Source organism: Capricornis sumatraensis, chromosome 5, assembly GCF_032405125.1.
Source record: "Capricornis sumatraensis isolate serow.1 chromosome 5, serow.2, whole genome shotgun sequence".
Lineage (NCBI taxonomy): Eukaryota > Metazoa > Chordata > Mammalia > Artiodactyla > Bovidae > Capricornis > Capricornis sumatraensis.
The window spans coordinates 30,560,357-30,704,535 of record NC_091073.1 but is presented as its reverse complement, the minus strand read 5'-3'; the positions used below and the strand labels follow the sequence as shown (position 1 = coordinate 30,704,535).

Here is a 144,179-nt window from a genome sequence, read left to right as displayed (position 1 = left end):
TTTCACTGGTAGAAAATAATTGTATATATAATATTTTGTCATATGCTGTTTTTTAAATCTTGTTTTTATAATAAAATTTTTCAGCCAAAATTTATTTGAAGCAGCTGTTAAACTTCTTGATGAGTTTTTCTGGTTTGAAATCTGCTTTTGGTCCCAAATAAAACCAAATACCTACTCAGATATTTGAAACAGTTTACCAAGATTAAATACACCCCAACTGTAACATTTTTGTGGGTTTGAAATTCTAAATTCTGCTTTCAAAGCTATTTCAAAAATCTTTCATTTGGGGAGAAAGGAGATAAAGAAATTTGTGAGTTTATGTGGCCTTTAGGGGAAGTTGGAAGGATAGGTATAAAATACTTTAGCCATGTTCTGTCTTGCTGTGTGTGTTCAGTTGTGTCTGACTCTCTGTTATCCCATGAACTGTACCCCACCAGGCCCTCTGTCCATGGAATTTTTTCAGGCAAGAATACTGGAGTGGGTTGCCGTTTCCTCCTCCAGGGAATCTTCCAGACCCAGAATCAAACCCATGTCTCTTGTGTGTCCTGCATTGGCAGGCATATTCTTTACCACTGAACCACCTTGGGAAGCCCACTTTCGCCATACCTCCAGGTGGCACTAGTGGTAAAGAATCCACCTACAGTGGAGACAGAGAGAAGTGGGTTTAATCCCTGGGTGGGGAAGATTCCCTGGAGGAAGGGCATGGCAACCCACTCCAGTATTCTTGCCTAGAGAATCCCATGGACTGAGAAAGCTGGTGGGCTACAGTTGAAAAAGTCACACACGCCTGAGCAACTAAGCACACTATTGAAATTTCCAACCTTTTCAACCCAAAGAGGCCCACTAATAAGTCAATTCAGCTTCTGTATAACTTTGGATGCAATATTGTAGCATTCATTTCTTTATACCCATTATAGAATATCTTGTAGTATGAATCTCTTTATTATGAAAAATTTGTGCTTGTTTTGGAGGGGGAAGATCAATTAAATATATATTGGGAAACCTTTATGGATATCAATTCTCTGCTAAGTTTTAAGTCTAAGCTAAATCCATGGGATTGCTAAGAGTCGGACACGACTGAGCAACTTTACTTTCACTTTTCACTTTCATGCACTGGAGAAGGAAATGGCAACCCACTCCAGTGTTCTTGCCTGGAGAATCCCAGGGACGGGGGAACCTGGTGGGTTGCCATCTCTGGGGTCGCACAGAGTCGGACACGACTGAAGCGACTTCGCAGCAGCAGCAGCAGCAACTTTATTTCTGGTTCTGCATCTGTTACTCTAATGAAGCAATTACTTCAACAGCTGAAACTTTATTTTCTTTATTCTTTACTTGTTAGTTCTGTTAAAAGTTCATACATCTATAGTAAAACTTAGACTTTAATTTTTAAAAAGTCATTTTGCTTGTGTGTAAAAGCCAAGGTATTTTTAGTATAGATATCTAGTGTTAGTATAATAAATACAGATTTTGAATTCAGTGGAAAAGAGAAGGGGAAAACATAGAGTCCTGGAGTGAAGAAGATCTGAACTTTGTCCCAGTTGTGCCATCAACCAATTGTTAATCTTCCTTAAACTCTCTGTTTCTTCATATAAAAGAGTTAGGATATTGAGACAAAATATCTATAAGGTTTTGTGTATTTTTCAAATTTCATAAATCTCCTAAGTATTAGAGAACAGTCTATATTTTATTTGCTATTGATGTATCTTTAAGTCTTTCCAGGATATTAGCACCCCAATGTTGCAACATCATGGGGTACTTTATACCTTACAAATTTGCATATTATATACACTATTAGATTATTATCTGTTATCTCTTTAGGCATTATCTTCTGGGGCTTCCCTGGTAGTTTAGAGGTTAAACCGTCTGCCTGCAATGTGGGAGACCTGGGTTCGATCCCTGGGTTGGGAAGATCCCCTGGAGAAGGAAATGGCAACCCACTCCAGTATTCTGGCCTGGAGAATCCCATGGACGGAGGAGCCTGGTGGGCTACAGTCCATGGGGTCCCAGAGAGTTGGACTTAGGCATTATCTTCTAGGTAGACTTAATTCCAGGGATTAAAACAAATTGTTTAATGGGAATGTTTCCATTGAATAAAGAATAAGATTTGCACTTCCAAAGTCTCATCTAGTATTTTTGTAAAATATATGACCTATTATATATAAATTCACGGAGAAGGCAATGGCACCCCACTCCAGTACTCTTGCCTGGAAAATCCCATGGATGGAGGAGCCTGGTAGGCTACAATCCATGGGGTCGCTAAGGGTTGGACACAACTGAGTGACTTCACTTTCACTTTCCACCTTCATGCATTGGAGAAGGAAATGGCAACCCACTCCAGTGTTCTTGACTGGAGAATCCCAGGGACGGGGGAGCCTGGTGGGCTGCCGTCTATGGGGTCGCACAGAGTCGGACACGACTGAAGCGACTTAGCAGCATATATAACTTCAAGGCACGCTTAACAGTCATCAAAACTGTTCAGCTCTTCATGAAAGTAAAAGGAAGCTACACATTACAGCTTAGAAAGCAAATGTATAAATTTTGCAAAAATCATACCCATGATCCCAACCTTTTTCATTGACATTATGTATCAAAGTATAATTTTATCCAGGACCCTGCTTTTGGCAACATCTGTTCAATATTTACTAGTACCAATCATTTCACTTTTCTTAAAATCTACTTCTAAAAATAAACTTGATTTCATAGGACTCTAACACTCTTTGTTGAATTTATCATCTATATTACTTAGATTATAGAAGTATATTTTTAATGAAAAACTTCATAGGAGGTATTTAGATGATTATCTCAGAATATACTAGTGGGAGTATATGAGCATTTCCCTTTCATTGTTGTTCACAAGTGATTGTAATGGTTTTACCCTGTCCACAATAGTTTATTGTTCTTCTGCTGACTTTTTCCTGAGTTTCAGGCTGACATGGTATTTCTCACCCCAAGCCCTCTCAGGTAATAAAACTGTTGTAATTGCCCTCTGGGTCATCTTTATTTGATCTCTAACAAGTCATGCAAGAAGCACGTATATGCACACACAAAAATTCATTCACAAATACAAACGTATACCTGTCATTCTATAACTTTCATACTCCTTTGCACTTTTACACATTACTCTCTCCTTTCATGTACTCAGTAAACTTTTATTGGGCATCTTTTATGTACCGGGCACTGTGCTAAGTGTTGTGGACCTAAAGGTAAATATTCCATGTTTTTTACCCTTAAGCAGAGTGCAGTCTAGTGGCTAATACAGACACAACTGACAGTGTGTAGTGATTAGGTGCTATAAGTGAGGTAAGTGCAAAGAGCAAAGATAAAGCAGAGTTGGAAGGCTATCTAGGGAAAAAAATTTAAAATTGAAAGTAAGAGTGAAGGCAGGAGTCTGGTGCTACCATATTTAAAGGTACTGTAGAGCTGGGACCTGGCATTCTCTTCATTCTCAGGGGAATCCTGGTCATTCTCCCACACTGTGTGATCCCCATACAAAAGATGATTATCAAAGCCTCCTAGCTTGCCAACACAGCTCATCCATTCTCATTCCTCAGATGAAAACCCCTCTCACTCTTGGGCTCCTGCATCTGGTTACCATCTCCGACCTTCCATCTGGCTCTTGTTCACCAACACCCTTGTCGTTCCTCCGCTTTCACCAAGGACCTCAGACTCTGATCATCATTTCCCTTTGCCACCATTTTCCTGGTCAGTTTCAATGTCAGTGCCTATGACCCCATCTAACCAACTTTATTTACAGTTCTCCAATCTCTTTGATGCCAGAGACCAGCACCATATTCCAGACCCCTCCTGGACTTCATCAGCACCCTCTTATTTTCCTATTATGGATTCATAAACTCTTGGCAGTTCCTTCCCCTCACAGTTCTCTGAATCCCTTATTTCCTGCACTCCATTCACTTGGCCACATGAAGAACACCAGTGGTTTTTACTTTCATTTTTATCTCTGTCCTTCTCCTCTCTCTTTGCTGTTTCTGACTTGCATCTCCCTAAGCCCCAGAAGCTCATGAATGTATCACTTGAGCCCAGGTGTGCCTATTGTGGTGCCTTGTGAGGAAAACACGATGCTTAGCTCATTCTTTCCTCTGCTCTTGCACCTGAGGATCTTGGCACAACTGGAGAGAAGGAACAAACTTATGTGGTGACACATTTGTGATCTCCAACTTGATGCAGACCCCTGCTCTCTTTCCCAGCCCCACAAAAATCATCTTAAACTTCAACCAGTCTCCTTGATGCCCTGACTTGCTATTTTACCTACTACTTTCTACAGATGACTAAAATCCGAATTCACAAGAGAACAGTGACCATCAGACTAGCAACTCTTTGACTTTTTGACCTCCTTAAGCCAAGGTCTGTATGTACCATAAGCTGTCCTTTCAGTTTTAATGGGAGGAGAGACACCCACCTCTGATGAAGGCTGTTCTCTCCACCTTTACCCGGTTCCCATTTCCTCCTGTGTTGATCAGTTGCCCTCTCTCTCCTCTAGTCAGCCTTTCATTTCCTTGTCCAGACTTGAACATTAACATTCAAGTTTCTCTAATGAAAACACTGGGACCCTTTTCTGATTCTGTTTGCTACTCCATCTACTTCTTTTCTTTCTCTTTTTTCACACCTAAGTGTCCACCAAAAAAAAAAAAGAAAAAGAGACCATGCACTCTCAGCCTCCAGAGTCCTCACCTTCCACCCATGCATTGGCAGCATTGCTCAGTCACCCAGTCGTGTCTGACTCTTTGTGACCCCATGGACTGCAGCACGCAAGGCTTCCCTGTCCTTTACTATCTCCTGGAGTTTGCTTAAACTCAAGTCCGTTGGGTCAGTGATGCCATCCAACCATGTCCTGTCACCCACTTCTCCTCCTGCCCTCAATCTTTCCCAGCATCAGAGTGTTTTTCAGTGAGTCAGCTCTTCACATCAGGTGGCCAAAGTATTAGTGCTTCAGCATCAGTCCTTACAATTGTTTGGTTTTATACAAATGTGCCCACATTATTGGCATTCTTCTGTAACTTGTTTCATTTGTTGTTTTTGCTCCATATTAGCTCTGTGCAATTTATTTTCACCGATACAGGGTGACTGGTTTGTAATGCATTACGTCATGGGAGTTTACTATAATTGACATTATTTTCAGTTATTGCTATTATTACATTGAGCAATGTAGAATTGCAGCTTTTGTAGGTTAAAAATATATGATTATCAAGGTTCAGTATGGTTTAGCCTCTGCAAACAGCGCTGCTGTAAACATTCCTGTATGTATCTTCTTATATTTATGAATATATCTCTCAATTTAGGTCTTTTAAAATGTATTTTTAAAAGTATGAATTTCTCCATGAAAGGACTGACCATGTTTTGTTAAAATGCTTCCTAGCTACCTACATTTGTTTTTATGATTTACATTTTCTTTTTAACTTTATTGATTTTATGTGGTTACTGACCTAAGCTCTTTTATTATTTCAAATCATTTGTAGCTTTCTTTTGGGTGTTTTATGAAGGCGATGATGTCTTCTACAAATGAGATTTCTTTCTATACTCTTTGTATCCTTACATATTTTCATTCTCTTATTTTCTTGTACTTCCTGGGTTCCTCAGTTCAAGGCTAGTGTGTGTGGTAACAGTAGGCATCTTCTTCTGTTCTTCTTTTTAAAGAGAATGATTTTACCATTTATCAATGACTTTGATGTTTCCTGCGCAATTATTATAGATCCTTTTGCCAATTAGGAAACTATCCTTCAATTCCAATAATTTCTAATACAAGTGAATATTGTCTATTTTATCTGCATAAATGAAATGATTTTCTGGCTTTTAGCATTTTTCTGTGAATTTATATTAATAGTTTTTAAAATGTTATCTAGCTTTTTATTTCTTGGATAACTCCAACTTAGTAATGTGTGTGTGTGTGTGTGTGTGTCTCTGTGTGTGTGCTTTAAAATATTCATTTTTATTTGTTTATTTGGCTGTGCTGGGTCTTCATAACAGCTGTGTGGGATCTTTCAGTAGTGGCATGTGGGATATTTAGCTGTGGCACGTGAGCTCTTAGTTGCGGTATGCAGGGCCTACTTCCCTGACCAGGGATACAACTTGGGCCCCCTGCACTGGCAGGATGGAGTCTTAGCCACTGACCCACTAGGGAAGTCCTTGTGTGTGTTAATTGAGACCTATAATTTTTCTTTTGAAATTTTCATTATTGGGTTTTGAAATCAAGATTATTATAACCTTATAAAACAAGTGAAGAGAGGAATGGGTCATTTTTTTGTTTTCTGGAAGAATTTATGTGATGTTGGAATTATTTGCTCCTCAGATATCCAGTAGAATTTGTTGTCAAACTGTAGACTTGAGTATTTTTGGTAAGTGAAGATGATGGTTTAATTTCTTCATTGGTTATAGGATCATACAGATTTTCTAGCTCTTTCATAAATCAGTTTTGTAAGAGAAAATTTTCTATAAATACACTCATTTCATCTACATTGTCATAATCTAAAGTCTATAACATTCTGTGAACTGTTTTATCTGTAAGTTGCTTGTTTTGATATAGAATTTTTCATAATTGTTTAGTTCTAAAATTTCCCGATACCCATTTTGATCACCTCGTGTTAATTAGAAGTATTTTCAGATTTCTAAAGATGAGTCTATTCATAATCTTCAAACTTAATTTTATTGTAGTTAGAGAATGTGACCCATATCATATCAAATAGTTCATCTTTATTAAACCAGTTTTATAGTTTATTGCATGGTTTCTATATAGTTATATAGTTAATACATATCATGTGTACTTATAAATTATGTATTATCTCTAATTACATTGTGCTTTACATAAGGCAGTTAGTTCAAGCATGTTATTTGTTTTTTCAAATAACTCTATGCAACCCCATAGACGGCAGCCCACCAGGCTCCCCTGTCCCTTGGATTCTCCAGGCAAGAACACTGGAGTGGGTTGCCATGTTTTTTTGATCAATTGGATCTATCAGTTCCCATGCAATATGTCTCAACATTGCCAACTATGATCTGTGACTCTCTCCTGCTAATTTTTACTATTTACATTTTGAATTGTTCAATTTAGTGCGTAGGATAGTCTTATCATTAGGTAGTGAGACCCTCGAACTGAAATACTGCTTTTTACCTTAAGGTCTATTTTACCTGACATTATTATAATCACATTAAATTTTGTCCACTCTTTCATTGTTACAAATGTTTGTTTATATTTTAGATTCCTGGTATATATTGATTAATTTATGCCATTTTATTTTGTTCTCTGTATCCATGCTTAGTACACTTTAAAATTAATCTGTATCTTTTTGAACTTTATACAAGGACTTTAGCTTGCTTAAACTCTAATCATGCTCTTTCTGACTTACTCACTGTTTTAGTTTTATCTTGGTTTTTTTTGTCCCAACTTCTTTGTGCTGAACACATCCTCAGGTAACCCCCTATGAGTCATGGCTTTGGATAATTCTCTCCCCTTGAGCGTGGGCAGAATTGTGCCTTGCTTCTAACTGATAGAATATTGTAAAAATAATGGGATGTCACTCCCGTGATAAGATGACATTATATGGCAAAGGTGATGAGGATGTTACTGTGTTATGTTATACAGTCTGGTGAGAGATTCTCCTTACTAGCTTGAAAAAATTTGCTGCCCTATTGTGAGGGGGTGTATGAAATGGGAAGGCCTCTAGGAACTAAGGGTGGTCCCTAGCTGGCAGCCAGTAAAAGGTCTGGGCCTTCAGTAATAGAGCCTCAGGGAAATTATTCTGCTAAAAATGTGGATGAGCTTGAAGTGAATCATTCTGCTGTGGGCCCTCCAGATGAGCTCACAGGTTTGTTTATGCCTTGATTTCAGCCCTGTGATACCCAGATCAGAGAACCTGTTAAACTGGGTCCCAATTCAAGATCCCTGGAAACTTAAGGAAAACACATATGTGTGGTCTTAAGCCACTGAATTTGTGGCATATGTCATTACTCAGTAATAGAAAATGAATACACTCTCAAATTAGACTTTACTGTTTTATAGAGTTAGTACTTGTTTGTGTGCATGTAGAGTCACTTCAGTCATTCCGATTCTTTGCGACCCTATGGGCTGTAGCCCACCAGGCTCCTCTCTCCATGGGATTCTCCAGGCAAGAATACTGGAGTAGGTTGCCATTTTCTCCTACAGGAGATCTTCCTGACCCTGTGTCTCCTGCATTGGCAGACAGGTTCTTAACCACTAGTGTCACGTGGGAAGCCTAGATTCACTTATATTTATCATTTTATTTGCTACCTTTTCTTCTTCAAGTCAGTACCTTTTTCTGAAATCATTTTCCGTTCCCTTGAAGTATGTATTTTAGAATATTCAATAGGGAGGAACTGCTTGTAGGAATTTTTTTGATTAGTTATATTTCGAAGTTTTATTCTACTACCATACAATTCTAAGTCTATAGCTTAGAATTGTAAGTTTTTCATAAATTTGATATTATCCCACAGTTTGGGGACTTCCATTGTTGTCATTTAGAATTCAGTTATCATTCTAATTTATTTTTTTATATATATAATGTTTTTCTCTCTGGGTTTTTAAAGTTCTGTGGCATTTGTATTCTGCTGCTGCTGCTGCTAAGTTGCTTCAGTCATGTCCGACTCTATGCAACCCCATAGATGGCAGCCCACCAGGCTCCCCTGTCCCTTGGATTCTCCAGGCAAGAACACTGGAGTGGGTTGCCATTTCCTTCTCCAATGCATGAAAGTGAAAAGTGAAAGTGAAGTCGCTCAGTCATGTCCGACCCTCAGTGACCCCATGGATTGCAGCCTTCCAGACTCCTCCATGCATGGAATTTTCCAGGCAAGAGTACTGGAGTGGGGTGCCATTGACTTCTCCAATGCATGAAAGTAAAAAGTGAAAGTGAAGTCGCTCAGTCGTGTCTGACCCTCAGGGACCCCAAGAACTACAGCCTTCCAGGCTCCTCCATCCATGGGATTCTCCAGGCAAGAGTATTCTACAGCTTGGTTAAGGCTGGGATTATTTTGCTCCCTGAATCTGAGGATTCCTGTCATCTGAAATTTCTCTGCTATTTTGCCCTCCAAAATAATTTCTCTAATTTTATGCTATTTCTTTTTGGGATTCTGATTTGACTTGTGTTACCTGTATCATGTATGCCTCTTAATTGATCTTATATTCCATTGGTCTGTCTGTGCTTTCTTGGGACTAATTGCTTTATGTTGCTATTTCTAGTTTAGTCATTTTTCAGTCATGTCTAGTAGGCTAAATAGACAGTTATTATTTTTATTAATTCCCGATTTTATGTCTGTATGTCCAATTTATTTTTTATTCCAAATAATATTATCTTTATAGTCACTTCTTCCTTGTTCATACATTTGATTTTTTGTGTGTTTTACTTTAAGTGATTACATACTAATTTCATGCCATGAACATGACAGCTGTAATATCACAACTCTTTCGTGGTCGAATTTTGTGTTTATCTTTTCTGCTGACGTTTACCCCTACTCCTCCTTTCCTAGTTTACTTTGTACTTAAGTTCTGTGGTGACCTGGGAACTTGACATATGGAAAAATTGAGGCTTGATTTGATGGTTGATTTGTCTAGAGAAAGTTATCATTTGCTTTTGACAGGAACTTAGGGAGGCTTTAAGACAGGGATTGCCTTTTCAGACTACACAGGCAGGGAGATATGACACGCTAGACTGTATGAGGACTAGCTAGGGCTTATGAACCCAGAGATATTTTGTTTGTTTCTCCATTCAAGGCAGATTTAATTTATTTGGGCATTTTTTTTTTTTCTAATTTACACTTTCACTGAAGATGCACAGATCCCAGAACGGAATTCCAGCTCTCCTGCAGATCTGATTTTGTCAAGGTCAAAATTTCTAGGTTTCTGAAATTAACAGATGGTTTTGGTGCTTATAACTCTTTGAGTTGATTCTTCCCAGAACTTTTGGCCTCTTATGACTTAGGTAGTTAGCATTTTGTAGAATCTGCCTTGTTCAGGTAACCAATGACATCGTAAGTCCTAAATAAAATAAAGGCATCAGACCTTTTCTCACTTTGCAGTCTTACAAACTGTTGTTTACTTTCTCCATAAATTTCTCTTCTTCCATGTATTATCTGATGCCTTTCCCATATTCCATAGGCATGCACACTGACATACCGCACTAATTTGAAATTTGCCAGTATCAACTCCTGGGATGATATTTTCACACTATTTTCCTAATAATGTCTGCTAAGACATATTCCACACCAAGCACATTTTCCTAACCCTGTTTCTGTTCAGCAGGCTATTGGCCATACATCTCAATGCCTCTCTTTCTTATTGCATGAATGGCTTGTCTCTCAAGCCTGCTCTGTCAATTCATCTAATCTAAAAATGCACCAGCCCATTTGAGAAGTTGCTTGGTACTTAAAATCCTACCACTTCCTGATTTTATTGTACCCTGCTTCATGGTTGATTGATTTGCTGTGAATTACCAGTGAATAAATGGCTAGGTGCTAGTGTTAGTGGCAACCATCCAATTCTACAGTAGCGATAAAAGTCAACTTCAATAAAGCTCTTGTTGAAATGATTGGGGTGGAAGTTCCAGAGTTATAAGTCACTTCACCACCAGAACATCAGCTTGAGGTCCGGTTTTCAGCTGTGTCCCTGAGACAGGAGCAGGATCATCCGTGACTCTAGAAATGGGTGGCAGAGGGGGTAGCTTGGGGCCACTCTGAACACTCCTATGATACCTACCTCTCCATGTTTTGTAGTAAAGTATCTTTTTATATAAAATGTGTAAATTATGTTCATCAAAGGAAATTTGATTGGAAATGTTATAGAGGGCATGTCACTGAATATCAGATGGTAAGATCTGGACTTACAGCTTTCGCAGTTGGCAAGAAACTGGGATGAAGACTGCTGAGGAAAGCCCCCGTCTGCACCAGCAGCAGACCTATCTGGTCCAGTTTCCCCTTCTGCTCCAGCTCCTGAGTTGCAGGCTCCTTCCCTGACTCCTCATTCACTCTGTCCTCTAAATAGTCCTCTTCCTGCTGCCTGTGTGTTCCCAGTCATCTCTTCTCACTCCACCTAGACTCATGTGCAGTTCTTGACACCAGATTTACCCTCATGATTCCCGTGCATGTGCTGTTAGCTCTGATGGCCATCTGAGTTTAAGGTACAATTTCAAATTCTTTCTGGTTATTTTGTTCAACATGAACTATAGCCTGCCAGGCTACTCTGTCCATGGAACTCTCCAGGCAGGAATACTGGAGGGGGTAGCCATTTCCTTCTCCAGGAGATCTTTCTGACCCAGGGATTGAACCCTGGTCTCCCCCATTGTAGGCAGATTCCTCACTGTCTGAACCACCATGGAAGCCCAAAATTCAACATGACTGAAACTGAACTTTTTCCCTACTTGTCAGGTGTCAGTTCTTATATCAGCACTGAATAAAATCTCTTAGTACTGTATTCTTTTCAAATTGCTCCATGAAATTAAAGAAAGCCTAAATATAGCCAAGGAATAAACCATCTTGCTTAATCATTAATTGTAATTTTACCTACAACTCTAGTTGTTTTTGATGCAAGGTGTTCTATTGTTCACCTCTAAGTAAAGAAGTTAAGCATGCTTTGTACTTTCTAAGTTTCTCTTAACCTTGAAGATTTACTCTCACCTCTAGGTTTACAGCTAAGTTCCTCATGGCTGATACTGCTGAAACTTCATTTAATAAAATGTTAATGTTTATATAAAAGAAATTATCTCACTAAAATTGCTTCATTGAAAAAAAAAAGATTTAATGATAAAGACAGAAGCCAATATTAAATTTCTAAGTAATTGTAGACAACAGACAGGAAGAAAATAACCCCAAACCACTGGCTTCCCACGACTCTAAACCCAACATCTCTCACTTCCTGCTTGAAGCAAAAGAAAGCAGAGGGACTTCATTCCATATGTTGCCATGGTCACAAGATAAATATGAGGTGTTATGATTTCTAAATCAATAAAGATGGTTCTGCTGCTCCTTTGGCAGCTGTTTGAGCCAGCCACTTCCTCTTCCCAACTCCAGTCGACAGTTCTCACATCTTCTGAGAAAATAAGTGGATGACATTTCCGCGAGCCTCTGCTGCTGAGGTTGCCCACATTCAGGTAAAAGCACAGGAAATGGCCAAACCACTAAAAAGCCATTCCTGAAAAACAGAAGTAGAAAAAAGAATTTTCACATAAAAAAGAGAAGTTGAGGTGTTGTGGGGGAGGGGGTGAGGAGACAACTTAGTGAACATCCTCTCAAGATAAAATAATCTTGAAATGTCTGCTGCTATATTGGCAGAAGCCAAGACCCGTCTTTTCATAGCCACTCAGAGCGTCTTCAGGATTTCCAAGTGTTTAGATATCTTCAACTTCAGCACCTGGGGCAACAGGAAGGGTGTAGACAACCCTGTTAGCTGTGCCCTTTGGAAAAGAAACTGGGTGAGCTCTTCAGTGCTGCTTATCATTTCCCTTTTGTGAAGATAGGAAGAGTTTAGTGACCTTTCCATGTAGCTTTATTTGAATTCCATGTGAGAGCAAAAGAACATGATCACATTTCTTTTACATTTATTAGGTTTTTATGGTCTGCTTTTGGATTCCCTGGTGGCTCAGTGGTAAAGAATCTGCCTGCCAATACAGGAGACATAGGTTCAGTCCCTGGGTCGGGAAGATCCCCTGGAGAAGGAAATGGCAATCCACTCTGGTATTCTTGCCTGGGAAATCCCATGGACAGAAGAGCCTGGTGGGCTATGGTCCATGGGGTTTCAGAGAGTCTGAGGCAACTTAGTGATTAAACAACAACACAAGGTCTGCCTTAGGAGAAAATGAGCCAAGAAGAAAATAGTAGTACATATGCTTCAGGAAAAAAAAAAAAAAAGATAGTCCTAGTCTCACAATTGACTGTTGACTGTTGAGTTTGACATTCAGCTTACTGGGTCTTACTTCTTTGTGTCTTAAGTTTTATTGTGTAGATGTTGAGTAATAGGTGAGAGAAAGAGAGAGAGAGGAAATGAATTCACAGTATTCATTGTAGCTTGATTTGATTTGGACTGGAAAGGATAGAGGGTTGCTACAAAGAAAACCAGAAGATTTAGAATAGCTGCCTTGGTGCAGAGAGAGAAGATAGGAGCCATTTGGGACTGGATTAAGGAAGAGTTTGGGACAAACTGAGGCAAGGGACTGCAGCTGTCTTTCTGAAAGTGAGACAATTATAGGAGTGACAATGGGAAAGAGAATTGAAAAATATTTTTCTGCCTCATGATTGAATGTCTTTTGGGCACTTTTCAAGATGGTTCCATAGAGAATTAAACTGCTTTCTAGCTGTGGTTTGTTGGTGCCCCTTGGATTGCAATGGGATCCTGAGTTGGGCTGTAAGGAAGAAGAAAAAGTTCTAGCTGTTCACGTAACTTGAATCCACCCTACCACAACAGGTTTTACATTCTCCTTAAGAAGAACCTACGTGGGTGTGACAGCAACATTTGTACTGATCCCACCAGTACAGAGTTAAATAATTTAATTCTTTGATCACAATAGTTTGTTACCTTCAGTTCAGTTCAGTCAGTTCAGTCACTCAGTCGTGTCCGACTCTTTGTGACCCCATGAATCACAGCACGCCAGGCCTCCCTGTCCATCACCACCTCCCAGAGTTCACTCAGACTCACGTCCATCGAGTCAGTGATGCCATCCAGCCATCTCATCCTCTGTCAGCCCCTTCTCCTCCTGCCCCCAATCCCTCCCAGCATCAGAGTCTTTTCCAATGAGTCAACTCTTTGCATGAGGTGGCCAAAATACTGGAGCTTCAGCTTTAGCATCATTCCTTCCAAAGAAATCCCAGGGTTGATCTCCTTCAGAATGGACTGGTTGAATCTCCTTGCAGTCCAAGGGACTCTCAAGAGTCTTCTCCAACACCACAGTTCAAAAGCATCAATTCTTTGGCACTCAGCCTTCTTCACAGTCCAACTCTCACATCCATACATGACCACAGGAAAAACCATAGCCTTGACTAGACGGACCTTAGTCGGCAAAGTAATGTCTCTGCTTTTGAATATGCTATCTAGGTTGGTCATAACTTTTCTTCCAAGGAGTAAGCATCTTTTAACTTCATGGCTGCAGTCACCATCTGCAGTGATTTTGGAGCCCAAAAAATAAAGTCTGACAGTGTTTCCACTGTTTCCCCATCTATTTCCCATGAAGTGATGGGACCAGATGCCATGATCTTCGTTTTCTGAATGTTGAGCTTTAAGCCAACTTTTTCACTCTCCTCTTTCACTTTCATCAAGAGGCTTTTTAACTCCTCTTCACTTTCTGCCATAAGGGTGGTGTCATCTGCGTATCTGAGGTTATTGATATTTCTCCTGGCAATCTTGATTCCAGCTTTGTTTCTTCCAGTCCAGCGTTTCTTATGATGTACTCTGCATATAAGTTAAATAAGCAGGGTGACAATATACAGCCTTGACGTATTCCTTTTCCTATTTGGAACCAGTCTGTTGTTCTATGTCCAGTTCTAACTGTTGCTTCCTGACCTGCATACAGATTTCTCAAGAGGCAGGTTAGGTGGTCTGGTATTCCCATCTCTTTCAGAATTTTCCACAATTTATTGTGATGCACAGTCAAAGGCTTTGGCATAGTCAATAAAACAGAAATAGATGCGACACCTACCATCTTACTTGGGATTCTCTTACCTTGGTCGTGGGGTATCTCTTCATGGCTGCTCCAGCAAAGACAGCTGCTGCTCCTTACCTTGGATGAGGGGTATCTCCTTACCACCGCCGTTCCTGACCTTCAACGTGGGGTAGCTCCTTTAGGCCCTCCTGTGCCTGCACAGCCACCGCTCCTCAGTTTGTTTGTTACCTTAGTCCTTGTTATACTAGTATTTATTATTACTGGGTGGGTGTAATGAGTAAGGAGTTGTGTTAAGTGCTATGCATGAGATAGTTTGGTTAATCCCTCTAAGAACTCTAGGAGGTCAGTGCCATTTTTATCCTTATTTAAGGGCTGAAGACACTGAGACACAGATTTAACAATTTGCTCAGTCATACAGCAAATCAGTGGCTAAGCCAGGATTTGAATGGAAGCTGTCTGACCTCCAAGCCTAAGATTTTAAGCTCTGCCTCAAAGGATCTGTTTGACTTACATTAATCTGAAAATGGAGCCATTGACATAATTTCATATTTAGAGTTTAAAAATACATACTTAGATTTTTAAATGCAGAGGCAGTGGTAATATACCCCTAAGTCCTGTCTTTGAGTTGACTGGACTAATCTTCCACTGGGAAAATGAGATTGCTGTCCTTTGCAGAGAAAATGACACCTGGATTCTGTCACTAGAGCTTCCTCCTCAAGAGAGGGATTTGAAGTTGAAAAATGTTTCCTTTTCCTTAAAGCTATTCCACACATGCTTACAGTTAAGTGGGAAGATTTTATGCTGTGAGATTGACTCGTTTCCTTCTTTTCTCAAATCTAAGAGATCCTAGAGACAAGCAAAACAGGATCTGCCACCAGGATAGACTCCTTGCCATTCATCATCTTTGAATATCACACATCATGAAATGTGACATCAGTTACCCTCAAGAAACAAAGAAATGGACCAAGAAGACAGAGGGAGTTCTGTTTCTAGCTTCTCATTCCACAGTTTCAAAACTTGACTTTCGTAGATTTGCAGGTGGACTTTGCAAACAATATCATGTTCTTCCAGATGGCTAAGAAAATGAATGAATATGTGAAAGAAAAAGGGCATTTTTTTTCTTTAGATCTTGACATTACAGCGACTATCTTTTTAATCATGTGCACATGTGCATGCACACACACACATACACACACACACACACGCACACACACATCTTCCAGCTTGTACTCTGAGTCTCCACAGTGGTATGTATACCACACACATACACATGTACACATACACAAAACACTTATACACAGCAAAACATTTTGATGTTTAAGTCACAATTCTTTTTAAGACTAAAGCTTTAAACAACACTATTGATGACTTCCAAACTGCAAGCTTCTAGCAGTTGAAGAATGTAGAGTTCTGGAAAGTCCCTAACGGACACCACCTCACAGATAAAAACTTGTACTTTGAACAACTGCCTCTCAAAACATACTCCCTCATACATTATTCACATGGGTTATCTGACACATGTAATGAGAAGAAATAGTAATGTGACATGATTAACCTTAGAAAGGTGAAAATGACAAATGGCTGCCCCCAAATATATTTACCTACATGCAGGATGCACTCCTTTATGAAAAGCATGCTGAGAGGAAGTGAATAATGGTACCTTGAATTGGATACGTGAATATACAACACACAAATACAAATAATGCACTAAGGTAAGCCTATCCTGCTTTCAGAAAATTACAGATTTTTTTTTTGAAAAAGGAGAAAATCCTGGAAACTAAACCCTAAAGTTCTTTTTCTACCTTTCCTCTCTTTTAAGTGCTTTTTGACATGATTATTTGTAATTTTGAAATTACAAAATTCAAATTGCGTTCAAACACAAAAGTGTTTTCTTTAAGGACTTTGGAAGTGTTTTAATATCCTGAATGCAGAAAATGCATATCACATCCATATACACGTACAGACACAAATGCACACATGCACACACACATGCCACACCCATGTATACATGTTCACAGTGAAACACACACATGCACACACAAATGCATGGGGGTTTGCATGTGCATGTGCGTGCACACACACACCTCTTCCAGCTTTGACTCTGTCTCCCTGCTTTCACTATATACCTATCAACAGCCAGAATAATTTATTTACAAACTGTGTCTTGTCTCTCTTGTGCTCTCTTTGGCTTCCAGTTTTAATCAGGATAAAAGACAAAGCCTTGTCTCTGGTTATCAAGGTCTGGTGTGATTTGACTTTTAACTCTTCAACTCTTGCTGTTCTGTCCAACCCTTTGTTTGTGATCTCCTACACAATGGGGTCTCATTGCTGTTTTTCCCACAAGCCAAGCTCATTTCCATCCCTGAGCTTTTGGTCAGCCTGAAATGTTCTCTTCTTAAGGCTGGCTCCTCACTTTTCCTAGTTACTCCCTCCCTAAGAAAAGCTATTCCTTATCATCCATCTTGAAGTCAGTCTCTCCTGTGATATTGTTCTCTGCTCATTTCTGCATATACTTGTTAAAGTCAGGCTCTTCTGCTAGACTGTCAGTTAAAAGAAAGGCAGGAACGATATCTGCTTAATTTTCCATTATATATTCAGAACCTAGCACATTGATACACAGGTGTGGGCACATGTATTTATATAATTAAACCATCAACTTCCTTTCAAATAAAAATTGTTTTACACTAAGTCACATGACTTAGTGACTAAGCAACAACAAAGCCTACTTTTCAGGCTAATGGTGCAACTATTAAGAAAGAGAAACTAGTATTTGCTTATAAAAATGTACAGATAAATTGATACAGTGTACAAACTTTAGAACAACGTATGAACAATCTTAAGGCAAGCTTTGGACCACTGTTTGTTAAGCTACATTTGGTGATAGAAAACTTTTATTATCTTTCTTTAGATGGTTGAGGAAAAATCCAAATTATTGCTCAAATATGTGTATGTATTTCAGTTTTTAAAATTCAGACACATGTTAATCTTGTCGCTAGGCAAACAAAAGAAAAACCAAGTTTCTAACTCTAGCATAATATATTTTCAAAACTAAACAAGTAAACAAATAAAAGACAAACCAATAGTCACTGTGTTGGATCTATAAGCAACACATTTCAGATGTATTACCAAAAAGTTTATTATAAAACTTGTATAATCCCAGGTAAATTATACTTAGGAAGAAGTTTGTCAGTTGAGGAACACACCTCACAATTTTGGCTTGGAACCATACTTTTCAAATGTTACTGATGGCTTCTTTTTTTAACCCAAGGGCGTAGAAATGTGAATTGGTTCTTTGAATTTATCTAAAAAAAAAAAGTGGAAAGCAAAATAGGAATTGGATGCTTTTGTGCTTATGTAACAGAAAAATCTGGCTGAAGTGCTTTGGCAAGTATGCAGTGCATCATATAGTATCATAACTTATGGTGTTTGGAAGAAAAATAAAAGCTGCTAAGATATTGTGGTTTTGAACTTGGCAAAAGAGTTGTAGAATGAAATTGGCCCATCCACTTTCATAAGAACTTTCACAGTGGATAACAGACTCTCCAAGTATTACATATAATGCAGTAATAAGCAACTTACTGTGTTGAATCCTACTATAACCTTTTGAGTTTTCACATATTAAGAGGGTCTTAAAGGGAGGTTATTTTCTAGAGAAGGGTCCCTGGAACATCAATAGATGAACCTTTTAAATATAGTTTAAGAAGATCATACTTTATCTTATATTAAGGAGAAATTGCAATATATCAGTGTTGTAATTTAACATCAAAAAAGTAGAAACATTGACAGATTTTCTTTTCCTGGGCTCCAAAATCACTGTGGACAGTGACTGCAGCCATGTAATTAAAAGGTGGTTGCTCCTTGGAAGAAGAGGTGTGATAAATCTGGACAGCTTATTAAAAAGCAGACACATCATTTGCCAACAAATGCCCATATAGTCAAAGCTATGGTTTTTTCAGTAGTCATGTATGGATGTGAGAGTTGGGCCATAAGAAAGGCAAAGTGCTGAAGAATCAATGCTTTCAAATTGGGATGCTGGAGAAGATTCTTGAGAGTCCCTTGGACAGCACGGAGATCAAACCAGTCAGTCCTAAAGGAAATCAACCCTAAATATTCACTGGAAGGATTGATGCTGAAGCTGAAGCTCCAATAATTTGACTACCTGATAGGCAAAGAGTCAACTCATTGGAACAGACCTTGCTGTTAGGAAAGCTGAGGGCAGGAGAAGGGGTCAACAGAGGATGAGATGCTTGGATGGCATCACAACTCAGTGGGCATGAGTTTAACCAAGAGATAGTGGAGGATGGGGAAGCCTTATGTGCTGCAGTCCTTGGGGTAGCATAGAGTCGGACATGATTTAGCAACTGAACAACAACAACCACATTTAGTGAATACCTCCTGTGTGCTGGTATCTATAGATGATACAAATATTAGTATGAGAACACAGATTCTTCTTTGAAGAATTTGTTTTGTGCTCTCCCATGTAGACATATGGGCCTCCCAGGTGGCTCAGTAGTAAAGAATCCACTTGCCAATGCAGGAGACACAGGAGATGTGGGTTTGATTCCTGGGTGGGGAAGATCCCTTGGAGGAAGAACCGACTCCAGTGTTCTTTCGGGGGAAATTGTATGGACAGGGGAGCCTCATTGGCTGCAGTCCGTGAGGTCAAAAAGACTTGGACATGACTGAGCATGCACACATGTAGGCGTATAGTCATAATAGGCCTATATGCAAAATAATATAAGTTTATAAGAGGTAAAATACTTGGATGTTTCAGGTAGTGGGTCAGGAAAAGGCTCTGCTGGTGTCACTCTCTAGTCACTAGGGGAGAGCTGACTATTGCCGTTTTCACAATCAACAGCAAAACATGAATCAATAAGTAAAACCACTTTCTCCAAAGACAGAAGAATAATATGTGAATGAGCATAGGATAAAGAAAAGCAAATCCTTAAATATGCTTATTTAAGATATTACAATAGTGAGTGGAGCATTCATTCATTTCATGGGAGGATAGGAGAGTTTAATTTCCCTCTTTGTGGTGCTTTTTTTTTTTCCATGAGTGCTGATATAGCTGATGTGGTCTTTATGGGATTGTCCAGGGTTCTGAAGCAGTATCTGTTTTAGGACTTTTTGTAAAAAGAGGCACTTCTTATTCTTGGCATTGTATTGATAATAAAAGGATAAGGGCAGTAGGTGAATTATAAGTGACCCAGCTCTGTGCACTAGAGTAAGAGAAAGCTGAAGATTTGTTCCTAGTCCTTGTTTGGAACTCAGGAACCTGTCACATTTTTTTTGGAGTGAATCCCATGAAAATAACCCTCAGAAATAAGCAGAGGTGTTGTCATAGGCCCCTGGCAGCTCATAAAGGATTTTAGGGTTTGGCTTCCCAGCTGTTTCTCCTTTACAAGCTTTATGAAAAATCTTTTGAAGTTAACCTTGAAAGTCACAAAGGATTTCAAATGGAAAAAAAAAAAAGGAAGAACATTCTAGAAAAAGGAAATAGTGCATATGCAGCTATGCAGAAGAATGGGTGCAGGTTGGGAACAGAGGTAGCAGAGCTGGGAAAAAGATGTGAGCACTGAAGAATTGATGCATCTGAACTGTGGTGTTGGAGAAGACTCTTGAGAATCCCTTGGACTGCAAGGAGATCCAACCAGTCCCTCCTAAAGGAGATCAGTCCTGGGTGTTCATTGGAAGGACTGATGCTGAAGCTGAAACTCCAATACTTTGGCCACCTCATGTGAAGAGTTGATTCATTGGAAAAGACCCTGATGCTCGGGGGGGCTTGAGGGCAGGAGGAGAAGGGGACAACAGAGGATGAGATGGCTGGATGGCATCACCGACTGGATGGACATGAGTTTGAGTGAACTCCAGGAGTTGGTGATGGACGGGGAGGGCTGGCGTGCTGTGATTCATGGGGTCGCAAAGAGTCGGACACGACCGAGTGACTGAGCTGAACTGAACCGAAGCATTTCAGAGAGACAATGCTGGAAAGAAAGGTAGGGGTCATACTGAAAGCCAGGATGAAAAAGTCATGATAAATTTAGCAAAAGTTAATATGTCTCCAAAATTTCTGCTTGAACATATGCTGCTAAATCACTTCAGTTGTGTCCGACTCTGTGCAACCCCATAGATGGCAGCCCACCAGGCTCCTCTGTCCCTGGGATTCTCCAGGCAAGAATACTGGAGTGTGTTGCCATTTCCTTCTCCAGTGCATGCATGCTTGAACATATGACCAACGTACTTTTCATATGTTCTCTAGGAAGGGGCCTTTTTCCCCTTTCCATATCTGTCCCTTGAATCCATTCTGTAGACTTCACCCTCTCATTCCTGGATGGAATCTTGTGTAAATCTGGTAACTTACCCAGGTAATAAATAATTAGTTTCATTTTCCAAGTATTGAAATGACTTGTTCAGTGTAATATCAAGACCAAAGCTGTCATCCAAAATACAACTTCTGTTCTTTATTGAGCTGGAAATATTTTTTTTTAATATACACTTATTTATTTTTATTCAGGGTTTGATTTGAGGATTATTAAGGTCTAACTTATGTACAAGACATTTAATTGTGTTTCATTGGTTAGTGGGTTTTAGCAGATTTTATTTTATCCTGTAATAGCACTGTGATCAGGATTAGAGAACATTTACACTCTAACAGAGCTTATTCTCAGTTCCTTGCAGTCTCCCCATCTCCCAGTCCTTGCCAGTCATTCATATGATTTCTGTCCCTATACTTTTGCCTTTTCTAAAATGTCATATAAATGAAATCATATTTTTTTTGGTTGGGATTTTTTTCTCTATCATAATTCTTTGTGTATTCATCCAAGTTGTTCATATATCAGTACATTCTTTCTGTTGCTGAATAGTATGCCATCGTATGATATACCTCAATTAGTTATCCATGGAGCACTGTTGAATATTTGAGTTGTGTCCAGTTTTCATCTGTTATGAAATACAGATGCTATATAAAAGTCTTTATAGAGAAATACGTGTTCTCTTGGTTTAATACCTAGAAATGAAACTACTGGGATATATGATACGCACGTATGCATGCTAAGTTGCTTCAGTCATGCCCGACTCTGTGCGACCTTGTGGACAAACAGCCCACCAGCCTCCACCATCCACAGGATTCTCCAGGCAAGAATACTGGAGTGGGTTGCCAGTTCCTTCTCCAGGATATATGATAAGCATGTACTTAATTTTATATAAGAAACTGCCAAAATATTTTCCAAAGTGGCTTTACCATTTTGGACTCCTATTAGCAATGTATGAGAATTGTCCATTGTAGCAATTATTAGTGGGTATGTTCTAAATAATGTTTGAAGTTATCTTTTCTAATGACATTCTTGCCTAGTTTTTGGTATAAAGGGAATTCTGGCTTCATAAAATGACTGAGGAGGAATTCCTTCTCTTACATTTTCTGGAAGAGTTTACTTTGTCCGAAAGTGTTCATTAGAATTCACTGGTGAAGCCATCTGAGCCTGGGTTTTTTTCCCCAGGAAAAACTTTTTCTCCTTTTTGGTTTATCAATGTATGGCTGGTGTACAGTACTGTATAAATTGAAGATGTGCAGCATAATAATTTGAGTTACATATATTACAAAATGATTACAAATAGTTTATTTTTATCATCATATACAGATACCAAAATAAAAGAATTTTTTTCCTTTTCTGATGAGAACTTTCCAGATCTACTCTCTTAGAAACTTTCAAATAGATCTTCCAGCAGTGGTTGCTATGGTCATCCTGCTGTACATCCTCAATACTGATTTACCTTCTAACAGGAAATTTGTAATTTTTGACCAGCTTCATCCAAGTTTCCATGAGTTGGGAATCTTGCTTTGGGAACAGGGAGTAGTTGTTGCTTTTCTGCCTTGAAACACACCTCCTCCCTTAATTGTAGATGCATTTTCTTGTGATTGAAGAAAGGCAGAGAAAAGAGGGATGTGAGTTCTTGATTGATCTAGTTAATAGGGCACTAGTATGTGACAAAGGATGAGATGACTACATAGGATCACCAACTCAATGGACATGAATTTGAGCAAACTCTGTGAGATGGTGAAGGACAGGGAACCCTGGCATGCTGCAGTCTATGGGGTCGCAAAGAGCTGGACACAGCTTAGCAACTGAACAACAACAATAACCCTCTAGTTGTGGCAGATGACAAAAGCTGACTCTCTTGTAGGTGACTTTGCAGAGTTCCTTGAACCCTGTGCCCCCTTCACTTCCCAGACCTCCCACTGCCCCTGCCTGGAGTCCACTCAGTTTCAGTAATGGGTATTTCTGTAATCACGGCCAAAAGCCCTCTTCCTTTTTAAGAGAGCTTGCAGCCAGCTCCCCACCTAGCCCATGGGAAATGTGCATCCTTTATTTACCATTGGTCAAAGAAGAGCCCTTTATTCCCTTTGCCTTCTCAGAATGCTGCCAGTTTATTGCTCTGGATTTAAAATTTTTAGACCATTCCCAGCCCTACACTCCAAAGAAATATGACAAACTCTGCCAGTGGTTCTTTCAAAACTCTCTTCATTGATTTGACACAAATAGGAAGACTTCCTTCTCCTACCCCATGGGAGAAATACATAACACATTTACTCGTTGCTTCAAAGTTATTACTACCTTCTTCTCCATGAAAGGATTTATTCTATATAACTGGTTGCAGGTGATTGATTGGACAGTTCAGCTTGTGCACCTCCATTTAGGATCTTGGGCTTCTTGGAACTTTGCTTGTTTTAGGGACTTCTGCCAAAATTTGGCAGCAAAGAAGGTCTAATTTAACATCCTATTCCATGCGTAAACAGGAGACTCAGTGTTATGCATGACATATCTAAAGGTCTGGAGTGGGCTGCCATTTCCTTCTCCAGGGGATCTTCCCAACCCAGGGATTGAACCCGGGCCTCCTGCGTTGCAGACAGACGCTTTGCCATCTGAGCCACTAAGGAAGCTCATCTAAAGGTCTACTTGTGAGTGATTTATACCATTCTCCGTCATTATTAAAGTTAACCAGATCTGTCTGGATATCTAATTTAAAATCCTGATTGAGAGTTATAAATCTATTCTCTCCTACATTCTTAGAAGTTTATGTATCACTTCAACCTCAGGCTGAAAATATTTTACAATTTTTTTCTGTGTTTGTTTTTTGATGATTACTGAGGTTTTTCCTTTGTTTGTTTCCCCAGAATTATGAAACAATTGTTTGCAAAATATTTTGCCTTGTATGGCTTTTTACAGCAAAAAAAAAAAAAAAAAAAGAAAGAAAGAAAAAAGGTAGACTATTTGGAGAAGACCTGGTAAGAATACTTAAGAACTTAAAATTAGTGATCAGAAGTTTCTCGTGTATATATGAGATTTGTATAAAATTATTTTTAATGGCTTTAGAACTTATATGCAAAGAAGTATTGCATCTTCAAAGTAATCACTATAGACAGATGCTGTCATTTCTCAAAGTATTTAAACACAGTCTTACTGCTTCATAGTCATATCTAATATAAATATGTGATACCAGTAAATAGCATGCATACTGCTACAAGTATTCATAACAATCACAGGATTTAAACTAGACACAGTAGCTGATTTTAAAATTCTCCTGGACTCCAATAGAATATTGTTAAACTTTAGTGGAAAGTGAAAGTGTCAGTCACTCAGTTGTATTTGACTCTCTTCTCTCTCTGTGGAATCCTCCAGGCAAGAATACTGGAGTGGATTGCCATTCCCTTCTCCAGGGGATCTTCCTGACCCAGGGATCAAACCCGGATCTCCTGCATTACAGGCAGATTCTTTACCATCTGAGTCACCAGGGATTTTAAAGTTCTTCTGTATTCCAAAGAGAATATTATTAAACTTTAGCATAATAGCATTTGATATTTCAATACTAGTCATATGTCCTTTATTTTGTAAAACTCAGTCCTTATTTTGCATGACTCTTGAGGCTACCCATGACTGAACTAGGTTATAGTCTAGACACTGATTTCCACACATAATAAGGAAACTCAGAAAATGACAACAAACCTCTGCCCATTAGCCACATACTTTTTTTTCTTACAAAAACATTAAAATGCTTCTTCAGGTATTTTAGTTTATCTCTTGAATGGAGAAGGCAATGGCACCCCACTCCAGTACTCTTGCCTGGAAAATCCCATGGATGGAGGAGCCTGGTGGGCTGCAGTCCATGGGGTCGCTAAGAGTCGGACACGACTGGGTGACTTCACCTTCACTTTTCACTTTCCTGCATTGGAGAAGGAAATGGCAACCCACTCCAGTGTTCTTGCCTGGAGAATCCCACAGAGGGGGAAGCCTGATGGGCTGCTGTCTATGGGGTCGCACTGAGTCGGACACGACTGAAGCGACTTAGCAGTAGCAGCAGCTTGAAAGGGAAGAAATCTTCCATTTCTTCTGGCTAAAATCTGTGACATTCAATAGGACACTGTACCAGCACCAACTCTTGGCTTGGTGACTTTAGTTTCTTCAAAATGTCTTAAAACTTAAGTCCCAGACCAACTGTAATTTTTTTTTTATTCTATTAATACTTGGATTTTGTAAGACTCTATTGATTTCTCCACAATGTACACATGTGACTTAAGACAGAGCTCTTGGTATTAACTACTTAGATATTTAGAGAAAATAAATGTTTTTCTTAAATTTTGATCATTTTCTCAGTTGTACTGCCAAAGCAATAAATTGAATAGAAGTTGAACAAGAATTATTAAAGACCCAATTATATCTACATTTTTAAATTGAAAGAAAATAGACATGACTATTTCATAAGTTTCTAAAGAAGCAAGAGCTTCCTAGATTTAAAAAGAGTGGAAGAAATCACAATTGAAAAAGCAAAAGATAGAAAGTCTAAACTTTATATTTCTGGAAATATATAGATAGCCACTCTATTAAACATAGACATAAGCTAAGTAGTTCTAGTGGGAATATTATGTTACTTCTGTTTAGAACTGTTTATTCAGAATGATGAGAAAAATACTAAGATGTCTAATAAATTAACATTCAAAGAACTAGCATGGACTTCACAAAAGAGAAGATATTAATAAAAAGGGGGGGGCAATTTGTATAAAAGTATCTCCACTCAATGGAAGGGACATAAAAATACATATAAAGATATGTTTCCCCATGAACTTAGCCAATTAAAGTTATTTTAAAAATTCAGTGTTAGTGATATGTGGCTACTAGAGTACACTTTAGTGACTGTATCTGGAAACTATAATTTTTAAAAACTGTTTTGGAAAACAATTTAGTAATGTGCATAGTTGTTGTTTAGTCACTAAGTTGTGTCTGACTCTTTTTGTGACCTCATGAATTGTAGCCCAACAGGCTCCTCTGTCCTTGGAATTCTCCAGGCAAGAACACTGAAGTGAGTAGCCATTCCCTTCTCCAGGGGATCTACTCAACCCAGGGATCGAACCTAGGTCTCCTGCATTATCAGGCAGATTCTTTACCATTGAGCTACAAGGAAAGCCCAATGTCCATTATTAGTCTTCAAATAATCATGTCTTTCAATCCAGTAATTCACAAGTCTTGGACACCAAATGATAGTTATAGTGCCATTTAAATGACAAAAATAAGAGCAATTTAAATGTCAGTATAAAGAAAATGGTCAAGTAAATTATGGCACAGTAGCATGATGGAATGCTTTGATTCTACATAAAAAGATACATAATTCTGAAAAATTACTCTGCTTAAAAAGCAGAGTTGTCTGCAGCCTGCCATTTTTCATATCCCCACTTAGTAGCTGTGTGTCTGTGGGCAAGTGACATATCCTCATAACACACAATGATTGTCTTAATTTTTAAAAGGGGGAATTATTGAAGCATTTGATTTAATAAAGAAAGGCATGATATCTGTGCTCTTGAAGTTAAAAATTCAACAGAGGACTAAAGTTAAGAACAGAAAGAACTATTATTTTGGGCAAAAGATATTAATTACTAGCAGAAAGAAAGTAGGGGATTTATCCAGCTGAGGATGGATGAGATGCTTAGCAGGGAAGTAGCGTTTAGTTAATACCTGACTGAATTAGATTAAATACATGGGAAGATCTACCCTTTTCAGACTGTGACAACAAGGATAAAGGTAAGAATTGAAAGCAACAGTTGCCAACAAATCACTTGGACCAGTTGGAACCTATGCTACCTGGACAAAAATTCAAAAGGTTGTTTGGCATCTACAGTGGAAGGTCTTAATTATCTTCTGAAAGCAATTGGGTGTATTCAGGTTTTTATTATCCACCATCTATTTAGAGGAGGCTATAAATGAAGTTTAACTCTCACTGAAATATTACCTTCTACCTAAAAATATTAAACTATAAAGCAGACAATATTGTCACAGTCCTTTGACTCTTGAAAATGAATAAATTCTTTTTTTAAGCAGGAGAATATATAATTACATTTGCTTTCATTTATTTTTATCTGAGGTACAGATTTTTGTTTTCTGTTTTTTAATTGAAGGATAATTGCTATACAGAACTTTGCTGTTTTCTGTCAAACATCAACAAGAATCAGCCATAGGTATGCATTTGTCCCCTCCCTCTTGAACCTCCCTCCCATCTCCCTCCCACTGCCGCCCTTCTAGGTTGATACAGAGCCCCTGTTTGAGTTTCCAGAGTCATACAGCAAATTCCCATTGGCTATCTATTTTGCATATGGTAATGTAAGTTTCCATGTTACTCTCTCCATACATCTCACCTTCTATTCCCTCCCCTCCACCCCATGTCCGTAAGTCTGTGCTCTGTCTATTTCTCCACTGCTGCCCTGCAAATAAATTCATTGCTACTTCTCTTTCTAGATTCCATATATATGCGTTCAGTTCAGTTCAGTTCAGTTCAGTCGCTCAGTCGTGTCCAACTCTTTGCAACCCCATGAATCGCAGCACGCCAGGCCTCCCTGTCCATCACCAACTCCCGGAGTTCACTGACATTCACATCCATCGAGTCCGTGATGCCATCCAGCCATCTCATCCTCTGTCATCCCCTTCTCCTGCCCCCGATCCCTCCCAGCATCAGAGTCTTTTCCAATGAGTCAACTCTTCACATGAGGTGGCCAAAGTACTGGAGTTTCAGCTTTAGCATCATTCCTTCCAAAGAAATCCCAGGGCTGATCTCCTTCAGAATGGACTGGTTGGATATATGTGTTAGTATATGATATTATTTATTTATTTATTTAAATATAAATTTATTTATTTTAATTGGAGGTTAATTACTTCACAATATTGTATTGGTTTTGCCATACATCAACACGAATCCGTCACAGGTATACACGTGTTCCCCATCCTGAACTACCCCCCCCCCTCCCTGTACCATCCCTCTGGGTTGTCTCAGTGCACCAGCCCAAGCATCACAGGTCCGATGCATGATAGTATATGATATTTATCTTTCTCTTTCTGACTTACTTCCCTCTGTATAATAGTCTCTAAGTTCATCCCCCTCATTAGAACTGACTCAAATGTGTTCCTTTTTATGTCTGAGTAATATTCCATTGTATATATGTACCACAGCTTCTTTATCTGTTCATCTATGGACATCTAGGTTGCTTCCATGTACTAGCTATTGTAAATATAATGAACACTGGGGATACATGTGTCTTTTTCAATTTTGGTTTCCTCAGGGTATATGCCTTGGAGTGGGATTGCTGGGACATATGGTGGTTTTATTCCTAGTTGGTTTTTTTTTTTTTTTCTTTTTAAAGAATCTCCATACTGTCTTCCATGGTGGCTGTATCAATTTCCATTCCCACCAACAGTGCAAGAGGGTTCCCTTTTCTCCATACCCTCTCCAGCATTTATTGTCTGTAGACTTTTTGATGATGACCATTCTGACTGGTGTGAAGTGATACCTCACTGCAGTTTTGATTTGCATTTCTCTAATAATGAGCAATATTGAGCATCTTTTCATGTGTTTGTTAGCCATCTGTATTTCTTTGAAAAACTGTCTGTTTAGGTCTTTTTCCCACTTTTTGATTGGGTTGTTTGTTTCTTTGGGATTGAGTTGTATGAGATACTTGTATATTTTGGAAATTAATCTTTTGTCAATTGTTTCACCAAAATGAATGAATTTCATAGTAACTTGCTCACATTAGTAAACCAAGGTTCGCTGGTATCTGATTACACCTGACTTCCCCAACCTCTGCCCCTGGTGGCCTACCATCAATCTCCTGAACAAATATTCCTTCCCACATTTCCAACTTCGGTCAAGAAATCCTTCTGTCCTCCTGCTTATTATTTTGACTGCAATGCAGATTTAAATTTTTCTACATGCAGCCCATGTGTGCCAGGTCAGTCCTCTGTGACTCTCTGTGTTTTTTCTCTCCGAAGACATGTTTAATCTGTTGTGTACTGCCTTGAGATCCCTCAATATTCTTGCCATGAGTATATGTTTTGAGCCTGGTATTCATTTTGAGGAATTAAAAGTATATTTGAGTTCAGGGTCAATTGTGATACTTCTTGGTGTCCTCCGTGGACATCATATAGTCAGTGTTCAGCTCATTTTTTTCAGTGCTTATTTCTTTGACCTAATCAATATTACTAAGCAACACTCTGGATGTACAAGAAGAACTCACTTCGTGGGTCCCATTCTGTTTCCACTCAGGAAATAGACTTAATTTTCTCGTGAAATCCATGTAATGTTTAGTTGTTATTAGTGTTTGTGCAGTTCTTAAAAAAACTTATATCAAGTTCTAGATACTTAGCCATTATTTCCAAATAACCGTAGTCAAACCAGGTTGGTTTCTAGTCTAAGGTTTATTTCCTTGTGTGATTTTTAGTTGTAAATGAAAATAATAAGATCTATATTTAGAACATTACTTGTTTTAAATGCACTGCATAACGTTTACAGTTTAAAGTAGCCCATTTGGAGTCAGTTGAGTTCGGCTTCAGTTTTGAAGCTAATAAAAAAAGATGTATAAAACCTAGAAAAGGTCCAGTTGATAGTGGGAGAATACTTAATTAAGACATGTCATGATAAGTGCCCTGAGAAGTAATATTGAGATTTATAACTGAGCACTTTTCCTTTTATCCTTGATACAAGCATGCACATGAAATATTTGTAATTTCAACCTAGTTTCATATTAAAAATAGCACTGGCAAGGATTTTTAAATGACAGACCTCAGAGATTGGCAAGGGTGTAAAAAAAATGAGCCCTTTCCTACATTGCCAGTGAGGGTGTTGATTGGTTCCACATTCGGCAGTATAATTGAATACATATTGCCAGAGGCTTTGCATATCTTTTAATATAGCTGTCTTCTAGGAATTTTTCCTAAGGAAATAACCCTGTGTGTGCACTCAAATATAGCTATCTAGATGCTTGTTGTGTTCATTTTTATAATGTTTGGAATATCAAATCTCTATGCTGTACACCAGTGAGTTCCACAAAAACACAGCAACTAAAAGATACTTTTCACTGAATGATTAACATAGTGATAAACTGGCAAAGATCAAAATGTCCTGCATTTGAAATTCTGAAATTTTACAATGATTGATAAAAATAATTTGTAACACACATACCATACACTGACATAGCATTGTAGGTCAGTTATACTTTAAGAACAGACTTGTAGAAAAAAAGATCAGATATGTGGCTACCAGAGGTGGGAAATGAGGGGAGAAGGAATTGAATGAGTAAGAGTGATCAGAAGGTGCAAGCTTCCAGTTGAAAGAATAAATAAGTACTAGGGATGTAAGTTACAACATGATAAATGTAATTAAAACTGCTATATGCAATATATGAGGGCTTCCCTGATAGCTCAGTTGGTAAGGAATCTGCCTGCAATGAGGGAGACCTGGGTTCCATTCCTGGGTTGGGAAGATCCCCTGGAGAAGGGAAAAGCTACCCATTTCAGTATGTGATATAGTTGTTTCACAGTATGTGAAAGTTGTTGAGAGTAAATCCTAAGCGTTCTCATCACATGGGGAAAATATTTTTTCTTTTATTTTGTATCTATATGAGATGCTGGATGTTCACTAAACCTTTTATGGTAATCATTTCCTGATGTATATATATTGTGTTGTACACCTTAAACATATACAGTGCTATGTCAGTTATATCTCAACAAAACTGGGAGAAAAAAGATTCAGAGTGGTTAAAAAAAAAATTTAATAATGGCATACCAAAAATATTGAATTAAAAAAAACAAAAACAAAAATATTGAATTATAACACTAAATTATAAATTTCATTGTGAGATTAGACATAGATAAGTAAGTGAATTACATCTCAGTAAAGCTGTTAAAAAAAAAACAAAAACCTGCTATTTGGAAAACCATGGCCCATAGACCAAATCTGGCCCATCATGTTTTTTTGTAAATAAAATCCTATTTGAACAACAACATGCAATGACAAAAATCCTGTGAAAACAATAGCGGCAAAAAGATGTTTATCACTGAATGATTAACATAGTGAAAAATTGGAAAAGACCAATGTCCAGCATTTGAGATTCTGAAATTTTAGAATGGTTGATGAAAGTAATTTATAATACATGCACACACACCTATATATACACAGAGCCACTGGATATAGCCGTCTCATGATGTTCTGGGAAAATATTTTCTGACATGGAAAAATTTTCATAGTACGGTCAGTCCAATTAACAGACTTACAAATACTTGCTGAAAAACAAAAATGTGCCTGACATTGGTTGTAGGCTCAGCCGATATAAAAATGTCAAGAGAATTTCAGGTACTGCTGTGGATTATAAGGAGAATAAAATCAGGGTGATGTGAAAAGAGTGACAGGTAGGCTAGGGAGGGGCTGCTTTGTCTAGACAGGTCAGGGAAGGCCTCTCTACAGAGGTGACAGATGAATTGAAACCTGAATGAGGCAGGCACACGTAGATCTGGGGGAGAATATTTTAAGCAGAAGAAACAGCAGTGGAAAGGCCTTACACAAAAACGAGATTATGAGGTCTATAAAGATGTGTATCAGAATGCTAACTAATAGTGGGTATTTCCTACTAGTGAGATTGCAGATTCATTTTAGAGCAAATACTTTATTGTATTTGCTTACCTGTAATAGCCTACTTTTTTCTATAATCAACATGGACTTTTAGTAAGAAAAAAGAAAAGGTAATATAATAATAAAATACCATTTTCATCTACATACTTTAGGTGGCAGTTTCCCAAAATGATGGCTGACAGTAACAAAGATAAGGTCTTAATCTTGAAAATAGGTGGGGCATGCTTTGCCAGCTGTATGAATGAAATGGCCTATTTTATAAATCATTCTTATCTTGCTTGATTGGAAAGTAATTCATTGAACCTAGATAAGTGTTCCTATGGAAGCATGAGGGTAGTTTAGAGCTGCACATTTGCTGAAGAAATTAATTCTGGACATAACATGATGGTCACACATAGTTTGGGGCAAATTTATTTTGGCTCAGTGTTATGATAAGCGAAATGCATCCCACTTTGTAAAATCAAACAGGAGTTGAGCAGCAGTCTTTCACACATGACTGCCAGTAACACAAATCCACATTTAGAAGCAAACATGCTCAACACCATCTTCTGTACAGGACTTACATATAGTACTGACTCCTAGGGAGGAAAAATAAGACATCTGCTTTCTATTGATTCTGTATGGAGCAACTCACTGAATCATCACATTTCTTTCCAGTGAAATAAGCACTTTGGTCTTTGGTCCATTTTCTGATAAGAGGTTAATAAATGATCCAAATGAAAATACACATTTCAAATCATGCTGTATAGTGATTCTGAGTTTCTTTTTGTTTAAATCAGTTTGACTTAATCTCTAAACATTTGTTGTTTGCTGTGGCAGCAGAGAGAAATATGATTAGAATCACGCAGCTGGTTAATTCACTAAAGATGCAGCAGGTCTATGGAGAAAGGAACTATTCCTTTGCAAATAATGTAAAGTTAACAGTGCAGAGGTTCTTTGGCAAAGAAGGAGAAGGCTTTGACCTCTGCTGCGCTAAATTTTTATGAGCAGTTTTACCACAAAATTGAAATTAAGTTATGTGTGGGATTTGGCTTAAGTGTACCTTTGGGGATACAGAAGAAGGGGAGGATGGATGTTTTGGAGGAAGACCAGGAGAAAACTCACTTTCTGTAAAATTTTTCTTTACTTTGGCTCTGCCTGAGGGATTTTTAGGATTTATCTGATCTCAGAAGTTCTATCAGACTTTACCTTTTAATGAAAAGCAGGTTAGATTTAGAGTCCTAAGGGGCTCACTTGGGCTCACCTTTAACTTTAATTAAAGTTGAAGGTTTGTAAGAATATTTATGTTAAACCTCTCAGTCTTCTCATTTTTCTTTCAGATGCATCTACTATTTTTAAAAAGTTTTTTTAATTTCTCTGAAGGAATGATTCTATGGTTTAAAGCCATTTATAAAGCAGACAGAGCAGTGGGCTTTCTGTAGACCAAAGGACCTCACAGTGTCTTGGTAGGACAGATAATAAAGAATAGTGTTTGCTTGGATTACATGGAAATCAAATAAAAATGCATCAGATTAATATCTTGAATAATGGAATTGTCATAACATTTGTAGTTATTTGGAAGTGCTAAAAAAGGGTTATTGTAGTTACTGCATTTATAAATAAAAAAGATTGGTCCTTCGGAGGGCATGATAAAATACGGTATCTTGCAAATGATGGAAATTCCTAGAAATTGTAGAATCTTTAAATAAATTGCTGATTTGGATCTATTTTTACAAAGGTTGCTAGAAATCAGTAAAGATTCAAAAAAACATTTACCCCAAAAAACTTGTTAGAATTACTCAAAATATTTGGAAAACATAAACCAAATGAAGTAGTAGTAAATAGAATAAATAAAACATTAGTTCTTCCCTCATTGTGACCAGCACTAATCAGTTGGTGATTATTGTGTACAGTTATTAAAATGAGCAATCCTGCAAATGTTTAAAAAAAAAATTTTTTTTTTTTTTTTTTGCTAACTGAAACCCTTCTGTGACTTAGCCAAGGAGCTCTGGACAGTTGTACCTGCAACTGAAAACTGACTGCGTTTACAATGAGTCTTTGGATAGTAATGAAAGGTATAGGCAGCATTCCTTTAAATACATTAATAAATACACAAAATATGTCCAGAAGTGGCCTATTCTCTAAATTTCATGAAAGGAAGAGCAATCTTCAGGACAACCTGAAGTTGTGGACTATTTGTGTCCTTTTGCAACAGTTGCATATTTATATTTTCTTCTCAGGTTTGTCATAAAAATGAAGTATTTTAAACACATGTGTTAAATTAGATTTTTCTTTAAAGAATTTAAATATAATGAGGTAGTTTGCCCACTACGAAGTCTTTTAGATCTTGGAAGAGGTACAATGATACCTTTTTTAAAAAATTTTGAGATATAATTGACACAAACATGATTGTTTCATGTATGTAACAATGATTCAATATACATATATCTTGCGAAATGATCGTCACAATAAGTCTAGTTCATATCCAGTATCATATCTAGTTAAAATTTCTTTCTTGTGATAAGAACTTTTAAGAATATTTGAAGACACAGAAGAGAACCTTAAACTCAAAATATAACATTTATTTTAAAAGTTAATAAAGCTCACACATACCATTTTAAACTGCAAGTTGTAAATATATTTAGAGCATTTAAATAAAACAGATGAGAAACTATAGTTTCAAAACTGTTTTGAACTCTCTTAATGCTAAAATTATTAGAATTATGAGAAAAGCAATAAAATCTAATAGAAGAGTCAAGATAAATTATTCCAACATCTAGAAAAATATTGTAACAAAAGGTTTTCATAGGTAAACTGAAACACATCTCTAAATTGTAAAAGGTGGAATGCTGAAGGATTGTGAGGCTTGTGAGGAGCCCTCCCTGGCCATGGGACACTCATGTGTAGTCCATGACTCATGACTGCAGAAATGCTCTAAGTATCCAGGCATTGGTGTCAAAGGTAGACCAAATATTAGTAACATGTAGCCTGTTCTCTCTTCATATACAAAAGTAAATTTAATCTAAGTTCTGATATCAATTCCCTGTACCCTATTGGATCCTTCAGTGCATTTCCTGGGAGGCAAGAACAATGCTTTAGACCCTAACACTCTTAGGTGTTTTTGTGCTTTAAAATTCTACCATCAGGTCACTGTAACACTTATGTCCATAACTGATCCATTAAGCTCTGATCCTAATAAATTTAATTATTCATCTAATTGAATGGTTAACATTCCTTCTGTGACTAATGGTCAATTTTTCCATAATACGAATACTTAACTTTGGCCTCTTAACATAATCATATTAATCCTTTGGTCTCTGGGGAAGAAAAGAAAGATGCTTGACTGTTTTGTGTGTGATTTGTCTGAGCACTTCTATTTTTCCCCCATGTTTAAAATATTTGGGGAGATACATATATATAGTAACATAATTAATAGAAAGACATTATTCATGGCAATATACCACTCAGAGAATATTAACATCCTAAAAAAACTGCATCATAAGAAAGTGCTTTGGGATGAGTCTTGAGTGAGAGGTTTTAGGATAAATCCTAAGAGCTGTGTGATTAAAAATAGTAAAACCTTTTCATGTGTTTGTTAGCCATCTGTATGTCATCTTTGGAGAAATGTCTATTTAGTTCTTTGGCCCACTTTTTGATTGGGTCGTTTATTTTTCTGGAATTGAGCTGCATAAGTTGCTTGTATATTTTTGAGATTAGTTGTTTGTCAGTTGCTTCATTTGCTATTATTTTCTCCCATTCCGAAGGCTGTCTTTTCACCTTGCTTATAGTTTACTTTGTTGTGCAGAAGCTTTTAAGTTTAATTAATCCCATTTGTTTATTTTTGCTTTTATTTCCAGTATTCTTGGAGGTGGGTCATAGAGGATCTTGCTGTGATTTATGTCGGAGAGTGTTTTGCCTATGTTCTCCTCTAGGAGTTTTATAGTTTCTGGTCTTACATTTAGATCTTTAATCCATTTTGAGTTTATTTTTGTTTATGGTGTTAGAAAGTGATCTAGTTTCATTCTTTTACAAGTGGTTGACCAGTTTTCCCAGCACCACTTGTTAAAGAGACTGTCTTTAATCCATTGTATATTCTTGCCTCCTTTGCCAAAGATAAGGTGTCTATAGGTGTATGGATTTATCTCTAGGCTTTCTATTTTGTTCCATTGATCTATATTTCTGTCTTTGTTTGATGACTGTGGCTTTGTAGTAGAGCCTGAAGTCAGGCAGGTTGATTCCTCCAGTTCCATTCTTCTTTCTCAAGATTGCTTTGGCTATTCGAGGTTTTTTGTATTTCCATACAAATTGTGAAATTATTTGTTCTAGGTCTATGAAAAATACCGCTGGTAGCTTGATAGGGATTGCATTGAATTTGTGGCTTGCTTTGGATAGTATACTCATTTTCACTATATTGATTCTTCCGATCTATGAACATGGTATATTTCTCCATCTATTAGTGTCCTCTTTGATTTCTTTCACCAGTGTTTTATAGTTTTCTATATATAGGTCTTTAGTTTCTTTAGGTAGATATATTCCTAAGTATTTTATTCTTTTCATTGCAATGGTGAATGGACATCACTCATTATCAGAGAAATGCAAATCAAGACCACAATGAGGTACCATTTCACACCAATCAGAATGGCTGTGATCCAAAAGTCTACAAGCAATAAATGCTGGAGAGGGTGTGGAGAAAAGGGAACCCTCTTACACTATTGGTGGGAATGCAAACTAGTACAGCCACTATGGAGAACAGTGTGGAGATTCCTTAAAAAACTGGAAATAGAACTTCTTTATGACCCAGCAGTCCCACTGCTGGGTATACACACCAAGGAAACTAGAATTGAAAGAGACACATGTACCCCAATGTTCATCGCAGCACTGTTTATAATAGCCAGGACATGGAAGCAACCTAGATGTCCATCAGCAGGTGAATGGATAAGAAAGCTGTGGTACATATACACAATGGAGTATTACTCAGCCATCAAAAAGAATACATTTGAATCAGTTCTAATGAGGTGGATGAAACTGGAGCCGATTATACAGAGTGAAATAAGCCAGAAAGAAAAACACCAATACAGTATACTAACACATATATATGGAATTTAGAAAGATGGTTATGATAACCCTGTATGTGAGACAGCAAAAGAGATGCAGATGTACAGAACAGACTTTTTTACTCCCTCTGAGAGGGAGAGGGTGGGATGATTTGGGAGAATGGCATTGAAACATGTATAATATCATATAAGAAATGAATCGCCAGTCTAGGTTCGATGCAGGATACAGGATGCTTGGGGCTGGTGCACTGGAATAACCCAGAGGGATGGTATGGGGAGGGAGGTGGGAGGGGGGTTCAAGAGTGGGAACTTATGTACACCCGTGGCAGATTCATGTTGATGTATGGCAAAACCAATACAGCATTGTAAAGCAGAAAAAAAAAAATCAACAGTACATTAAAAGGATCATACATTAAAAAATAAAAATAAATAAAGAAATTCACCTCAGACTTGGGCTCTGTAACAACCTAGAGGGGTGGGATGGGGAGGGATGGGGAGGGATGTTCAAGAGGGAGGGAACATAGGTATACCTATGGCTGATCCATATTGACGTTTGGCAGAAACCAACACAATAAAGCAATTATCCCTCAAGTAAAACTAAATAAATTTAATTTTAAAAATTCAGTTTGATGTAAAAAAAAAAAAGTAAAACCCAGTCTGTTAGACATGCTGCCCAGAAATTCTCTGAACCCTCTACTAATCTAGGGACTACATAGTTAGGGTGGAAAGATGGGCACTCATTCAACTGAACTTACTTAGTTCCACTTAAAGATAACCTGTAGTGGAGAGAAGGAGCCCAGACAAGGGAGCTCTCTAAGTGCCTGAACGGGAGGAGCTAGGGAGAAAGACTGGCCAAAGAGGCCTTCTGATTGCCAGCTACAAGAGGCTTGAAAAAACACTCTGATAGGGCCACAACTCCTGCGGTGGAGACAGTCTGTGTCCCTGCACACTTGGGGCCACCAGGGTTCCAGCAAGTCAAGCAGATGTGCCTGCCACCTTCACACTCTTAAGGGGGCAGAGCTGCCACAGGCAAAAAAAAGTCTCACATATATGCACACATGGTCACTTCAGTCACGTCCAACTCTTTTTGACCCTGTAGACTGTGGCCTGCCAGGCTTCTCTGTCAGAGATGGGGTTCTCCAGGCAAGAATACTAGAGTGTATTGGCCAAGATGGATTGCCATACCTTCTAGAGCACTATATTTCCTGCTGCCCTGGCCACCAACTCTCCTGAGTAACTGGTGCTGCCAGAATCCCTGTGACCCAAGCAGCTGCACCCTCTCCACACCTGGCCCTCACTGGGGCAAACCCAAGCCCTCCAGGGCAGTCTCAGGAGCTACCCCCCCAGTGGACAACCCACATGTAGAGGTGGAAATAAAACCACAATTGAAACCCAGGGGCAGTGTGGCTAAGGAAGAAGATCCAAAACCTTCCCACCAGCTGTACGAGCTACAGATTAAATCCACACAATCAAGTAGGCAGACTCTGTGTCTGTGGAATATATAAAAGTCCATTGAGAGCTCCCACAAAAGAAAACACACTAGCTCTGATAGCTGTGGACATTGGAGGCAAGAACACACAGGAGTAGGAGCAGATTAGAATCTGAGCAGCCCCATAGCAGGTCCAGAGATCAGCACAGTGTTGGAGGGCATCCTAGGGAGGTGAGGTGGACTGTGACTTCCAGCGAGGGAAAGGACTCTGACAGCAGAGACTCAAGAAAAACATTTATTATTCTTATTCTTTTACTTGTTCTGTAGATTCTTTTGGACTTTTTCTTTTTTCCCCCCATCTTTTCTCCCCACTCTGTTGTAGTTGTTGATTTTATTGGCACTAAGAAATACAGTTAACCTTTTGAACTTTTTGTTTTTCCTCAGTCACATTTTTTATTGTTGTCATAAGCCTCAGCCTCTATGTTGGGCTTTTGCAGTTCTGTGGAGTGTTCCTCTTTTTATTTCTTTTCTCTTTTTTAATTTTATTTTTTTGTTTATTATTTTTTATATAAATTTACTTATTTTAATTGGAGACTAATTACTTTACAATATTGTAGTGTTTTTTTCATACATTGACATGAATCTGCCACAGGTGTACATGTGTTCCCCTAATTTTAATTTTTAAAGCATACTATTATTTTTTCTACATTTATTTCTTTGTTTGCTTTTCCTGCTGTTCTTTTCCCCTTGCAGTTAATCTTTAACCTATATAAATCTTCTTTATCTATCTCTATTTGCATATCTATTCTTTCTTTGTTTTCTTTATCGCCTTTCCTTTCAACATGTTTGTTAGTTTTATTTTCATTGCTTTATTCCCCAGTTGGCACCTTGCTTTAGTTTTGTTTTCCTGTTTGTGCTTTAATTAGTTTTGTTCTGGCAGATAGAATTTTTGGTTTCCTTTGTTCACTGGTTCAATCTGTTGTGCTTTACTTTTGTTGGACTGCTTTGATTTTGCTTATGGGTGTATATGTATATGTGTATATTCAGTCACATTTTCTATTGCTATAAACCTCTGCCTCTGCATTGTGCTTTTGCAGTTCTGTGGAGTTTTCCTTTCCCCCCCCCCCTTTTTCTTTCTTCTTCCGTTTTTTTCTCTTCTCTATAATTTAGACATTTTAAGCCTATTATATTTTTTCTCTATTTTTTCCTTTGTTTGCCTTTCCTATTGTTTTTTTCACCTTGCAGTTAATGTATATAAATCTTCTTCATCTATCTCTGTTTAACTTTGCATATCTATTCTGTCTTTCTTTCCTTTTGTTTCAACATATTTGTTAGTTATTTTCATTGCTTTATTCCCCATGTGGCACCTTGCTTTAGTTTTGTTTTCCAGTTTATGCTTAAGTTAGTTTAGTTCTTCACTGGTAAATAATAATTTTTTATTTCCTTTGTTTGCTGGGTCAGTCTACTGTACTTTATTTTTGTTGGATGGTTTTCACTTTGCTCATGGGTGTATATGTATATGTGTATATTCCATTATTTTAATTATTATTTGCCTGATTTTGTAACTGCCATTTGTCTGGGGTTTATCTTTGGTTTCTTGTTTTTGGATATTTGTTTTAATTTCACTTAATGCCATAACAAACCACTTGTGGAATCTTCATTCCTGACCAGAGATCAAGCCCTGAGCCTTGGGAGTGAGAGCACTGACTCCAAGACCATAGACTACCAGAGAACTGACCCTAGGGAATATCAAATAGTGAGAACTCACACAGAGGAAACCACTTGAATACAAGACTCAGTATTACCCTGTGCAGGATGCCTCATCTGAACAACAAACAAAACAAAAATACAAACCCAATCATCAGCAGACAGGATTACCACCTCACTCAGCCTTGCCCATCAGAGGAAAAACAAACAAACAAACAAAAGGTCAGCACAAATCCCACAGTATACTGAAGCTCACATAAACCCCTGGACCAACCTTGGAGGTTCGAAAACCAAGAGGAAAAAAGAATTCAACCTTCTTCAAGGAAAGAATTCAACTTTCTTGAAGCCTGGGAAAAGGAGACCTCAAAAACAATAACTTTTAAAAAAAGCAAGAAATACTACACAAATTAAGGAACAAACTAGAAACACAGAAGTCCAAATAAATGAAGAGGAAATAGGAAAATTACATGAAAAATAATTCAGAATAATGATAATAAAGATGATCCGAAAACTTGAAAACAAAATGGAGAAAATGCAAGAATCAATTAACAAAGACCTAGAAGAATTAAAGAATAAACATACAGAGACAAACAACACAATTACTGAAATAAAAAGTACTCTAGAAGGAATCAATAGCAGAATATCTGAGGCAGAAGAACAAATCAATAAGCTGGAAGATAAAATGGTGGAAACAATAGCCGAAGAGCAGAATAAAGTAAAAAGAATGAAAAGAGCTGAGGATAGTCTCAGTGACCTCTGGGACAATATCAAATGCACCAACATTCAAATTATAGGGGTCCCAGAAAAAGAAAAGAAAAAGAAAGGGAATGAAAAAATTTCTTAAGAGATTATAGTTGAAATTTTCCCCAATATGGAAAAGGAAATAGTCAAGTCCAAGAGGCACAAAGAGCCCCATACAGGATAAATCCAGGGAGAAACATGCCAAGACACATAGTAATCAAACTAACATAGACTAAACGCACAGAAAGAATATTAAAAGAAGCAAGGGAAAAACAATAAATAACATACAAGGGAAATCCCATATGCTTAACAGCTGATCTTTCAGTAGAAACTCTGTAGGCCAGAAGGGAATAGCAGGATATATTTAAAGTACTGAAAAGGAAAAATCTACAACCAAGATTACTGTATCTGGCAAGGATCTCATTCAAAATTGATGAAGAAATAAAAAGCTTTTCAGACAAGCAAAAGTTAAGAGAATTCAGTATCACCAAACCAGCTTTACAACAAATGTTAAAGGGACTTATATAGTCAAGAGATACAACAGAAGAAAAAAGATCTATAAAATCAATCCCAATTAATTAAGAAAATGTCAGTAGGAACATATATATCAATAATTACTTTAAATACAAATGGATTAAATGCTCCAACCAAAAGACACAGACTGGCTGAATGGATTAAAAAAAAGAAAGACCCATATATATGCTGTCTACAAGAAACCCACTTTAGACCTAAAGATACATATAGACTGAAAGTGAGAGGATGTAAAAACATATTCCATGCAAATGGGAAGCAAAAGAAAGCTGGAGTAGCAATCCTCATATCTGACAAAATAGACCTTAAAATAAAGACTACAAGAGATAAGGAAGGACAATACATATTGATCAAGGGATCAATCCAAGAGAAAGATATAACAATTGTAAATATCTATACACCCAATATAGGAGCACCTCAATACATAAGATAAATAGACAAAATAAAATAAATAGACAAAAAAGGAGAAATTGACAATAAAACAATAATAGTAGGAGAATTTAACACCCCACTCACACCAATGGACGTATCAACAAAACAGAAAATTATTAAGGAAACACAAGTCTTAAATGATACATTAGATGAGATGAATCTCACTGATATCTTCAGGACATTCCATCCAAATGAAGAAGAATACACCTTCTTCTCAAGGGCACATGGAACATTTTCCAGGACAGACATCTTAGGTCACAAATCCAGCCTCAGTAAATTTAATAAAGTTGAAATCATATCAAGTATCTTCTCCAACCAGAATGCTATGAGACTAGATATCAATTACCAGAAAAAAAAAAAAAACTGTAAGAAACACAAACACATGGAGATTGAACAACACATTTCTAAATAAGCAACAGCTTACTGAAGAAATCAAAATGGAAATCAAAACATTTCTAGAAACAAACAACAATGAAAACATGACAACTCAAAACCTGTGAGATGCAGCAAAAGCAGTTCTAAGAGGGAAGTTTATAGCAATACAATCCTAGCTCAAAGAACAAGAAAAACAGTGTATAGACAACCTAACTTTACACCTGAAGCAACTGGGAAAAGAAGAACCACCAACCCCCCCCCAAATTAGAAGGAAGTAACTCATAAAGATCTGAGCAGAAATAAAAAGAAATGAAAGAAGCAATAGTAAAGACTGATAAAACTAAAAGCTCATTCTTTGAGAAGATAAACAAAATTGACAGACCCTTAGCCAGACTCATCAAGAACAAAAGAGAGAAGAATCGAATCAACAAAATTAAAAATAAAAAAGGAGAGGTTACAACAGACAATGCAGAAATACAATGGATTATAAAAGACTACTGTGAACAACTATATGGCAATAAAATGGATAACCTGGAAGAAATGGACAGATTCTTACAAAAGCTCAGTCTTCCAAGAATGAACCAGGAAGAAATAGAAATTATGACCAACACAATTGCAAGCACTGAAATGGAAGCTGTGATCAAAAATCTCCCAAAAAACAAAACCCCAGGACCAGATGGCTTCACAGGAAAATTTTATCAGACATTTAGAGAAGAGTTAATGCCTGTCTTTCTGAAACTCTTTCAAAAAATCGGAGAGGAAGGAACACTTCCAAGTTTATCCTATGAGGCCACTATCACCCTGATACCAGAACCAGACAAAGAAAACACACAAAAAGAAAACTACTGATCAATATCACTGATGAACATAGATGCAACAATCCTTATAAAATTTTAGCAAACAGAATTCAGTGACATATCATAAAGCTCATACACCATGATCAAGCTGGGTTTATTACAGGGATGCAAGGATTCTTCAATATATGCAAATCAATCAATGCAATAGTGAAGTGAAGTTGCTCTGTCGTGTCTGACTCTTTGCGACCCCATGGACTAGTAGCCTACCAGGCTCCTCCCTCCATGGGATTCTCCAGGCAAGAGTACTGGAGTGGGTTGCCATTTCCTTCTCCATGGGATCTTCCCGACCCAGGGATCGAACCCCGGTCTCCCACATTGTAGGCAGATGCTTTACCGTTTGTCTCCTTCGGTAAGTTTATTCCTAGATATTTAATTCTTTTTGTTGCAATGGTGAATGGGATTGATTCAATAAATGACTTCAATAAATGGTGCTGGCAAAACTGGACAGCTACATGTAAAATAATGAAATCAGAACACTTCCTAACACCATACACAAAGATAAACTCAAAATGGATTAAAGACCTAAATGTAAGACTAAAAGCGATAAAACTCTTAGAGAAAAACATAGGCAGAACACTTGATGACATAAATCAAAGCTAGATCCTCTAATACCCACCTCCTAGAGTAATGGAAATGAAAAGTGAACAAGTGGGACCTGATTAAACTTAAAAGCTTTTGCACAGGAAAGGAAACTATAAGCAAGGTGAAAAGACAACCCTGATAATGGGAGAAAATAATAGCAAATGAAACACCTGACAAACGATTAATTTCTAAAATATACAAGAGGCTCATACAAGTTAATCCCGACCCAGGGATTGAACCTGGTTCTCCCACATTGTAGACAGACGCTTTATCATCTGAGCCACCAGGGAAGTCCATTATTAGAGAAATGCAAATCAAAACTACAATGAGATATCACCTCACATCAGTCAGAATGGCCCTCATCAAAGAGTGTACAAGCAATAAATGCTGGAAAGGATGTGGAGGAAAGGGGACACTCTTGCACTATTGGTGGAAATGTAAATTGATACAGCCTCTATGGAAGACAGTATGGAGATTCCTTAAAAAACTAGGAATAAAACCACCATATGACCCAGCAATCCCACTCCTAGGCATATACCCTGAGGAAACCAAAATTGAAAGAGACACCTGTATCCCATTGTTTATTGCAGCACTATTTACAATAGCTAGAACATGGAAGCATGAGATGTCCATCAACAGATGTATGGATAAAGAATTTGTGGTACATATACACAATGGAATATTACTCAGCCATAAAAGGAATGCATTTGAGTCAGTTCTGATGAGGTGGATGAACCTATAACCTATTATAGAGTGGAGTCAGAAAGAGAAAGATAAATACTGTATTCTAATGCATATATATGGAATCTAGAAAAATGATACTGAAGAATTTATTTACAGGTAACAATGGAGAAACAGACGTAGAGAATAGATTTATGGACATAGGGTGAGGGGCAGAGAGGGTGAGTTATGGAAAGAGTAACATGGAAACTTATATTACCATATGTAAAATAGATAGCCAATGGGAATTTCCTGTATGGCTCAGGAAATTCAAACAGGGGCTCTGTATCAACCTAGAGGGGTGGGATGGGGAGGGAAGTGGGAGAGAGTTTCAAAAGGGAAGGGATATATGTATACCTATGGCTGATTCATGTTGAGGTTTGACAGAAAACAACAAAATTCTTGGAGAAGGAAATGGCAACCCACTCCAGTATTCTTGCCTAGAGAATCCTGTGGAAAGAGGAGCCTGGTGGGCTGCTGTCCATAACATTGCATAGAGTCGGACACAACTGAAGCAACTTAGCATGGATGCGTGTGTTGAAGAAGGAAATGGCAACCCACTCCAGTATTCTTGCCCGGAGAATCTCAGGAACGGAGTCTGGTGGGCTGCCGTCTATGGGGCCGCACAGAGTCGGACATGACTGAAGCGACTTAGCAGCAGCAGCAGCAGCAGCAAAATTCTGTAAAGCAAATATCCTTCAATGAAAAATAAATAAATTAAAAAAAAAAAAAACTACCTCCAAAAAGAAGATAACCAGTGGTGGATGAATGTATCTAGAGAGCTCACGTGCCTTCATGTTTGGTAGAGAGAAGGTAAAGGTACTTCATTATTTGGTAACCCTGGCTAACTTTCTTTTAAATTACCTTTTTAAACTTGACAATTTTAATGTGCATTTCAAAGTTCTTTAGGTGAATATTCTTGGTCCAAATTCCATGATATTTTGAATAAGTCTGTAACATTATACATTACTGCAGATGTAACTGTGATTTAACAGCCATTAGATAAAATCTTTTGCCTTCAATGCTTGTCATTTTGAGTATGATTTTGATTGTGAGTACACCTCAGAGAATTTCAGTCCATCATAGAGATCACCCCCCGACACACTCCTATTATGAATTTCCCTTTCTGTAAGAGTCATAGAAAGTCTCAAATGGCATGTCACTGCATGTCATATGTGGCTACAAAGGGGATAGAAATTTAGCTCCTAATATTTAGCAGTTTTCATTGCTCAGTGTTGAACCTACCTTCCAGTTTAAAGAGATCCATTGTTTTGTGATGTTAATTCCCAAGTAGATAATTAGTTATTTTATCATTTGAGACACATGATCAATAATTTAAAAACAGAACCACAAAGAGGTAGAATGTGCTCTACTAAGCACAACCCTGTTGTAATTTTTTTTTTTTTTACTTCAGAAAAAGTATCAAGTGTTCCCATGAATTTTAGAGAACAGCAAATATCAGTTTAGGAAACACCTTTTGAACTATATGTCACCAAATAAAAAACTAATGATGCCTTAATTCTGGAAATGACAACCAAATGAAAGGTATTTTCAGGTCCTTGGAAGCACAACACCATGAGAGGGAGGGAAGGAAAATAGCTTCTTTGGGAAAACACAGGCACACCCACACACTCATGGACATCTACACAGTAACTCATGACAATCCACTCATGTTCCTTCACACATGTGTGTATTTGTGCCTCTGAATGTTCTCATTGCTAAGTTTTGCTATGTATTTTCTATGGGCCTATTCATTTAGCTATTTTTCTAAGTCAATAATTTATGCAAAGCATTTCACTCTGTCTCTAACACCCAGACCAAACTTCTAGAGCATAGAACATTCACAATTAATGGGCTTCTTGTATTTTTGTTTCCAAGCATTGAGTTGTGTCTTGAGTGAGGTTCATTTTTACTGGTCTCAAACCTGTAATTATAAATATTACAAGTGAAGTAAGTGTAACAAGGAAGAAATTTGCTGTGTCTATGAAAATTCAGTTTAAAGTTCTAATATGTTTTAAGAAGGGGAATCATTAAAAAATGCTTTTGAATTAATTGTGGGAAGAAAAGTTGTTACAAGAGATCAGGGAATAAAATGGTACCATTTATGGACATTCTGCACTCTGCTCTCTTTAGGAGTGTCTCTGAGTTCTTACTCCATTTTTTGTTTTTAAATGGGGCTAGTAGTTAATTACAGATATGAGAAATATAAGAAAGACAGTGACAAGCTCTATCAGTTGATCTATTTCTAAGAAAAAGGCTTGACTTTATATCAAAAGATCAATTAAAAGATGTATAATTTTTATGTTTTTAGTTAAAATTTTTAAGACGTGTACATCATGTTTTCAGAAAAGTTCGCATTTAGTTGGATATTTCAACTAATCAATTACCTATTACCCTGAATCTCATCACAGAAAAGTGCTTTTAATGCAATTAATTGATGCTGGTCCCGTTCCATAAAGTATTTGAATCACCTTACAAAAACACAGATGTTTTTATAAAGTTATATAAAACATATATACGTAAAATGTACAAAATATTATGTAAAAGTGTAATGCCAAAGCTGAGATCTTAAGGAGAAAAGGGGAAAAAGGAGAGAAAATAATAAAGCCAGTTTTATTTAGTTCTTGAGATTAAGTTCTAGATTTCAGACACATTAGTTTTTGAATGGCCAAAACAGAGAGGTCAACCACAAAATTAATAGCATCCACATTGAAATAAAAGAGAAAAATGAAAGCAGTCTAGTTGCTTAGGCAAAATGCAGCTTTTTCTGATATTAAGAAAAATTTGATAAATAGCATATCAATCTGACATGGTTGTTTGAATTCTAAAATAGAGCTGAAATAAAATACAATTTAAAAACTCCAAAAGACTTTATGGAATGGCAGTATTTCAGTGTAAACTTCCAAGATAAGCTTATATGAACACCAGGTCATTTCTGTGTGTTCAAATTTACCAGAAACAGTTCATGGCTTATCTCATTATTTGTCACTGCAATCAGAGTGTAGGTGGCACCATAGTACCATTTTCAAGATACGAATCTGATGCCAGAGGCCAGGGCTGGAGGATTAGCAAGCAGGAGACCAAGTCCCAGGATGCCACACCCCTGCCCAACATCAGGCTGACACTTACCTTCTCAAGTATTTTTATTCCATTCCACTGAACCTAATCTTTGGACAGTTTCCCTGAATTGCTTTTGCTTATATTGATAATCAAACCTGCTGGCCTATTAGAATCACCTGGGCAGTTTTAAAATATACTTTTGGGCTTCACACTCCAGCCAGAGAGTCTGATTCAATCAGTCTAGGGAGGGACTTGGCATCAGTATTTTTTTTTAAATCACCCTAAATTGAGACCTGTGGAGGTGAGATAAGCATTTCTTTATTATTAACATAAATGATGCTTTGAAAAATAAGGTCCTGATCTGTATCTTCTGGGTTTACTGTCCCCTTAGGATGTGCCATATCTTTTTTCTCCTGTTTTCCCTACCTCCATCCCATCCAAACACTTCTGCCCCTTTTCATGTCTGAGTAGCATTCGACTGTATATCTGTACTACATCTCTCTTAATCCATTCCTCTGTCAGTGGGCATTTATGTTGCCTCCATGTCCTGGCTGTTGTAAATAGTGCTGCAGTGAACATTGGCGAGCATGTATCTTTTTGAATTATGGTTTTCTCGGGGTACACTCCCAAAAGTGAGATTGCTGGGTCATATGGCAGCTCTATTTCTGGTCTTTTAAAGAGCCTCCATACTGTTCCCCATCGTGGCTTCATCAATTTATATTCCCTGCAACAGGGTTCTCTTTTCTCCACACACTCTCCAGCATTTATTGTTTGTAGATTTTGTCGTGGTGGTCATTATGACCAGTGTTAGGTGATCTGCATTTCTCTAATAATTAGTGATGTTGAGCATCTTTTTCTGTACCTTTTGCCCATCTGTATGTCTTCTTTGGAGAAGTGTCTATTTAGGTCTTCCGCCCATTTTTTGATTGGGTTGTTGTTGTTTTCTTGGTATTGAGCTGCATGAGCTGTTTGTACATTTTGGAGATTAATCCTTTCTTAGTTGCTTTATTTGCAAATATTTTCTCCCATTGTGAGGGTTGTCCTTTCATCTTGTTTATGGTTTCCTTTGCTGTACAAAAGCTTTTCAATTTAATTAGGTCCCACTTGTTTATTTTTATTTTTCATTAGTCTAGGAGGTGGGTCAAAAAATCTTGCTGTGATTTATGTCAAAGAGTGTTCTTCCTATATTGTCCTCTGAGAGGAAATATTAATGCATATATCTGGAATTAAAAAGAAAAAACAGAAGGAACAGGTAAAGAGAGTGAAAACAAAATCAATAGCAGTAATTTGGGTATTTATCACTTTGTTTTTCCTTTAGAATTAATTCTTTGATTGTATTTATATTCATTGATAAATGCTGTGATAATATCAAAGAAAATTTTCAAGAAAATAAAAAAGATCACCCAAATCTCATATGCTAATACAGCTATTTTGATTCTAATTCATACTCACAGGTATATTTATATTTCCATTGTAAATGCTTAATAAATGTAAGCTATTATTATAATTCAAAAAAAAAAACAGTGGTTTTAAACACCATCTCACAGTCCCCTCAGATTCCATGGGTACGGGATCTCTCTGGACATGGATGGCTTATCTCTGGTCCATGGTGTAGGGGGGACTTATCTCTGGTCCTTGGCTGCAGGGGGACTTGAATGGCAGTGGGTGGGAATTATCTTCCCTCAGGTCTCTGGGGCCCAGGCTGGAATGACAAGAAGGCTGGCTGCAGCTGAGATTGTCCCTGGTGCCTTCCACAGGCACTGTCCATGTACTCTGGGTGTCCCCACAACTCTGCCTTATATGGCAGCTTAAGGCTCCGAGAACAAAGGTTCCAACTGACATTCATTGGCCTTTCCAGCTGTGGACAGTCAGTCTGCCTCCCATCTGGTGAACTCTATTGACTGAAGCAGACACAGACCTGTTCAGAGCCCAGAGGAGACCAACATCCCACAGGTGCTTTAGACTCAAGAATAAAGTCTCTTTATGTCTCCCTCAAAGTACGCCAGTGTTCTTGCCTGGAGAATCTCAGGACAGTGGAGCCTGGTGGGCTGCCGTCTATGGGGTAACACAGAGTCGGACACGACTGAAGTGACTTAGCAGCAGCAGCAAAGTACATAGGGTATCTCAGATGGCTCAGTGGTAAAGAACCCACCTCCCAATGCAGGAGATGTGAGTTCAGTCCCTGGGTTGGGAAGATCCCCTGGAGAAGGGGATGGCGACTCACTCCAGTATTCTTGCCTGGGAAATCCCATATACTGAGGAGCCTGGCAGGCTACAGTCCATGGGATCGCAGAGTCGGACATGACTGAAGTAACCTAGCATGCAAAGTACATAATGTCTACCTTAATGGGAACTATATCTAAGTATTTGTTGAGCTAGTACAGCTGTTACACCATAGTTTAGAATGATTTTTAAGCCTACTGGAAAATAATAAAACTGAGCTCTTTAAAGTGCACTTTACTTAGCAAGCAAACTGTCTAAGCGAGCTCCCCCACATAGTCAGAGCAGAGTATCAATGAAAAGACAGCTACACCATGATCTCAAACCCTTCTTTTAATAGGTATGACACATCTATTGTAAATAGGGTCTAGATAAAAAGAATGGTTCAAATCAAGCTAATCTAGAAGACAGCTAAAAAGCCAGGGTTCTATGATATTGTTTCTTAGCAAGATCTTTGATAAAACACCGAGCAAAATTCAGGATTTTTAGGGATCATTTTTCAGTTTTCCTTTCATTTCCATGAAACAAGTTACAATTACAGGGCATCTCAGTAATCTTTTCAGGAAGCTTGGCTCCTGGTTTTAATACAACAATGAAAAGTCCCAGATTTCTATCAGTATGCTGGATTAAAATTAGTCAATGAATTTTTTCCAGACCTAGTCCTATTTACTATAATTGGTTTAGGTAATTAGTTGGCTCCCTACCAATTTTTAACTAAGTTTAATTTGAAATTTGTTTTAACATTGCAATACAGTGAATAATACCCCTCCCCCCCAAATCCTAATCCCTAGAACTCGTGAATATGTTACTTTACATCATAAGAGACTTTGCAGATGTGATCAAATTAAGGAATTTTGGATGGAGAGATTGGCCTGGATAACCTGAGCAGGCCCACCGTAATCTTGAAAGTCTTTATTAGAGGCAGACAGGAGATTCGATGAGTAGAAGTAAACAGAAGCAAGAGGTTGGAGTGATATTAAGAAGTCGTGAGCCAAAGAATGCAGGTAGCTTCTAGAAACTGACAAAGCAAGCTTTAAAACAAACTTCAAACTAAACTTAGTTAAAAATTGGTAGGAAGCCAACTAATTACCTAAACCAGTTATAGCAAGAAAATCATTTCTCCTCCAGTTCCGGAAGCAACTAGTCTCGTTAACACATTGGCTTTAGCCCAGTGAGCTGACTTTTGGGCTTCTGACCTCTGGAATGATAAGATAATAAATCTGTGTTGTTTTAAGCTAAGTTTATGGTAATTGGTTATAATAGCAATAGGAAACTAACAAAAACATTCAGGATAGACATCTGTACCTTTCATTAGATTGGTCCCAGTACTGGTGTTAATATTGATTCCTACACCGTCTACTTCATCACTGTAAAAATATTAATGTCAGCTTTTGTTGGTTTAGATTTCTTTGACTACTTGAGAAAATACTGTATATGGCTATCCTGGAGAAAACTTTAAAGTCAAAATCCAGGATTAAAAAATCAGATGAAGACTGGCCCTTTCACCAAAGGATGTTTTGTTTAATCAAAGGCAGATTTATTGCATGAGTCTTAAATATTGAGCCATACTAAAACTTTTTAAAATGAGTCAGCTTAGAAAATTGCAACTTGCTTCCCAATTTTGGGAGCATATCTATTGCATAAAGAAATCAACCAAGGAAGGAAATGATAAACAAAGATAAAAATAAAAAGAAATTTTAAAAATGAATGTAATTTCTTTTTGAGCATAGAGAACTCTCCAATAGGCTTGGCATTAGTAACCTTTATGCTTTCCTTATATTCCTGAAATATGCTGAGTTGTAAAAATTAAGATAAATGATGTGGTGATGTCTGGCTTAGCATCTGGCACATGATGGGTGTATAAGTAATATTAGTAGAGTGTGAACAGAGGTGGTGTGGTGGCTACAGGGCAACAGGCTATTTATTGGAAGGTGATGGACATCCCCAGCTTAGAGCAGAGAGAGGGAGACACCAGCTTTTCCTTTTCCTTTTCAGTAGAGGAGAGGGGGAAAAGGGCCCCTTTAGTCTGGCACTGTGCCAGGGCCTTAAGCCAGTCATATTAGCAACCATAAATAATTTGTGTTGACACTGACACACTTCTCAGCCATCCCGTTTTCATAATGTTAGTGAATCCACAAACATGAAGTGAGTTTTTAGTACTTGACCTATGTGTTTTACTTCAGAGCTCTCTTAACAGTGAGCTAACAAATGGAGTAATAAGTGGTGCCCTTAGCAGACCATTGTCGTTCAGCATTTGTCAAAAGGCAAATGTCTGATTGATTGCGCTCTTTCTCTCTTGCTGTCTCTTTTGTCAATAGAGTATTAGTAAAGACATTTGTCACCAATACTGCAGTGAGAAAGCTTTTCTCAGAATCCTGTGGTGTCTGTTGTAAGCTGACCTACTGTCACTGAATGGAAATGCAAACTGTTCCAGAATTTAGCTAGCTAACTAGAGGGTTGAGAAGCTATGCGTAGTGGGCAAGGAATTTTATCTCGAAGTGATGTTTGTACATTTGCACTTTATGGAAGACTGAAGACATTTCACACCCTAGCTGGATACTTCCTGATCTGGGGACATGTTGGTGCCTCCACGCAGTTCAGGTCTCACCTTTTCTAAGCTTGTACTGATGATGTTGAGGACAAGTACCAATTCCTCCCCTCTCCCTGCCACAGCAGCAAAGACTCCATCTTGACCTGGATCCTGAGATTTTGCTTAACTGAAGTTTGAACCATTGAAAAATGGAATATTGATAGTATAGTACTTCACTATTGGAACAGAAAGAAATGTGACCAATAGTAATAAGGGTCTTTCTGACTTAAATTCAGTGTACGACCTCAAGATGCAGGAAGAATTCTAAGATTCCTTTTAGATCTAAACGTATATAATTTTATGTTTTAAATCAGTTGTAAATGTTAGCCATCTTTTCTAACACAGTGCTATTACTTTTTAAAGCAGTGGTTTCCAGCTTGGGGTGATTTTGCCTCCTATGGAACATTTGGCAATTTCTGGAGACACTTGTGGTTGTCATGACTGGTGGTGTGGTGCTACTGGCATCTAGTGGGTTGCAGCAGACTGTTAGTGCCCTCCCCATTCATATGTTTGCATACCTTATTTATTCATTCACATAACTGATGTGATGATATTGGAGATGGAGCCTTTGGGAAGTAATTAGGTCATGAACCCCTATGATGAAATGACTGTCCTTGTAAAAAGAGGAAGAGTGCTAACCCTTGATCTCTTTTTACCAAGTGAGGATCTGAAAAGACAGCTCTCTATAAACCAGGAAGAAAGTCTTCACCAAGAACTTAATCATGCTGGCACCCTGGTTCTGATCTTCTAGCCCCTAGAACTATGAGAAATAAACGCACTGTGTTTCAGCCACCCTATCTGTTATATAGAGTATAATGTGTGTGTGTGTGTGTGTTAGTTGCTCAGTTGTGTCCGACTCTTTACGACCCCATGGACTGTAGCCCACTAGGCTCCTCTGTACATGGGATCCTCCAGACAAGAATACTGGAATGGGTTGCCATTTCTTTCTCCAGGGGATCTTCCCGACCCAGGTATTGAACCTGGGTCTCCGGCATGGCAGGCAAATGCTTTACCATCTGAGCTACCAGGGAAGCCCCAAGGTATAACATAGGGTATTATAATATATCATATAGGATGTTCTATTCTAGCAGCCTGAGCTAAGACATGACCAGAACCCAGAGTTGCTGCTGAAGAATTCTGCAGGGCACAGGACAGCTCCCCACAACCAAGATCGATCAATCCCCAAATGGCAGGTGTGCTGAAGCCAAGAAACCCATGAACGAGAGTCTGCAGGAGAAGGTTAAGGAATGCAACTCGTCATAAGCAGAAGCTCACAGTTGTATTTCCTGGGAACAGTTTGCTAGTTGCATAATTGCAAGTTTTGCAATGTTGATTATTACTTAAGAGGAAGCAAAGCATGCTCCAACTGAGTGGGAGAAACAGACGTGAACTTTCTGAATTACGAGGTTCCTCTGCCAAGGACATTCAAAAGTACAATTTGGGTGCTTACACAAATAGAAGACATTTAAATGTATCCATCCTCTTAATTTTACTTTTTTTCTGAAAAGAGCACTCACAAGAAATTGCATTTACCTTAGGCATAGCAAAATAATTTTCTGATGGGAACTCCTTACCATTACCAGGACAGAATGAATTCTCAGTGGGAAGTCTTGCATACCGTTCAGCTGGAGGCTGAGATCCATTCCCATAAGACCAGGGTGTTGCCTAACACACACTTGATATTCGAACCTGTAGGCAGGCTATGTGGGTTCCACCTGGGAGCTTGTTAGCACTGCAGAATCTCAGGCCCAGCCTTGATTTCCTGAATTAGAATCTGCATTGTTACAAAATGTGGGTGGAAGGTGGAGGTAGATGGCTAAGCATGTTCAAGATCAGGTGCATTGCTAGATGATCTTCATTCTATGGTAATCAAGCCCTAATTTTTGAGCCTGTGAATGAAATGCATTTCACTCCTCTCAAAATATGTGGGCACTTATTAATGACCAGTGCTGGGCTTCCCTGTTGGTTTAGATGGTAAAGAATCTGCCTACAATACAGGAGACTTGGGTTTGATCCCTGGGTCAGGAAGATCCCCTGAAGAAAGAAATGGCAACCCAATCCAGTATTCTTGCCTGGGAAATCCCATGGATGGAAGAGCCTGGTGGGCTGCAGTCTATGGGATCCCAAAGAGTTGGACACAACTGAGACTAACATTTTCATTTTCTGTTGTATTGGGCAAATCAGTTCACCTTTTGGGCTTCAGTAGGACTGCAAGCAGATCCAACCAATCCATTCTGAAGGAGATCAGCCCTGGGATTTCTTTGGAAGGAATGATGCTAAAGCTGAAACTCCAGTACTTTGGCCACCTCATGCGAAGAGTTGACTCACTGGAAAAGACTCTGATGCTGGGAGGGATTGGGGGCAGGAGGAGAAGGGGATGACAGAGGATGAGACAGCTGGATGGCATCACTGACTCAATGGACGTGAGTCTGAGTGAACTCCAGGAGTTGGTGATGGACAGGGAGGCCTGGCATGCTGCGATTCATGGGGTTGCAAAGAGTCGGACACGACTGAGCAACTGAACTGAACTGAACTGAAGTCTCATTTTTTGAAAAGAGAGAGTGGCAATTAAAGAATCTCTAAGTTCTGTTCCACTTCTACCATGGTAGGAATAAATATAATTTTTTTTATCCAAAATAAATATCATTTATAGCTGCCTGAGTTACCCTGGTGAATGTAAACTTAAAGAGAAGGTCTCTGGCCAGTACATACCATCAATGCACATAGAAAGAGACCCATGTATATTCATAGCCACTGAATTTTTATGTAAAATATTCTACCTCCTGCCTACTGAAGTCGGGGTGTGCCTCCTCTTGACTGGCACTTGGATCTGCTCTCTGTAGTAGCATTGTTTGTCTCCCTGGTTACCTGCATCATCTGTAAATGAACCATGACCAAACACCCACCTCGGTGGGCTAGGACAGTAAACAGTCTGCCTGCAGTGCGGAAGACCCAGGTTTGATCCCTGGGTCAGGAAGATCCCTTGAAGAAGGGAATGGCTACCCTCTGTAGTATTCTTGTCTGGAGAATTCCATGGACAGAGGAGCCTGGAGGGCTAGAGTCCATGGGGTCGCAAAGAGTCGGACACAAACTGAGCGACTAACACTTTTACTTCAAGTAGCAGCCTTGTCTGTACAAGCAGGCTCCGCCTGGTTGCGCCATGTGGGCTCCTGTGCAATGCCTACTTCTTCCCCGGTCACGCCACTTAAGTCCCAAAGGAGAAGTCACCCAGCTGCTTTCTTCCAGCCTGTCGCACTTGAAAACAGGAAGCCTGGGTTTTAGGAAGATCTTGCAAGACAACTCACAAAGAAGAAAAGTGTTTGCAATCAGGCTTCTCTCAAGAGCTGCTCCTGGAGTATGATTTCGGAGATGCAAGTTTGGCTTTTTGGTTTTGCACAATCCAAGAGACCATAAGGTCACAGACACCAGCCCAACCACAACACCACCACACCTCTGAAGCACAGGCAGGGCACTCAGAGTTCTTTTTCCTCTGGAAAAGATTGAATAATTAAGCGGAAAAGTGATATTTCTTCTTACTATAAACCAGAGCATAGAAAAATATAATGGTTTTTTATTGTCTAGATAGCCAGTGCAAACTGCTCCGTGATCTAGAGTTGGAAACAATGTCACATTTCTTCATTTCCCAAGGTAAATTAGAACTGAGCCCAGCTACTAGCCGTTAGATGAGCAAAACATCCACGATGAATGTCCTTGCCCAAGGGTATTTAAGAATTCAGAGAGCCTTTGCAGGTGGTGAGGTGGGAGACTTGGAGGGGTGGGCATCTGGACTGTGGCTCCTGCAGACCTAATGTGGTCCTTATGCCAGGCTTTGCTCACACACAGTCCACCTAGCCTTGCAGCCGCATCCATGTGCAGCTTTCTGCCTGGGCCTGTGGGGTCTCCTCAGATGGGATAACCTACTTCCACTGTCCCTTAGAAAGACATCAGACGTTAAAGAAGTTGAGCTCTTCTACACCTCAAGCAGGAGAAAATGTATCTTTCCTTCATTCCTTGACATGTCCCAGTCTGCCTTCTATCATAATAGGTAGGAATTATAAAATGATTATTAATATTTGGTGCACTTTTGAAGACTGTAGAAGGATTTACATTGCTATAATATTTTCAGAGGGCAGTTTGGCTGTTATCTTTCAATATTTTGAATGTACATATACTTTATGTTAGATATTCCAATATGAAGAATTTAATAAATATCTCAAAGTATACAAAGACATACATATAAAGATGATTATTCCTTCCTTGTTTGTAAAATAGTTAGAAAAAATTGTAAACAACCTAAGCTTCCATTAATAGGGGATAGTTGGATAATTTGTGGCACGTGCATACAGTAAATCACTACCCAAACTCCTAGTAAAAAAAAACTGAATCATTCCATAGAAAATATGTTAAATGAAAAAGCTTCATACACCCACACACAAATGAAACAGTGAAATGATTGCATATAGAGTATGATAGTATATACATCAATGCAGCAGACCATTAAATTTTTACAATTTAAAAATGGTAAATTCTGGAATGGTTTGAAAAAAATGCAACTTTGACTTTTTGTTTTATGCATTTCTTTATACACTTTGCAACAGCAGGAACTACATGTGCAAATATAGGTTTAAATTTGGCTGTTTACATTGAAAATATATTACACCTATAATCTAAAGATGAACATATCTTCATTATATAGTATTACCAGTCCCACCACTGTTCTGTAATGAGCGTACTGTCTGCCCTTACTCGTTATGCATAATTTATTGTGTCAAAGGCCTCTCTTCTCGGACTCTGTGTAAATAATTGTCTCCTTTCTAAGTGATCCAATTTTCTTGGTGGTCTTTACAACTATGCTCCACAGAGCAAAGAACTGTTTACTTGTTTCAAGGGGCTATTGGAAAAGAAAAAGATACAGGAATTAGGTGTGCTCAGTCTTGTCTGGTTCTTTGCGACCCTGTGGACTGTAGCCCATCAGGCTCCTCTGTCCGTGGGATTCTCCAGGCAAGAATACTTTCACCTTAGGGGAAAAAAACAGTTCTTTGGTTTCTTCCTCCATTTTTTAATTGAGGGTTTGTGTTTTATAAAACTATTGGGTTTCTATATATGAAATTTTATGAATTTCATGAAAAATTTTCATGAAATTTGTTTACTATTGGGTTGTTATACATGAGGTCCATGTATAGCTTGGATATTAACTTTGTATTGGATATGGGGTTGGACTTTTAGTTTCTTGATTGTTTCCTTTGCTGAGCAGAAGCTTTGTAGTTTGCTGCAGTCCCACTTGCTGATTTTTACATTTGTTGCCTTTGCTTTTGGTGTCAAATTCAAAAAAATCATTACTAAGGCCAGAGTCAAAGACCTTAACCACTTCCATTTTCTTTTAAGATTTTAAGAATTTCAGATATTACTTTCAAGTCTTTAATTCTTGTGTATCATGTAAGGTGGAGGTCCAGTTTCATTCATTTCATTTAATTATCCAGTTTTCTCAATGCCTCTTATTGAAGAGACTATCTTTTCCCACTGAGTATATTTGGATCCCTTGAAAAATATTAGTTGACCATATATGAAAGGGTTTATTTCAGGGCTATCTATCCTGTTCCATTCATCAATATGGCTATTTTTATACCAATACCACACTGTTTTACTTACCATAGCTTTGTAATGTAGTTTGAAATTAGGGAGTGTGATATTTTCAACTTTGTATTTAATCTCAGGATGACTTTGGCTATCTGGGGTCTTTTGTGATTCCATACATATTTTAAGGTTTCTTTTTTTTTTTTTTTTTCCTCTATTTCTGTGAAAAATGTCATTTGAATGCTATAGATATTGTATTGAACCCAGAGATTGCTTTGGGTAGTATGGCCTTCTTAACAAAATTCTTCTAATTCATGAGCACAGAATATCTTTCTGTTGTGTCTTCTTCATTTTTTTCCATCAGTATCTTATAGTTTTCAGTGTATAGATCTTTCATCATCTTGGTTAAATTTATTCCTAAGTAGTATATTATTTTATGATGCTATTGTAAATAGGACTGTTAATTTCTCTGATAATTCATTGTTAGTATGTTAAAACATAACTGATTTTTGTACATTGTGTCTGTGTCCTGCAACTTTACTGAATTTGTTTATTAGTTATTTAACCATTATTTAGTGGAGGATTTTGAAGTTTATTTTTCTAAAAAACTTTTATTGCTTTATAGTTGCTTTACAATTTGTGTTAGTTTCTGCTGTACAGCAGAGTGAATATGCTACACACACACACACACACACACATATATACACACACATATATATATACACACACATATATATACACATATATACATACACACACATATATACACACACATATATATATACACACACATATATATATACACATATATATACACATATATATACACACACACATATATATATATAACACATACATATCTCCTCTATTTTGGATTTCCTTTTCAGTTCAGTTCAGTTCAGTTGATCAGTTGTGTCCGACTCTTTGTGACACCATGAATTGCAGCATGCCAGGCCTCCCTGTCCAGCACCAGCTCCTGGAATTCACTCAAACTCACGTCCATTGAGTCAGAGATGCCATCCAGCCATCTCATCCTCTGTTGTCCCCTTCTCCTCCTGCCCCCAATCCCTCCCAGCATCAGAATCTTTTCCAATGAGTCAACTCTTCACATGAGGTGGGCAAAGTACTGGAGTTTTAGTTTTAGCATCACTCCTTCCAAAGAATACCCAGGACTGATCTCCTTTAGAATGGACTGGTTGGATCTCCTTGAAGTCCAAGGGACTCTCAAGAGTCCTCTCCAACACCACAGTTCAAAAGCTTCAATTCTTTGGTGCTCAGCCATTTAGCTCCTTCCCATTTAGGTCACCACTAATATGCAGAGTCCATCATGAGAAATGCTAGGTTGGAAGAAGCACAAGCTGGAATCAAGATTGCCGGGAGAAATATCAATAAACTTAGATATGCAGATGACATCACCCTTACAGCAGAAAGTGAAGAGGAACTAAAAAGCCTCTTGATGAAAGTGAAAGAGGAGAATGAAAAAGTTGGCTTAAAGCTCAACATTCAGAAAACTAAGATCATGGCATCTGGTCCCATCACTTCATGGGAAATAGATGGGGAAACAAGTGGAAACAGAGTCAGACTTTATTTTTCTGGGCTCCAAAATTACTGCAGATGGTGATTGCAGCCATGAAATTAAAAGACGCTTACTCCTTGGAAGCAAAGTTATGACCAAGGTAGATAGCATATTGAAAAGCAGAGATATTACCTTGCAACCAAGGTCCATCTAGTCAAGGCTGTGGTTTTCCTGTGGTCATGTATGGATGTGAGAGTTGGACTGTGAAGAAAGCTGAGCACTGAAGAATTGATGTTTTTGAACTGTGGTATTGAAGAAGACTCTCGAGAGTCCCTTGTACTGCAAGGAGATCCAACCAGTCCATCCTAAAGGAGATCAGTCCTGGGTGTTCTTTGGAAGGACTGATGCTGAGGCTGAAACTCCAATACTTTGGCCACCTCATGCGAAGAGTTGACTCATTGGAAAAGACTCTGATGCTGGGAGGGATTGGGGGCAGGAGGAGAAGGGGACGACAGAGGATGAGATGGCTGGATGGCATCACGGACTCAATGGACGTGAGTCTGAGTGAACTCCAGGAGTTGGTGATGGACAGGGAGGCCTGGCGTGTTGCAATTCATGGGGTCGCAAAGAGTCGGACACGACTGAGCGACTGAACTGAACTAGGTCACCACAGAGGACTGAGTAGCATTTTCTGTGCTATACAGTAGGTTCTCATTAGTTATCTATTTCATACATAGTATCAATAGTGTATACATTTCAATCCTAATCCTCCAGTTCACCCACCTTTACCCTTGGTATCCATACATTTTTTTTCTACACCTGTATCTGTATTCTGTATTTCTGATTTGTAAATAAGATAGTCTATACCACTATTTTTTCAGATTCCACAATATGCGCTAATATGATATTTGTTTTTCTGACTTCACTCTGTATGACAGTCTCTAGATTCATCCATGTCTCTACAAATGACCTAATTTCATTCCTTTTTATGGTTGAGAAACATTCCATTGTATATATGTACCACACCTTCTTGATCCACTCCTCTACTGATGAATATTTAGGTAGCTTCCATGTCCTAACTACTGTAAATAATGCTGCAGTGAACATTAGCATACACGTGTCTCTGAGTTAAGGTTCTATCAAGGTGTATGCCCAGTAGTGGGATTTCTGGGTCAATGGTAGCACTGAGTTTTGCTTTCTGAGGAATCTCCATGCTGTTTTCCATAGTACCTGTATCAATTTACATTCCCATCAACAGTACAAGAGTGTTCCCTTTCCTCCACACCCTCTCCAACATTTATTGTTAGTAGATTTTTTGATGATGGCCATTCTGACTGGTGTGATGTGATATTTCATTGTAGATTTGAGTTGCATTTCTCTAATGATTAGTGGACATTTCATGCAAAGATGGATACAATAAAGGACAGAAACAGTATGGACCTAACAAAAGCAGAAGATATTAAGAAAAGCTAGCAAGGACACACAGATGAACTGTACAAAAAAGATGTTAATGACCCAGATAACCACCATGGTGTTATCACTCACCTAAAGACAGACATCCTGGAGTGTGAAGTCAAGTGGAACTTAGGAAGAAGCATCACTATGAACAAAGCTACTAGAAGTGATGGAATTCCAGCTAATCTATTTAAAATCCCCAAAGATGATGCTGTGAAAGTGATGCACTCAACATGCCAGCAAATTTGGAAAACTCAGCAGTGGCCATAGGGCTGGAAAAGGTCAGTTTTCATTCCAATCCCAAAGAAAGGCAATGCCAAAGAATGTCCAAACTACTGCACAATTGCACTCATCTCACATGCTAGTAAAGTAATGCTCAAAATTCTCCAAGCCAGGCTTCAACATTACGTGAACCAAAAAATTTCAAATGTACAAGCTGGATTTAGAAAAGGCAGAGGAACCAGAGATCAAATTGCCAACATCCGCTGGATCATAGAACAAATGAGAATTCCAGAAAAGCATCCACATCTGCTTCATTGACTATGCTAAAGACTTTAACTCTGTGGATCACAACAAAGTGTGGAAAATTCTTCAAGAGATGGGAATACCAGACCACTTTACCTGCCTCCTGAGAAATCTGTATGTAGGTCAAGAAGAAACAGTTAGAACCAAACATGGAACAGTGGACTGGTTCCAAGTTGGGAAAGGAGTACATCAAGGCCGCATATTGTCACTCTGCCTGCCTATTTAACTTGCATGCAAAGAACATCATGAGAAATGCTGGTCTGGATGAAGCACAAGTTTGAATCAGGATTGCCAGGAGAATATCAATAACCTCGGATATGCAGATGACACTACTCTCAAGGCAGAAAGTGAAGAGGAACTAAAGAGTCTCTTGATGAAAATGAAGGAGTAGAGTGGAAAAGCTGTCTTAAAACTCAACATTATAAAAACTAAGATCATGGCATTGGATCCCATCACTTCATGGCAAATAGATGGGAAAACAGTGGAAACAGTGACAGACTTTATTTTCTTGGGCTCCAAATTCACTGCAGATGGTGACTGCAGCCATGAAATAAAAAGATGCTTGCTCCTTGGAAGAAAAGCTATGACAAACCTAGATAGCATATTAAAAAACAGAGATATTACTTTGCTAACAAAGGTCCATCTAGTCAAAGCTATGGTTTTCCCAGTAGTTATATATTGGTGTGAGAGTTGGACCATAAAGAAAGATGAGCACCAAATAATTGATGATTTTGAACTGTGGTGCTGGAGAAGACTCTTCAGAGTACCTTGGACAGCAAGATGATCAAACTAATCAATCCTAAAGGAAATCAGTACTGAACATTCATTGGAAGGACTGATGCTGAAGCTGAAACTCCAATACTTTGACTACCTGATGTGAAGAACTGACTCATTGGAAAAGACCCTGATGCTGGGAAAGATTGAAGGCAGGAGGAGAAGGGGATGACAGAGGATGAGATGGTTGGATGGCATCACCAACTCTATGGACATGAGTTTAAGCAGGCTCTGGGAGTTGTTGATGGACAGGAAAGCCTAGTGTGCTGCAGTCCATGGCCTCCCTAAGAGCTGGACATGACTGAGCAACTGAACTGAATGATTAGTGCTGTTGAGGATCTTTTCATGTACCTCTTGGCCATGTATCTTTATGTCTCTGTAGAAATGTCTATTTAAGTCTCCTACCCATTTTTTGATTGGATTGTTTGTTTGTTTGTTTTTTGGTATTGAGCTGCATGGGTTATTTGTATATTTTGGAGATTAATCCTTTGTCAGTTGCTTCATGTGCAAATATTTGCTCCCATTCTGAGGGTTGTCCTTTTATCTTGTTTATGGTTTCCTTTGCTGTGCAAAAGCTTTGAAGTTTAATTATATCCCATTTGTTTATTTTTGTTTTTATTTTCATTACTCTAGGGAGGTGGGTCAAAAAAGATCTTGCTATGATTTATGTCAAAGTGTGCTCTGTGTTTTCAAAACTTTGTGACACAGCTGGTCTGTGGCAGATTGAATTTTCTTTATGTAATAGCACAGCATCTGCAAATAGAGACAGTTTTATCCTTTCTGATTTTGATGGCCTTTATTTATTTACTTGACCTTATTGCTCTGACTAGGATTTCCAGTACTATATTGAATAGAAGTAACAAGAGTGAGCATCCTTGTATTGTTCCAGATCTTAGAGGAAAAGTTTCAGCTTTTCACCGTTGAGTGTGATATTAGCTGTGGGCTTGTCATATATGGCCTTTTTTATGTTGTGGTACATCCCCTCTCCAACAAGATGCTTGGAAGATTTTATCATGAAAAGATGTGAAATTTTGTGGAATGCTTTCTCTATGTTGACTGAGATGATTATACAATTTTTTATTCTCCATTTTGTTGATGTAGTGTATCACAGTATTTGATTTGTGCATGTTGAACCAACTTTGCTTTACTGGAGTAAATTCCAGTTGATTATGGCATATGATCCTTCTAACGTATTGTTGAATTCAGTTTGCTAACATTTTGTTGATGGTTTTTACATCTATGTTTATTGAAGAAATTGTCCTGTAATTTTCATTTCAGTGTCTTTGGCTTTGGTATGATATTAACGCTACCTTTATAAAATGAGTTTAGAAGTGTTATTTCATCTTTTTTTTTAATAGTTTGAGGAGGATTGGTATTAATTCTTATTTAAATGTTTGATTAAATTTACAAGTGGCTATTTGCTGGAAGGTTTTTGATTTGTGATTCATTCTCCTTAGTAGCAATTAGTCTACTAAGATTTCCTATTTTTTCATGACTCAGTCTTGGTAATTTACATGTTTCTAAGAATATATCCATTTCTTATAGGTTGTCTAATTTGTTAGCATAATAATTGCTTATAGTCCTCTCTTATGATTCTTTGTATTCTTTGGTATTAATTACAGTGCTCCCTCTTTCATTTCTAATTTTATTTATTTGAGCGCACTCTCTTTTTTTCTGGGTTAGTCTGCATAAAGGTTCAGCAATTTTGTTTATCCTTTCAAAGAACCAGCTCTTAGTTTCACTGACTTTTTCCTATTTTTTTTAGCCTCTATTTCATCAATTTCATCTTCGTATTTCCTTCCTTCTTTTGACTTTGGGCTTGGGTCTTTTTTCTAGTTCCTTACATTGTAAAGTTAAGCTGTTTATTTCAGATCTTTCTTGTTTCTTAATCTAGACATTTATCACTATGACATTTCTCTTAGAACTGCTTTTTCTGCATAGCATAATTTGGTATGTTGTGCTTTCATGTTCACTTATATCAAGATATTTTCATTGCACTTTGATTTTGTCTTTGATCCATCGGTTGTTCAGAAGTGCGTGTTTAATTTTTCCAGTTTTCTTCTTATAGTTGACTTATTTTTTCTTATTATTGTGGTTGGAAAGGATGCTTGATATGATTTCAGTCTCCTTAAATTTATTAAAACTGAGAAGAATGTGTTCTGCTTTCAATAGAAATATACTGTAAATGTCTGTTAGGTCCATCTCCTCTAACATAGCTTGGGTTCATTTTCTTATTGATTTTCTGTCGATGAGAACCTTTCACTGTTGAAAGTGGGATATTGAAATCCCTTAGTACTTTTGTATTGAAATTTATTTCTCTCTTCAGATAAGTTAATATTTTCTTTAAAGATATAGAGCTCTTATAAAGGGTGTATGCATATTTATTGACATAATAGCCACCAGATGAATGGACTCCTTTATCATTATGTAATAGCTTTCTTTGTCTCTTGTTTAAGCTTTTTGGTTAAAAATCTATATTTTCTGATATAAGTATAGCTGCCGCTGCTTTCTCTTGGCTTCCATTTGCATGGGATATATGTTTCCATCCCTTAAGTTTCAGTCTATGTGTGTCCTTAAATCTAAAATGCGTCTCTTGTAGATAGCGTATAGTTGGTTCTTGTTTTTTGTATCCATTCTGTAACTCTATGTCTTTTGACTGGAGACTTTAGTTCATTTCTATTTGACTATTGACAGATATGGACTTATTACCATTTTGTGAATTGTTTTCTTGTTGTTTGATAAGTCCTTTGTTCCTTTCTTCCTCTTTTGTTCTCTTCCTTTGTGATTTGATAACTTTCTATAGTGGTATTCTTAGATTCCTTTTTCTTTACCTTTTGTGTATCTACTATAAGTTTTTACTTTGTGGTTAACATGTCTTACATAAAACATGTTATATTTATAACAGTCTATTTTAAGCTGATAACATTTTCAAGTGCACACAAAACCTCTAAATTTTAACTCTCTCTGCATTTTGTGTTCTGATGTCAAAATTTACATATTTTAACTTTGTATATGGGCTTCCCTGGTAGCTCAGCTGGTAAAGAATCCATCAGCAGTGCAGGAGACCTGGATTCGATCCTTGTGTTGGGAAGGGCATGGCAGCTCACACCAGTATTCTTGCCTAGAGAATCCCGGAGGACAGAGGAGCCTGGTGGGCTACGGTCCATGGGGTTGCACAGAGTCAGACATGACTGAGCGACTAAGCACAGCAGCCCTTTGTATATAAGTTAACAAATTATTGAAATTATAGTTATTTTAATGTATTTGTCTGTTAATCTTTGTACTAAAGTTATAAGTGATTTTCCCACCCCCTTTACCATATTAAAGTATTCTGAAGTAAATTGTATATTTACTTTTTACCAGTGAGTTTTATACTATCATCTGTTTTCATGTTACTAATTAGCATCCTTTTGTTTCAGCTTGTAAAATCCTCTGTAACTTTTCATGTAAGGCTGGTCAAGTCATGATGAACTCCTTTAGCTTGTGTTTGTTTAGAAAACTCTTTGTTTTTCCTTCCATTTTGAAAGGCAGTTTTGCAGTAGAATATTCTTGTGGGCAGGTTGTTTTCTTTCACCATTCTAGTTAAATCATGCCACTCCCTTCTGCCTTGCATGTTTCTGCTGAAAATTCTGATCATAGGGTTCCCTTACATGTAAAAAGTTAAGTTTTGTCTTGCTGCTTTTTTTTTTCTTGTGCTTAAATTTGATTATTTAATTATGATATATCTTGGTGTGATCTCTTTGGATTCCTTTTGTTTGAAATTCTGTTGGCTTCCTGAATTTGAAAATCTGTTCACTTCTACAGGTTAGGGAAGTTTTCAGTCCTTATTTCTTTGAATAAACTTTCTGCTCCTTTCTCTCCTTCTGGTTTGAATATTGGTCTGCCTATTGGTGTTGCATAAGTTCCTTAAGCTATTTCATTTTTTTCATTCATTTTTCCTTTTCCTCCTTGATTGGATGAATTCCACTGCCTGTTGTTGAATTTCTGTATCTTTTCTTTTAGTTGATCTAGTCTGCTGCTAAACCTCTCTGTTGAATTTTTCAGCTGAATTATAGTCTCAGCTCTGTGATTTTTCACTGTTTTAAAATATTTTCTGTCTCTTTGTTGAAATTCTTCCTTTGTTCATGCATTGCTGTCCTAACCGTGATGAGCATCTTTATGAGCATATTTTGAACTGTCTGTCAGGTTAGTTACTAATATCTGTGTCATTAAGATCTGTTTCTGGAGGTTTATCTTGCTCTTTTATTTGAAAAGCATTTTCCTGTTTCTTCATTTTTCTTGACTGTCTGTGTTGGTTTCTATGCATGAGGTAAAGCAGCCCCTTTCCCAGTCTTGACCAAGTGGTCTCATGTAAGAGATGAAACTCATCAATCAGTCCAGCCTGACATCTTAGTTTTCTCTCAAGACTTTGTAGTTAACCAAGTTGCCCTCTATGTTCTTAGGGATTCCCAGGAATTGAGGGCATACCAAAACCTGTCAGTGTCCCTAGAAGGAGGATCATGCTCAGGGCCTAGAATGTGGACCATCAGGTGGAAGGCAATGCATGGAGTTAAGTCCCTCTCGAGGAGAAACCAGAGATGGGCATTTTTTCCCCCTCTGCTTCCCCTGTATTGGATCCAGGCATATTGTTGCAGGGATTTACCTGAGATTGTCACAGTCTTTTTGGACATGTGAAGGGAGGCCCCTGGTATGTCATTACCTGACATACCAGGGATTTGTCCCTTGGGCAGCAATTGCAAAACCTGTGGCATAGACATATGTATAAGCTCCTGCCAGGGAGATACTGGTGATGGAGCAGGCTACCAGGAGACAATGAGAGAGGTGTTTGTTAGTTTCCATGGTTTCTGAGAACTCTCAGCTATCCCCTGTATGTGTGCTAAATTAAAAGCCTACATTTTAGGCAGCAGCTTTCAAAGTATGCAGGACTCCTTTAGGGGAAATACTAGGAGATGCACAATTTTGTCTGCTCTCTCTGTACCAAAATCTGGAAGAATAGCTCTATTGCAAGCATTTGCACACCCGTTAACAACTATTTCTTTATTTGCTATAGTCTTGTGGATCCAAGCCTCATTCGCCTTAAGAATTAGAAGTTTCAGGGAGCATATATCTCCATTGAGAGTTTTAAAAGTCGGGGTATTAACTGTTGGACAAACTCCTTGCTCCTCAAGGAGAATCTGGAAGTTAGGAGTTCCCTTCCAATTGTATGGTGCTGTGTCAGGTCATGGCAAGCATGTGTCTCAGCTTTTCCTGGCCATTTGATGCAGGCTATTTTCTAATTTGCCTGATACATAGGGGTTGTTCCCTAGTTTCAGATTTCTTTCAGAGGTAATTGCTCTCTGTGTAGATAGATTCAGTGTGTACATAGGAAGATGGGAATTCAAGAGGCTCCTCTATTGCCATCTTGGCTTACACCCCTGTTCATAATTATCTTAGTGGTTTATATCAAACCTTTAGATACTTATGGATTTTTAACTGAATCAATTGAGGAGGATTGAAGAATTTGGCTCCTCTATTGTGTATGATGGCACCATTATAAAACTAGAAAAGAAATCTGCTATCATGAACTTTGCTGACATGCATTCCAAATTGAACTATGAATGTTAACTATTCACCCAGGATCAGTTAAGTCTGGTACCACAGCTTCTAGTAATCAAGAATTATTAGAACCAGAATTATTTTTCTTGATTTTTTACATGCTTTACTTTGTCACTTTATCAAATTAGTCCAAAAAGAAGATAAATTTGATTAAAATGAGAAGACATAGTATAGCATGAGCAGAAAAATAAATGCAAAATGACAACAGAGAAATAAATTGGAGTGAAAAGTTAATACAAGTTCGGAAGAGATGAAAATAGAGCACAAATGTGCAGTCTGTAGGAGCATAAATCATTGATCTAGTTGTGCCGGGACTTGGCTTTATGCTTCTTGGTGTTCAGAATAAAAAGAGAATCCATTATAATTTGATGAGGTGAAAACATGCTGTTTTCCTAGTTCTGATACTAAAAAAGGCAAATGGATCCTTTTTGAAGAGACTTAAATACAATCGCTACAGTAATTGCCATAATATATCTCATGAGACTGCTTCTCTTACTACCTCTCAAAAAAAACCTAAAAACCTCCCAAGATAAGCTGAGTGAAACTCTTTCTGCATATGGTTCAAAGTAACAAGGCTAAACTACAGAGTTTTTTGATGGTCAAGCTGGATCAAAAGAAAAGTTTGTGGTATTTTTATAGGTGATATAGAGAAGAGCTCCTATAGTGAGTACTTGAGATATAGAAATAACATTCAACTTTCCACATAGTAAAAAGCTGGATTGAACGAATCTTTATGCTTAGACAGAGAAATGACAGATAATTTCAATGTGGATGGGTGTGTCATAGGTCTTCCAAGTTGTATTTGTAAAATAAGGACTCTGAGCCATAGGTACAATCCAAGAGAAGAACCTGGGATCTTTTGCCATAGATCATATTTTTCTCAAAGTACTTTCCTTGACATGCTAATATCATGTAATAATGAGGTCTGAAAATGGTTCTAGTGTCAAATAAGTTTGGTGAATATTGCACATCAGTTCCATTTCTTGGAAAAGTAGTAGTAGTAATGCCTGGCAGTACTACACACACAAAAAAAATACTACACAGCACAGTAATACATTAGAGAGCCATAATGAAGGAATCTGATTAACTTTTCTTTGCTGAGTGTGTCCCAACTTATTTGATTATCAAATCCACATGTTAATATTTGGTGTGACTAATATTCTATAAAACAGACCCTGAAAAATATAGTTTCTGATGACATTAACTCAATGTGTTATTAAGATTAAAACCACTTTAAAAACCATCAATGTGAAGAACATTCTAGGAAACAAAGCAGTAGACATTGATGCAGAGGTCCGGCATACCGGCAGCCAGAATAGGATTCTAGTACATCTACTTCAAACAAGTATAAAATGGACATAGGGCTTCCTCAAAACCCCAGAAGGCTAATGAAAATTTATGTAATGGATGTTTAGAATATGGAAGGTAGTGAGAAGTCAAAATTCTTTCTAGACGACAAAATCTTTTTGGTAACTTGATTTTTAAGTGAATGTTCAAATGCAGTAGTTAGTAAATTCAGGGAAAATAGGGGAATCTATTATCTCAGTGTTGTCATATTTTTACAGTGAAGTATTCTCAAGATTTTTTAGTCCAATTGGCAATCTAGGATTTTTCCTTTATATATATATATATATATCAAATGCAAGATGACATTTTGTCAATGGCCTTCGTGCAGAGGCACATGTTAATTTGCTAGGAACCATGAAGTTCTGTCAAGAGCAAAGAGCCATCTTGAATATTATAGCTGTTATGAATGTTGAGTGGGAGACATTTGTTTGATATCTCACTAGAATCAAGCAGAGAAACCTCTTGAAAGATTGGTCAGTCAGATGGCCAGATGATTCTTAAGTCTGGTTATGACAATTTACATGACAGAAGAAGGTCATTTTAGTTAGTGCCTGCGTGCATGCTAAATTGCTTTAGTCGTGTCAACTCTTTTTGACCCTGTGGATTATAGCCCACTAGGCTCCTCTATCCATGGGATTTTCCAGGCAAGAATACTGGAGTGCGTTGCCATGCTCTTCTCTAGGGGATCTTCCTGACCTAGGGATCGAACTTGCATCTCTGATACCTCCTGCATTGGCAGGTGGGTTCCTTACCACTAGGACCCCATATTAGCATTAATTATCTCACATTCTAGCTTCAGTTTCCTCAACTGTAGGGATTCCTCACTAGTCTAGTGGAATTAGCAGATTCCACACAAATATTCCTGCCCTGCTATCTGAAGTTTAACCCACTGTGTAGCAGCTCAACTTCAAGAGAAACTTTAACTGCTTGATGCATGTAGTTAAACCAGTGATTCAATTCCTGTTGTATCTTATTGAAGACCAACCTGAATTATTAAAAAAAAATTTTTTGAACTTGGAGGTAAGGTGACTTCCACACAGTTTTTAATCCTACCAGTTACTGGCGGTGTGGGGTTACATAATCTTGAATTCTTCTTTTTCCAAAAAGCTCACCTTCCATAGTCATTGGCAAGTCTGATAATGGTTGTGAAATTGGTTTCCAAATACAGCACTGTGTGTCCAAATACACTCCCCTGCATTCAGCAAAGAAAAGCTTTCAGACAGTTCTGGGTCACTTATTCTCTTTGAATAGTCTTTTCTTCAACCTATCTGTGTGATAACATCATGGTCTAGGTAAAAACGTGTGTTTTCCCCATAGCATCATAGATGCATAGCTGAAAATTGCATTCTCAAAAAGGCTTTATTAATTGTAAAAGAAGAACCAACACTTAGCTGTATATCTGATATTTCTTTTATAACATCTAAATTACTAGAGTAAAGCCATTCTTCTCCTAGGAATCTGGCCAATTTTTCAGGTTATTTGCAAAGACCAGACACATTTATCAGGACCCTTCTTTAGAAACAAAATGCAGGCTATAAGCAACATATTGCCTGGCCTCTGACATGAACTAAATATCTGGAAAAGGCGAAGCTGTAATGAAACTGTGTTGGCTATGTTCTCCCATGTTTCTTTGCCATGCTCAGGCAAGACTGGAGCTTACCAGGCACCACCATCATTCATAAAGGCGAGGTCCTTTTGAGGCCCAGATGTAGCTGAGGTGGAGCAGAGGGATGGGGACTACTGCAGAGTGTCAGGAGAGGGGCAGAGCACAGCTCTTCTGTTTGTTTCTAGACATGATCATAAGTGTAGTGTTAGTCATTCAGTTGTGTCTGACTCTTTACCACCCCATGGACCATAGCCCGCTAGGTTCCTCTATCCATGGGATTCTCTAGGCAAGAATCCTGGAATGGGGTAGCCATTCGCTTCTCCAGGGGATCTTCCCAACCCAGGTATCGAACCCGGGTCTCCTGCATTGCAGGCAGATTCTTTACTGTCTGAGCCACCAGGGAAGCCTTAATTATAATCAGACATGATGATAATGGGGGAGTAAGTGTTTTCTTCCCAAAGGCCTTCTTTGCCTTCCTAAAATCCATAACCACTGTATTAGTTTCCTGTTGATATTGTTACAGATTACCACAAACTTAGTGGCCTAAAACAATACAAATTAATTATCTTAAAGTCCTGGCAGTCAGAAGCCCTAAAATCAAGCTGTGGACAGGGCTGCCTCCTTTCTGAAGGCCCTAGAGAATTGGTTTCCTTGCCTTTTCCACCTTCTAGAGATTGCCTGCATTCCTTGGCCTGTGGTCCTCTATCTTCAGGCCAACAGCAGAGTATATTCAAATTTCTCTCTCCTTCTGTCCTCACCTCTCCTATTTTGACTCTGATCCTCCTCCTTTCTTCTTATAAGGACTCTTGTGATCACATGAGTCCACCAAAGTAACAGAGGACAAGCATTCCATCTCAAGGATTTTCCCTAATAACATCTGTGAAGACCTTCTTGCCATCCAATCTGGGATTATAATATGCACATCTTTGGGGGCACTGTTATTTTATCTACCACCACCATCCTGGTTGTTTTTATTGCTTTTTAAAATAGTTTCATTGTGTGTAAAATTGGGACAATGATATTCACCCCCTGGGGATATAAAGTCAATGAGATAGCGTGGCTTCAGCCATCATAACCAAACACTTGCATAGTGGCTGTTAGAAGATTTTTTTTATGTGTTCTTAATTCAGAGATGCAGAGTTGAGATTCTGCTCTCACTGCTGCCTGCTACCTGAAGAGGCCACTTTGCCCTCGGTTTTCTCACTTTTTAAATGCACAACTTGAGTTTTCGCATCAACCTATGAGTAATGACTCAAATTTCAATATAACCCTACCTATAAAAGAAAGGGGCTTCCCAGGTGGCTCAGTGGTAAAAACCCACCTACTAATGCAGGAGCTGTGTATTCAGCTATTGGGTCAGGAAGATCTCTTGGAGAAAGAAATGCGACCCTCTCCAGTATTCTTGCCTGGGAAATCCCATAGACAGAGGAGCCTGGCGGGTACAGTCCATGGGGGGCGGGGGGTGGTCACAAAAGAGTCAGACACGACTTAGAGACTGAACAGCAACAACAGCTTGAGTTTTCTCATCAGCCTGTGAGTAATGACTCAAGTTTCAGTCTGACCCCACCTATAAAAGAAAGCACTTGAAACCTCCTCACAATCTCACCCACTTTATAGGAGTGAGAAGGCACGGTCCTACATATATCCACACACCAGTTCTCCCAAGTCCTTTCTACTCTGGGCCCCTTTGGTTCACTCAAGTCCAGTAAAGAGAGCAGATAATCTGAGGAATAGGAACTAGTGGAAGATACAGGCAGACTATGATTGGGACTATTAGATGAGTCAAAGTCAAGTATTTCAAGCACAATTAAGTTCGCAGTGTCCGAAAAAATGATCATGATACAATGTCATCACCTCTGTGAAAAGCAGACAAAATTGAAACTGTAATTCACAGTCATCATCCCTTCATTTGAAGGCTACTTCTGTCCTGAGCCAATCTGTCTGCTGTTAATGCTCCCAAGTTTAATTGGCTAATATTTTCTCTAAAAGCACTCATGGATAGCGTATTTATCTCTCTCAGTACACTCACTGACTGTATCTTTATAAGGATAATTTATATCCGCCTTAAAAGAATTTGTGGCAGCTGACATGAAAACATAAAAAGTGTTGTCTAGAGGGAAGTGATGAATGAAGCAGGGAGAGTAGTCAGCAAACGTGCCGGCTAAGTCACTTCAGTCCTGTCTGACTCTTTGGGGCCCTGTGGACTGTAGCCCACCAGGCTTCTCAGTCCATGGGATTCTCCAGGCAAGAATGCTGGAGTGGGTTGCCATGCCCTCCTCCAGGGAATCTTCCTGACCCAGGGATCAAACCTGCATCTCTTACCTTCTCCTGCACTGGCAGGTGGGTTCTTTACCACTAGTACCACCTGGGACACCCAACAGCAGTCAGGCAGAAGCACAAATAAATTTGCCAGAAATACAGGCCGAGGGAAGCTGTTGCACTGAGTACAAATCTGAATTCTGTGCTTTCTGGCAGCATGGACAGGTGGATGAAATAAATTAGATAGCACTTTGCTTGAAGAGAAATCTTTTTCTCAGTCTGAACTCTTACTTAGTTCTGCATCTCAAAGGTGCCACTGAACAAAATAATGGACAGTGGAAAGGGCCCTAAACTGAAATTTTTACCAAATTAGGTTGCCTTATAATAATGATGACGATGATAGTGTTATGCCCAAGTCGCAAAATCTCCCAATGACCACCAGGGAGCTGGTATCCGATGCAAAAGCAAGAGAGTTTTTATTACCAAGCTTGAGCTGGGGCTCCCACCGTTACCCACGTGGCTAAGGAGAGGAGACCTGAACTCTGGGTTACATTGCTTATATAGGGTATTCTCACGCGAAAAATTCAAAAAACTGGAGTTTTCGGGTTGGGAGACGTCTAATTGGTTATCTTCTGTGGAAGGGTCAGATGTTGGATTCTGATTGGTTTTCATTTCCCAGGCTGGCCACGGGTTCTGATTGATTCCCATTTCCCGGGCTTAATTTGAATATCCAGGGCAGGTCATAAGTCCTGAACGTAAGTCAGGAGATCCTGATCTGGGATCTGATTGGCTTGCAGGTGGTAGGGGATTTCCAAAGACTCTTTCCTCAAAATGGGATGGCTTAGGTTCTTCAATAGTTGTGATGGTCAGGTTTGGACAGAAAAATCTTTTCTGTTTCTTGGGTTTCTATGAGAAAGGATGAACACTTATAGCCTCTTGTCTTATCCCTTAATTTTCCCCTTGGAGAAAGGCTGGGTGGGAGATGGTCATGGTTCAGTTTCCTCAAATATATGAAGCAAATCTCTCAATGGTCCTGGGCATGAGGAATTTGGTCCCTTTTCCCCTTTCTTGATCTCTCTGGAACTGTAAGAGACAGTGACATGGAAAAGCAGGCTGGCTCTGCCCACTGAAAATGATCCCAGAATAGTCTACACAAGGGTCTAGATTAAAGACTGAGGAATGGAGTGGTCAATTCCCGTTTGACTCTTCTAAGTTATAGTTTCTAATGATGATGACATTTTCCTCCATTACTTTTTTCTTATTTCTCAATAGCATCAAAATTCAGATGGAATCGAGAAGTGTTATTTATTTTTGGTCTTGGTCCTTTAGGTTACCCACCAAAATCTGTTTCTTCTTTTTCCATAGAAACAGAATTTTTGCTGGGCAGATGGTTGCAGCCAGGTATAATCTGAGGACTAAGTCCATGGGTACCAAAGTTGGGTGGGAAAAAAATGTATACAAGTTGTGACTTTAGCTCTTAAAGATCCTTGGCCTGAACAAGTTCTTTGCTTTCCTTTCTCCTGGTAGGAAAAGGCAGTGGCTGGAGCACACTGAGGCTAGAATAGTTGCCCCACAAGCCTGGGAAGCATTTTGGAGCAGAGCCCACATCCACGAAAAAAGGCCCAATTTTGAAATAACTCATTCTTTGATCTCTTCATTATACAAAGCTGCTCACCTAACTAACTCCCAACCAATATGGACTCCAAAACCAATAAGAGCTAACAATTCTTTAGCATTTTTTGGAGGTTTTTTTAAAATTGTTTTATATCAACATGTATTTGTTTAACAATGTTGTGTTTGTTTGATGTGTACAGCAAAGTGATTCAGTTATACATATACATGTATCTATTCTTTTTCAGTCCATTTAGGTTATTACAGAATATTGAGCAGTTTCCTGTGCTAAACAGTAACTCCTTGTTGCTTATCTATTTTAAATATAGCAGTGTCAATCCTAAACGCCCAGTCCATCCCTCCCACTCACCCTTCCCCACTGGTAACCATAAGTTCATTCTCTAGGTCTGTTTCTGTTTTGTAAATAAGTGCGTTTGTCTCATTTTGTTTACATTCCACATATAAGCGATATCATATGATATTTGTCTTTCTCTGTCTGACTTACTTCACTTAGTATGATCATCTTCAGGTCCATCCATTATGTCATTCTTTTTAATGGCTGAGTAATATTCCATTGTGTGCATGTACTACATCTTCTTACCATCCATTCATCTATTGATGGACATTTAGGTTGCTTCCATGGCTTGGTTATTGTAAACAGCCTTGTAATGAACATTGTGGTGCATTATCCTTTTAAACCATGTTTTTCTCTGGACCATATGGTTGGTCTGTTTTAGTCTTTTGAGGAACTTCCATAGTGGCTATACCAGTTTACATTCCCATTTCTCTGCACCCTCTCTAGCATTTATTAGTTGTAGATTTTTTGATGATGACCATTGTGATTGGTGTGAGGTGATATCTCATTGTAGTTTTCATTTGGATTTCTCTAATAATTAGCAATGTTGAGACTTTTTCCATGTTGGCCATTTGTATGTCTTCTTTGGAGAAATGTATAGTTAGTCTTCTGCCTGTTCTTTGATTGGATTATTTGTTTTGGTGATATTAAGCCTCAGGAGCTATTTGTAAATTTTGGAGACTAATCCCTTGTCAGTTGCATCATTTGCAAATATTGTATCCCCTCTTGGGGTTGTCTTTTTGTTTGGTCTAGGATTTCCTTTGCTGTGCAAAATATTTTGAGTTTAATTAGGTCTCACTTGTTTTGTTTTATGGCCATAACTTTAGGAGATGGCTCAAAAAATATTGCTATGATTTATGTGTCAAAAAGCATCTGTTTGTGTCATCTTCCGTTTCTTTCATCAGTATTTTATAGTTTTTGGAGTACAGGACTTTTGTCTCCTTAAGTAGGTTTATTCTTAGGTATATTATTTTTGATGCAGTAGGAAATGGGATAATTTCTTTAATTTCTCTTTCTGAACTTTCATTGTTATTGTGTAGAAATGCAATGGATTTCTATGTATTAATTTGTATCCTGCAATTTTACTGAATTTATTGATGAACTCTAGTAGTTTTCTGGTGGCAGCTATAAGATTTTCTCTGTGTAGTATCATGTTATCTGCAAACAGTGACAGTTTTACTTCTTTTCTGATTTGAGTCCTTTTATTTCTTTTTCTTCTCTGATTATAACGGCTAGGACTTCAAACATCATGTTGAATCAGAGTGGTGAGAATGGACATTCTTGTCTTGTTCCTAATCTTAGAAGAAATAAATGCTTTTAGCTTTTCATCAATTTGAGTATGATGTTAGCTGTAGGTTTGTCATATATGGTCTTTACTACATTGAATTATGTTCCCTCTATGCCCATGTTCTGGAGAGTTTTTATCAAAAATGAGTGTTGAATTCTGTCAAAAGCTTTTTCTGCATCCATTGAGATGATTGTATGGTTTTTATTCTTCAATTTACTGATGCAGTGTATCACACTGGTTGATTTGCAGATAATGAAATGTCCCTGTATCCCTGGGATAAATCCCACTTGATCATGGTATATGATCTTTTTAATGTGTTGTTGGATTCATCAGTGAGCGATATTGGCCTGCAATTTTCTTGTTTTTGTGTGTGGTATCTTTGTCTGGTTTTGGTATCGGGGTGATGGTAGCCCCTTGAGTGAATCTGGAAGAATTCCTTCTTCTGCAATTTTTTGGAATAGTTTCAGAAGGATAATAGTTAACTTTTCTCTAAATTTTTGATAGAATTCGCCTATGAAGCCATCTGGTCCTAGAATTTTGTTTGTTGGAAGTTTTAAAGTCAGTTTCAATTTCAGTACTTGTGGTCAGTCTTCTTTAACACTTAATATCATGTGCCAGGATCTGGGTGGAGCACTGTACATGTATTATGTCACTTGGGTCTCATCAATATCCTCTAAGGTAAAGTCATTACATTCTTTTTTGAGGAGGGAACAAAGACACAGAAAGGTCAATTAAGCAACTTCTACTACACACACAGCAAAGGAACAGAGTCAGAGTTCCAACACAGTGTCCCCTGCCTTGGTTCTTAAATATCATGATGTCTTGCCCTTTACAAGGACTTGGAGCAGAGAACTGAAGGCAGGGTTTCTCTATTTCCATGGAGAGTCAGAACAGTGTAACTTCAAGATAGAAAATGTTTCAGGTTTGCCATGCACCCCCTTGCAAGCCCTGGAGAGGGGAAGGTCTACCCACTCCAGTATTCTGGCCTGGAGAATTCCATGGACTATGTAGACCATGGGGTTGCAAAGAGTAGGACATGACTGAGCGACTTTCAGTCACTTCACTCCCTTGAAAATAATTGAAATTATTTGAATTGTCTGTGAAGTTAGAACAGGGAGGCAGTCAACAGAAGAAGGATGAGAATTTTAGTTAGAAGGGCAAGCAGAACCCATCAGGATAAGTGCTGGAGACCATTCTCCATGGGGCTCTTGTGTTTCTGCATGTGCTTGCAAGCAGAGGCACTGGCTGCTTTTGTTCTGAACCATCTTTTCAAGGAAGTTTGTATAGTGAACAGCCTGAGAAGATATTGAAGGTATTTCCCTTCAGAGCAAAGGGTCAGGCATGTCTACCACCATCTTAAAAGATCTGGGTTCCCTAAGTTCACAGCTCCTTTCCTGTAACTGTGTGTGGGGATGTTTGTCTTGCCTTGTAGGGAACTAACACAAATGCGTATGCTGGCTGCTATTACTATTGTAAGTAATCAACCACCCTTTGCCTCTGACTCAGAAATCATATGTCTTTTTGCAGTTAGTTAATGTGTTGGCTTGAATGTAGAGGAGAGTCTTAAACTATTCAGAGTTCTTGACAATAAAGTAAGTTTTTCTATTCCCTTTTAATTGCAATGAATAACTCAGTATTCAAAGGCAGTTGGTCTGGATTTTCTACCTGTCAGTTGATTGAATAAGGAGAAAGGAAAGTCTTTAAAGATAATGGAAATTAACACTCTAGAAATAGATATTCATTTAGTCAGAATTCATGTCCACCCAATTCCGAAACCCAGTTCCAAATCGTGTTGACAAAGTTCCAAAATTAGATTTCCGTACTTTCAAATGTCAACAAATACATAGTCTAAAATGTTTTGAAGATACAGCATGATGGGGAAATGGAGTTGATAAATTTTTAGACATTCCACAAGGATTAGGATGTCCAACTTTACCTGAAAGGAGGGTGAAACTATAATTCCGAATAGAAAGAAAATAAAAATTTCATCCATAGTGGTTAAAAAAAATGTTATTTGAATATTTTGATTTCCCTAACTGGAGAATAAAACCAATCTCTTGTGTTGGGGAAAAATTACTGGTTTAGAACTCAAAATAGGTGAGATCATTTTATCAACTAATTGTGCAACTTCCACAAAATAGTATCTGGGCCTTATTCTTTCTTCAAGCATAAAACAGGGATCATGAAATACATCATCTGGAAGCTCACATCTAACATGGAAGTTAATGGAATCCTAAACTCTCAGAAGTAGAAGGAAACAGTAGTGATAAAGTGTAATGTTTCAGAATTTTGAATTATTTTCTCAGCATAAATTCTAAGTGGTGTTTCTAGAGATAGGAAGATCATTACATTTCAATGAATCAGTTTATTTCATCTCTAGAGATATTTCAATAAGGTCTTCTTTATATTAAATAAAATCTGTCATTGTTATTCAGTCACTAAGTCATGTCTGACTGTTTGCAAACCCATGGACTGCAGCATGCCAGACTTCACTATTTTCCTGTCCTTCACTATTTCCTGGAGTTTGCTCAAACTCATGTCCCTTGAGTCAGTGATGCGATCCAACCATCTCATCCTCTGTTGCTCCCTTCTCCTCTTGCTCTCAATCTTTCCCAGGCTCAGGGTCTTTTCTGATGAGTTGATGCTTCACATCAGGTGGCCAAAATATTGGCGCTTCAGCAACAGTCCTTCCAATGTGAATATTCAGGGTTGATTTCCTTTAGGATTGACTGATTTGATCTCCTTGCCGTCCATGGGACTCTCAAGAGTCTTCTCCAACTCCATAGTTCAAAGGCATCAATTTTTCGGCACTCAGCCTTCTTTATGGTCCAACTCTCAATCTGTACATAACTACTGGAAAAACCATAGCTTTGACTAGATGTACCTTTGTCAGCAAAGTGATGTCTCTGCTTTTTAATATGCTATCTAGGTTTGTCATAGCTTTTCTTCCAAGGAGCAAGCATCTTTTAATTTCATGCCTACCGTCACCATCCACAGTGATTTTGGAGGCCAATAAAATAAAATCTGTCACTGCTTCCATTGTTTTCCCATCTATTTGCCATGAAGTTAATGGACGAAATGTCATGATCTTCGTTTTTTGAATGTTGAGTTCTGAGCCAGCTTTTCACTCTCCTCTTTCACCTTCGTCAAGAGGCTCTTTAGTTCCTATTGTAACTTTTATCATTGATCCTGGATTAACTTCTGGACCATAAATAATCTCTTTTTCCCCAATTCTAGTTTATTAGTTATTTGAAGTAGGTAATCACGTCACAGACCTCTTCTCTTTTCTAATCTATTAATCCCTGATTTCTATAAATGTTTCTACATATGAGTCTTGTGTTCCTTCAAATTCTGGCTGGCTTTAAATTGTAAGCTATTTCATGCAGGCCCGTATACTTTAGACACCAAACAGAATTCTGTCCATCACTCTTCCTGAAAAATTTTTCTAGAAGTGGAAGAACTAGTATCAGAAAATGACCCCCCCATGGGCAGTGGATCCTGTCCAAGGTGGTGATGGTGGGGCTGGTGGTTGGGTAGGAAGCCAGGACTGATTCTGCCTCAGTTCAGTTCAGTTCAGTCGCTCAGTCATGTCTGATTCTTTGTGACCCCATGAATCGCAGCATGCCAGGCCACCCTGTCCATCACCAACCCCTGGAGTTCACTCAGACTCATGTCCATTAAGTCAGTGATGCCATCCAGCCATCTCATCCTCGGTCGTCCCCTTCTCCTCCTGCCCCCAATCCCTCCCAGCATCAGAGTCTTTTCCAATGAGTCAACTCGTCACATGAGGTGGCCAAAGTACTAGAGTTTCAGCTTCAGCATCATTCCTTCCAAAGAAATCCCAGGGCTGATCTCCTTCAGAATGGACTGGTTGTATCTCCTTGCAGTCCAAGGGACTCTCAAGAGTCTTCTCCAACACCACAGTTCAAAAGCATCAATTCTTTGGCGCTCAGCTTTCTTCACAGTCCAACTCTCACATCCATACATGACCACTGGAAAAACCATAGCCTTGACTAGACGGACCTTTGTTGGCAAAGCAATGTCTCTGCTTTTGAATATGCTATCTAGGTTAGTCATAACTTTCCTTCCAAGGAGTAAGCATCTTTTAATTTCATGGCTGCAGTCACCATCTGCAGTATTCTGCCTAGTGGAATTTAAAAGTCTAAATGCATCAGCACAGGAAAGCTAATGGGGCCAAGTTAAATTCTGTCAAGCATGTGCACATACCAGGGGAAGAGGGTAGTTAACCTCTTCCCCTGGTAAACGTGATTTTCTCAGTTGGGAGCCAAAGGATCAATTGGGGTCACTCAATTTACAGTGTAGCTTGGGACAGGCCTCCCTAGTCTAATACTTATATTGGAAGATTATCCTGATGGTTTTCATATTTTAATGTAACACACATCTCATCAGAGGAGTATGTTAAAAGGTGACCCTCAGAGACCATAGATTCATTCTCTTAAGTCTGTGAGTCTGTTTCCGTTTTGTAAGTACGTTCATTTGTATCATTTTTATAGTCTCCACATATAAGAGATATTATGTGATATTTGACTTTCTCTGATTTCACTTAGTATGAGATCTCCAGGTCCATCTATATTGCTGCAAATGACATTCTTTCTTTCTTTTTAATAGCTGAGTAATATTTCATTATTTACGTGTACCACCCCTTCCTTATCCATTCATCTGTCTATGAAACATTTAGTTTGCATCCATGTCTTGGCTACTGTCAACAGCCCTGCAATGAACACTGAGGTGCATGCATCCATTCCAGTCATGTTTTTCTCAGGATACATGCCCAGGAATGGGACTGCTAGATCATATGGTAGTTTTTTAAAGAAGTTCCATACTGCTTACCACCAATAGTACAACTGAGTTCCCTTTTCACCACACCCTCTCCAGCATTTAGTTTGTAGATCTTTTTCATGATGGCTATTATGACTGGTGTGAAGTGGCAACTCACTGTAGTTTTAACTTAGATTTCTCTAATAATTAGTGATGTTGAACATCTTTTCATGTGCCTCTTGCTCTCTGTATGTCTTCTTTGGAGAAATGTCTATTTAGATCTTTTATTTAGGAGTGAGAGGGGGACTAAGAGCAATAAAATATTATCATGTTACGGAAGCCAAAGTAAGAAAGTATCAAGGAAGAAAGATTTCTTGATTTAACAGAACATTTTTACAAATTGGTAGTAAATTCACACTGTGAAGATTTAAGGAATAGGTCAGTAATGAAGAAAGCAAGTCATAGCAAGCTGCTCTATTTAGATGTAAAACAATAAAAATGAATGAGTGGATCGACAGATGGAAAAAGAATGAAGTAGTAGTGTGATTTATTGTCCTTAGAAGAAAATGGCTGATGCTTGTGTGCTGGAGAAACCAACACGTTCAATGTCAGAAAATGCAAGAAAAAGGGGGTAGGGAAAGCCTGAGAGGATAACTGATTGATAAAAACATAAAGGTAAAAGAGGAGGAAACTGATTATCACATCAGACTTTCTTGGAGTCAAGTCAGAGATAATATCATTGGGGAGAGTGAGAAGATGGAGACACCATGGCAATCATAAAATGACAGGTTAACAGGCAGAAATCTTCTTATCTCTTATATGTGAGAAGTCATGAGGTAGGCAGACAGGGTTTCTTTTGTGGTTTCAAGTCATGAGGGACCCTGGCGTGTCCTGTTTTCGCTTCACCATCCTAGTTTAATGGCTTCTGTCTTCAAGGTTCAGAAGAGCTGCTGAATCTCCACTGATCACACCCATGTGTGCTGGCTAGAAAGGAAAAGCAAAAAAGCAAAAAAGACTTCTTGCAGCTGCATTAGTTTTATTTCAGCATTCTTCTTGGAAGTATCACAAAAGTTTTGCGTTCATATAGTTGGCCAGATCTTATATTAGCTAAACCTATTGACTGAGCAACTGAACTGAACTGAACTGATTGATAAAAGAGTCTGAAAAACGTAGTCCTTTTTCTCCCTCAATGATCAGAGAAAGGTCAGGGTTCTCTTACAGAGAAAGAAGGAAGATGTTACTGGTGTTAGGTAATTGTCAGTCTCTGCCATAGACATGGTAAAAGTTTGTGTGTGGTTCAGTCTCTCCGTTGTGTCTGACTCTGCAACACCATGGACTGCAGCATACCAGCCTCCCCATCCTTCACTCTGTGAGTTCGGTCAGATTCATGCCCATAGAGTCGGTGATGCCATCCAACCATCTCATCCTCTGCCACCCCCGTCTCCTCCTACCTTTAATCTTTCCCAGAATCAGGCTCTTTTCCAATGAGTCAATTCTTCGCATCAGGTGGCCAAAGTATTGGGAGTTTCACTTCAACATCAGTGAATATTCAGGACTGACTTCCTTTAGGATGGACTGGTTGGATCTCCTTGCAGTACAAGGAACTCACAAGAGTCTTCTCCAACACCACAGTTTGAAAGCATCAATTCTTCGGCACTTAGCCTTCTTTCTAGTCCAACTCTCACATCCGTACATGACTACTGGAAAAACCATAGCTTTGACTATATGGACATTTGTTAGCAAAGTAATGTCTCTGCTTTTTAATGCACTGTCTAGGTTCGTCTTAGCTTTCCTTCCAGTTCAGTTTGTGGTGAGGCCATTATTGCAGTTTTGTCACTTTGTCTAGCAAAACTGCTTATCAGGAAAAGAAGTGGCCAGGCTCTGTGCTGTGCTGATGAGTTTTGGCCGGGGCTATGGATTGGAGTGTCAGTTACCTATAAGGGAATGAGCAATTTCAGGCTAGAAGCAAACACATTGCTGATACTGAGCTCCAGGCTGATGGACTGAAAAAGAACAATGTGTACTCACAGGGCTGGAGATCACAAGAAGGGCAAAGAGCTAGTTGAACAAAGAAGAAAGGATCAGGAAAGTGGAAGATGGTGTGATTAGAAAAGGAAATTTGACGTTGGCAAAAATTAGGCAGTTACAAGTGCTCAGAGTTTGAGATGTGATTGTTTTTAGCTGGAATGGAAAAATAGATTATTATATTGATGTGTAAGAGTTCTGGAAACATGCCTAGAAGGATCATTGATAAGGATGATAATCAAGAGATTAAAGTAGAAAGGAGCATTGGAGACTAAAAACCTAGATATTCATGAAATAAATAGGAAACAGAATGAGAAGGAACAGTACCAATGTAGAGACTTACCTACAACTGAGGTTGACTGGAAATCACAGGGAAATGGTAATTACGGACATTTATTCAGTACTTGCTATGTGACAGTCAACAAACTGTGTTTTTAATACAAAATGATTTTTAAATAAACTATTTAGGAATAATTTTAGATTTACATAAAAGTTTTAAAGATACAGAGTTCCTTTATTGTCTCCATTCATTTTCCTCTAAATTGAACCTCTTACATAACCATGGTACTTTGGTAAAACTAGGAAATGATACTGGTCCAATACTATCACCTAAATTTTAATTTGGCTTTCTGCAGGTGTTCCACTAAAGCTTCTTTTCTGTTGCAGAATGCTGTCCAGGATACTCTATTATATTTTGTCTTTATCAACAGTTATGTCTCCTTAGTCTTCTAACCTGTGAAAATGTCTCAGTCTCCGGTTTTCTTAACACTTTGAAGAAGAACACTTCCAGAAATCTTGAGGAATCTCTCTCAATTTGGGGTTTCTCTGACATTTTTCTCATGATTAGACTAGGGTTCGGAGAAGGCAATGGCACCCCACTCCAGTACTCTTGCCTGGAAAATCCCACGGACGGAGGAGCCTGGTAGGCTGCAGTCCATGGGGTCGCGAAGAATCAGACACGACTGAGTGACTTCACTTTGACTTTTCACTTTCATGCATTGGAGAAGGAAATGGCAACCCATCCAGTGTTCTTGCCTGGAGAATCCCAGGGACGGCGAAGCCTGGTGGGCTGCTGTCTATGGGGTCGCACAGAGTCGGACATGACTGAAGCGACTTAGCAGCAGCAGCAGCAGCAGACGACTAGGGTTACGTGTTTTGGGGAAATGCCACAGAGCAGAAGTGTACTGATCATACCATTATATCTGAGAGGAACACCAACACTTATCATTGTTAAACTCGACTGCTTGGTTAAAGTGGTGCTAGACAGATTTCTACAATGCCAACTTTTAACTTTTTCCCTTTCTTTACTGTATTCTTTGGAAGCAAGAGGCTGAGTTTAGCCCACACTCAAGGGAAGGGGGGTATTAAGCTCCCTGGAAGCTTAATTATCTACTAGAAGGCATAGTTATCTATACTCAGGATTCTGCTATTAGGAAGATTTGCCCTTTTCCCCATTTATGCAGCCCTTTATATCAGCATGGATTCATGGATATTTCATTCCTTGAGTTGTAATCCAATACTGTTATCGTTTTGCTCAAATTGTTCCCATTTTGGCCTCCTGAGAACTGTTTTTACATAAAGTTTCTGTGGAATCCCCCAACAATACAGTGAAGCATTACTGTTATCCTTATTTTGTAGAAACAGAAACCCAGGCTCAGAGAGAGGAAGAAACCTTCCCAGTGATTCAGATCATATGTGCGCTGAAGCCAGGAGTCTGACCTCAGTGTCTGAGTGCTTAGCTCTCTTGGAGGAAAAGGATCTCTACGAATACAGATCAGAGATAAGCTGTCTCTATCACCATTTCAGAGGTAAGATCTGTTTTTGAGAGGATCATCACAAAAGTAGTCGTTGCAGAGAGGACGTGCTTCCAAAGGGTCAGTGTGAAGAGAAGGAACCATAAACAGTGATCAGAAATGAGACTCTTGCCAGGTGGGAGGAGAGGAGAGTAATTGAAGGAATAATCAGATGCAGGGCAACTAATACCACAGAAGCAACTGGAGGAAAGAAATCCATTGAGGCTACAATATATTTGGCTGCAGGGCCACAGAGAACCAGCCTATGGTAAGAAGGAAGTTAAGTGAACTTCAACAGAGCTACGTAAGGGGAGGAAAACAAGATTTCAGGAGCTCAACACTGTTTTAGAGAAAGGAGGCAAAGAAGTGATAAGGAAAGGGATGCAGAATTAAGTAACATTTTTTCCAGGATAGAGGATGACCTGTGCACAGGTAAGCTTATAGGAGAGAGAAGATTCTGGAAGAGGAAAATACAGTGGTTTACAATGTTAATTTCTGTTGTACAAAGTGATTCAGTTGTACATATACATACATTTTAAAAATAATCTTTTCCATTATAGTTTATCATACTGAATATAGTTCTCTGTTGTTCCATGTCCAGTTCTAACTGTTGCTTCCTGACCTCCATATAGGTTTCTCAAGAGGCAGGTCAGGTGCTCTGGTATTCCCATCTCTCTCAGAATTTTCCATAGTTTATTGTGATCCACACAGTCAAAGGCTTTGGCATAGTCAATAAAGTAGAAATAGATGTTTCTCTGGAACTCTCTTGCTTTTTGGATGATCCAGCGGATGTTAGCAATTTGATCTCTGGTTCCTCTGTCTTTTCTAAAACCAGCTTGAACATCTGGAAGTTCATGGTTCACGTATTGCTAAAGCCTGGCTTGGAGAATTTTGAGCACTACTTTACTAGCATGTGAGATGAGTGCAATTGTGCAGTAGTTTGAGCATTCTTTGGCATTGCCTTTCTTTGGAATTGGAATGAAAGCTGACCTTTTCCAGTCCTGTGGCCACTGCTGAGTTTTCCAAATTTGCTGGCATATTGAGTGCAGCACTTTCACAGCATCATCTTTCAGGATTTGAAATAGCTCAACTGGAATTCCGTCACCTCCACTAGCTTTGTTCATAGTGATGCTTTTTAAGGCCCACTTGACTTTACATTCCAGGATGTCTGGCTCTAGGTGAGTGATCACACCATCATAATTAACTTGGTCGTGAAGATCTTTTTTGTACAGTTCTTCTGTGTATTCTTGCCACCTCTTCTTAATATCTTCTGCTTCTGTTAGGTCCATACCATTTCTGTCCTTTATTGAGCCCATCTTTGCATGAAATGTTCCTTTGGTATCTCTAATTTTCTTGAAGAGATCTCTAGTCCCTTGGACTGCAAGGAGATCCAACCAGTCCATTCTGAAGGAGATCAGCCCTGGGTGTTCTTTGGAGGGAATGATGCTAAAGCTGAAGCTCCAGTACTCTGGCCACCTCATGCGATGAGTTGACTCATTGGAAAAGACCCTGATGCTGGGAGGGATTGGGGGCAGGAGGAGAAGGGTCCGACAGAGGATGAGATGGCTGTATGGCATCACGGACTCAATGGACATGAGTTTGAGTGAACTCCGTGAGTTGGTGATGGACAAGGAGGCCTGGCGTGCTGCAATTCATGGGATCGCAAAGTCGGACACAACTGAGTGACTGAACTGAACTGAACTGATAGTTCTCTGTGCTATACAGTAGGACCTTGTTTATCCATTCCATATATAATAGCTTACATCTGCTAACCCTCCTCATGGACATAAGAGAATAGACTTGTCATTCCCAAGGGGGCGGGCGAGGGTTGAGGGAGGGATAGAGTGGGAAGCTGGGGTTAGGAAGGGTGTTTAATCTTGAAGGCAAGGGATCTTCTTCTTCTCCCTCATTGGAGGTTGGCTTAAGAGCAGAGGCCAATGGTACTGCTGGGGTCAAAGTACATAGTCACTTAGGATGTGCTGTGGGGTTTTGATAGTTTCAGTTGTATTAGTGGACCTGGAAGCATGGTCCTCTGGAGACATTGGGAAAAAACTCAGAGCAATATTCCTTAGTCTGGTGAGTAGCTAATAACATCCCTGGTCAGTGTCTGATAGGCTTGATAATGGGGGGTCCAAGTTGAAGTCACTCATGCTGAAGGAAACCAATTGACTAAATGAAAGCAGGCATCAGGAATATGATTATCTGGATTTTTTTCTTGGTTCTTTGAGATCAAATATTTGAAACTGAATATATTATGCACTTTTCAGACAAAAGACAGTGTTAGTCTTTCTCAAATGTTCAGACTCAGGTGTAATGCACATTTGCTATGTTACTATCAAGTTGTTATGATTAAGAATAAGTGTAAAATTAATGTAAACAATTGTTACTGAGAATGAAAACTTTTTCTCAGGAATTTTTCTTCAAATAATGCCAACTGCAGAATTCAAGGTGAGTGTTTAATAGTTATAATGTAATACCAAAGGCTTAACATGCCATTTATATTTGATAGAGACATAAGTTTGGGCAATAACTTTTCTTATCTAAGCACAAAATAGAACATGGGTTGTTTAAAATTTTTTTCATAAATATTCTTAAAATACTATTAAAATGGAATGAATACTACCACCACTAAACTATAACACTGATTGTGCAAGGTTTAAAAGAACAGTCCATTGCAGAAGCATTTTAATCTATGAGTTTCCTTGAAGTCTTTTTTTATATTCCAGTAAAGCCCAAAATATCCAGGGGAGCAGAACTTCATAAAAAGTTTAGGAATTACTGACATAACCTATCCTTAAATATTATAGGTTGCCTTCATCTGACATAATTACAATACTATACTATAAGTGCTCATTTCCTTTATGTGGACCAAAAATAATTTGCGTTAAAACATACTATTCATACTTGGTGATTATTTTATTACCATAAATTATTGTATATAATTTTTTGATAAGGATATTATAAATCATATTTTAAACAAAAATGTATGCATGGCATATGTAAGCAGTAACATCTTGAAGGAGAAAACACCCATGAAAACATTTACCTAAAATTTAGTAATACTGAAAAACACTAGATTGTGCAGAGTAATGATTAAAAGCTATGTGTAATACACCGGAACACTGGTAAGTCTTCAGGTACTGGAGGAACAACCTGGCATAGGGAAAAGATCAGAGTAGGAACAGCCACATCCTTAGAAGTGCACGTCATCGAAAAATAAATCCCTCAATATAGCATTACACAAAGATTCTTCCTTTGGCACTTAACAATACAGACAAAGGTGTATTGGGTTTAATGTGATTTTATTATTAGCTAAATTTTAGTTACTTTATATAGATAAAAATATACAATATTGCTTTAAGTTTTTTAAGTGTATACTTGATCATCAACATATTCACATACAGTTTAGAAGCCTGTTTTTCCCCCACTAAACAGTTCATCCGGTAACATGTGGAAGAGACTAACAAAAATTATTTAGATGAAGACTTTTCATAAAAGGTTTCAATGTAAAAGTGGAATATTAATCTGGTCTAAATCTTTAGTGATTCCTCCTGCTACAAACAAATTATGAAATGTTTTAGACAAATTTATTATTTTTTTCAACACTTGAATTCATTGTCCAGGTTCAAAATTCTGTTGGAAAATGCATAAAACTGACTTAGCTATTGTGTCTGAAGTCACTTTTATATACATTGATTTACTAAAAAAAGAAAAGTATAGTATTTTAATACTATATTTCAGTTTGGGATTTCATTGTGTTTTTATATAATACATGCAAAACATGTCTATGCCTTTCAGCTGTCCTATTTAAGTAAAAGAAAGTCAGACGGTGGCACTTTTAAGTCACCCAAGGATGGTAAAGTTACTAGTGGTCTGATTAATCTGCTTACTTAAAAAGACACAGTGATAAAATATGTTAAGACCCAAACAAGTTATTTATGTGCATATATAAGGTATGCACTATTTTTAAATGAAAGACTGAAAACATTTTACAAATATCATTGTTCATTATAAACTCTACAATGCACCATTTTTTCACTTATACCAATACTTTGCACCAAACATTGCTATATTTAATCTTAACACTCCTCAAATATGAGAAAAACAAATAGTTTCCACTGTACTAAGAAGTGAAATTTATAAAGTCAACATATTACATTTTAAAGGATTACAGGTCTAAAACAGTTTTTAAAGAATTTATACATATTGAAATGGGTGCTGTACTTATTAAAGAGCTAAAAATAAAGCTGCTTCTCTTCATTTTAAGTTAATACTCAGGGTTGCATTTAACAGCAGATTCTTTACAGGGCAACATTCAACTATTAAGGTGGAGATTTTAGTAAAGCTAAATGGTGATATATCTCTTACTTCTGAAAACTCTTGAAATTTTAGTGCTGCTCTCTTACAATAACTAAAAAAAAAATTTAGGAAGATATTTCCATTTCCAAAATTTTTCAACGTAAGGCACACGGCAACATTAAAATCTAGAAACAACTAGAGTAAGTAATAAATATTTCTCTTTTCAACTATTATTTGCTCTTTACCTGAAGAAAGTGGGTGAGTAGTGCAGTTGAAACATGCCTAGATTAATAAAAATGACTGAATTTAAGAAATACCAATATTTGTGTGCAGAATGTTATTAATTTTAAAAAGAAAAAGTATATTTTATGTAAATATATATTTTACATAAAATATACTCCCTACAGTGTTATAGGTAGAAAAAAGTGTGAGGCACTTACATTACCAAGGAGGGAGGAGCATACTGAGATTATCTTTTTATACAAGCACCAAACCATTTGTTTTAACCTCTGAGATAAAAGCAGAAGCTAAAAGTAAAAGGAAATAGTTAATATTTGGTACACTAATAATCTACAAGTTCAAAACTCAAAGTATTTGATTTTAATCTGATGGAAGTAATCCCACCAGAGAAAAATTTTTCATATTTAAAACTGTCAAAATATCTCCCTGAAAAAGTTCTGTATATTCTGTGGTATTATTTCAGAATACTGTAAACTGTAGATGGTATTTCACTCCTCTGTGACAGCATACTATTCTAATGATGGTAGTATAGGTGAATAACTCCTCTTATTACAAACCAACCAGTTTTAATGTTTTTTATAACAGTAAAAATAACACGTACATCAATGTCTCCATGTGAACTTGCTGACATCCAACAAGGACAGTCTTATTACTCTGTGATGCTTCACAAACTACTCAAAAACCAAGGTGAGGACTGGGCTTGGAATTACAGGAATCCACCAGATGTCAAATCAGGGTAACTTCTGGCTTCTGATGGGTGAAGATGGGTGGCAGGCTGAGTGTTACTCATGCTATTTAATTCAGCTGGATATGTTTCATTTAAAATTGCTCCGTTCTGAAACTGCAAACAGCAATGCAACTTATTAGAACAGATCCTTCATATATATTAAACCATTAGATATGTGAAATGTAGTTCTAAAATCTTTATTCTCCAAGTTGTTATTGTTAAACTTCAAACTCCTTTACTGCTATTTTAACTCATTCAGTGAAGTTGTACTGAACACATGTATTAGTTGCACTTACAATCTTTCAGTTTCTCCATTAGATAGTATAGGTGAGTGATATGATTGTCTCACTTTAGATGTGGCACTCCATTGACTATTTGATCAATGAAATGCCTTTGGTTTGGGCAGGAGCCACTGGATCAGAAAGTACTAGTCACGAACCACAGGTACTATTCTCTGTCATAAGTCTGCTTTGACCAGATTGTATCTCAGTAAGTTTTAGGTACCAATTAACTAACTACATTCAAGATCACCACATTGGACTACAGATAACCCAGAACTTTCTGAAAAGCGGCAAGTTATGATTTGCAAGAGGTTTCTTAATATGCCTTATATACTATATACCATGGGTATGATTTCTATAACCAATTTTATTCATAATATGCTTTCAAAGTACTACTAAACTTATTGTCCTAATTATGGAAATAAAAATTACCAAAGTAAAATGCTTGCTCTTGCCTTTTAACAATGAAATTCTCATTTCCATAAGTGTTACTGGAAAAAAAGGAGGGAGGGAAGGACCTTGAGACACACAGTTCTGTGGAATAATAATTAGTTGGTGATGGACAGGGAATCCTGGCATGCTGCAGTCCATGGGGTTGCAAAGAATTGGACATGAGTGAGCGATTGACCTGAATAATTCCTAATAGTTCTGTAGGTTTTTATAGATTACAGAACTTTTTGAATTTAGTATAATTAGTAAAAGTAATGGATTATAATCATACCTTTAATTGCTTCAAATGAAATCTACCTTTCTAAAGCCTATGTAACATTAGGTTTCAGTCCTTCTAAACTCTGTCAAGTTTTCAAAGGGAAGGTAATAATCGCCCACTAAAAGGTAGGTTTTGGATAAATTACATTAATCACTCAATACAATGCACATCAGCAATTGTCTTTAAAGAGACTGTGTGCTAAGTCACTTCAGTCGTGTCCTACCCTTTGGGATCCTATGGACTGTAGCCCATCACGCTCCTCTGTCCATGGGATTTCCCAGGCAAGAATACCAGAGTGGACTGCCATTTCCTCCTTCAGGGTATATTTCCAACCCAGGGATCGAACCTGTGTCTCTAATGTCTCCTGCATTGGCAGGCGGGTTCTTTACCACTAGCACCACCCGAAAAAAGACTGTCTAGAGCAGTGCTAGTCAACAGAAATGTAATGTGAGCCACAAATGGAGTTCCAATTTTTTTTAGATTTAATAACTTTTTTTTTTTTTAAGTTGCTTAGTCATTTCCAAGTCTTTGCGACTCCATGGACTGTAACCCTCTAGGCTCCTCTGTTCATGGAATTCTCCAGGCCAGAATACTGGAGTAGCTAGCCATTCCCTTCTCCAGGAGATCTTCCCAACCCAGGGATTGAACCCAGGTCTGCTGCACTGCAGGCGGATTCTTTACTGTCTGAGCCACCAGGGAAGTCCAATAACTCCTTGGGGGAATATGTAGGTCCAGAATTCTTACTATTCATAAGGAAGTAACACAAAACAGTGGGAAAGAAAACACTGTAAGGAGCTGGTGCTAATGCAGGCCCTCTCCAGAATATAATTTTATATAATTCATTTCTCTACAGTTTACAAGTTACCCACCTGTGCTTATTCTGCAGCAATGTTGTGAGATAGACTGTAACTCATTGTTAAATTTTAACTGAACAATGTCAGGAATGAGGATAAGAAATTTTTTCACAGTCTTTTTCTAGGGAAAAACTCATATGTAATCAAACAAACCAAGTGTATAAAAAAGATCAGGAAAAAACAATTAATGAGAAAGCTGCAAATGACATTTATAAACTGTTATTACAGTCTTATTGGGATTTGCTTCACAACTAAAATACACAACATGAACTCAATATTTTCTAATGGAAAAGCATAAAGGCAAGCATAAGAGAGTCCTGGGTGGTCACAAAGAGCAGCGATCATTAGGAAGCACTTTAAGGTACCATGTTGGTAGAAGGGTCTGAATGACACATTTAAAAAATCCAGCTTGAGTCTCGTGATAGAAAGCCAGATAAGTTACCTTTCTTATTTTTCTTCAGATACCAGGGAAAAAACTATTTTACCTTGAAGGATAAAATGAAGATAGAACACAGAGGAGCCTAGGACTTTTAACAGAGATCACCTAGGACAAAAGTATTTGAAGGAAGCACAGCGATACTGGTTTTAACCCAATTTCAACAGGAAGAGAGTCAACATTTAATAATAATGAGTATAATCTATAAAAATACTGAGTCACTGTGTTATATACCTGAAAATGTAAATCAACTATGTCAGGAAAAAAAAAAAAAGAGCTTTGAAAAACCTATTTTTAAAACCTTAAAGCTTTCTAAGTCAGCATGTTTAAAAGGTCAGATTTTAAAAAATAATCAACATTATTCTAAACAGTGTACTTTTAACTAATTTTACTTGGTAATTTTACTTTTAACTTATGGATGTATTCATACTGCTTTTGTCCTTGATTTCTTTTAAATATGATATACTTGTATTAGTAATGTAAAGGTACCAGCTTACACAAAATAGTCACAAATAAAATTAGAAATGTTCTCCCATACATGCTACAGATAAAATGTTAAAATCAGTCACTGACAGAAAACTCATAATTTACATCTGTTTATAATTTATGAAGAGGCATTTGAAAGGACTTACTCAGTTTGAGAACACCCTTACCTTGTTTACAAATGCCTGTGAGCCTGGCGTGGTTGGGTTGTACGGCATCTGAGCCAGCTGGCTGTGCTGAGGGTCTGGCTGGCACTGGTACATTGAAACAGCCCCGGTGTAACACGTCTGAGGAGCTACCATGGCCGACTGTGGATTGAGTCCATGCTGTTGGTTTTCAGGAACTTGTAAACATGAGACAAAATCTTCTAAATTAGAAGCAGTAGTAGGGTACGGGGCTGGTTCAAAATTACCCATGGGAAAGTCTAACTGTGTACCCTGAGGTTGTGGTGGCAACCCAGGCTGACTACAGGGTATCAAGTTCTGGGGGTAAGGCATAGGATCAAGCTCAGGTTTGTAGGGAAACTCTTGACTAGCCCCGGGTAAGTCTGCAAAGACATTGTACTGCTGGAGGTCTTGCTGAGGACAATTCAAAGGCACAGATTGGTTAGAGTTCCAGTTTGCAAACATGTTGTTAACTTGCATATGCTTCATTTTCTGACACAGTTGTTGCTGCTGCTCCACTGCTGTGTGCATCTGATGGGGCTGCAGCTGCTGCTGGTCTAACTGGAGCTGCTCCTGGACCATACAGCTAGGGTTCAGAGCCACGGATGGCTGCTGAGGGTACCCTGAACACCCGAAGGTAGGCTTATTTAAAGAGTCTTCAACGTAGGTCAGAATTTCATCTGTTAAGTCAATATCTCTGAAGTCATCTTCACCGGAAAAGTCAGTTCTGAAAAATTCCTCATTCTGTTGCATGTGTTGGATGTCTTCAAAATCAATGCCTAGGTGTTTCATAATGCTGTACAAGTCACTGTTTCTGTTATCTGCAAAGAGCCCGGCATGATCTTCAGAGAGAGTTGGGTTCATGTCCTGAGACTGGCTGATCTGCTCATGTTTCAGGATACTGTCACTCCCCATAGGTACAACACTGTTTTGCCAGTTACTGCACTCATTCAGAGAGTCACTGAACAAATTCCTTTCAAAAGGTGTACTAGTTGAAGCAGGATAGAGATAAATAGCCTCATCTTGTTGCATCATGGCATTCAGGAGGGAACTGGGGCTGAGGGAATCCTTACTTAGAGCTGATGTGTCTTTTCCACCAGCACCATTTTTAGTCTTTATTGGTAAGGGATCCATTATGGAAGGAAAGGGGCTGCTTATCTCATATAGAACGGCGTCTCCAGTGGTAAACATAAATGGCAACTTCATATTGCGTTTGTTTAAGTGCTCCATTCCTTCTTCATCTCTACAATTGGGCACAAGAAAGTTTGCATGTATTAGAAAAAGCTGTATCATAAACATTTCCAAAATAAGAAATTTTAAAAAAGAAAAACTAGCACACAAAATACACAGTAGTTAAATTTGCTAGAGGTGAACATAAATTTGAGAGAAATCTTTCTGATGACAAGTACTTAAAACTGTTTATAGAAATTTAGATAGAATTCGTCCAAAAATTTAATTTCACTCTCAGATTCCATCCCTACCTGAAAAAAAAAATTCTGAATGGAATACAGATCCAAATATACAAGTGAGGCATGCTGAAATATAAAGCTCTAAAGGAAGACTGACATATGAAAATTAAAATTTTTTGCATGGGAAAAGAATTTATAGGTTAAGGCATGGAATAAATGTCATAGTTTCATATATACTATGTAGTGTGTATATGTGTAAAATTTAATGCTGGTATTAGGTAAAGAGCTCCAAATAGGTCTAACAACCTCTTAATAACTAATAGAACAAGCAAACAAAAATAGCAAATGTATAAAAACATGAACAAAACAAACCAGACCACTGATATGTAAAGAATACTATACATACAAAAGAACGAGTAGTCTTGACAAGAGTATGTAGGATATTTTATCAACACTGACCATACACTGGATTATAAAATAAGCCACAACAAATTTCAAAGGACTGAATTCCTTCAGGCTATTGTCTATAACCTCAGTGGAATTAAACATAAAGTCAAGTAACAAAAAGACAACTAGAAAATCCCCTAGTATGGAACAGTACATAACACTATGTTTCTAAATATTTCCTGAATAAACAAGTCAAATACTAGCACATATTTTCAACTGAATGATAAAGACAAAGGACTGTAGTTAAAATCATACTTAAAGAAAAACTAATACCTTAACCAAATACATTAAAAAAGAAAAAGGTGGAAAGAAATTCTAATTATACCTAAGAAGAGTAGAAGGAAGGAAATAAGAACAGACATAACTAGGTAACAAATGTATAACAGGAAAAAAAATCAATGAAACAAAAGCTGACTCCTTGAGAAGGATAATAAAATTAATGGCCTTCTAGGAATAGTGACGAAGACAGGGCACAAATTCCTAATACCAGAAAATATGTCTTAAAATTATATGAGTACAGAACTTTTAGAACAGAAAGAAAATAAGAGCATAAAGGAGAAAAATCATGAAGTTGATGAATGCGAAGTAAGTATTTGGTATAAAAATTCAACAGCCACTCATGATGATGATATCCTTCTGGTAAACGAAAGACAGGGATGCTTTTAAACCTGAAACAATAAACCCAGTATTTCTACAAAAATAACAAAAGACTACTTACAAATATCATATGAAATGATCAAGCATTTGAAGTCTTTCTCCCTTAAAGTTGGGAATAAGACCAAAATGAATTATCATTATTTCCATTGCATTCTACTGAGGGCCTAGCCAGTACAATGGAAGAACTTTAAAAAAAGAACAAAACTAAGTCTAAAGGTTAAAAGAAAAAAATTATTTGCAATCAACATAGGACATATTAGAAAACCTTAAAAAAGTCTACAGACACTTTATTAGAATTAATAAGTGAGTTGAAGTAAGGTCACTAAAACACCAATATTAAAAACTCAACTATTTCTATATATTAAAATTATATATAATATATATGCACACCATTTAAAACAACATCACAGAACATATCTAGGAATAAAATTAAAATATGTTTAAGACTCAGGTAAGAACAATACAGCCCATTATTAAGATAAAAACATGGGTACATACACATGGACCACCACATTCATGGGTTCCAAGATTCAATTTCAATATAGTCCCATTAAAAATCTCAACAGATTTTCCCATAGGAATTGGCAGCTGATTTCTAAATATATATGGAAATGTAAAGGGTAAAGAAGAGGCCAAGACTCTATCCAAGGAGAACAAAAATTCTGACCAAACGAAATGGTGGGCATAAAGATATCAAGGCATATCAAGATACAGAATAGTTAAGACAATGTGCTTTGGAATAAAAACAGACAACTTGACCAATGGAACTGAGAAGCAGAATCACAGATACAATCCTCTGATTGAAATGTAGTGCAGTGAGGAAAAGGTGGTCTTTTCAAAAAACTCTTTTAAATAAACGTTACTAGTCGACTAGATGTCCATATAAGGGAAAAAGACTAATTGTGATCCTTACCCTCAAAGCCACATATACAAATCAATTCTCCAGAGTAGAGAAAATGTGTGCAATGTGAATATTTGACAACATACCTACTTCTAGAACATATGAGAAACTTAATCACTGCCTGCTTATTAGCAAACACATGCTAAATAAAGCACTATTATATTTTTATTTTAACAGAAGGCCCTGGCTTTTCACCTTACTTTCAGATACCCAGGATGAACCCTTGGAGTTGTTTTTGTTAATCATTCTCTTCAATAGCTCTACATCCATAGTTGTTCAAGAAAGTTGGTTAACTCTGATTTCTCAGTGTCTTTAACTTACCTAGGCTTCTCTCTGCACATATTACCTTTTCGGTGCTTATTTCCAGTGTAAATTCTCCTCGAATTTACTTTAAGGTTTTCATGTAAGAGGATTTCTAAACCAAAGTGTTAAAAATAAAAAAACCAAAACATGAAACATTCTAGGTCTTTGTGCTTACGTTAGAGGTCTCTGAGTTGCAATGATATAATCTGGTCTTCCATTTTTATAAACTAAGCGTGCATTTGACTGCACCCAAGCCCATCGATTGTCTTTTGTAAGAAGCCTGAACACTATCATGCCACTCTCTCCAGTCTTAATCACTAAAACAAACAAACAAACAAAATTAAATTAGCAAATCTAAAATCAACACAGTAAAGAAAATCTCTGTAATATTTCTGGGTGTAATTTATGTATCACCAAAGATGATAAATACACTGATGACGTCTAAGCACAGTATATTAAAATGCATCAAGATAGTTCTTCAGCATTGCTGTTTTTTCCTATTTCAGACTAAATTTATTATTTAAATGATTCAAGGAAAGATTAAGTCAGACAATTCAAGTAATATGTGAAACTATAGGGAGTATAGTTTGGGGGGGGGGAATTGTTTTCATTTTTAAAAGGGAACATGTCCTACAGTCTGATATTTTACTCTACAATTTTAAAGTATAATCTGGGCTTCCATGGTGGCTCAGATGATGGTAAAGAATCGGCCTGCGACGCAAGAGATGCAGGTTCAGTCTCTGGGTCGGGAAGACTGCCTGGAGAATTCCATGAAGAGGAGCCTGGTAGGCTACAGTCTGTGGGGTTGCAAAGAGGCAGACACAACTGAGCAACTAACATTTTCACTATATTAACAAAGTTATGAAATAAATTGATGAGACAAAATGGCCATTTTCAGAGTAATTAAGCTACTCCATTCCTGTGTGGCAGCTAATGAATTAAAAGTGTAACTCCAGTTACTCACAGTTGTGTGATACTGAGTAGAAGCTAATCCAGATAGTTTCCTTAAACACTTTTACATCAGTAATAATCTGAAACATGTCCTCGAGTAAAAGGTATTTTCTCAGTCAAGTTCATAAGAAACTGCAACTTACTTCGGATGTGGTACTCGGCACAGTAGAGCATGTCAGCAGCATGAATAAACTGGTATCCTGATCCTCTCATGCACAGCTCTGCTTCAGTGTAGCCTAAAACAAGTTTTCCTCTGTTTAAAGGGAAAATAACCACAAAATTGAAATTTAACACAAATGAAGTCACCTACATAAATTATTTAGTTATTTTCTGCACTATGTTGACACTCAGAATTTCACACTAGCAGGTAGAAACGAACACATTTCTATAATTGCTCTCTTTTGCATATGTCTGCAAATTTCAGTTTTAGATAACTTTCATGGTCTTCATTCAGGAGAATAATCACTAAAGATGAGTCTAACAGAGTAGATCATACAGATGAAATGCAAAATCTTTAATCATATTTTAGAATACTTTTACTTCATTTGGAGGGGCAGGGTTTCTCAAACCTGTATGCATTCCCATACTAGGAAGGAGAAAAGCAGTAACATACTTTGGTTACTGAACTTCCAGGGCAAAAAGTCAAACTTCGTACAATGTAAAACAAGCCAGCAATAAATGGATACTGAATCTTATTAATATAAACACATTATCTGTAATACAGAAATTGTGGCAATACTGTAAGATATAAAATAAATGATCTGTGAATGTGATGAAATTATTTTAAAAGGCTGTGCTACAAACCATGTACTAATACTAGCTACTGTGATAATAAAGTTATAAACTATACCATATGGAAAAAATATACATAAGACAGACACATTTATAAAATACACATTTGGTGAAATAAACCCGAAAAAGTTTCACTTACTTGGCATCACAACCAGTAGGTGTGAAGTCGAGTTTGTGTTTGGTTCTAAACATGAAATTTTTGGTTCGAATTTCAAGTATGGATGGTGGCTGCAGGGGAGTAGCTATTGCAAACAAAGCCAACTGAGGTGGAAGCATCGAGCCATCTTTCCCTTTCTTGTTCTGTCCATGAAGATATTTCAATCTCCCTTGGAAATTCATTGCCTTAAGAAACAAAAAGTTCATTAAGATGAATGCTGTATCAAGGTTCCATACCACCCCAGTCTGATCACTATGACAGAAAGATATTTTCTGGGCTGTGAGTTTGCCCCGGGGTGAAAAGTGACAATAGTGGGAAGCTGAGTAGGCATTATAGCCAATAGGAAGCTTTTGGGACCGGCTGGTTGCTTCTACAAAATGTCTGTTAGATTTTCATAGCATATGTCTGTCCTCTGGGGATGGGTGAGAGACTTAGTTTCCAGTCAATCTTTTCCAGAGGAAAGCAGTAAGCCACATTTCTGCTCAACTCCAGTCTGAAGTTAAGAGGTCTGAAGAAAGAGCAAAGCACACAGAATGGAATCCAGCTCTTGGAGAATATAAAAAGTAGAATTTCCTTATACAACTTACCTGTTAAATTAGCATACAATCATTTCATTTTAAGCCTTTTTAAATAAAAGTTTTGTTTTTTTAAACTTTTGAAAAATAAATGAAATGGTTCCTTTTTAAAGGGCTCAATCAAGGCCATTTTCAGTGTTTTGATAATTCCACAAAAGTTCATGAGGCTATCAAATGCTATTGTTGTTCCCTTCTTCCCAGGAAGCCCATTAAAAACATCCTAAAAGATAGTATGAGACTGTCCTCAAGGGACTGCTAAGAGACCCACTCCTTGTTTTAACAGATCACAATGGGAAGACCTATATAGTTTTCTGAGCTTGCAGCTGCCCTAGCATCTATGTCTAGCATGGGTCCGTGCACAGTGCATGCTCAAAATCTATTTCCTGAACAAATGAATTGTGATAAAGTCAGCAAGTACACATTAATTTTCAAATATACATGGGCTCGATTCCATAGCTCAGAGTATATTTCCAAACTCAAGGAAATCTTTTCTGTAGAGAGAAAACACAACTGTTCAAAAACACTAAAATGAATCCTAAAACCATATAAAGAATGCAGACCTCTATTAGGATAAAGAATAATTTTAGAAGACAGAGGAAACAGACAGTCATGACCATGATCAATTTGGTTGCTTAAAAAAGTACTGACCAGGCCAAGGGATGACTCTGACGTCCATATGACACCAGTACAAGGGAGAAAAGGCCCAATTACACAAAGAAATTTCATCTAGAAATACATACTAATTGACCATCAGTACAAGGAAAACTATCTCAAAGCACAATTCTAATTCTGGGTAAGCAAAATTCAGACATAAACAAACACCCCAACAAAAATCATGTTGTGAACGGATCTGTGGTGGAGTGCTCTGTCTTAAGGATACGAGTGAGAGCCTGGACCATCTACCTCCACTCCTAGCGTTCTCCCTTTGCTGGTCATCCTGGGAATTCACACAGGGTGTTGTGATGGAATTCACTCCAACGCATGAGAGTTCACACTACACAAGAGTGTCTCATACCAGATGAGGATCCTGCAGTGATGAATATGCAACCATTTTTCTACATGGCAGTTATTCTAGCCATACGGAAAATGCCGTGATAATTTTTCCATCTAGCAGGCGTTGAACCCAAAGAAGATAATAAGCAGTGTGCCACCAAAAAAGCGCTACATAATTATCTTATACCTACAAAGTCCAAAAGAAGGGCAAAATACAATGGTCAATGTCATTCCATTCAGTCTTTGTTATACTGCATCCTAAAGGATAGAGGCTCTGAGTTACGGAAGATATTTTCAAAAATCTAAAAAGACTTTTAAAAGGTTACTTTCCTTTATAAAACTATTTAATTAAGTAGATTTTTATAACCCAAACTCAAATACATTCAGATTTGTTTCACTTTTCTTTTTAATTTTGTACAACTTCATAATAAATGCCAGTATAAGATGCTACACCTTACCAGAAAACCGGATGAATTATCTAGCAGACACCTGAGTCGGCAGACGAAGCACCTCTCCATAAACGAAGAGTTCTCTGGAGGAATCTGGTCTGGGTTATAATACATGGCTGGCTGGGAGAGTCCATTAGCTTCTATAGAAATAAATAGCAACACAAAGTTACTTTCCGTTTTGCTAAAAATTAAGTATTTGGGCTTCTCAGGTAGTCCTAGTGCTAAAGAACCCACCTGCCAGGGCAAGAGACATAAGAGACATGTGTTCGGTCCCCTGGGTTGGGAAGATTCCCTGAGGGAGGGCCTGGCAACCCACTTCAGTATTCTTGCCTGGAGAATCCCATGGACTGAAGAGCCAGGCAGGCTACAGTCCACGAGGTCGCAAAGAGTCAGACACAACTGAGCAACTTAGCACAGCACAGCACAAGTGTCTGAATAGCTGAAATCTGTGTTCATTTCTAAACCAAAGCTATATTCTGATTATAAAAAAAAAATCACTTTCAGAAGAGGAGCTAGTGAAAAGAAATTAAAACTTATTGAATAATACTTTTACTACATAGAACTTTACCTATTCAGCTGTTTTTATTTCTACTGAGCTATCACTGTCAACAATTTCTATCTTTTCTAACACCTTTTTTCTCCTTTTTAACATTTTTACATATGTACGGAGACACTGCTTTTGTTGAAAAAAGTATTTTTTAATTCCTCCATCTGCCAGTTTGCTTTTATATTTGGTGCATTTTAAACACAGAACAATCTATACACACTCCAGAATTAACCTTATACATTCCATCCCCTCTTTCACAATAATGTAAGAATTATTTTTATACACTATATTACTGAGTATATGGCTATACTTTATCACTTGGAATTCACCAATGGCTGTCATCTCTCGAGGTCCTCCTTAGGTCATCAGGCTTCTTGTGACCTGGTTCTGGCCCACGGCTAGAGATTCATGTCTTTCCCCTTCTTCCTCATCTTCACTGTGCAGTTCCATGCCCCTAAAGATTCTCTGCCTCCTTTCAGAGAATTCAATTCCCAACACTACCTTTCGGTAAACATTCTTACCATCAATTCTTTGTCCGGAGTCTGGACACTGTTGAGGATTTAACGCCCAGTGCAGCTGGCGCTGAAATTCAGCTCGGTCTTCGGTATGGATCAGTTCATATACACTCTGATGGATGACATCAGACTAAAGAAAAAAACAACAAAGAAATTAACAAGTAGTGCTGATTTTTAAATGATCTTCCTTGGTGCCTCAGTGGTAAATAATCTGCCTACCAATGCAGGCGACACAGGAGATGTGGGTTCAATCCCCAGATTGTGAAGATCCTCTGGAGGAGGAAATGGCAACCCACCCCACTATTCTTGCCTGGAGAATCCCAAGGAGAGAGGAGCCTAGTGGGCTACAGTCCATAGGGTTGCAGAGTTGGATGCGACTGAGTGATGGAGCACGCATACACTGATTTTTAAAAATGTGGTTTATTAATTTCAAAACCTAGTTGCTCGATTACAGGGTGCTTTTTAGTGGTGATGTATGCAAATCAAACAATTGCAAAGCTCTCCTGGAATTCAAAACAAGAAAAGCTAGAAAGACACAAGCACTACAGCTGACAAATCAAAGGTTATTTGTCATCGCTTCCCTATGTGAACCACTTTTTAGTCAAATAAGTCACGTTCCTGTTCCTTAACTGCAACACGTTAGGTTCTGCTGATTTTTTATTGATCTTTTAAAATAGAGCCTCTTATACAGAGTGAAGTAAGTCAGAAAGAGAAACACAAGTATCATATATTAACACATATATATGGAATCTAGAAAAACAGTACTGATGAACCTAGTAGAGAATGAACTTGCGGACACAGCAGGGGAAGGTGCGGAAGGGACGAACTGAGAGAAGAGCACTGACACACGCATGCTATCATGTGCAGAACCGACAGTGGGAAGTTGCTACATACCACAGGGAGCCCAGCCTGGCGCTCTGTGATGACCTAGAGGGCTGGGGAGAGGGGAGGGAGGCTTAAGAGGAAGGGGGTACATATATATATATAATTATGACTGATTTGCGTTGTTGTACAGCAGAAACCACACAACATTGTAGGACAATTTTCCACCAATTAAAAATTTTTTTTAAATCTTCCTTTGACAAAACTTGTCTGAACATTCAGTTAAATTTGACTTCTCTCAGCTTGAAGTATTACATATTTCCTTCCCTGCTCTCTAACAATTTTCCTGACATGAAATTTTGACTTCTAGTAGATTCCCTAAGATTAAGGGATATTGCCTTTACAAAGGTCAGAGTCTTTCCTCCACCTCTTGCTTCTCAGCATTTACTACAGTGCTGAGACCTTAGCCTTTCCACCATTAGTGTTCTAACTTTTTTATTGCAACTCACAGCAAGAAATATTTTCCATCCATTGTGTGTGTTTGTTGTGTGCATATACACAGGGAGGAAAGTTCCACAGAGAGCTTTTATGTGTGACAATATTGTGTTTCCTATTTTATTTTAAGCAGCTAAACAGAATGACTGGTGATCCTCTGTATCAATTTCATCAACCACTCATGAGTCATGACCTGCAGTTTTAGAAATGGTGCCATAAACCACCATCAATGTCAGATATAAATGTTTTCTTAAAGAATATCCAGGTTAGGTATAGATATAAAGAAGAAAAAACAGATTGGGAAATAGCTAAGCTTTTTCATTTCTTAACTGTTATGAATCAATCAAATAATAATTAAGCTAGTTATGTAATGAAGTTTCTAACAGGTTTTTCCATGGACATTAATACATTTCCTTTAAAATTCAAAAATACTTAGGTTTGGTGTCAGGAGCCAGATTCCACCACTTTAGCTATCCGGACTTGAACCTTCCTATGAACCTTTTCTTCTAACATGAAGTCATCTCTATGCCATTCATTACACAACTGCCAGAGTTATCTTATGAAATATAGATTGGAGCACATGCATTCCCTTCAACAAAAGTATTCAGTGGCTTCTATAGTGTGTATGACATAATTTAAACTTCAGGCCACAAAACAGTGCAGACAGTGTTATTCGACATCAGTCTTGGCATCACCTGTTGAGCCTGTTAGAAATAAAATACATGGGCTCCACTATGACATACTGAATTAGATTATATGGGACTGACACTCATCAATTTAATGACGTTTTATCAAGTTCTTCAGTGATTCTTAAGAACATTAGAAATTAAGAACTGCTGATATGTAACAGTAGCGAGCATTCAAGTGTACTTACAAACTGTTCCCAAATCATACTGGATGTTTTTGCCCCTCAAATACACAGAACACCTTACGAATCCATATTCACCATATTCTTAGTACCATTAAACCAGACACGCTTACCTCCTTCAAGGCCTTCCAGCCTACTGCCTACAGTATGGCTAGCTCTTCTTCTCTGCATCCCCTCCACATCTGGAGCCCACAGTCTCTTCAGATTAAATACCATTTCCTTCAGGAAAACTTTTATCATCCACACAAGTAGGAATTAAAGGGATAAGCCACAGTAGTTTGCTTGTACCTTTACATATCACCTCATTCATTTCACAGTTACCACTTGCCCTCCAATTTCCATAACTAATTTGATGGCAAATATTCTCCTGTCTGCCCCCATCCAAACCCCATCTGCTCTTCCTTAAATATAAGAATTCCTTATAAATGAAAGAGGAAACACAAAACCCATGAATCACATGTACCTTTAAGGAAATTATAATGCAGTAAAATATTAAAAGCATAAAAATATATTAGCTGCAAACATATACTTTTTTATTCTATAACATATGTATTTCAATTATATTTTAATCTAAAAATTGTCACTTGTGTCCCTAAAGTATACGATAAATAAAAAGTAGTAAGTTAATTTTCAAAAAAGAATTTTTTAAGGACCTAAGGAAGCTATATTTACCTGCTGAAACCCCAGGTAATCTTGTATGGTGGAAGAAGCGTAGAAAACCAAAGCATCTGTAGTGACAACCAGTACAAAGCCATTTAGTGCCTGCAACGAGAAAAGTTAGAAGACTGGTAATGTGACTAACTAACAGTATTATCATCCGTTAAGCACTGACTTCAATTAAGGTTATTACTGTTACTGATGCAAAATCTCTTAAACTGTTAAAATGATTACACCCCAGAAATGCAGACACACCACACCCCTAGTGGTGAAAAGAATCCATTCTTTTGATTTGGCCAAAGGAAATCTTAGAGCTCACTGAATACTCAATCACAATAACTTGAATAGAATATTGATTTCTTCTTCCTCATGCTCTATAGATTTTGTTTTTAATATACTGGACATGTTTTCTAAACATAATTGTATACATATCATTTACTGCACTCTGTCACACTGCTTTTAAAGGAAGATAGCATGTAAAGATGTTGATTAGAGCCTTAGAAGAAATTTGATAGCAGAAAATCTCTGTGTAAAGGTAGTTTAAGCACTAATGCAGTTTGAAATTTAGATACTCTCAAAGTATTATAAAACACTGAAAACATTTTTATTTTAGAAAAGGAATACAAATGGACTATACATTAGAACTAATATATACATGTAAGACAAGTATATAGCAAATTAAGTTCTAGTTAATATAATTACTAATAATATTTAGGTTTAAAGCTATCATATTTTATAGGTGTTATTTCTATCTGTTAACCTATATACTCTGCTACTTTTTCCACTTTGCCTCCGTTGGGGCAATTATTTTTTATTATCCCTTTTTCTTTCTTTTAGTTTAGAAGTTATGCTCTCTTTTCCTGTTCTTTTAGTGGTTGTTTGAGTCCTATCTTAATATCTCTATATGGTAATAAAAGTACTTAGATCACCCTAAGAATTCATTGTGATCACATCTTTTAAATCTCAAGCCCTCATTATTGCCTGCTTGAGTTCAACTCAGTACTTGTTTTTCTTCATGCTATGTGCGCTGATTGTTAAACCCTCCTGAGACACTCTTTCCTCTGTAAAGCGAGACATGGAATGGTTTAGTTTAAGAACCACATAGTTTGGAGTCAGAATTTGGACTAGATTCTTCTGTCTCTTACCAACAGTGTGGTTTTGTTATTTACCAGTTCGAGCTTTAGTGTCCCTGACTGAAAAACAGGCTCTTTATCAGGTGGATAGGATGACTGTGTCTCACCTAACGCAGTACCTGGTATAGAGCTGGCACTCACCTCAGGTGAGGCAACATGCAGCTGTGGAAATGAGCAGATCAAGTATTACCAGATCATGCTTTGTGAACTACAGGGACACACAAATGATAGCAAGTAGTCTGCTCAGCACTTAATAAAATGTTACACACCAGACAGGACGCATGCTCAGTAATGAGATTCACAAATGAACAAGCCATCGCCCCTGTGCTTATGATGCCCACACACTAGTAAATACCCTCACTGTCAGACGGGGTGAATTATTTATAATTTGAACTGTTATTTCAAAAATGAAGCTGTAGATTTTAATAAGTACAATATTAGGTGTCACCAGACAGAACGTATATGCATAATGAAAAGATACAAAAGTTACTTATTGTTTTATTTTCATTCCTTATAAGACAGTAACAAATTGAATAAAGAAAATAAATATTTTAAACTTTTGTTAAATATTTAAAAATATTTTCTTCATGTGCCTCCTTTGTTAAAACCAAAGGCAAAGACTCACCAAAGTTATAAGCCAAATAGTGTGCTGTACCTCTGGACATATCCTCTTTGGTAACTAGTTGATAACCACACATTATGGTAACTGTACATAATGAAATATCCCATCTTCACATGTCTACTATGCTTTTGGTCATCAACTTCATATGGGAGAACAGGTACTGTCCTAAGGAAGGGTTTCCCAGATTGTGGTAGTGCTAAAGTACCCGCCTGCCAATGCAGGAGACCTAAGAGACAGGGATTCCAACCCTGGGAAGATCCCCTGGAGGAAGAAATGGCAACACACTCCAGTATTCTTGCCTGGAAAATCCCATGGACAGAGGAGCCTGGGTGGGCTACAGTCCATTGGGTTGGAAAGAGTCAGACATGGCTGAAGTGACTTAGCACGTCCTAAGCAAATTGTATAGTATGTGATGCCTCCTGCTGGAGAATAATCTACAAATGGCATAAAACAGAATTAATGAAGGACTATTCATTTTAAATATTTAAATGCTTCCAATTTTTAGAACAATTAAAAAGTGAACACCAGCTTGCAGCAGTATATTTTTATTCTGGGCCCTTGACATAGGATATGTTGACAATCTGTCTAAATGTTTTAGAGAGAAAATAAAAATCACTGGCCTATAATTTAAGCCAATTTAAGATAAGAAGTATGAAGCATGCCACATTTGTCTGTTTTCACCTGAGATAAAGAACTTCCTTATTACGTTACTACATAAACCGAGATGTATTTAATCACATTGTGTGTGTGTGTGTGTGTCTGTGCGTGTGGTGTGTGCCTGTGCATGTGGTGTGTGCGTGCACGCACACGCTCAGTCATGTCCAACTCTTTGTGACCCCCATGGACTGTAGCCTGCCAGGCTCCTCTGTCTATGAGATTTCCGAGGCAGGAATACTGGAGTGGGTTGCCATTTCCTTCTCTAGAGGATCATCCCAACCCAGGGATCAAACTGGCATCTCTTGTGTCTCCTGCAATGGCAAGCAGATTCTCTACCATTGTATGACCTGGGAAACCCACTATGTTTAATCATATTAAGCAGCAATTATTAGAATGCTTTCCTGTGACCTAAGGGGTCTTTGTGTTTCAGCTAATATATCAATACATAGAAATCCTCAGCCAGAGGCAGGAGGATGACTCATGGTTATTTAACTGTTTTCTAACATAATGGAAGCAAAATTTTCCCTATCAGGGATTTGAACACAATTATAAAATTATAATTTGTTATATACAATTTTATAAATTATAATAAAGTGTTATAAATTGCCAGGTTACACTTAAGCATTTACTTAATGAATGGAGTTACTGAAACTTACAGCTACTTTTTATCACAGTTGCAAATTAAGTTCACATCTCAGTTCATTGGGTAGAATTAAAAATCATTATGTAGAATTAAAAGTTCTGTAGAATTAAAAATCTGTAATAATAGTACAGATTACAGCACACATCCTTTAAATTTTGAGTTTCTTCTCTTTAATATTTTTAAATTGAAGTAGAGTTACTTTGCAGTACTGAGTTAGTTTCAAGTGTACAGCAAAGTGACTCAGTTATGCATATGTACATTCTTCATAGCATACATCTTCATTCTTTAACAGAATAAATATCTGAGAATTTAACTGAGAGTCAAGCATTTTATCGGCTCCAAGAAAAGAAAAATAGGAAAAGATTTCAAATACTTTCACAGACAAACCTACCAGAAACTCTCAGAGTTCTAATGCATGACAATAGGGCTGAGAGAGGCTTAAAAAAATCTATAGCACGTTGCTAAGTCATACACAGCCGCTAAAAGAAAATATAGTTACAAGAACACATTGTTCGGGTTAAGAACAATTTCAAACTATTAAATAAAATTATTTTAATGGAACTATATTCCTAAAAACATATACCTAAAACCAATGTCTTAATGGGAACCTTTAAAATGATCTAGAATTTCTTGCTATTTAAAGAAATGAAACAGGGAAAGTGATAACTAGACTTCTAATACTTCATAAAATTCCATTTATTCATGTACTAGCATCATACCAACTACTGTAGTTCAGATGAAATTGCTATGAATAACTGAGTCCCAAAGAAACGAGGGACAGTTAAAAGGCTGTTAACTAATTTTCCATTTATAATGGTTCTAATGAAAAAGAACTCTATCTACTACAATTTACCTGTAGTAAGAATTCTCCTTCCTGCAAGTTCAGGCCTTCTCTGAATTTGCTTCTACAGTTGTCCTGGACTCCATTTCTGTCAGCTGGGGAGGACTTTAATGCAACTAGGGAAAAAAGAGGGAAAAACAAGGATACAGTAGTTAGTTTTTAAAATAAGTGATTTCAAAGAGCTCTAAGGGAAAAAAAAAAAAAAAAAAAAAACCCTATGTACACCGAAAAAAGAATTTGAAAAATTGGTATCTACTGGTACTGCAATGACTAAGTAAATAGTCCTTTGCCAACGGGTGGTTTCTAATGTCAGCTGACAGATTCTTAAAGACAATTTTTGATGAGTTCAGTATATGATTTTTGGCATATTACTTAAGAAGTTTCAAGTAAACTGTTTCCCAGGTGGCACGACTGGTAAAGAACCCTTCCTGCCAATGCAGAAGACCCAGGTTTGACCCCTGGGTGGGGAAGATGCCCTGGAGAAGGAAATGGCAACCCACTCCAGTATTCTTGGCAAAGCCCATGGACAGAGGAGCCTGGTGGGCTATAGTCCCTGGGGTCACAAAGAGTCGGACACAACTGAGCACACATAATTATTATTCAAAGAACTGTATGGCACTGCTATAACACTCCTCTGGTTCTCATCTATTTAGAATAATAAGGTTCCTCACAACCTAATCTATAAAAAAAAAATTAATCTCTCTATATAATTATCTAACTTCTGTGAACTAGGGGTGGAAAGAGAAAGAATCGATCAAACCCCTTATTAAAGAGATATATGTCCATTAAAGTTAGGGTCCTCTAGTTTTAGGGTAAAAAAACCTGTTAGTATTGTTATTAACTTCATATGAAACTTATAAATCAACTCATGGAGAATTAACATCTTTATGATGTTGAATCAGTCTGTCCAAGAACATGTATGTTTCTTCATTTGTTCACGTCTCTATTTTTTGTCCCACTAGAATGCTTTAAAGCTGTCCACAAAAAAAGATTTGCACATGTATTTTTATGTCTGTTCCTAGGTATTACACCTTGTAACGTGGCTTCTCTTTCATTAAGTGAAGTGGTATCACTCAGTTGTGTCTGACTCTTTGCAATCCCATGGACTGTAGCCTACCAGGCACTTCCGTCCATGGGATTTTCAGGCAAGAGTACTAGCTAACTGCTTGTGGACTGCTTATGTGAAGGAGAGGTGGATGGGATGGTGAGATGCTTACAGTAGGAGATACCATGCTCTCAAGCAGCATGTATCACCACCTTCCCATCTGTCTCCTGAGTGTGTATGTGTGTGTACGCATTTAGTCTGGGAGACAGCACAGCTGAACAAAAATAATAACAGCCACCATTTACTTATTCAGTGTTTTCCTGAGCACTGTCAAATATTCTCTCAGTTAAAACATGTGGGCATTGGTATCACAGAGAATTGAGTTCAAATCTCAGCTCTGCCATTTCCTAAATGTGGGCACTTTTTGAGCCTGTCTCCTGGTATGTAAAATGGTAATTGAGAAAACAAAAAATTACCCTGCAGGAGCTGTTGTTAAAAAATAATTCAAATATATGTGAAATTTCCAGCACAGAGGAACTCAGTATTACTTCAGTAAATGGTAGCTTTACTTATTAGCAGTACTTCCCAGAGCTTATGGATTTCTCTTTTCTATAGTATGGACTTTTAGACACTATTATAATACCTTTCTATTTTACTGATCTTTTTGTAACCTGTGATATTTGAATAAGAGAAGCCATTAAGCAAAACAAACCTTGACAATCTTTTTAAGGTCTCTTACTTCATTAAATTTTTATGTGCTAAGTATAATTGGGCTCAGTGATAAACCAGAGATTTATTAATAACCAAATTTCCTCTCAGTTTGAGAAAAGCGTTCCATATAAAACATTTTCATGTTTGAAGTCTATTTTCTGGTAAATCACCAACGCATGTGTCACATTTCAACCTTATGCCAAGTTCTGGCCTTTGCAACTTTTAAAACATGTCTCTGAAAGAAGAGGCCAAAACACTGGCCTCTGAATATAACAATTCCAAAAGGCCACAGAACAGATTTCCTTAGGCCAAAAAACAGTTTGAGGTAAACTAACTGATCTAATAGTTCGCCAAGACCAAAGGAAAAGGTTCAATATCTTCTCACTGAAAGGTAGAGGACGGAAAGGTTCTTCTCCCCTTTATATCCTGTTTCTCCCCTTTATATCCTGTAAGTTCTCTTGTTTGCTTTCTAGCGGCTGCACTTGCTGGAATCCACTGAAGCCTCACAATGTCAGGGTTAACTACACTCTCCTACTTTTCCAAAAGCTCCAGCCTGAAGGAGAGGAGCACTGACAGGCAAGAATACCGGAGTGGGTTGCCATTCCCTTCTCCAGGGATCTTCCTGACCCAGGAATCGAACCCAGGTTTCCCACACTGCAGACAGATTCTTTATGGTCTGAGCTGGCAGGGAAGCCCAATATATATACCACCGTGTGTAAAATAGCTAGCTTCTGGAAGCTGCCGTACAGCACATGGAGCTCATCAGTGGCTCTGGGATGACCGAGAGGGGTGGGATGGGGGTGAGGTGGGAGGGAGCTCAAAAGGGAGGCTGTGTATCTATACTTATGGCTGATTCACTTTGTTGTACAACAGAAACTAGCACAACATTGTCAAGCAATTATACTCCAATAATACAATACAATAAAAGGCAAAAAAGTTATACCAAATATTGGTAAGATTTGTTCTTAAGGAAACAAAATCCAAACCCTGATATTATGAAAGAAGCAAAGTCATCCTAAAAATAGATATGAATAGTGTCAAATTTAAATGTCTAAATTAAATCAGGAATCTTTAAAAATTAACTTTCAATCAAAACAATCTATGTCAGTTTCCACTAGTATTACTGGACCGCTGAGAAGCTGAATAAGAAATGAAAGAGGACATTCACCTCAGTAACTTGTTTCTGGTCTTGTATGGGAGATATCAGCCAATGTAATTAGACATTAGACAGACTCTGCCTTTAAGTAGGGCATAGAAGCTATGGAAATAAAGAACTAGAAAAGAATGCCAAAAATATTAAGTACCAGCATGGAATTTAATTAAAATATTAGAGAAACTTGAAAGAGACAAAGTATAAACTCGTTCTAAACAACAATACTTACAGTTCTAACTGTTGGAGGGACAATACTTAATAGGTATAACTACTGCTTAAGTAGGAAAAGTGACGAGTGCATTTTGGAGAAGGATCACTAGGGTTCTTCCAAAGACAAGCAAACAAGTACTTCTGTTGCTCTCATCTTTAAGGCTAATAATCACTTAAGAATTTAATTAAATGTTGTGCAAAGATCAGTCCAGGAAGGGTACACTCCCTTCCCATTCTCACCTAAAAAAATACTAATATGACTTTTTAGAAAACTCAGATCCTAGAGACTTGCCCCAAATTATATAATTTTGGCCCTTCCATGAGTCTGTCCTCTATTTCTTGATTTCATACCTACCACCTCTGCCTTCTAGGAGATGTATTAATTAACAATACTCACTTTCACATGCACATTTCTTGCCTTGATTAGAAAGCAACAGAAGAGTAAGAAGCAGATGTGGGGAGGTGACCTTCCTACCACCTGAGTGCCCTTCAATAATTTCCTTAGTAATAATGTGTGATACTCAGAGCTCACACTCTATGCCAAGCCATTTCCAGGTATTACATCTTACTTAATCTTCACAAGAGTTATAAGAGACTGGCCTTATTGTCCTTTCAGTAGATTAGGAAACTGAGACTTAAGGAGGTTAAGAAACTTTCCCAAGGTTATACCTTGAAATGGTAAAGCCTAGATAAGAACCCAGGGAGCTAGACCCCAATAGCATGAGCTATTACCAGCCACCTACCAGACTTCTCCCCCATGCTAACCATCTGTGATCTTTCCTTTCCTCATCTTTAAATCAGGACAGTGATACCTCTGGAGACAAATTCTTATGAGGGCTAAAATAGCATGCGGAGTACTTGGGTAATGCCTGAATCTATAACTGACAGTCAAGTATAGAGAGAACAGGCTGTACACTGAGTTTATACACCCTCAAACCATGATGGCAGCTGACACTAAAAGTTACACACCAGGGATAACTGAGTGTTTTCTCATCTCTAACCAGGGAGCATTAATGAGTGTCTGACAGGACTGCTATGATGACTATAAACATAAATTTGAAGGTATTTCAAACTTATAAGTTGTTATAAAAACTACATGCATAATCAGATGGAGAAGACACTTTAATCATCACACCCCTGGAATTAAATACATGGTAGTTTACAGAAACAAAATATACTATCTGAAAACAAGTCATGAGTCAATTCTGCTACTGGGAAATCTCTGCCCTACTGCACAGACCTTATTAAAACCCTTCCCTCATCTGTAGGAACAGCCATCTTCCAAAGTCTGCTGTAAGGCTCTGACTTTGAGCATTCAGTGGGATATTAAGGTTATAGACCATCACAATATTTCAACTATTTCCTCTTTGAGAGATCAGTGAAACAGCTGTATAAGAATTTAATTGATAACAGAATTTAGAGTGTAAATATGTCACAGCATTATCAAATTATAAGATTCTAATTATTACCAACTGATTCAAGCCTTTTTCCCCAAATTCAAGTCTTATTCCCACATACACTTAACTGTATCCATGTTTCTTAACATGGCACTTTCTTTTCTTACATAGCAAAGCTGAGATTTCCATTTCTCCCTACAAGCCAAATATTTCCTCTTCATAAACATGCTCTGAATTGTTAAGAGAGAAATTCACAGGGAACAAATATTGGCATGTAGTAAACTATACTTTGTATTTTGTTACTATTGTTGGCATTTAAACAGAAGGATGTCATGATAAATGCCTTGCCAGGAAAAAGCGTAAGTCTTTTTAATCTCTGTTGATATAAATTCAATTTCTTTTACAATAATATTTATCACCCCCTTTATTACCTCTGGCAGGAAAAGTTTTTTAAGTTCTATTCCCACATTCATATAAGCATGTAAGAGAGCAAAACTACCACCAAAAATTAAAAAGGGCTAAATAAAGCAGTATTTATTGAATATAAGGACTTCCCTGGTGGCTCAGAGGTTAAAGCGTCTGCCTCCAATGCAGGAGACCTGGGTTCGATCCCTGGGTCGGGAAGATCCCCTGGAGAAGGAAATGGTAACCCACTCCAGTATTCTTGCCTGGAGAATCCCATGAATGGAGAAGCCTGGCAGGCTACAGTCCACGGGGTTGCAAAGAGTCGGACACAACTGAGCGACTTCACTATACTATACTATACTATTGAATATAAAAAATACTATATTACTTAATACTACATACCCCAATTGAGTATCAATGAGTATTTACAAATAATTTCCAATCACATATAAGTGTACCTAAAGGGAGTTTCTTCTAGATCCTTTGAGGTAATAAGATATTTCGCTTCAATAACATGAAGTTTGCTTTTTGGTAAAGGAAGTATTGCCCTTTTGTGAGAAAGAAGAAACTGAAGTTTAAAAAAAAACTGAGATGACCCAGAGGGATGGTACAGGGAGGGAGGAGGGAGGGGGGTTCAGGATGGGGAACACGTGTATACCTGTGGCAGATTCATGTTGATGTATGGCAAAATCAATACAATATTGTAAAGTAATTAACCTCCAATTAAAATAAATAAATTTATATTAAACAAAAACAAAAACCCATGTTGCATTCTAGGAGAATATATACATACTATATTTTCCTAAGTCTCTAGGAGACAAAGATGTATATAGTTCAGTGCTTTCTGATGATAGTCACAGATTATTTTTTCTACCTGGAAGTTTCTACTCACCAAGGCAGAATAAAAGTAAATCCGGTTTTTAAAAATCCAAATGTTAGTTTATAATGAGTGAATGTAGGCTAAAGTGATAGTTACTGTCTTTTTTTAGCAAATCTAAAAAAAAACCAACCCGTCATTCTAAAGTTGAAAAAGTCCTTAAAGTTAGATCAAGTGGAAACTATCTAACTTACTCTCCATCAAGTGGAAACTAACTTTGAATGATATTACTCAAAATTTTTCAGTTTTATATTGTAGTTACGTGCAACTCTACTGTAACTACATGTTAGGCCTCTGAATTAATGAAACCAACTAGAGCAATTAGTTTACCTTTTCAGTGGGAACTGAGCTGCATTTGACTTTCCATGTAAACAGTGAAATTAAAACTGCATTCTAAGTAGGAGAATTTAATCAACCACAGCAGTGATTCTCAAACTTTCTCAGACATCAGAATCATCTGGAAGACTATTAAAACACATTGTGGGACCCCCAGCCTCTAGAATTCTGATTCTACAGGCCTAGTATGGGGCCCCTCAGTCTGCTTCATTAACAAGTTCCCAAGAGATGCTGAAGAGAAGGTACCACTGCTCCGAGTGACTCAGAAAATCAAGATTGAGGAAGTAACTCACAATGTTCTGGATCTCATTCCCTCAAATCCTCTAAAATTATCATTCATCTGCTTAAAGAGTTCATTATTCACATGCATGTCTTCAGGAAGGAATTCTCCTCTCAATTTTATAAAGATGAAAGTAGAACCACAAAACTGACGACTAAAAATTCTATACGTCCAGCTGGCCCGTGAACAACATGGGGTTTGATCTGGGCAGGTCCACATATATATGGGTTTTTTCCCCAGTAAATAACACAGCACTACACAATCCATGATGGGCTGAATCCACGGATGCAGAGCTTTGGCTAGAGAGGAACCATGGGTGTGGAGAGCTGACTCTAAAGTTTCATGCCTATTTTTGACTAATCTTCATGTTGTGCAAGGGTCAACTGTAAACAATTTTAATTTCAGAATCTGGTGCACAGAGATCTTACTATTTAGGATAAATCCACTACAAACTTACAACATCAGGCAGGCAAGCATTCGTACTGTTCATGCTGAGAATAAGAAAGCTGTGGAACAGTGAGGATACAGGTCTAATCTAAAGCCACAGGGTTAGGTAACTGAACCACCTCCAAGTCCCCTTCCTGCTGGTGTTCTCCTTACACAACAATCTCCCTCTACTGGACCAGGACAAGCAGAGGGGAGCTACCTCTGTGACACAGAGCCTAGACACTATCAACAGTCCAGTGGACAACAGTATATTCTGTAAAACCGACCATAAAAGCACTCTCACACCATGCGGGCAAACTTAAGGCTGAATGAAGTGAAAGTGGCTTGGTCACGTCCAACTCTTTGCAACCCTATGGACTGCAACCTGCCAGGCTCCTCTGTCCCCGGGATTCTCCAAGCAAAAATACTGGAGTGGGTAGCCATTCTCTTCTCCTGGGGATCTTCCAGACCCAGGGTCTGAACCCAGGTTCCCCCGCTTTGCAAGCAGATTCTTTGCCATCTGAGCTACCAGGGAAGCCCAATTTAAGGCTAAAAGAATTCAATACAGACAACTTTAGGTTCCAGTTGGTCCAATTTTACTGTCTCCCCTCTCAACCTCCCACTGTGGGCACCTGGATGGCTTAATGTTTTCTATGGACAACCAAGAACCAGAAATTACTTCCTCTAGTATTATTACTTTTCTGTGGACTTGAATTTCATTTTAGTCTGTACTTTCAGGTGTAATTTTCTCCTTGACCCTCTAAGAACTTGAAACACCAAATGAGGTCATCTTTGAGCAAGCATCACCATAATGACGTTTGCTGAAACTGTATCACAATTTCATGTTACACATACCCGCACACATGTGCTTTCCTCTCTCTCTGCCCATTCCTAAAACGTTTTATCTTTGGTATTTTCCTCTTATTCTATAGGCTTTCCCCAAGAATATTTTTTTCATTTTCATGGTTTAAAATACTATTCTAATGACACTATGATGACTCCCAAATTTAAATCTCCAGCTATGAGCAAATAAATGAATTTGACCAACAGATTAAAAATGATTGATCACCCCATGCACCTCTGGTCAATTAATCTATGACAAAGGGGGCAAGACTACACAATGGTGGAAAGACAGTGTCTCCAACAAGTGGTGCTGGGAAAGCCAGACAGCTACCTGTAAAAAAACGAAATCAGATCATTCTTTAATACCATACACAAAAAATAAGCTCAAAATGGATTAAAGACTTAAATGAGAGACTGGATATTATACAACTATAAAAACATAGGCAGAACACTCTGTGACATAAGTCACAGCAAGATATTTTTGATCTGCCTCCTAGAATACTGGAAATAAACCAAAAATGAATGGGGCCAAATTAAACTCAAAAACTTTTGCACAACAAAGGAAACCACAAACAAAATGAAAAGACAATCCACAGATTGGAAGCCAATATTTACAAATGATGTGACTGACAAGGGATTAGTCTCCAAAATGTACAAACAGCACGTGAAGCTTAATACCATCAAAAATAATCCAATCAAAAAATGGGCAGAAGACTTAAATAGATATTTCTCCAAAGAAGACATAAAGATAGCCAAGAGGCACATGAAAAGATATTCAGCATCACTAATACTGAAATGCAAATGAGGTATCATCTCACACCAGTCAAAATGGACACATGCACCCTAATGTTCATTGCAGTACTGTTTCCAAGAGCAACCTAAATGTCATCAACAGAGGAATGGATAAAGAAGATGTGTGTGTGTGTGTACATATATATATACACACACATATGCAATGGAATATTACTCAGCCATTAAAAAGAATGAAACAATGCTGTTTGCAATAACATGGATGGACCTAGAGATTCTCATACTGACTGAAGTAAGTCAGACAGGGAAAGGGAAATATATGATATCCATTATATGTGGAATCTAAAACGAAGTGATACAAATTAACTTATTTACAAAAATAGAAACAGACTCTCAGACTTAAGAGATAGAACTTATGGTTACGGGGGCAGGGGGACAGTTAGGGAGTCTGGGATTGGTATGTACACACTGCTATATTTAAAGTGGATAACCAGCAAGGCCCTACTGTATAGCACAGGGAACTCTGCTCAATGTTATGTGGCAGCCTAGATGGGAGAGGAATTTGAGCAAGGATGGAACATGTATATGTATCACTGAGCCCCTTCACTGTTCACCTGAAACTATCACAACACTGTTAATCAACTATACTCCAATATCAAATAAAAAGTTTTAGAAAGGATACCACACACACAAAAAATCAAAAAGTCAAAAAGCCATAAGAGCATTAAAAAATAATACATATATATATAATTACTGAATAAAAATGATTAGTGGTAGTGTTACTGTGTCTCATTACAGACCCTCAAGGGATTGATTTTACATTATATGTGAAAATAGTTTCTAAAACACTATAACAGGGCAGATGTATATTTCCATTAACCAACAGTGAAGTCTCACAAAAAAGTCTCACAAAGTCTCTCAAACTAAAATTTAACTAAAGACATTTACAACCTGTACTGGGGGTGGGGGTGGGGGGGTAAGAGAAAACTACAAAAGTTGGGCTGGCTTTAATATTTCCCCAGTGGTAATCTTCCTTTAAAAAGAAAGCTAAGCCCATAAATGTATAACCAACTGGAACTGCTCATGGCCAAGCAAGTAAGGATCAAGGATCCTAGAGTCATATAACACTAGGAAATGATCAAAGAGAAAACTCATTAAAGCAGTAAATTTAAAAGAGACAAGAAAGAAGCAAAACATATTATAAAGAACATAATGACTGCAGGTTCTGATATGCATGTCACTGTGTTTTTAAAGAATATTTGCCAAAGCAAAGAAAAACACTCTAGATAAAAGTATCCTATATAAAATATCATAAAATAATTTTGTCATTTTATTTATTTATTCATAGAATTTAAGGGTTTCCCTGGTGGCTCAGTCAGTAAAGAATCTGCCAGCATTGCAGGAGACTTGGGTTTGATCCCTGGGTTGGGAAGATCCTGGGAGAAAGAAACGGCAGCCTGTTCCACTATTCTTGCCTGGAAAATCCCATGGACAGAGGAGCCTGGCAGCCTACAGTCCATAGGGTCACAAGACTTGGACACGACTAAGCCACCACCCATAGAATTTAATGCCTCTTTTTCTGTAAGTTAGACTATATGTGGAAAAGAGACATTAAATTCCTGACCCATATAGGTCATATCATTAAATATAAGAGCCAGGACTTGAATGTACTACACCTTGACTCAATAAGAAAGTCCTACCATTCTTTTCATGTATCCATGTTTCCATCTGCATGGATCTGGTTATATTAAATCCATAAATTAAAATTTAAAAGAATCTCTAAATTTTATGAGTTTATTTATGGAAGATATCATGAATGTTAGAGTTTTCATGTTTTCAGATTCTGGGGAAAAAAACACATAAATTATCATCTGAAAACAGTGGGTTAACGAAACAACACTATTGGATGATTTCAAATGTGTTGATCTTTTAGGACGTTTCTAGAACTCAGAAATTACAGTTGCTATGTATGATACTGGAAGTTTTGTGAATTACTTGGCCTACAGTATTTTTTTTTTAAGAATTTAATTTCCTTTTTTTAAAAAAAGGAAATAAAGTTAGCATGCATACAAATTCAGTGAATGTAAAGAACACATATACAAACATCTTAAACTTTTATATCAACCCTTAAAAAGGCTCTATTTCTTAGTTGGTTTTTACTGCTTGTTCAAGTTCATTCTTCAAATATATACTTCAAATATATATATACTTTTCAAGATAATGTTCTGAAATTGAGAGAAACACACAAGCTAAAGATGAATAAACACAATAACTCTTTTTTGAAAACCTAATGAACTGGAAGCGAATAATTAAATATCTACAAAAGGAAGACCAAGAAAAAAAGCACATACAATTTCTAATTTAAAACAGTCTACCAAGATCCATGGTAAACACTGAGGCTGAATACACTCTAGATCATCACATAACAGAAGTTGATGCTTCTCATCCTCTCTTCTCACGGCATTTTTAGACTCTATGAATTTAAAATACTCCAATGTGTAAAATGTTCATGCTTTATAAGACAGTGATTATTTAAGCATGCACAGTGACTCATGACTCACTGCCCCTATGTTATCCAGCTTTCTGTGTTGTGTGTAGTAAGCTGCTTCAGTTATGTCGCGTTAGCTTTGCGACCCTATGGACTGGAGCCCACCAGGCTCCTCTGTCCAAGGGATTCTCCAGGCAAGAATATGGGAGTGGGTAACCAGTCTCTCCTCCAGGAATCTTCCCCACCCAGGGATTGAACCTACGTCTCTTGCATCTCCTGCATTGGTAGGTGGGTTCTCTACCACAAGCTCTACCTGGGAAGCCCCATCTAGTTTTACGAACGACCAGAAAATTGTCCCCGTGATAGCTGCAAATGCAGAGCTCTGAAATTACAAACTCGGGTCCCCACACTCAGCTCTAGACACAACCACCTTTTTCCTGTTTCTGAGTTTTCCTTTCCACAAATTAAATCTGTACATCTTCATTGTAAAGATGTCATGAAGAGTAACTCATGACTGAGGTATAATGAAGGATGTAAGATTTCACAGTTAAAGACTATATTTAAAGGGACAACAAGTACTATGGATATTTTACAGAATGAACAATTCCACATGTCCTTGACACTTACTATTGTCTCAAACTTTTCTGCCTTTTTTTACTTCATTATAGATACTTGTGTTTCAACACAGAAGTGGATTAGTCATTCTCATTAATTTTGGGGAGGGCTGTCAAAAAGTAGAATAATGTAAATGATACTTACATGACGATGAATATTTTTTAAATGATAATGAAATCTAATTTAACATTGTTCACAAGTTGAAGTTACTCTTACTAAGAATAAACCATTACCATACTGATTCAGACTGGCTAACGAGCACAACGTCCACTCTTTGATCCTGGCTTTAAGAGATAATGAAGAAGGAAACAACCCTTTTCCTTCACGTCACTCAATTTCAAAGACTAGGTCACATGCAACCCCCCAAATCTAAGTCTCTCTTAATAAACTATTATTGATCACAGTCATTATTTAAATTTTATTCTAAATATTCTCCATTTCAGAGGTAACATATTATGAGTTTAAAACTCGCTTGTGACATAGGTCTTCCTTATATTTTCTACTTTAAAAAAAATTAGAAAAGGACAGTTTAGTTTTAACATCTGAAATCTGATAGAAAAGTATGACCACAATGTTAAAGATTTTAGGCTTTCACACTGACTTGCAGGTCACAGGTCCACTTGGTCATTTTATGTCCAGAGGCTTGCTTCTCCTGGATTTAATCTATCAAGCAGCAAAAACTGCACTTTCCTATGTTCCTATTTAATTACTAACATCAGAAAACAGCAATTTGGAATTAAAATTTGTTTTCTAAAAATAGAGAAGACTCTACAGAAATACTTCACAGATACATAATTTAGAAAAGCCTTTCAACTGTTAAGCTGGCAAGAATGAAAGGTAACCCAGAAGAGGAATGCTGCTGAGGAAACTGAACAGAACTTAAAACACTTACAATTCCAATTAATCTAGTATTAATATGTGGCTGTTAATCCTTAAACATGTCTAAATGTGTCCATGGTGCAGAAATTAAAATGTCCCTATACTCTGGGATTTTTCATCTATCGAATGTACAAAGAGAGTGCTTTTTCCTTTTAAGTTCAGAGTCCTATTTGTACGTCCCATCGGCGCTGACATAACTTAAAAATACACCTAGACTGGCAGCCTACTGGGAAGTGCAACAGGGACAGCCAACAAGGAAGAAAACGACCCTGGCCCAGGAGCAAGATAGTAAACACAACGTGAAGGCAGAGAAGCCAGGAACGCAAGGGGCTGTAGGGAGAGCGCTGCGAAAGGGCAGTGAGTAGGTCAGTTCAAAGCAGACTGGGTCCTTCAGCACTTCCACATGTCTCACTATATGATTCAGCCAACTGATGAAAGACCATGTAAAAACCTCTTACTGCTCCAGCTCCTTAAAACAAACATTCCCTGCCTCTGTAGATTTTGAAATAAGAAAAGAAAATAATTGATAGAACCAATCACAGTCATTGTAAGTGGCTATTCACAGCAAGATTATTTGGAAATTGCAAAATATTAACATCATAAACCAAGCCCCAAAGACACATTTCATATAAAGTATATAATTCAGAATTTCAACATGAGTTTTACATTGTTATTCAGATATGTTAATACAATTAATAGACTTTCTGAGTGCCCACTCCGGGGCAGGCACTGTCCTAAGTATTTAAGGTGTAACAATAAACACAATATTCTCAAGGAGCTTCCATTCTAGTGAAAAAGATAGGCAATACGTGGCATGTTTAAATGCACCAAAAAAAACCCATAAAGCATTGTATTATGAAAATGAAAATGCTGTAATGATTACTTCATCTATAAAATAAGTAGAAATTACAAACTGAAAATTCTCTGGACTTTACTATCTACAATACCTGTAGTTCAAGAGTTTTCAAGGATTAAACATTCAAAGACTTCCTCCATTATTTCCTTAGTTGAAACCAAAACTAATAACTAACAAGCTTCTAATCCTTTTCCCTCCCTTGAAAATACTCCCTAACTGTTGCATTATAAATATTTCATGTGCACAATTATAAAGGATTTCACATACTGTATTTGTCACAGTTTATAAGACACTCGATCTTGAACTATTAGAGGGCAGAAAAGCCTTTCCCCCCCCTTTTTTTCTTCTTCATGAAATTAGCACAGTGCACAGTATTTAGAATAAATAAAGCACAATCTTGAATTACAAAAGGTATTTAAAAACCATTTTAGTTTCATAATGGTACAGAAACACCTTCTAACTTTACCATAATGACTGAGTTTTGTTCAAGTACTCTAAAGTTATAGTTTAGAATGTTCTGATTAATTAAAAATGGGTCAAGATTAATGTTGTACTTGAAACTTAAGTGCTGCTTTTCAGACAGTCATGGAAATAGAGTCATGGCTTCACAGTTTAAGAAGATCCCATCCAAGTTGGATTATTTAAACTTGCAATAAATAGATGTATTTTCTTGGAAAAATATCTATTGTTACAGTAGAACTTGAGTTTCCTTTCTAACAAGATTGTATGATTACTCGTTTATATTGTTCTTTCCGCAGGAATTAACACACCCCCTGTTTGCATCCTGTTATTCACTTAGAGCTTCCCTTCGCTCTACTCTCTCCCTAACAGTGGGAGAGTGGTTTTCACCACACACAGAAATCCTAATCACTGTCCTCAAGCTCCACATTTCCCTATTTGCACTTAGTATCTGTTTAGGTCATAACGATCACCTGAAAATTTTATTCTCTGTGTGCTTTCAAAATGCTGCATTGCCTTCCTAGACCACTGGTGGTCTGGGGGAGACTTTGGGATTTTTCACTGATTATTTCACTCACCTTCCACCTAACTTTATTCCTGTATTGAACAACCCTACAGTAACTGCTTAGAGTACACATTTCACTTAACCTCAAGCAAACACACATAAGTCTTTCTAAAACTGTCTACATCTGGATTTGTCTTTCTAAAGACAAAGAAAAAATATTTAAGTTACATAGGGCATAAAATCAGATTAAATCATTGTCCTAAACTTATCTAGATTGCTTATAAAAATACAGATGCCTGGGTTCTGGATAAACCTAATCAGAATCAGCAAAAGAAAGGTCACATCCTAGAATGTGCATTTAACAACCTTTCCAAGTTATGCTGAGGCACACTTAAGTATAAAAACCAGTAATTCAAAGGACCTCAAATGAAGGATACTTTGATGAAGGAATGACACTAAGAGGGTAATGAGAGCCTACTGTCAAATACACTGAACCAGAATAAAACATAAACTCATTAGTGAAGAGCCCAGAAAACCCTTTTTAACAAGTAACAATTCCATAATGAGCCCTGCTAAACTATCACATCCTTTATAAGGTAGATTTTGGAAACGCTTTTACTTGTGGGATTTAACAGGATACACATCCAATCATGAAAAAATATGTATAGATAGTTTTTAATTAAATATGCATATATTAATGTGTGTATGCATATGTATAAGCATAAACACATATACACACAGAGAGAGAGAAAGACAGCCTCAAAAGCAGTAAGTATTAATATATTAGTACTTAAATTGCACACTGGCTATCCTCTAAGCAGCTTCAGTTCTGCCCCACTGCCTCTAAACAGGAAAATCCTACACATCTTCCCCCTCTCTTTAACATATAAGCTGATTGCCCATGAGGGAGGAGCAGGAAACAAAAAGGCAAAATGATCATGTCAGTACATCTTTATCAGAGTGAAGGAATAATGCCTCCTTGTTTCTAGACTATAAACTCTCTAAGGGCAGAGACTACATTGTATGTGTCACAGACGCCCCATCACAGGTCTGACAGCACCGCATGTGAAGAGATGCTGAAGGTCAGGACTGCATCCCAAGAAGCTGGGAGTGCCCCTGAGGTTACAGTCGACAACAGGGGCTCCCAAACCTGCCACCACACCAGAGTATTTGATTCCAGTGTGCTCAGTAAGGCTCAAGATCTGTTAGAAATGCCCAGCGGACAACTGATGCTGACCATCTGGGGACTAATAGTTTGAGAATCACAGACCGAGGGAAAAGTCTTCAGGATTTTGCTATATATATGGTTCCCAGAAGACAGAAGTAACCGAGATGTGGTCTGCAGAAACAACAGAGAGAGTCTGGAAAGTTAGTTTCTAGCTCCTGCTCGCAAAATGACTGTACAGCTGATACACAGACACACCACTCAATATCTCATAACTCACCCCAAAGATGAAGGGTCTGGAAAATTCAAAGACTTTTTATACAGAACAGAGAAAATGTTAAGTATCTACTATGAACCTTTAAATATATAACCCTCCCTGAAATTATCATCCTGAAATCAGTGTATATTGCTCAGATTTGCAATCACTGAACTATACAGTTTTTAAACCCAAAATAAACGACATATGGCAGGCAAACAAACCTATAAATAAAAAAGATGCTCAGACTAAACACAGCAAACCATCTAAACACAAACCTAAAGCGAAATAACTGTCTTGCGATATTCTGCACACCAACTGCAAATTCAAGCATCTGTAACTGTGTCAAGGGCAGCACTGTTAGCATCATCTGACCGTCTGTAAGAAGTGCAAAATCTCTGATGACAGTGAAACCTACTGAATAGGCATCTTCCTCTTATCAAGGTCCCTATGTGATTGTGAGCACGTTAAAGGTTAAGAAGCACTGACATAAGTCATTGAGATTGTATCATTCATTCTCTACTGCTGTTGGTCAAATGGCATGGTACATTTAAAAGACTGAACAGTTTCTAAAAACTCTGACATAAAAGCAGAAAAAGAGAAGACAGACAGAAGAGAAATCAAGGAATTGGTCTGCATGAAGAGACCCACTAAAACAGTATTTCCAAACCAAAACTTCCATTTAAAATACTTTATGACTGCAACAGACTGCACGATTAACAAAGATCACCTAGTTCAAATCCCCTGCTTTCAGCTGAGTCAAGCGATGCTAAAAGATTAAAGCAAAATAGTTGTCAGTGGCACACTGGCGACTGAAAGCCAAGTCAAGTCCACTGCCTCCAATAACAAAATGCTCTTCCCAGTGAAAGAAGATATTTTAATTACATTTTCCTGGAGTAAACATATAGTTAGTTATAAAGCAGCAGAACTATACATAACTTTCAAAGGACGAACGAAATGATATATCTGTGAAACACAGTGAAGGAAACCCAGCAAAAATATATCATAGTAGTTAATATGTCTCATTCTTTCCATTAAGAAAAGACTTTAAAAATTTGAGTTGGAAGGAGAAGAACCGGAAAGTGTCATACTTAACATGTGTTATAATTTTCAAAGGATGACATACGTATCCTTTAAGTGGCAGCATCTGTTTGATGAAGACATCGGGAGAACTGATTTTTAGAAATATTAAAAATTAGGCTTTGCTACCCAAGTTTTATTCAACAGCAATAAACAAATCTTTTTCACATAAGGCTAATTTTTTCAGTTTTCAACACAGAAGCAGTAACAGCCATAAGCAACATAAGTACTTGGTAAGCGATTATGGAAAAATTAAACCCTTCTGTCTTACCATCAAAGAAGCTCTTGGCTCTCAGATAACTGACACTGAGCCTAAGAACGGAAAGTTTGTCCAGCTTGTTAATAACATCTTGTGGGAAGGGCAGCAGGCTGGCCAGCCGGTCCAGTTCTGTATTCAGTCGGTCTCTATGCCTCTTTGAAGGATTCGATTTGATTCCTTCAGCTGGGACTGGCTTGACACTGAAAAACAAACAGAATTCTGTAAAATACATGAAAATCTAGAGAGCAAACATTTTTATCATGTTATAACATCTCAACTATTTTTCTAACAAAACATCTAAACCTACTGCAAGTTTATATAAATTTTTTTTCCAAAATGCTTCTTTCACATCTTAATTAAGAAAAACAAGATAATAGGTAAACTCTTTTGTAATGTTTTATTAAAAACTATAAACCCATCACAGGAAAACGCCAAGTACCTCTTCCACACCTCATACATCTGTGGTACATGGTTCCCAGTTAACAAATCTACTAGGGTTTTTTTCTCCCTCAAACACAGCCATTGCTAGGGGGTAGAAAGAAATCTCCATAACTTATGTAAAATTATGCCTCCTTTTGCTTTCTTTCACAAGAATCATCTTGGCATCATTTAGGTTGTAGATAGACAGAAATGACCTTAAATAAAAAGCTGTTTCTTCATCACCCTCAGCTTCCTGTATTAAACACTTTTCATCCTGACAGTGAGAACTTCTCAAAGCCATTCTTGCATCTCCACAGGGTCCTCCAGCCATCTAATGGGGTCCTCCAATATTAAGGCAAGAAAAATCTGACCTCAGTTATTAGTATTTATTGACCGACAAATATTCGAGGTTAATTGCTTACCTGCAATTACTGGCAAATTTTATTTTTATGACATAATTTGTGTCTCAATTAGAAAATCCAATGAAATTCCATCATTTAGCATGATTTTCATCCGAGAGAAAAGATACTAATGGGTAGGAGTAGAACTTGAGTTCAGAAATGAGAAACTGAACGTCACACAAAGGCCTTACCCAGGATTTCATAACACAAATCCATAAAAGTGAATTTACAGATCATCAGATACCCAATGTTAAAATATAGAGAAGATATTATAAAAAAAAAGTCATTTTTAGATCATGTCTCTGCACCCTTCCATTTACCAGAAAATATAAAGATTAAGAGCATTCTTAAGATGAAGACTTCTTCCTCCAGTTTTACTGGAGAAGACAAAGTATTTTTGATGACTCAAATTATAGTATTTTTAAAAGTATAAATTGGCTTGAGTATAATGCTATAACTTTGATTCAATCAAAACATTTCTAAATAGCATGCTTTCAGTGTTACATGAAGTAACATGAAGAAGTAATACTTTTTTTAAAGAAGTAATACTTCATGCAAGAATATGATAGAAAGCAATACGAAAATTCAGTGTATTTTTTACACTGTCCCTAATGGGTAATTTCTTCAGAACTTGTTTATTTCTTTTTGTTTCTGTTATAGTTCATGTCATTCCTACAAAAAAATAACAGTATGAAATTGGTAAAGTGGCATAGATACAAAGTAAGTCCTAGATACTTTCCTGCAGACTTTGTGCATAACTCCATACCTAGTCGGAACTGAAGACTCTCTCTCTAGCTATTTTCCCTAATCACATGTAAAATGAAACTCAAGTCACATCTAGTTACTGCATTTCTCCAATTAATCAACTGAATTTCAACTTTTACTTATAATGTGTGTCCACCCCATTGAATAATTTTCTACCAACCAATCACCTGTTAAATATTTGTTTGCACCTATTATGTCCCGGGCGGTCCCAGAAAACATTCTTCTCCTTTACACTGAGAGAGTGTTACAGGGGCTGAGGACAGTGAGCAACTGCTTGAAAAAAGATTTTTATACAAAAGGGGGTATATGAGCTGAACCTTGAAAGGTGAACAGGATTTCAGCAGGCGGCACAAGTGAGAAATGGTAAACAGTGAGAGGAACTATCTGAGAAGCTCAGAGTGCAAGAGAGAGACGGGGAAGCGGGTTAGGGCCAACTCCTTTCAACAATATTGACCACCCACCACGTGCCACACCCACAACACTGAGCTGTGAACAAAACAGACGAAAGCCCCTGTTCTCCCGAAGCTTACATTCCGATGGGAGGATCCAGAAATAACACAAATGAAGAAAGAAACAAATAAGTATATAACTTTCCAGGCTGGTGAGTGTTGAGAAGAAAAATAAAGCAAGAGAAGGAAGCAAGGAGTGATGTGGTGCTGGTTTTGATCTGCAAGGAAGGTCTCTTGATGCGATGGTTTAGCACAGACAAGGATATAGTGAACGAGTGAGCCATGTGGGCATCTGATGAAAAAAATTCTTGAAAGAGGAGACAGCAGGTTTCCCCACAGAAAAGGTATGAAGTTGGCCCTTGGTATCGGGAAGTCAGCTTCAGCTCTCAGCTGGGGTTTACATGACCAGTCTTGGGCTGCCCTAACTCTGGTGACGGAGGGGATGGGATGCAGGGCAGACCACAGTACAGCCAGTCCTCTTTTCTCAAACATAAATCTGTCACTCCTCTGATCCAAACCGCTCAGCAGCACTGCACAGTCCACGTTCCTTGACCTAACAAACGAAACCCCCTCTTGATCTCTCTATGGCCCCGAACTCTTCCTCTGGTCTCTGATGCCCCAGGCAAAACCTTCCTTGCCTGTTATTCTCCAGAGCAAAGACAGGACGCAAGTCACCCATACGTACTCATGCTCTCATACACGTTACTCCCCAGCATCCCTGTGCTCTGTCACAGCAGCTTCAAAGTGCTGCTCAATTCGATCATGTTTGCTGTCTTCCCCGACCCACTCCTATGATTCCTCCCATCCGACTAGGCACTGTGTGCATCTTATGCAAGTGCCTTCGATAGCCATTCCACGAGGGAGTATTCTGGGCTGATAGCATTTCCCACAACTGAAAATAAAATCCAGTTGTGTGCTCTTGGGAGCTTTCCAGTAATGATTATAAAACACTGGGGAGAAGACAGTAACACAAACAATGAAGCAAGACAAGCTGCTAAGACACAGAAAGAAATAACAGAACAGTCGGAGAAAGAGGTTCAGCGGTGCTTCTACACGTGATATTGCTGCCTGTCTAGTACTGGCTCTTTGCAGAAGTCAGGCCTGCACTAGCAGAAACTATTTCTTTACGCACTGCAAACTGTCCACAGTACTAATGTATTATTATGCACGTACTGGACTATTTAGCAGAAGATCAAATTTCCTAAGTGCTATGCAACCTATATTGCATATACTTATGTGTTACTCTTGTTACGTTGTTAACTTCATCATTTTGTATCTCCAATGCTCAGCATAGTACTTGACACAAAGAGGACTCTCAATTGATGGCTGCTGATCAGAAGAGTCCAGAAAGGAAACGACTGGAGCCTGTCCAAAAGGAGTGATTGTGGGGTAGTAAGGATGGCCTGGCTTGAGATTTTTTAACAGCACTTTGAATCCACCACAAAGCTCATATGTAGCTAGACTCAAATGGTCACTCAACCAGACTGACTTGCTGACTTCCTAGGTACAGGGAGTAACAGGAAAAAAAAAAAAAAAATTGGTGAGGAGAGGTCACAAATGACTGGGATTTGGAGCTCGGGATAACAACTACATTTTCTAATGGAAGGTATGCCAAACAGAGAGAAGGTACTCAAGGATAGACGTCAGTGATGTCAACATTTAGGTATAAAGTTGAGGAAAGGCAGTGGGCAAAAAGAGGACAGAGAAGAATCAATAAGGCAGACAGGAAAAGAATTAGGGTAGAATATTTTGCAGGTCCAGAACAAAGTCAAATGCACAAAGTTACTAAGGAAAGCCAGGGCTGAGAAGTACTGGACTTGGCATTTCAGATCCACTATTGTTAAAGCTGAAGGAATAGACCTGACAAACCTTTTCACTGATTTTGTGAGAAATAGTCACAACTATTTTGTGAAAATACTTCACCCTTATCCAGGCCTATTTAAGATGCACCAAACAGTAAAAAGAGAGAGTAATTCTACATCAATCACACTTGACTTGAGTTATGCAAGTATTACTTCTGTATTCTCTTCAAACCTATGCCAAAACATACTGCCAACCATCTATTTAAACAAAAGGCTAACATTTGAAATATAAATAAATGTCTCCAAAAGATTGGATTTGAGATATTTTGAATTCAGACATCTTCTGAGAGACGGTAGATGCTGATCATGTAAAGGAGTCAATTTATTATTTTTTTTTTAAGCCTTAACCACAAAAATCTTGTCCCAACCTGTAAACCAAAACTGTTGTGAAAGCAAGCCTTCAGCTGACTGCATGCCATGCTTTGCTTTAGAAGCCGTGTGTGCCGTAAGTACTGGTGTAAAAGGCCCAATGGTATGTCCAATGCCAGCTAGCATGCTCCTTGTAAAGCCTTTTTAACATCCCGAGCTAAACTGTCTCTTAGGCTCATAATTTGTGCTCAGTATTTGAAACACAGTTAAAAAACATAAGGACCCAGTTTAACCATAAAGTACTGTAATCGTAGATGTTCATATTTTTATGTGACATTTACCATAAAACCTCAAAATGACATGCAAAGACTGTTTCAGTAATCCTATGAGATTTAGGTGACATTCTCTAACGGAGACTACCTATCACAGGACTGAGTCTGCTCTATCAGCTTTTTCCTGTGGATGGTTTAATCTACTCTCACTGCTTCAAGCTACTTACCAATAACTTGTTTATTTCCAGTCTCTGTACCTGAATGTCCTCAAGTTCATGTTTTTCAGAACTCTGAGCACCCCTTCTCTGCATCTACAACGGTATGACTCTCATTCCAATAGCTAGGATATTGAAGTATTTCTCGATAAATCTGTCTACCATATCCCATTAAGCCCAGCTCCAAACACATTCATTCTTCATTTCCTCCCTATGGCTTCAGTGCATACTTATTTATCTCTAAATGTGGAATATCTACCATCGTAAATTATATGCCTAATGTGATCCTGGAGAGGGCAATCTATGACATGAATAAAGTCAGATTTCACATTAAGCTCAATACAGCTGGGTATCTACTTCCCTATGTGAGGCAAAAAAGGTCTACAAAAACTTCTGAGCATTCTGACTGGCAGTTCCTTGTACGGAGTCTTAGTTTCTCCGTTACTCTCCTGTTCCCACTCTGTGGCGATGATGGCTTCTTCCCTTTCCTGCTTCTGCTATGCTCAAGGAGCAGTGATAAGGTACAAACAGCATGTAATCTTTAGCACAAGACTTTCACAATGAAAGCCAGAACATGAAATACGCCCTGGAAACCACTGTTACTTCCAAAATCCTAAAAGAAAAAAAAAAAAAAAATGTAAGGATGATCCCTTTAGCCTCTTCTGTTTTGAATATGCACTTTTTTCTAAGTCTTCTCCTTGGAACCCATATAGAATACATCTACCATATGCAAAGCACTAAAACATGAAAAATTTTAAGTGGTGGGCAATTGTTAAATTAATAAATAGTCTCAGATATCTACTATGTGCATGGTACTAGGAGGCTCTAGTTGCTACAAAGACAAAGAAAAGACACCTATCTTTTCAGAGCTTTTCTTTCTTACTAGGAGAAGATGCACTCTGCAGCATGGCAAAAATCAGACATAATGTATTGCTCAATAATGTAGGTGCCTTGAAAGTTATGTTGGAGAATTAAGGAAGGTAAGATTCGGCTATAGGTAGAATAAAGGGGGAAGGTTTCATGGAGACGTGGCTTCTCAATCAGGTCTTAAGAGATACGTAAATCGCTTCCAGTTCCATGATGGCTGAGTACATGGCTTTCTGCAACTATCCTTCTCTTCCAGAAAACCATGCCAAACGAGGAAATCAGAGACAGAAACACAAAATCTGTCTTGGATAAAGCAAAGACATAGCTAAACCCAGATGTAAACACAGATATAAACAATAGGAAGATGAAAAATAGGTAAACAATGAAATCGATGACAATGGAGAACAGAAAGGAAATGTAATCAGAGTGTATCACTTAACTCAGCAGTATACAATATATACGGTTTAAAAAATAATGAAACACTGCAAGTGAATTGAATCCAAAATTGTGATAAAACTTATATTGGGAGGATGAAGAAGAGATTAAATAGCATTGATAACCATAACTATCACAATAAAAGATCATCAGATAATGCTTAGTATGCCAAACTTAACATTATACATGTATTTTTTACTTCTTAATGTACATGTGTTGTTTAAAATGAATACTTTTCAAAATAGTATTTCATTAAAAATAAGGTAAAAGAGCGAACTGAAAAACATAAGACAAAGAAAACTAGTATGTAAAGGACATCTCTAATAGAAAAATCTGCAAACATACTATTATTCCACACACACAATCTCAACATAGAAGTTCAATTGCCCACCCCATCTTTTTTGCCTATGAAGTTGACAATGAATATTTGCAAAGCAAAAATGCAAGGATATAGGCTCCCCTACAGACCACCAATAGGAATATAACTTTTTTGGTAATCTGACAGTATGTTTCAGAGCATAATATCTGGCTCAACCTTAAAATTACATCATATTTTTGTACCCTAAATTTCCACTTACAGGAATTTTTCCCAAAGGAATGAACTAAAACTTCATACAGAAATTCACAAAACTCAAGGATATTCTTTGAAGTACTACTTGAAGTATTGAAAGATTAGAAAGAAAAAATTTCTGCCTCAAAATAAATTACAGAACATTAGCAGAAGGGACTACTCTGCTGCCACTGAAAACAATGTTTTGCAGGAGGTGAGGCTGGTAGTAGCTCAATGAAAATAGAAGGAAAGGAACCAAGAAGGCAGGGCGTGAAAGTACATATGGAGTGAAACAAGCATACCATGAGGTAGGGGCAATGTTGAATAATTTATTTCAGAACACTATTCGAGAAAAAACAGTGAGCATTATAAGGAAATCTCCATATATGGGTGTACCATACACATCACTGAGCATATTCACCTGGACAATATTGTGAAGTTGGAACAAACACAAGCTTTGGAGCCAAAAGATCTAGAATCTGATATTCAAACTCAGCCTTTCATTTACTACCTAACAACTTTGAATCTGAACCTTAGGTTCCTATAGAGGAAACTGAAATAATAATAAAACCTTTTCATAGTACTACTATAAAAATGAAATAAAATTCTGCAGAGCACTGTGCATGCCTTTGTCACAGTAAACACTAACAAAGAGTAGTTTTTTGTTACATTAAACCAGTATGCAAAAAAAATCAATTTTAAAAGAAGCATAGAAATAGAAAGGTACTGGTGTCAAAGATCTGATGGTATTAACTTCTAAGCAACTGTCTTAATTATGTGCATCAATAAGCACGTACTATGTTAAGTTTTTCACTAGCGGAGTACCACATGTCATCACCCACAATTGAGAACATATTCGTAGACTGCCTCTTACAGTTTCACAGGAGAAATGGTCATTCTGTGACAGTGTAGGCTAAAAGTATTTACGAATGAAATTTAAGAGTTTCTGTTTCATCTCTATCATTAGCAGCCTTTACAGATTATAAAACACTTTTCTCCTGCTAATTTTAGTTGTGAGAGTGGCAGTGTAGGTGTGGACTGCCCTGCCTTATTGATCAATCACTTGCTCGGATCAACAAAAGCAAGGAAACCAGACTGCACCTTTTAGTTTAGAACTAGTGTTTTTCAACCTGTATCTCACTGTTTCCTCTTTTCATCATTTATTTTGAATAGATTGCTGCTGCTGCTGCTGCTGCTACTAAGTCACTTCAGTCATGTCCGACTCTGTGCGACCCCATACACAGCAGCCCACCAGGCTCCTCTGTCCCTGGGATTCTCCAGGCAAGAACACTGGAGTGGGTTACCATTTCCTTCTCCAATGCATGCTAAGTCGCTTCAGTCATGTCCAACTCTGTGCGACCCTATGCACAGCAGCCCACCAAGCTCCTCTGTCCACAGGATTCTCTAGGCAAGAATACAGGAGTGGATTGCCATTTCCTTCTCCTTTAACAGGTTACCTATAGCTAATCACTTTCATTCATTTATTTCATAGTTCCAACATCTAAGAGCCTCTACAGCCACTACGTGTAAACTATCTGAAGGAAACTACTTGAATGAAAAACAACAGTGGAGAAATAAGTATGTAACTAAAAAGACTTTTTTTTTTTAAAGCTACTTAGGTAATCGTATCATAGTACACTTAGAACTAACATTTTCAAGAAAACATTGCAAAATTTTATTCAACTAAGTAGGCATCAATATAACTGAGATTCATTTAGTTTAGATAGAATGAATAGCAATTTTGTAAACACAGCAAGGAAGACACTGCTTTTCTATTACTGTTATTAATGTGTTACCAAAGTTAAAGGGTCACCTAAAGGCTGAGAGTTATTTCTAATTCTGACACTTCATGATAGCTGGTTTGATCATCACTACTGTTGATATCATTTTCAGGTGTAGATTTTATTTAATCAACACCTATTATTTGCCAACATTCAGCACTAATTTTCTGCAGAAATGGTAAACTGAAGTACCACTAAAACTTTTTATGTATTAATAAAGCTTAAAAACTACAAAAACACATCCAAAGTTATTTTCATTGGTGGGGGGGAATTCAGACTCTAATTCAGTACTGTGTTTTTCATCTATCTTCATGATGCAAAGTAATTAAAGAAATGAATAACAGGTCCTTCACCACCAAAGAAAAATATTGATAAAAGAAGAGGAGGGTTTAAGTAAAAAGATTGCTTTTTCTTAATTTAAGGTTTTGGTTTTTTTTTTTTTTTTTGGAGCAGGGTTATCTTAAGGAACATTTAAGGAAACAGAGTAGAACCTATTCCTAAGATATCTTTGAAAATCTCTTTAGGAACATAGATTGGATTCAGGGCTGCTTCAGGTCCTTTAATTTTCTACCCTTCATTACCCTAAAAAGAAAGGAAACATTTATTGAGTGTCTACTATGCACAAGATACTTTAGTAGGATTAAACTGAACACGTTTAAAATCATTTTGTACTATCAATAATGATAACTTTGAATGTTGGACTTCACCACTAGGGGGAGTTTATCTTGTTTAATAAATACCATCGAAGACAGGGAGATTTTCAGGTTAAAATGATGTCACCCATTTGATTCCAAAATTTTATAGAATTCTGTATTTAATGGTCATTTTATTAATAGTTCTATGATTATGTTACAACGTATTTTCTTCTAAGTAAAATACAGAGGCTCACTTACAAGGTCAAAGTTAAACAGATCTTAGTATCATTTTCAGCTCAAACAAGATGAATTTTTCAGACAATATACCAACATATTAGAGTGTCTATTAGTTATAAACTAGTAATTTAACTTAAAAAACATTAAAATACTGGGTTTATGGCTCCATTCTTAAAATGGACTCTAACTGCATTTTAAGTTCATCATTTTTCATTCAGTTAAAAACAATTTATGAACAACTTCCCGTGATTCTGTAAATGTCAGCACTAGGCTTTTCTTATGGAGCAGTGACATTTTAAGGCGTTCGTAGGATTAGAAGCCATGCATGATGCTCAGTAAAGATCTGATAAACATCTCTACTAACTAAATAAAATAAGGGTGAATGTGGAAATACTTTGGTTGTATTACAGGAGATATTAAACACAAATATATTAAAGTCTTAGAAAGCATATTTAATTGCTAATAATAAAAGGTACATCCTTAAAAAAAAGAAAATGTGCAATAATATATTTAAAGGGAAAATCTTTAATAAAATGTTAACAAGAAGCCCCAAATGTTAAACTTTAAAATGAATACAAAAATTAAAGCATTTCATTGAAGTCACCTAGGTCCTGTGTAACATACTTCCTGAAATGCAATAACTTACAAATTCTCAGGTTTTCTAACTATACAAATAAAACCTATGATATACATATATATATTATACATTATGTCAAGGGTACTATTGTATTAACTAAAATACACAGAGGTGTCTGTGATGCCTTTCAATTTTAAATAACCATCAAGGACCAAGTCAAATTAGACAAGCACATTTTTTATAAGAAACCATTCTATAAAACACAAGTATTGTAAACCAATGTCAACAGAATTGCCAAGACAAAAACTGCTGACTTGACAGTATTCCTAATGTCAACCACGCTGCAGGATAAGTCTTCCAAATTTTAATCAGTCTATTTATAGATGAATATCCTCTGTTGATGCCAAGTCTAAATCTGAAGGACTGCAATCACTGAAATTCTAAAAGGAAATTAAAACCCCAGAATACTGAAACCTTTAAACTGGTCTTTAATATTAATTTTAAACTGCTATTTTTCTGGTTTGGATTAGTGACCTAAATTTAGTCTTAAGCCACATGCACACTTCTGATTTGTTCTGAGTAACCGTTTAAAGTGTTCTTAAAATTGTTTATGAAAGTTTGAAAAATGTGAAGTAAAATAACTCAAGGATAATAATTAGGAATAAACACATGAACACTGCCAACTCGCAAAAGTAAATCTGTGTTAAGCATGGATTTTTCTTTTTTTTTCTGAAAAAAAATTAAAGTATTTTCCATAATCACATAAATATCCCACCAAAACAAACAAACCTAAGTTTGTACTTTATCAGAATTGACCAAACTTTGAAGTAGAGGGAAAAGGGAATTAAGAGAATGATGCTAAGAATGAAAATGTCTGTTTCAATAATTCCATCTCCAAATCATTTGCAGACCCTAAAACCACTTCCAAAGTGATAAATCTCCCCCAAAAGATGACTTAAAATACAAATCTTCTACTGTATCCTGGCTACTACACTCACTCAAAGCTGCTATCACCTCTATACATTTTATTGATATGTTCACGCTGAGCGCTACAAAATTACTGCCAAATAAGTAAATAAGAGTATAACAGAAAGCCAGTTTCAGGGAACCAAAAAATACCTTCAGAGGCACTCAGCCCCTTTCTTGCACACAGCACGTGTTTAGCTATTTAAAGCATCTCGCCCTACCAGGAGTAAGAATGGTGACCGTCCTCTAACCTAACACAGGAGGATATTAAATGTGAAAGGGGATTTCAAGACGGGCTTAGGTTAACTAATCCACCAGCCCCACAGGGCAGAGGAGAGCTGTCAACAAATTAGGACCACAGCACAGTGAACAGCGCTGCAAATGGCTGGAGGTGTAAAAGGGTGCTCTGGAGAAGGGGTTGGGGGGGGCAGAGAACGGGGGGCACAATTTTTAAAATGCAATCATTAATCACGGAAAAATCCAAGGCCTGGGGTTCTCGACCGGCCTCCAGATTTCGATTCCGCAGACTGCACAGGGAAGGGACCTAATCCCCCGGCCTCGGGGATTTGGGGGCGGGGTGCGGCAGTGTCCCGCGCCTGAGCGCCCACCTCCCCACCGCACAGAGGACAGGCTCCGGAGACTCACGTTTTCTGCACCGGCTTCCGCCGCTTACGACTGGCGTAGGTGATGTTAGCGCTGCTGCTGTTCATGGTGCCTGGCTGGCTGCGGCTCCTCCCGGGCGCGGACGGCCCTGTCCCCGGGACCCGGCGGCAACTGGGACGGGGTTCCACTTAACCGCGGCTGCTCCACCTGCGCCCTCCCGGGGCGATGGCGGAGACACAGCACCCCAGGAGCCGCAGGGCTTCTGCAGCCCCGCACGTCCAGGTGCGCGGCCCGGGCCTGGCGCCGGGGGGCGAGGGGCGGAGACCGGGGAGGCTGGAGGCGCAGGTGCCGTCTGTACCAGCTGAGGCGGCGCCGCGCTGCCCGCAGGTGAGGCGGCGCGAATGGAGGAGGAGCCTGGGCTGCCTGTTTGAAATCCCGGCCTGGGTCGCTCGCTGTGGCGGCGCGCCCCGTGACCGTCGCTGCGGCCCCTTGGGTGAGGGAGGCGCCGCCGCGCTGCGCTGCTCCCGGGATTTCCCCGATCCCGGGTGCTTCCCGCCTGCGGAGCTCGGACTCCGGCCGCCGCTACGGGTGCCACCAGCTTCCGCTCGGCTATGCGGCTACCTCTGGTCTGAGCCGGTGGTCCCAGTCACGCTTTCAGAACCTAGCGTCAAGTGGACTCGCCCTGCGATGCCTCCCGCTGCTGCTTGCACCGGCTGAATAGCAGAAGCGCCCCCGACCCCTCTCCAGCCCCGCCCCGCCCCTCGTAGCCCCGCCCCATCCTACTTGGCCCCGCCCTTCGCTATATTTCCCTTGAGGGCCCCACCCTCCCGGCACGTGATGACGTAAGGCGTAATGACCCCCACCCTCTCCAGTAGCCATCTTCTTGAGGTCAAGGGGAGGAATCTGTGGACACATTTCCAGTCCATAAAGACATGTGACGACAAATTATGTGTAGCCAAAGTCTTTGTAATCAGACAACCTCAAGGAAAGAAATGCCAAGTAGTGAGCTTAAATTCACCTTTGCAAGAGACAGTGAGTCAGCTAACTTTTGGCTAAGCATTACAGTGAGCTGGCAGATAACCTGTGGAACTATAAATCTTCCTAGAGGAGAAGGCTTCAGGAGGCCACATCTGAGTTGAACTTGAAGGCTAGGCATTTTTCTTGCCTTTTTGTTTTGAGTTTGATTTTTGTCTTCGTACAAGACAGTATAGTATCTTTTCCCGTCAGAATAGCTGTTAAACTACAGTCAGATTTCAGGAAGGTGGGAAGGCAGGCAGCAGGAGGCATTTGAGAATAAGCAGTCTGGGATAGCTGGAGAGAGAGAAGCTGGAAGTGAAATCCAGGAATCTAGGGTCAAATCATAAAGCCTGATCAAGAGTCCACATTTTATTCTGCAGTCAGTGGAAACCTTTGAAGGATCCACAGCAGGCAAGAGACATTCTAGTGTTTTGGAAGTTTTAAATGACAGTGCAAGCTGGATTACAGGAGAAAAAGACTGGATGCAGAGAGAGTAGTTAGAGTTGTTGAAGTAGTCCAGGTGAAAGTCCAGGGAAGTGACAGTGGGATGGAGGGGGAAAAGAGCAGATAATAAGGACATAGACAAGAGAGAGCAATCTCAAGTACCTCCAACATTTCTGACTCCTCCTGTGCCTTTACCCAGAAAAGTAAACACAGGTGTGTGTTTTGCTTGTCAGAAGAAGGGCAATCAGACTAAGAAGTCTAGATGAAATCTTGCACCGTGTCCATTCCTACATTTCAAAATGTCATCAAGCCATTTCCATCCGGTGAGTTTGTTACCTCACATTCAGAACATCAATAAATTGAACATTGTTTTCTTCAGCTGAAACCTCACTGTCATATACTCAACCATTATCCTATCAACCCTATGAAATATCTTCAACTCTTCTACAACTTACATCTAAATATTCCAACAAATACTATTAAATTTTGTGTATTGCAACATCCCTAATTCATCTTCTGCCATGTTATTCTTCAATAATAACACAAAAAATGCCCAACTCAAATGCTTTATCATTTGAGATTCCTATCCAAATATGGTGTGCTTCCCTCCTAGCTCAGTTGGTATAGAATCTGCCTGCAAGGAGGGAGACCTGGGTTCGATTCCTGGGTGGGGAAGACCCCCTGAAGAAGGAAATGGCAACTCACTCCTGTATTCTTGCCTGGAAAATCGCATGGACAGAGGAGCCTGGTGGGCCACAGTCCATGGGGTCACACAGAGTCGGACACAACTTAGCGACTAAACCACCACCATGCTCTCAAGGGAGAAGCACATGATTAAGTATGGTCTCCTAGTAGAGAAAGTTGACATAGTCATTGAGACAAAGGTAGCTTTCCCAAAATCATGATGGTGGAGTTGAGGTCTGATGGATAAAGTCTTAGAAGAAAAGAGGGGAAGACACTGCAAGTCAATGAAACAGTACAAGCAACATCCCATTAGTGGAAGGAGCCTGGCAAATTGTATGAGGGACTAAAGCAAGTGCAAGATGAGCAGGGGAGACAGGCATGAATGATCAAATTTATTCTTCAAAATATCACCATCTCTTCAGGGTGTAAAAGAGGTAGGAGCAGAATGCAATGGAAATGATATTCCATGGGAAGCCATTTACAGTAGCCCAGCCAATAGATGGTAATTATTGATACAGGGTGGAGGTGATAATGTAGATGGAAAAAAGCAAATAGGTTGCATAGAATTCAAGGAGGTCCTAAAAGATGGAATGGATGGATATGTGACACTGAAGGAAGATGTGTCAAAAACAGTTTTTTGCACTATGCATCAGGCTATGTGAAGATGGCAGGTAATGGTGGGAAACTATTACCAACTCCAGTATTCTTGCCTAGAGAATCCTGCAGACAGAGGAGCCTGGTGGGCTGCTGTCCATGGGGTTGCACAGAGTCGGACACAACTGAAGTGACTTAGCATGCATGCATGCATTGGAGAAGGAAATGGCAACCCACTCCAGTGTTCTTGCCTGGAGAATCCCAGGGACAGGGGAGTCTGGTGGGCTGCTGTCTATGGGGTTGCAGAGTTGGACACTACTGAATCGACTTAGTAGCAGCAGCACTTATAGTTGAGGTAGCTCTGAGCTATCTAAGGTGTGTCAAGTAGCCCACAGGATATATAGGTTTGTAACTCAAAAATGTATGAGCTGGAGATATCAATTCAGAAGTCATCTGCATTTAAGTGACAAGAGATTACGTAGACTGTCGGGTGTGGATATATGCTAGAAAAGGAAGACAGGACTCAAAGGAACTTTAGTTTGTAATATCTAATAACTGCATAGAAGATGATGGTCTTGTAAAACTGTCTGAAAGAGAGTTTCCAGGATGTTAGCAGGAGAATAAAAGACTGTCTTGTTGGAGGACAAAGTGGAAAAATGTTGGAGTGGTTCACAGAACTGCATGCTGTTGGGAGGTTCAAATAAGACGAGAACTGAAAATGTCCTTTGTGGCTCCCTACCATGGGGTAATTTTGTGACTTTAGCGAACACTGTTGGTGGGCTAATGGACCTACAAATAAGATGGAAGGGGAACAGAACTGAATTGGAGATGAAGTGATATCAGCAAACACAGACAATTCTTCAAAAAAAAAGTCTGTGACAGAGACCTAGGATGGCAGCTAGGGGGAGTAAAGGGTTAAATTAGGCCCCCTCCTTTTTTTTTAAGTGGGTGATATTTAAACGGATGAGAAAGAGATGAGAGAAAGATTGAAATTGACTATGTTAAAAAGATGAAAAACTCTAAGATTAGATGCTGAAAATAATAAAGGAAGGAAAGAACACTAAAGCAGAAGAGGGGAGTGAGGATTATTACTGTAGTTTAAACAACAGCAGAAACAGCTCCTCTCGTGCTAACTCTTTAGAGTGGTTCACAATGAGGTTATAAGAAATGCAGTCTCTGGGTGTCCTTACTGACTCAAAATCTGAATCTAACAAGATCTCCCAGGTAACTGAAATGTACATAAAGGTTAAGAAGCATTAATCTACAGAAGCTGGGGGACAGAAGGGTGGTGGGTGAGATAGAATAGGCTGGTAATTTTGGATCAGAAAGATAAAGAAGGTGTGATGAGGAGGGATTTCTAGCATGGCCTACAAAAGTACAGGTGTGTTTTGTGGTTGGGAGTTTATGTGTGTGTTTTTTTTTTAATTGTATAAGACTATAAGGTAAAAGTGATCCAGGATGTGGCAATAGGGCACTATGTGGACATCAACTCTATATCTTGGATATGTGATGAGAGAAAATAAACAGATACTATTTTGGAGATGATAGCTTTGGGGAGGGCTAGCTTTTAGTTTAAGGGAAAAGATGAAACAAGGTCCCAAAGAAGACAGTGCATACAGGGGACTTTGCTGTTTACAGATTAGCAATTCCAGGTGCACAAGATCAACCATCTTTATCTTACCTTCTCTTTTATTTCCCCATCTCTGTATTTTTACCCATAGTCATTCTGCCTAAAAATGTATAATCAAATAATCTCTTTGTCTAAAAACTTTAAGGGTGAGAAATGCATAACAAAATATAATTTACCAATACTATATCTTAAAGCACTTTTCAGAAAACAGATATACTGAATGCACAAAATCCATGAATCAATCTTAATTTACTATTTTTTTTTAAGTCCACCTTTTTTTTTTAAAGTTGTTATAGTTATTTCATGCAATTGTTCACTATCTTACTTTGTCCTACACCTATATCCTTACTTTCTGTTCACTTTAGGATTCTGTTTGACTTTAGTAGTTGATTCTTATACCAGGATGAAAATAGAATATTAATAAGATTTTCAGAATTCATTTCAATAGTGACATCATACTCTTCCCTTAAAATTTGTGCTTAATATGTCAGTAAAATCAGGCTTTGGAGTAGAGTATCATTAAAAAAAATAAGCTGCCATTTTCTAGAGACTATCACTTTTCTACTTCTGATATCACTACTGTAGAACATTTCTCAAAGTGTGGTCTGGACCTTTGATAAGATTTTGAAGTTTTGTATATGAGCAACTTTTATGAAGTAATATAACTTTTTCTACCACAGAGCTAAATATAGATCGACAGAATAGGATAGAAAGTCAGGTACACCATGTACCTATGGGAACCATATCTGTGACAAAGCAGGCAAGAATATACAAATGGGGAAAGACAATCTCTTCAATAAGTGGTTCTGGGAAAACTAGGCAACTGCATGTAAAAGAATGAAATTAGAACTTCCCTAATGGTCCAGTGGTTAAGAATCCGTCTGCCAGTGCAGGGGACACAGGTTCAGCCCCTAGTCCGGGAAGGTTCCACAGACGGTCCAAGGCAGGACAGCTAAGCCCATGCACCACAACTACTGTGCTCCCAGTCTAGAGCCTGTGCTCCACAGAACAGAAGCCACTGCGTTGGGAGGCCCGCTCAATGCAACTAGAGAGCAGCCTCTGCTCACAGAAACTAGAGAAAGCCCACGTGTGGCAACAAAGCACCTAGCACAGCCAAAAATAAAGTTTTTTAAAAAAGAATGAAATTAGAACATTCTCTAATACCATACACAAAAATAACTCAAAATGGATTAGAGACCTAAATGTAAGACCAAATACTATAAAACTCTTAGAGGACAACACGGGCAGAACATTCTCTGACATAAATCACAGCAGATATTTTTGATCCATCTTCTAAGAGTAATGAAAATAAAACAAAAACAAACAAATGGGACCTAACTAGACTTAAAAGCTTTTGCACAGCAAATGAAGCCATAAACAAAAATGAAAAGACAACCCACGGAATGGGAAAAAATATTTGCAAATGAAGCAACTGACAAGAGATTAATCACTCAAGTATACAAATCATGCATGCAGCTCAATATCCAAAAACAAACAATCCCATTAAAAAATGGGCAAAAGATCTAGACATTTCTCCAAAGAAGACATGCAGATGGCCAAGAGGCATATGAAAAAGCAGTCAGCATCACTAAGTGTTGCGTGCATGCTAAGTCCCTTCAGTTGTGCCTGACTCTTTGCAACCCCATGGACTGTAGCCCACCAGGTTCCTCTGTCCATGGGATTCTCCAGGCAAGAATACAGGGGTGGGTTGCCATGCCCTCCTCCAGGGGATCTTCCCAACCCAGGGATTGAACCCCCATCTTTATGTCTCCTGCACTGGCAGGTGGGTTCTTTACCACTAGCGCCACCTGGGAATCCCCACTTATTATTAGAGAAATGCAAACCAACACTAGAATGAGGTATCACATCAAACCACTCAGAATAGCCATTATCAAAAAAGTTACAAACAATAAATGCTGGAGTGTGTGTGGAGAAGAGAGACCCCTCCTATACTGTTGTTGGAAAAGAAAATTGATATAGCCACTCTGGAGAACAGTATGGAGGTTCCTTAAAAAACTAAACATAGAGTAATCATATGATTCAGCAATCCCACTCCTGGACATATATCTGGAGAAAATCATAATTCAAATAGATACATGTACCCTAATGTTCATTACAGCACTATTTACAATAGCCAGGACATGGAAGCAACCTAAATGTCCACTGATGGAGGAATGAATAAATAAGTTGTGGTACATATATATATATATATATATATATATATAATGGAATACTACTCAGCCATAAAAAGGAATGAAATAATGCCATTTGCAGCAACATGGGTGGACATAGAGATCGGCATATTGAGTGAAGCAAGTCAGAGAAGACAACTATTATATGACATTGCTTACATGTGGAATCTAAAGAAAAGGGTACAAATGAACCTGTTTACAAAACATAAAGAATACCATGTATAAAAGAAACTTACAGCTGCTAAAAAGGAAAGAGAGGAAGGATAAACTGGAAGATTGGGGTTGACATATACACACTGCTATTAAATATATATAAAATAGATGATAAGGATCTACTCTATAGCACAGAGAACTCTACTCAATAGGCTGTAATGGCCTATATGGGAAAAAAAATGTGAAAAGAGTGGATATATATATATATATGATTCACTTTACTGTACACCTGAGATCAACAGTGTAAATCAACTATACTCCAATAAAAAATAATTTAATAATAAAATAAAACCACACTTTGCAAAAAAAAAGAAATTTTCTTGTAAAATTATTTTGCCTGTAAGAGTGTATGCATATTTGACTGTCTTATCCAAAGCAAGGTTATGTTTTTACTTAGTTTAGATGAGATTAGTTTCTGAGGTTCCCAATGTAGCTATATGTGTATGGGTTCCTTTTCACTGATAAATATTATGAGAAAAAGAAAGTTTTAGGAATGCTATTATAAAAAAAACAGCTGTTTTAGAATTAATAATTGAATGCTAACCTTATTCTGTCAGAGTATGTGCACTTATTCATTTCATCTGGCAAGGTTTTAGCTCCTAGAATATACTGGACTGTGGGATACAGTGCTGATACCAGACATATTCCTAGCCTCTTAGAACTTAATTCTAACTAGAGAGAGAAGAATTCACTAAGTAGTTATACAAATAAATGTATGTATAATTGCTGCTCTGAGAGGTGGTATGAAATGACTACTCTGAATAGGTTAATTTGACTTGCTTAAGGGAGGCTGCCCTTAGGAAGTATGAGCCAAACTGTGAGGCAAAGGTAAGCGTTTTGTAGGTGACATGGGGAGGGGAGGTGTGCCCCATGCAGACATTTATTACTATTTTTACCTTCTCTTGAGTCCTGCAGCTTCTTAGCCCAGGGCTACAGAGTGATCTATTTCACTTATTCTCTGTTTCTACATCTCAGATCACATATTGTTAGTTACATTAAATATTTAAGAGAGTATAGCCCATCCTTCACAAACTGTGTACTGAGGCACCCCAAGGGCATCACACAAAGTCAAAGAGGCACCCTCATGGGATATTTAAAATTTTCAAGGCCAAC

At 38.0% G+C, this 144,179-nt stretch overlaps 1 protein-coding gene and 1 non-coding gene across 2 annotated transcripts; one reads left to right on the top strand and one right to left on the bottom strand.

The window, feature by feature from the left end:
• Positions 1-87,329: 87,329 nt before the first annotated feature.
• Positions 87,330-136,399, bottom strand: AHR (aryl hydrocarbon receptor). Its single transcript, XM_068972616.1, has 11 exons — positions 136,335-136,399; positions 124,961-125,148; positions 107,966-108,069; positions 104,073-104,162; positions 101,222-101,345; positions 100,163-100,293; positions 98,119-98,321; positions 97,331-97,440; positions 96,412-96,553; positions 92,526-93,762; positions 87,330-89,706 (listed from the first exon to the last, which is right to left on the bottom strand). Exons 1-11 carry the CDS (start codon positions 136,397-136,399, stop codon positions 89,572-89,574), a joined length of 2,529 nt encoding a protein of 842 aa, XP_068828717.1. The 3' UTR covers positions 87,330-89,571.
• LOC138080532 (small nucleolar RNA SNORD31) lies at positions 98,358-98,418 on the top strand. The gene has a single exon (XR_011144989.1). It is a non-coding gene; the product is annotated as a small nucleolar RNA SNORD31 (small nucleolar RNA).
• Positions 136,400-144,179: the final 7,780 nt, after the last annotated feature.

Coding starts and splice junctions, on each gene's coding strand:
- AHR (XM_068972616.1), bottom strand. CDS start 136,399: ATGAACAGCAGCAGCGCTAACATCACCTACGCCAGTCGTAAGCGGCGG. Junction 125,149..136,334: donor CGGAAGCCGGTGCAGAAAAC/GTGAGTCTCCGG, acceptor TTTGTTTTTCAG/TGTCAAGCCAGTCCCAGCTG. Junction 101,346..104,072: donor ATTACCTGGGGTTTCAGCAG/GTAAATATAGCT, acceptor TTTTTTCTTTAG/TCTGATGTCATCCATCAGAG.